We start from the raw sequence: 140,450 nt of genomic DNA, 5'->3' as shown, positions 1-140,450 counted from the left end.
GCTCTGGGTGGTCCCTGAGGCCCCTCGCCACACTGGCCCCTTCCCGGCCTAAGGGCCTGGGTCGCTGCTAAGCCCCTCGGGCTTTGGGCAGCAAAGGAGGGGCAGGTGTGACCCAGCCCGCCCCCTCCTTCTGTGACTGGGAGCTGGTGACTCTGGGCTCAGAAATAACCCCATCGTCAGCTCCCCACCTGCCTCCTCTCGCCTCCCCTCCATTCCCTGAAAGTCTGGGCCCTGAGTCAGAGGGAAGAGCCCAAACGTAAACAAGGACCCAGAGAATCTGCTATGGAAACCGCAGAGACATTCTGTGGAATTCTTTGCTAAATCAGGGACCCGGCCAAGAGTTAAGGCCTGCAAATTCCGATCTGTAGACTGAGCTGGGGGGCATGAGGAGGAATGGATACAGGGGGGCAATTTTTAATGCAGAGGGGGTAGGGGGGAGAGGAACTAGGCCTTATCGCAGAGGAAGAGGGGGGTCAGGCCTCCCCGGGGGGCTTCAGTCTCCAGGCACAATGGACACACACTCATCAGTCCAGAGTGGGGAGGTGGGGGGCTCACAGGATGAGGGGACAGGGCTGTCCAGGTGTCAGATACCCTTCCTTATTCGCTTCCTCAAAATGGTCTGGGACCCCGGTGCCCCACACCAGGACTGAGTCACTGAGCCCGGTCCTCAGGTCAGGCTCAGATGAATGAAGCTGTCTCCTCACTCCTCCCCTCCCCAGCAGAAAGGACATGTAACCGATTCCCCAGGATGGAAGAATGACTTCCACAAGCCCTAAAAATAACCGAACCACTTCATACTCTGAACTTAGCCTCTGCTGCCCGCCCCCACCCTGGCCCACCCCTAGCCAGCAAGATAAAGGCAGCTGCTGGGACTGGCAGGGGACAGAGACCCGGAGCCAGGGCAGCAAGAGGGCATCTCACGGAACCAGCAGAGTAGACCCAACCTGAGCAAGGAGCTCAAGAGGAGCGACAGACCCTTAAGCCACACCTGCCACAGACCCCAAGCATCACACCTGCCGAGTGAGACCCTAGGTAAGTACACCATCCTCTGTCTTTCCACGGCAGGCTGCTAGCCAGGTTGGGGTCCCCTCTAGGCCCTCCAAATGCTTTCAGGGCAGCATGCATTGGGGGGCAGAAAGAGGTTGAGGGGCCATGCCTGTGAGTGGAGGGCTCTCTAGTATAAAAAGACTGCATGAGGAAGTTAAGGGAGGTTTAGAGTGTGAGCCCCATGGGCGCTCTCAGACTGGTGGCCACAGGCCTGAGGCCGGAAGAAGAGGCAAATTCTTGCTGGTCTGAAAAAAATCCAGAAAGGCATTCAGGGGGAGGCGGCCTGGAGGTGCAATATTTAAAATACACGTGTGGAGCTCCCCAGGCTTCAGGGGTTCCTCCCAGGAAGGCCCAGTGTCTGGAGGAGAGAGGGGGAGAGGAGGGCTGGGAGGGCTTGTGGGTGGAGGGTGGGAAGCAGGTCCAACTCTCTGTTGCTAGGACAAGCTCTGTGACTGTGAGTGAAAACCCTGATGTGACTGGCCCAGGAATGTCCCCAAGGCTGGCTTGCGCCATCAGACTGCCCAGTGGGGAAGCCCTGGGGGCAGGCCTGGGGGGCACAAGGTGGGAAGACCTGCCCAGAGAGGGGCTGGACCACAGAGGCTCAGATTGGGAAGAGAGGTGGGGTCACCCTGAGGGGTTGACCAGCTCTAGGAGGCCAAGCTCTGGGACACTTCTTGGGGCTCAGGCTCCCACCCTAAGTCTGGTCCCAGTTCTGAATTATGCCCTCCCCCTAACCCCCCATCCCTGCCTTCCAGAAACTTAAGCTCCGGAGTCTCAGGTCAGGCAGGGGCAGGCATGGGAGAGTCAGAAGTTAGGAGCCCTGTTTCAGGCCCTGCTGCTGCTTTGCGGAGCCTCCTGGAACAGCTCCTTTCTCCTCTCCGTGCCTTGGTTTCCCCATCTGAACAGTGACCTCTGAGGGTCCTTAGGTCTGACATCCCTGGACTCCATGATTCTAACAGTATGTGACCACAGCAGGGATTCTGGAGATTCCTGGGGTTGGCGGAGGGGTGGAGTTAGTGGCCTTGCACATGCCATCTGCTCAGGCCACACTGGTGGTGACACAATGGGCAGGAGGTGGGGACAGGCATGGTTTGCCTTTGGCAGCGGTTCCTCATTAGAACTCAGGGACTAAAGGAACACCTAGAATGTCCGGGGAGACTCAGGTGGCAGGTTTCAGAGTTCACATTCCGCAGGGTTCTGATGGCTTTGGTGGCCAATCTGGGGTGGGGGTAGGGCAAGCAGGAGGAAGCCCTGCCCCCACCTGCTGCCACTGTCCCTGCACCTCCCCTCAGGCCCATGTCCCTTTGGCCAGTGAAGGGTTCCAGGCCCCGGTACTGGTCATCCTGCAAGCCAGGGGCCTGTCACCAGCTCAGGAGGCAGGGGCAGGATCAGAGACCCTGGGGAAGAGAAGATGAGATGGGCCAAGGTGACCGGGGTCCCACTGGCTGAGCCTGAGCCCCACCCCCCACCCCCATGGAGCCCAGGGCTGCCCAGGACCTCAGCTATATTTAGCATCAAGTGTGGAGCTGAGCAGTGGGTCAGGAGCAGTGGGGGAGGGGGGGTGGGGGGGTGGGCACATGCTTCTCATTCTTTCCCTACTGGCCTCTGGGGACTGTTAGTACACCTGTCACAAGACAGATAAGATAAAGAAGATGGAGACCAGAGGAGGACTTGAGAGGTGGGAGGCCATGGAGGGAGGCAGGGGTGAGGTGGGGGGCAGGCGATACCTTGGTGGAAACTGATTGATATGAAGATGGAGAAAGGAGAGGACCACGGAACCAGATTCGGGCTGGTTGCACACAGTTGGGACCAAGTCTCCATGAGCAATGGGCACGACTGTCTCTGCAGAGGGTCCCACTGCCCGCCCTCCCTGTAGGCGTACCCTCCTTCTCCTAGAGGTGCCTGCTGGGGACTGTTAAGAAAGTGTCACACTGCCCACCCTCTATTTCTTGGGAGCCAGGTCCCAAATAGGCTGTAGGAGCCCCAGATCAGCAGTACCTGTTATTCATTCACCAAGATCTGACTCCTTCTGGGCCTCAGTTTCCTCATCTTTAATTATGAATGGTTGGGCTAGAAGACCCTTAAGATCCCCCTAGCTCAGACCTCTGGGTCTTGGGGTATAGTACAGAAACCCCTACCTGGGATTTGGGATCTAGCTCTGCTAACCACGTGATACCTGGTGAGCCTCTACTGCTTCCTTTCTGTAGCATGGGCTGTAGGCCCTAGGTCTGTGGGGCTGGGGGACTGGGCAAGGTTGGAGACTGACTTTTGAGCCCAAGTAGAGAGGTTGGGCAAGATGCCCCATGGAAGTGGCAGGTGCGCCCTCTGGTGTGATGAAAGGGAATTCCTTCTCCATGAAAAATAGTCACCTGTTTAAGGACCGCCCCCCCCGCCCCCCCATCTGAGACCCCATAAAAGTCAGGATTCCCTCAGGCCGCTCACCTGGGACTCCGCCAGGGAAAGCTGCTTTTGGTAAAGGAAGGTGAGGATGGGGCACATCCAGTTGGCCTGCTGGAGGTCTGAGTATCCCTTGTGGGGCTGAAGGACAGAAAGAACTTCGTGGCCAGCAGAGCCCTGCTTGCTCAGGTGATTCTGGGGAAGTTCGGGACTCACCTTGGTGGATGGTTCCATATGCCCTAAGGTTAAGATGTGTCACACACCAAGCATGCAGGTGGCAGGGTGAGACCCACATGACGTCTGTCTGGAGAGGGCATGTCACCGCGGCCCTGCTCTGCCCCTGCGCCCTGCTCCCTCCCATTTCTCCCAGCAACCAGCCCCCTCCCACCTAAGGCCCATCCTCATCTCTGCCATTCTCTTCAGAAGGATGTCCAACGGCCAGACGCAGGTGGCCCCCACACCGACCATCCAGATGTCCACTGCAGAGGACCTGCCCCTCCCTCCACCGCCAGCCCTGGAGGATCTGCCACTGCCCCCCGCCAAGGAGTCCTTCTCCAAGTTCCACCAGCAGCGGCAAGCTAACGAGCTCCGCCGCCTCTACAGGCACATCCACCCTGAGCTCCGCAAGAACCTGGCCGAGGCTGTGGCTGAAGACCTGGCTGAGGTCCTGGGTTCTGAGGAGCCCACCGAGGGTGATGTCCAGTGCATGCGCTGGATCTTTGAGAACTGGCGGCTGGATGCCATTGGGGACCATGAGAAGCCAGCTGCCAAGGAGCCCGTGCCCAGCGGTGACGTCCAGGCCACTTCCCGCAAGTTTGAGGAAGGCTCTTTCGCCAACAGCATAGACCAGGAGCCAGCCAGACCTCAGCCATGCAGAGGGGATGTTCGTGCAGCCCGCCGGCTGTTTGAGACAAAGCCACTGGATGAGCTGACGGGTCAGGCCGAGGCACCGGAGGCCACGGCGAGGGAGCCTGCAGCCAGCGGAGATGTCCAGGGCACCAGGCTGCTCTTCGAAACTCGGCCACTGGACCGCCTGGGCTCCCGCCCCTCCCTCCAGGAGCAGAGTCCCTTGGAGCTGCGCTCAGAGATCCAGGAGCTGAAGGGTGACGTGAAGAAGACAGTGAAGCTGTTCCAAACGGAGCCTTTGTGTGCCATCCAGGATGCAGAAGGCGCCATCCATGAGGTCAAGGCTGCATGCCGGGAGGAGATCCAAAGCAATGCGGTGAGGCTAGCTCGTTGGCTCTTTGAGACTCAACCTCTGGATGCCATCAACCGGGACCCCAGCCAGGTGCGCGTGATCCGGGGGATCTCCCTGGAGGAGGGGACCCAGCCTGATGTCAGTGCAACTCGCTGGATCTTTGAGACGCAGCCCCTGGATGCTATCCGGGAGATCCTAGTGGACGAGAAGGACTTCCAGCCATCCCCAGACCTTGTCACTCCTGGTCCAGATGTTCAGCAGCAGCGGCATCTATTTGAGACCCGAGCACTAGACACTCTAAAAGGGGAAGAGGAGGCTGGGGCAGAGGTCCCACCCAAAGAGGAAGTGGTCCCTGGTGATGTCCGATCTACCCTGTGGCTATTTGAAATGAAGCCCTTGGACACTCCCAGAGACAATATCCAAGTGGGTCACCTGCAGCGGGTGGGTCCCCGGGAGGGTGATGGTTCCTCAGTACTGTCCCTCTCTCCAAGTGTCCCCCAGAAGGATGGGGTGAAGGGGGACGTGAAGACCTTCAAAAACCTTTTTGAGACCCTTCCCCTGGACAGCATTGGGCAGGGTGAGTCTTCTACCCTCAGGAATGTGAGTGAACTAGAGGGAAATGATTCTGCCGGGCAGTCTCAGGACATAGGGTCCCCAGTGTATGCCATGCAGGATGGCAAAGGCCACCTCCATGCCCTGACCTCTGTGAGCAGAGAGCAAGTTGTTGGAGGTGATGTGCAGGGCTACAGGTGGATGTTTGAGACGCAGCCCCTAGACCGACTGGGCCGAAATCCCAGTACCGTTGATGTAGTGCGGGGCATCACCCGGCAGGAAGTGGTGGCTGGAGATGTGGGCACTGCCCGGTGGCTCTTTGAGACCCAGCCCCTGGAAGTAATCCACCAAAGGGAGCGGCAGGAACGACTGGAAGAAGAGGGAAAGAGTCCAGCAGGTCCCCAGCCTGAGGCACTGCCCAAGGGTGACGTGCAGACCATCCGGTGGTTGTTCGAGACATGTCCGATGAGTGAGTTGGCAGAGAAGCAGGGGTCAGAGGGCACGGATCCCACAACTCAGGCTGAGGCACGGTCCTGCACCTGGATGTTCATGCCCCAATCCCTGGACAGGCCAGCAGGCTCCAGGGAGCAACACCTGCAGGTTAGCCAGGTCCAGGCTGGAGACAGACAGACAGACAGACACATCTTTGAGACTGAACCTCTGCAGGCATCAGGCCGTCCCTGTGGAAGAGGGCCTGTGCGATACTGCAGCCGAGTGGAGATTCCTTCAGGGCAGGTGTCTCGTCAGAAGGAGGTTTTCCAGGCCCTGGAGGCAGGCAAGAGGGAAGACCAGGGGTCAAGGTCAACCCCTGAGCCCATCCCTTCTGGCTCTGTGAACAAGTTCACTTGGCTCTTTGAGAATTGCCCCATGGGCTCCCTGGCAGCTGAAAGCATCCGAGGGGGCGACCTCCAGGAAGAGCAGACTGGGGGCCCATCGGGCAGGGTGCTAGAGAGGTCGGAGACTGCGGCTGAGGGGACCCTGCGGATGCTGCACACCACGCCTGGCCTCCTGCACCATGGAGGCATCCTCATGGAGGCCCGAGCGCCAGGGGAGCTCTGCCTTGCCAAGTATGTGCTCCCGAGCCCAGGGCAGGGCGGCCCCCACATACGGAAGGAAGAGCTGGTGTCTGGCGAGCTTCCCAGGATTGTCCGCCAAGTGCTGCAACGGCCGGACGTGGACCAGCAGGGGCTGCTGGTTCAGGAGGACCCAGCGGGCCAGCTCCAGCTCAAGCCGCTGAGGCTTCCAGCTCCGGGTGGCAGTAGGAATGTCGAAGACCTGGACCCGGAGTTCCAGCAGTTGCTAGCCTGTGGCTTGGGCACCTCCGCGGCGAGGACTGGGCTGGTGATGCAGGAGACAGAGCAGGGCCTGGTCTCCCTGACTGCCTACTCCCTGCAGCCCCGGCTGGCCAGCAGGGCCCCCGAGAGGAGCAGTGTGCAGCTGCTGGCCAGCTGCATAGACAAAGGAGACCTGAGTGGCCTGCACAGCCTGCGGTGGGAGCCACCGGATGACCCAAGTCCCGTGCCAGCTGGCGAGGGGGCCCAGAGGCTGTCCCCAACTGAGAGCATCATTCATGTTCCCCCCCTGGACTCCAGCATGGGGATGGGGTATCTGAGAGGCCCAGGAGCCACCCCCTGTCCTGCACAGACCATTGCAAAGGCAGTCCCTCTGGCTGGCAAAGAAAAGCAAGAAGATAGGTGCGCTGGGCAGAAAGGGATGGAAGCTTTGGGAAAGTCAGAAGGAGCCACGACCACACCTCCGGGGCCCGGGGCGCCAGACCTCCAGGCCGCCATGCAGAGTCTGCGGATGGCCACAGCGGAGGCCCAGAGCCTGCACCAGCACGCTCTGAATAAGCACAAGCAGAGCCTCACCTGCGGAGCAATCTCCATACCCTCCCAGGATGGCCTTTGGCAAGTGCCGGCCACAGCCACTGGGACTGCTGAAAGCAATACCAGGCCTATGGCTGGAGGTGACCCCAGGATCCCAGCAGCCTCCAGAAAGGTCAGTGGGGAACAGAAAGTACTACCTGGAGGGCTGCCTGGGGGGTGGGTGGCTATTCAGGATGGCATCTACACCGCTCACCCTGTGAGGACCTTTGACCTACCTGGAGGTGTTCAGCCCTCTGAGAGGGAGCACCCACCAAGGGGCAGGGAGACAGCCCTCTCGGCCCAGGCTTCCAGCCCACTCCACGAATGCCCAGGCCAGAGTCTTGGGCCAGGGCGGGAGGAGCCTGGGGGCTACACACAGAGGGCCCAGGGGCCTCCAGAGAAAACCGTGCCAGGAGTTGGCCCTGGGGGCCTCCACGCTGCAGAGACCACCTTGAAGGCCGCTTCTTCAGCCCATCACACTCTGGCCTCTGGGCCACAGGCTGCAGGTGCCAGCCTGCACTCCCATAATGCATCTGTTCCTCCTCCTCCTCCTCTCCCAGCTGCTGTGACAGGACCTGACTTCCCAGCCCAAGCCCACCATGATGAGGACTCCACCCGGCAGGCCTCTGAGCTGCTGCAAGACCCCCTTCTCCACTCCCACAGCAGCCCTGCTGGCCAAAGAACCTCTGGGGAGTCACAGACAAACACCCTGAAACTGGAGCCCACCATGCCCCCAAGGAAAAAGCCCAAGCTGCCCCCCAAACCTGCATACCTAAGCCAGATCCCCCCTCCTCGGAGGTTGCCCAAGCCCTCAGCTCGATCTCTCAGCTCCTCCCAGGGAGAATACAAACCAGGGGAGACAGATGCAGCCATGCCTCAGCTGGCCAAGGCCTCTACCACTACAGGCCAGGGACACGCATCTCTGACCGGATGTTCCAGTGGGAAGAGCCAGCCCAGCCCCCAACATGGCCCCAATGCCATGGCCACTAGGCCGACCAAGGATCAGACCGTGGGTTGCAATACCCAGAGCCCTGACCCCTCCAAGCTCTCAGCCCTCAGCAGTGACCCTACCTCACCACAGGAGGGCTCCAGCACCCCAGAAGAGACGCTGATGGAAGGTTCCTATAAAGGGGCCCCTGAGAGCCCTGAGATTCTGCAGGGAAGCCAGCAGGAGCTCCAGAGCCTCTTGAGCCAGGTGCACTCCCTGGAGAAGGAGGCCGAAAGCAGCGTGGACGTGCGGGCACTGAGGAGACTCTTTGAGGCTGTGCCCCAACTGGAAGGGGCCCTTCAGGCTCCTGCTGCCCGCTGTAAGCCCGAGGCCTCAATGGAGCAGGCCTTTGGGGAGCTGACGAGGGTCAGCACAGAGGTGGCTCGGCTGAAGGAACAGACCCTGGCCAGGCTGCTGGACATTGAGGAAGCTGTGCACAAGGCCCTCAGCTCCATGTCTGGCCTCCAGTCTGAGGCTAACACCAAGGGCCACTCCGAAGGACCCCTAAATGACCGCAGTGCTTACAAGGTCAGTGTTATGGGCAGCCGCAGAGCCAGGCCCAGCAGCTCAGGCCTGGAGGTCAGGGGTCAAACTGGAGCCAAGAGCCAAACCGACGTTACATGCCATACTGAAGTACAGAGTCGAGCCAAGGTCGGAAATCACACAGAGGCCAGAGGTCAAGCAGTCTCAACAGCCCATTCCACCAGCAGGCTGGAGACCCTGAGAGAAGATTCAGGCCTCCCTCCTGTCTCTCCTTCTAGCAGAGATTTACCCTCGTCTCCAACCTTCATCTCCATTAAGTCAGCCACAAGGAAGCTTGTGGAGGCTCCCAGCCCCAGGGGTGGCCCAGGCATCTCAGCGAAAAGCCCAAACCTGGCCGAGGACGTGAGCCAGGCCCTGCTCTACCAGAAAGACGTTCAGGACAATGTGGAGGAAAAGGAGGTCACCCAGTGCTCTGGACAGCCCCAGCCTGCCCCTGCCCCAGCCAGCCCCGTGCCCAGCGGGCGGCAGAGGAGTGTTCTGGAGCTACACACTGGGCCTCGCGGCTCCCAGCACTGTGGAGCCGTGAGAACTGGGACTGAGCAGTACGAGGAGGTGGGCCAGTGTGGACACTCAGTCCTTATATCCTCCACGACAGTCACTGAGCAGGCAGGGCTCCCCGGCCCCCACTTTGGTCTCCAAGCCTCTCGCTTGTTAAAACAGTTCCTGCGAAGCCCCACAGAACTCAATGGGGGCCTGGCGGAAGCGGAGACAGTGCTGGTGCCCTGTGGCCACTCCCAGCCTGCAGCCCCGTGAGCCCCTCTGCCTTCCACCTGCCCCTGGGGCACCCCCCTCCAGGGAATTGAGGTGGGCGCCTACCTCCTGCACACAAGAGGCCAGACCAAGAAGAAAAGGCATCTTCAGAGACTTACAGGTGTTTTCCCTTTTATCGGCTCCAATAGGCCCCGTTCTTGCAAAGGGAGAAAGAAAGATCGACAAAGGCCCACCGGGAGGCCTGGGGAACAGGAGTCGGGTTGAGGATCTCAGCTGTGTGAGGAGGGTGTATGAAGCTCAGGCACATGTACTGCTCACGCAGGGCTGGACCCCATGCTGACGTGTACGAGTCTGTGTGCCACTGCTCCAGACGGACCCCCCTGAGCGACCCGCCACCCTCAGTCTTTACTGCTTTTATTATGAGTTGAAATCTCAGCCATCTGCTCCTGAATTCCGGGAGAGGACAGGGCCAGCTAGACACTGGATTGGCTTCCCTGTTTGGGATCAAGCTGAGGGATCCAGAAGGGCCCTGCTGCAGCCCCTTTGTCACCATCTCCATGGATCAGAGGGTCATCCTTGGCTGCTCAAAGGTCACACAGACAAGGCTGGCAATCAGTAATGTCCCTATAGGCCAAAGGAACTGCCTCCCTGCCCCCCACTGCCCCCCACTATGCACCCAAAGGGGAAGAAAAAAGTCTGAATAAACCCCAGTTTTATTCTCTCCTCTGTGTGTGTCTGACTGGGCTTCTAGGTCCCCATTGTGGGACAAAACAGCCACAACCTCCAGGTACCCCGTTTTCCTGGCAACAGCAGTGTTGGAGGGCTGGGAAAAGCCACCCCTTTTTCTGCTATCTTGGCTGGAACCCAGGAAAGTCTGCCCATGCCCCTGCTCTTCTTTCTCTTGTCACCCCCCCCTCCCCCATACACACACACTGCCTGCCTCTGGCCTCCCCTCCTGGTGATTCTTGGACACCATCCTGGAGTGTCATCTGATCAGAATCCTGCTCCAGAGTGGGAGAGTAGCCCAGTCAGGCCTGGGAATATCTCTTCTCACCTCTAGGTGGAGTCCCGGTCTTGTTCATCTCAGTATCTCTAGTGCTTAATCAAGAGTGCCTGGAAGGCACTGCATAAATGTCAAATAAATTAACGCACAGATAAATGAAATGATGAAGTGAATTCACAGATTCATCCAACTACCATTTATTGAGCACCTACTGCATGCCAGGTTCCGTTCAGGGTGCTAAGAATAGATATGAACAAGGCAGAATGTACCCCTAACTAACCTCATGGAACTTAGCTTGAAAAAGGGAAGACAATGTATTATAAGCAGTTAAGATCATTTTAGAGGGGAGCGATACTGTGAAGGACATAAAAAACAAGGTCAGCCCATGAGAAAGGGGCTGGCAGTTACTTGGCTTGGGTGGTGGGAGAAGGCACCTCTTCGGAGGTGACCTGAGACAACAGAGGAGGCCGTCCTAATAGGTGGAGGCAGCGGCTAGGGGCAAGACGAGGGAGAGGTTTGTGGATGGGCGGTGAGCTCGTGAGCGGCATTGTGCACCAGGGAGAGCAGGGGCCGCTGGGTGAGGCCTCATCCAGTGCCCGGCACACCTGCTGCCACACCTGCCGCGGACGCCTGGGCCCGGCTCGCCCTCTGCTGGGGGAAGGGGCGGGGCTGGAAGCTAAGCCCGCGGCCGAAGGCGGAGCACACCCCTCCCAGGCCCCGCCCCCGGAACCCGACGTGGGGGGGGCTGTGTTCCCGCCCTTCCGTCGCCAAGGTGACGATGACGTCACCCAGGCCGCCGGGTTCGGAATGTTCAGGCGGCTATGGCCGTTGCCGGGAAACGCCTGGCAGGCGCTCAGCCAGGGGCAGGCTCCGCGCGGCCGTCTCCGGACGCCAGTACGCGCTGTCCTGGCCCGCCCTGGCTCCGAGCCTCCCTCCGCGACTCCAGACGGCTGTCGGGTTCCGGTCCTCACCCACGTCGCGGCTCCGCCCGGGGCCGACCTGCCGGCCAGGCGCCTCCTCCCTTCTTGTTACTCTCTGTCACCGCCTGTGTCCCGAGTGTGTCCACCAGCCCCCGTCTTAACTGCCATCATCCTACCTCAGGCCACCATCCATCCCCCCCTTTCGCCGACCCCTACCATAACCTCCTAAGTGGTCTTTCCTTCCGTCGCCCTGTGTTTACAGTCTGTCATCCACCTGACAGCCAAAGCTCTTATCAAGACCAAAGTCACTTCTGTATAATACGCTCCCCGGGCTTCCCGACTCACTCCGCCTGAAATTTATTCTCAGCCGCCTGGAAGCGCAACTTCATTGCTCCACTCCCCTCCTCCCCCACAGCCTCCTAGTTACACTGACCTTCTTGACCTTAAGAGATCACGCCAAGCTTATTTCTGCCTCAGGGCCTTTGCATGCACTGTACGGTCTTCCTGGAAGTCTCTTTGCTCGGACCTTTAGTGGCTGGGCTCCTTCTCAGATTCCAGCTCAAATGTCTCTCCAGAAAGGCCTTTCCCGACCGGTACTTATCCTGCATCCTCCTCCCCACGTCCCCCCATCTAACCAGGCCTTCTTCCAAATTATCATGCTGTTTTCAATCATCACAATATAAAATTACCTTGCTCATGTATTTGCTTATCGTTCATGTTCTACATACTATTCCTGCATAGCAAACCACCTCAAATGCAGTGGTTTAAACAACAGCCATTTTATAATGCTCATGAATTCTGTAGGTCAGGAATTTGGACAAAACACAGTGGGGATGGCTTGTCTTTATGCTGTGAAGTGTGTGGGGCCACAGCTGGGAAGTCACAATGGCTGGAGGTGATTGGACAGCTCAGTTCTGGAAACATCCGAAGATTCACTCATTCACGTGTCTGTCAATTGATGCTGGCTGGCTGTTGGCTGGGACTTCAGCTGGGCTGTCAGCCAAAACACACATGCATGGCCCCTCCATGTGACCTGGGCCACCTCACAGCACGGCAATCTCAGGGTAGTTGGACTTTCTACATTTCGTCTCAAGGTTCCAAAGGCATGTGTCCCAGCTAGCAAGGCAGAAGCCGTATTGCCTTTTATGACCTAGCCTCAGAAGTCACACAAAATCACTTCTGCATTCTGTTGGTTACAAGTGAGTCACCAGTCTTCCTGGAAAAGGTATTGGACATCACCTTTTGACGAGGAAGAGGCAAAGTTCTAGAAGACATGTGACGGTCTTTGGAAAATGCCACCTCCACAGTCCAGTCTTTCCCCCCCCCCACCCCCCCACTGGAATAGCATCCCCATGCAAACCACTTCTTGTTTACTTGTGTATCTCCCGTGTCTGGAATGGTGCAAGCGTACATAGTAGGTGCTCAATCCATGTTTTAGAGTGAATAAATAAAAGTTTGTCTTTCAAAGAGTCATTTGAGCCCAGCTCTTCTCCCTGTAAGTGTATTTCCTGCTCCAGCCCTTGATTTTGGCCTGGTCTGCTCTGGAGGAAGCCCAGTGTTTGCACTGGAAGGTAGAAGCCAAGTATGGTTTTGCGGAGCGGGCAGGGATGGGGGGCGGAGTTACTGGGGACTGAGAAATGTGTAGCCAAATGAGGTTCTGGAACAGTGTCCTACTACTGTAAGGGGTGTTGAAAACCCAGTCTGTTTTTCTCATCTGAACTCTGGAAATGCCAAGGGGAGGGCTGTAGTTTTGTTCTCCCGGCCATGGGGAGTGGGAAAGTGGCCCAGTGGGAATGGAGCTTTGGAGAGGTACCTCGGGCAACAGGGGAAAGGGGGGTTGTAATGCCTATTAGGAGCCATTGCAGAGATCTGGGGAAGAGGTGGCCCTGAAGCCGCCCACAGGTCTGTTGAGGCACACAGCTTCTCCCTGCTGTGCTATTGGTGAAAGACCTTCCACCCGATCTTCCAAAAGTCCTGAATCTCACCCAGTTTCTTCTCTTCTCTCCTTTTCCATGAGAGACGTGGGCAGAGGGGCAAGCCCCTCACACCAATCCGTTATGGCCTCCCAAATCTCTCCATATCTGCTCTGAGGGTTTGGATGTCATACCATGGCAACAGCCACCCCAATGTCCTCCCTACTTCCAGTGCCACCCCCAAACTGTTAGTCCTCCAGCCCAGCCCAGCCCAGCCCAGCCCTGCAGCAGCCCCCTCACTATTTCTACCATGAAACCCACACTCCTAGGTCAGCAAGGCCCTCTCGTACAGCTGCTTCCTGTAGCTGTAGCCTCCCCCACGAGACCCTACCTTCTAGGTGCTTTAAAGCTCTATCCAGGCTGTGTTGTGCCAGCCTGGTTTTGCCCATGGCTAGTTTACCCACTAGGCACAGCAGGCATGGAATTTGGGGGTAACTTTTAGGTAGAAGAAAATGCTTTATTTAATAAGTAACATTAACATATTCCTCTTTATACGAGTTGGTAAAATATGTTTTAAAATATTTTTTATGGAGGGAGCCCATGCAGGCAAAAGTGTCTAGGGGCCTACGAAAGTCATAATGCAGCCCTTGGTCTGCTTCTGCAATGCTCTCCCCGCCGCCCCCACCCCCACCCCACCCCTTCCTTTGTCCACACTGCCCTTTCTGGAAGACGGTCTTGGAGACTCGGCCCGAGGCAACCTTTGCAAGGAAGCAAAAGCCATCCAGTGTCCTTTGACCTCTGAACCTTATTAAGTTCTGGAGCCAGAAAATCCGGTTGTAACCTTGGTTGTAACCTTTTGGTGTTGTGTGTCTCTCCCCTACGATACTGCTAGTACCTGCAAATCAGCACCCCACCCCCCCACCCCCGCGCTCCCTCCCTTTTCTTCATCTTGGTACCTGCGCTCCCCCTTTGGCAGAGCTGCCAAGTTACAAGCTAGCTAAGTTCAAAGAAAACTCTGCCAGAGGCTCAACCTGGGGGTACTCGGGAATAACCCCCGGCCCCAAACCAGGAACGATGGGGGCGGGGCGCGCGCGTGTGCGCCGCGGGGGGCGGGTACTCGGGCCCCGCAGGCGGCCGCTGGGCCACACACCCCGGCCGGCTCCACCCGTCCCTGATCGCGAGAAGGAAACTGGCTCTGCGGCTTTCGGTCTTCTGGCCCCAAAGCCCCGCCCCTCCCACCCCCCACCGACGCACCCCTTTCCTTCTCCCCTCCGACCTCCCCCGTTAGGTTTCTAACGAAAAAGTGCTGCTGAGAATTCCCAGAAGGTCCCGGATGTGAAGTCACTGGTGTGAGGTCACCGAGCCTGGTTCCAGGAATCAGATGCTTGTGGGGGAGGAAGGAAAGCGCAGAAACCAGGGGAGAGAGCGGAGCTGTGGGTGCCCTCGGACGGCGGGACAGCCTGACTCAACTGGGTCCCAGGCTCGATCTCCAGCCTGGTCCGGGCAGCTCTGACACCAGGAGAGGTTCCCAAGGAAAAGATGCTTCACTCCTCCCATACTAGAGAAATGCTGATCAGACACCTATACACCGATCTGGGTTAACCGAGATCATGGTGTTGGAGCAGGTGGGCACACAGGAGGGAGAAATGGGGTGGGGGAAATTGGCTGGGCCTTCCAGTTTGGACAACATCAGAATCTTAAAGGAACATACGTTTTGACCCAACCAATTCCACGACAGACATGAACACAGGATGGATGCATAAGATGGTTCACAGTAGCATTGTTAAAATACCAGATTGGAAGTCACCTTAATGTCCACCTGCAGGGAACGGATTAAATAAAGTATATGACACTTCTGTCCCCTGGGATACTGTGCCATGTGGAAAAGAACGAGGAGGCAGTTGTGTATGGGCCAAATGTCCAAGATACAGTTGTTGGGTAAACAAAACTGGAGAGTATCCTCCCACCTTCTGCCTGTGCCCCCCCCCCCATTGTGATGTTTTAAAGACATATATTCATTTAACAAGTACATATTGAGCACCTGTCAAGTACCAGACACGTTGTAGACACTAGGGATATAGCAGTGCACAAAGCAAAGCAAGCCGCTGATTCATGCAGGTTATGGGGGTGGGAGTAAATAAATGAAATGCATGAAGCGTGGATAAGTGCGTCCCATGAAGGCAATGAGAGTAAGGAGTTTAGAAAATGCTGGAAGTTGTGCTGTTTTAGATGGGATGGTCAGGGAAGAGCCTCTTGGACAAGTTTACATTTAAGCAGAGAGAGGGCAGAGAACTTCAGGTACCTGTTAGGCAGAGGACAGAGAAAGTGCAAAGGCCCTGAGGCAGGATTTTACTTGGTCTGTGAGGAGCAGTGGGGAGTCCAGTGTGGCTGAAGCAGAAGGGGCAAGGAGCAGAGTGGTACAAGGGAGTGTCCCCACATGGTGAAGGTGCGGGAAGGGGACCGTGGAGGCCCTTGTAGGGGCTTTGGCTTTTATAGTGAGATGGGAAGCTAATGAAGGGGTCTTGAGCAAAAAAGGCCATGATCTGACATAGGCTTTAACAGATCACTTGGGCTGCTGAGTGGCGCTGGATGACAGAGGGTTAAGGGTGGAATCAGAGAGCCCAGGGTGGAGGCTGTTGCAATAACCCAAGGGAGACACAACAGTGTCTGGACAAGGGTGATAGAAGATGTCAAGCAGTGATGTGCTTCTAGATGTATTTTGATAGTCGAACTGATAGAATTTGCTGATAGAACAGATGTGCCTGTGAGAGAAAGAGGAGTCAGAGTGATTGTGTAACTATTGGGTTGGCCAAAAAGTCTGTTTGGTTTTTTTCCGTACGATGGCTCTGGTAGTGCTTAGTTTTCTTTAATTTCATTCAAAACAATTTTGTTAGATTGTATTTGACAGCTGTCATATCAGCATGCTTTTTTTTTTCTAATCAAAATTGGTGAATTTTTGTGTAACCACTTTAATATTGAAGATGGAAGAAAATCAACGTTTTTGGCATATTAGGCTTTATTATTTCAAGAAAGGTAAAAATGAAACTGAAATGCAAAAAAGATTTGTGCCGTGTATGGAGAAGGTGCTGTGACTAATGAAACATGTCAAAAGTGGTTTGAAAAGTTTTATGCTGGGGATTTCGTGCTGGATGATACTGAAGTTGACAGCGATCAGATCAAGACATTAATTGAGAACAGTCAACGTTATGCCACATGGGAGAAAGCTGACGTACTCAAAACATCCAAATCAAGAAAGTTATTGGTGAAAATGAAAATTGTGTCTTTTATTTTATGGAAAAAAACATACAAACTTTTTGGCCAATCCAATACAAAGCATGGAGTTGTCACTTACCAGGACAGAGAAGACTGGGAGGAGCAGTTTTGGGGAGTGGGGTAAGGAGTCTGTAGTCTGAGCTGCTTCCATGGGTCAGGGGTTCAGAGGTGACAGAAATATGAGAGTTGTTTGGAATTTGTAGCAGGGAGGGTCCCAGAGGGGAACAGCTGGAACGCTAGGACTGAGAAATTTGAGAAGGGTTTAATAAATGGACTCTCTACAGAAGTGTAGCAGGGCATAGAGAAACCACGGGGACCATGTAGGACCCCAGGGCTTATAGCAATCCTTAGTTCTGAAGGGGTCAGAGGAGAAAGTTGCTGGAACATGGGGACAGAGAGCTAAGGGGAGAGGACAACACCCAAATTGGTGTGATTTCATCCAAGGAAGGAGATTTATGTTGGATATATATGTTTGAATGTTGCCAACAGACAAGAGCTGAGGCCTTTGGTGGGGAAGTGCAGCCAGGCCATGGCAACCCTACAGGGCGAATATATATCCTCACCTCACGCTCCTCCCTCCCTCTCTCCAAATTTATGTCTCTGTTGGCCAGTGGTCAGACCCCATGGGAAGCCAAAGGGCAAGGGAATCACTGAGTTGGCTCATACAGATCAGTCCCCAGGTATAGAGCAGAGGTGGGCGTTGGTTCTGGAACAGCAATGGAACACGCCCAGCACAGGGGTCAGCAGTGAGGATGGTATGCAAAGCCCAGCTGAAGAAGGGGCTGCTTGGGGGATGAACACAGATAGAACAGGGGCTGAGGTCATTGGCCCAGGGTCATCTGATATTTAGAGATTGAGAGATAAAATAGAAACAGGAAAGGATCCTTCAAGAAAGCAATGGGTGAGACAGGAGAACAAAGGGCCAAGCCCCAGCGAAGTGACACAAGTGTGTCTAGTAGGAGAGAGGGAGGCAGGGACAGGGAGGGCTGGGATAAGGCCCCACAGGTCAAGGAGGATGAGGGTGTGTGTGTGTAAAGTACATAGACTGTTTCTGGAAAGAGACAAAAAACAAAAACAAAAGCGAAACCTATTCATAATGCCCTTTAGTAGAGAGACCTAGGGTGAGCAGAAGGAAGAAGACCTCACTTTTCATTTTATTCCAGTTTGGATATTTTTAACCATGTACATGTTTGACTTTTATCAAAAGGAAGAAAATATAATTAAAAAAAAAAAAAAAAAAAAAAAGGACAGACTCCCATGGCAGGAAAGATACAATTTTACAGGAAGTAGATCCACATTTCTCCCTAATCACCTGGAAGACAGGCTTGGGGAGCACTGATACTTTTGGGAGAGAATGGAGGGAGCCTGGGAGGACAGCCCGGCAGGCACAGAGGTGCTGGAAGGTTCTCCCTGTGTAAGTTTGGCCAATGGCTTTAGGAGCAGTGACACCAAAAATCTGGTGTGAACCATGTCCTGTTGCTCCCTCAGCTACATGCCCCCCCCCCCCACTCCTCCATCCAGCCCTAGAATTAAGGAAAACTTAATTCTTCACAACTTGGTGTCTTTTCGATAATATTACATGGCACGCTTTAAGATTTTCAATCTCTTTAAAAAATATTTGAAAGAGAGAGAGGAAGGGAGAGGGGGAGAGAGGTAAATATTGATTTGTTATTTCACTTATGTATGCCTTCATTGGTTGATTCTTTTATGTGCCCTGACTGGGCATCAAACCCACAACCTTTATGAATCAGAAAAGTGCTCTAACCAACTGAGCTATCTGGCCAGGGCAAGATTTTCAATCTTGTACATCAAAAATAAAGGCTATTCCTTGGATGAAATTGCACATTCTTGGATGTTGTAATCTTGGAGGAGAATGGGTCTTCATAAATCTGATGAAGCTGTTCTTTAGACAGGTTACTTCTCTGCAGAGCATAGACTCCTTTGGATTAGAAGCAGTTTTTTTTTTTTTTTTTTTCCTTCCAGTTAAGAATCAGCTCCAGGTGAAAAACCATTTCAAGATTGTGCACTAATTCTTATCTCTATCGCAGGTGCTGAAGACAGGGACCCACTTAAAGGTCCTAGTAGAACGAGTCTCTCGGGAGCCTCAGGACAACTTCAGGAAGCTTCTCAACAGGTGGAGGGATGGGGATGAAGGGGGCTCCTGGGGGGAGCCCTGGGAAACCTGTGTTCCTCCTTTCCTGGGGCTGCTTCGTTGGGCTGGGACGGGAGATTCCCAGTCAAACAGGCCTGAGACATTTCTAACTCAGGGTTTCCCCAAAGGGAAGGGATAGAAAAGGAAGGGAGCCACCAGCCCATCTCCCCTCTTGAGAACTGACTGTGACATTCTTGGTCTGGGCTCCATGTGACCCTCTATCTCCCACTCCTCGAATAACTCAGATTTTTCAATACGCCCTAGAGTCTCTGTCTCTGTCCTGTTAAAAAGAAAATTCCAGGAGAGCAGACACCTTGTTTGTATTAGTTGCCACTAATGATCCATGACTAGAATAGTACCTGGCGTAGTTCAGTAACTAGGATGAGTAAATGCACAAAATGACTTTTCCACAGCTCAACCTGGATTTCAGAGAGGAAATCTGGAGAACTCTGCTGATCATCCTTTCCTACACATTCTCTGCATCATCTCCTCCGAATGGGCGTCCTGGGCCAGCAGCCTGCACCCTGCAGTGGACTGGAGCTGCCACCAACTGCCTGGAGAGCTGAGTGTGCCCATCTCTTCCCAATTTCACCTCGGTGCCAGTATCTTGAAATCAGCCATGGTGGGAGAATTTACACCATGGGAACTGGCAAACACTGCAAACCATGACCCCCACCCCCCTCCAAGGAACTGGTTGTTAAACATTTACCAGCTCATTACTGCCTCTGGTCCTGTTTCTGCCACTTACACGCTCTACAGTCCAGAGGAGTGATCAGTCACTCTGAGCTTGCGTTCTCTCTAAGACAGAGATCCCATGGAACCTACCAAACAGGACTGTCTGGAGGGTGCAGTGTGATGACAGTGCTGGAATGTATTTAACACGATGTTTGCCTTCTAGTAAATACACAGTCCACTTTAGTATCCTTCTGGTTATCTATTGTTGCATAAGAAACCACCTGCACAATTTAGTGGCTTAACATACAATGTTTGTTTAAGAATCTGTATTATGGGCACGACATAGTGAAGACAGCCCATAACTAAAGAGGCGTGAAGGCTGGGGGCTGGAATCATGCGGGACCATGTTCACTCATACATCTAGCACTTGATGCTGGCTGTCAGCTGGCACCTTTGGCTAGAGAGCAGAACACCCGCACATGGCTTTCCCATGTAAGCCAAGCTCTCTCGCCATAGGGTGGCTGGGTTCAAGGGGGAGGGTCCCAAGAAAAAGCCATATCACCTTCTCTTAAATTTACCTTGGAAATCACACAGTATCATTTCTTCCAGTTTATTGACTAGAAGCAAGTCACTAAGGCTGTCTATATTTAAAGGGAAAGGAATTATAGATACCCCCTTTTGATAAGAAGAATGTGGAAGAGTTTGTGGATATTAAAAAAAAAAACAAAAACTCACCCAAGGTTATTTTTATTGATTTTTAACAAGAGATGAAGAGGGAGAGAGAGAGAGAAACAAAGATGTGAGAGAGAAACATTGATTGGCTGCCTCCTGTAAGTGCCCCAACCAGGGATCGAACCTGCAACCTTTGGTGCACAGGACAACACTCAACCTATGGAGCTGCCCAGTCAGGGTAGCTTGTGGCCATTTCTAAACCATCACGGCTAGTATTATTATAGTGGCCTGGTACACTCCAGCTTCCAGTAGGTGAATTGCCCACTTCTTAGTCTTACCTCCCTGTGGTGGGGCAGGGGTTCATTGGGTCACTAAGGTCTCCGTGCTTTGCTGCTCCCGAAGTGAATCTGGGTGCTGTCCACTGCAGTTCATAAAGATCACAGAAGTGAATCTCCTCTCACAGGAGCTGGCCCTGGCATTTGTTCTCCAGTTCCTTTGGATGACATCCCTATTGGCCCCATAGAAGCTGAGGTGAGGGAGGGACCTGGGCAAGGCACAGCCAGGAGGGCAGGTGGCTTTACCAGCAGGACTATGACCCCAACAGGCTGTACTCATCCAGGTGTTGTGGGTGACCATGGGGGTAAGCTGATGGCTTAAACAAGCTCCGTCACAAGCCTGCACTGAGGATAGGATGCCAAGGTCACTGTCTGGGGGTCAGGTCATGGTCTTAGGTTTCCCACTCTGTCAGCTGGGAATTAGTGAAGGTCCATGGGCTGGGCATTTGGAACAGATCATCATATTATTTGGAAAGCTGGGCTAGAAGCCAACTTCTCCTGGCAATGGTTGACAGGGTCACAAGCTGCTCTCATAGGAAACAGGGGAAGACAAAGCAGAGAGAAATCTCCTGCCTTTTTCCACGGGACATGAATTCATGTCACAGTGCATTTGAAATCCACAGACCTGGGGTCTAATCCCATAATCCCAGAGAGGTGAGAGAGAGAGAGAGAGAGAGAGAGAGAGAGAGAGAGAGAGAGAGAGAGAGAGAGAGAGATTTTGGGGGGGCTACTTCTTTAGGGAAGATCCAGAAAGCCTTCATATCAATGGTGGGGGCAGGGAATAGGAGCAGCATCACACAAGAGCTAAAGAATAAGCTGGGAGGGGCTCGGGGGAATGAGAAGGTGCAGAGCGGTCGGGGGGGGGGGGGGGCTGTCAGCTGACCCCAGGCCCCATCCAGCCTCAGCTGCCCCTCTTCTGCTGCCCCTTTATGGCAGCAGGTTCCTGTCCCCTCTCAGTGGCTCTTCCCCGTGAGTCTAAGAAGGGCTGTGGCCCTGTGAGCCACACATGGGGCAGGGAGCTCCATCAGACCCTCTAATACAGCCCCCAAGGGCATCAGGTCTCTGCCTGTGCTCGCTCCATCACAGGGAACTCCAGGGCCAGCTGGGCTGCCTCTGACTATAGTGACCCAGGCACATTGGGCCCCCCGCTCCAGACCTCAGCCATCTCACCTGTAAAATGACCAATGTCTAGAGCAGTTTCTCCTCAAGTGGGGCTTGCGAATCCCATGGCCAGCAAGGGTATTTCAGAGAAAAAGCCAGCCTAGGGCTCATTTTTCCCAGAAGCAGGCCCCGAGACAGAGATTTGAGTGCAGGTGTTTCACCTGGCAGGTGATTCCAGGAAGCTCTAGTGGAGGAACGAGAAGGCAGACAATGAAGGAAAGGGAACCAACCCCGGGTGTGTGGATAAGTATTTGCAACTACAGCTTAGTCCCCCTGGGACCTCTGGGACACTGTGTGGACCAGCCGCGGAGCACCCCACCCGAGCCCACTAAGGGTGAGGGCTGCAGCCAGGGATCTCAGCTCCCTGGCACTTCCAGCCTGCCGTGTGCCAGTCGAGCACGGTCCCGAGGCCAGAGAAATCCCCCAGGCTGAGGATTGTGCATGTTTACAGGGAGAAGCCATCAGTGCCCGTGAGGACTGGGAGTGCGAGGGGACAGAGTAAGGTGTGGCAGGGTCTGCTACCCAGACAAGCAACCCTGTTCAGGTACATGTCGTAAATGCGAGATGAGCAATAATTTCCATAGAAATCCGTCACCTTTGTAATAATTAGCATGGCCCCGAGATGGCCTGTTCAGCTCACTTTATTTTCAGTAAAGAAAATGCCATTAACTGTAGTTCAACTTGCTAGAATATTTTTATGCCACGTTCATATTATTGCTTATATTTGTTGTTATTTTCACTTTATTGTTACTATTATATGGTAGTATGACCCCAAATCATAAAGATGGATCAGTATTTCCAAAGAGGCTCATTAAAGCCTAAAAGTAGTATGGAAAATAGTAACAAAAACCTGCAGTATAAAATGTGATTATGAATACCAGTGTAGATGAGGCTGTGGAATGAGATCCTTTGATACAAACAGGAAAAAACAAGTGCAAATCAGAAACACAGATATGGGAATGCATATGTGAAAATGGGATTTTGTTAGCTGGTAATACATTTCCTCAAGTCCGGAAGGCACCCCCTATTATGCAGTTTTGTCAAGTAGTGGCACAAAGCCATTGAGACCTTTGCATCACTTTCACAGCGGGCCCTTTAAGTTAATAAGAAAACCAATCAAGTCTCTCCAGAATGTGGAAAGTACTAAAGTCCAGTGTGATAGCAATGCATTTTTGTCATTAAAGACAGAGAAAAGATCAGAACCAAAGAAGCATCATCCAAGTTGTTCAACTTGCAGTGAAAACCAACACAAGTCACACTATGGCTTGTAAATTGAGTCATAGGCTACTGAGAAATATTATGATCTGAGAAAAAGCAGAGCAAGCTCTTGGCAAAACTCCTCGATCCAACAACACTTCTGGATGTCACATAAAATCAATGGCACGTGGTGTCCTGTCCTGAGTGAGTGCTAGCAGACAATCGGCTTGATTGTTGAATTAAACCACTGTGGCAAGCCTTGTTCATTGTGGATGCAGAATTTATTCCATCCCTTCTTTCTTGATAACAGCTCCCTGATTTTGATCCATGCACCAAGATCTCCAGTGGCAGGCAATTGATGACAGGTGGTCTAAATCAACCATGGCCAGCCCATTTCCCACGTTCAAAGTCTCCCTGCTGGTATCGGAGACCCAGGTCTGGTCAATGAAATATGATGGGAAGTCTGCGGAAGGTACTTCTATAAAAATTTTGTTTTTTAAAAAATAAAATAGGCATACATGCTGGGACCTCTCTTTCCCTTCCTTCCTAACATAATTATGGTCATGATGCCTGGTGCTGGGCAGCCATCTTGAAGCAACTAGCACAGGTAAAGCCTGAGCCAATTCTACACACCAGCACTGACATTATTAAATTGAGTGTCTGCCTACTTCCAGCCTTCCTTATGGCGCAGAAGTAAACCTATCTGTTCAAAGCCACTCTATTACTGGAAACTGACAGCATTCCTAATGGGTATACCACTAATGTGTCTGCTCTCCACATATTTGCAGGAAACACATGAGGGAAATGTACCTGATGACTTTTTGTTCTATTTATCACTGAACTCCTGTGCAAGATAAGATGAATAAGCTTATGGATCCCAGTTGGGGTTAGCCATGGGGAGCCCCAGCAGGAAAGGGAGAGGAAAGAGGCAGAGATCAAGGCATTTAGTCTCCTGGGTCCCCATCTGTGAGTCTCCATGTGTCAGAGGTATCCTTCACTGCGGGACCACTGGCCCTCCCAAGGTAGCCAGAGCTCTGCCGGTGCTCCTGGAGGTTACTGCACCACTCCTCGGGGTTCTCCTACACACTCACATCTGTAAATAGTCTTTTTGTAAGTAAGATTTCCTAAAAGCATCCGATTTTGAGTGTGCCATTATCTGTGTGTACATTAACTGACCAACCAGCATCAATTCATAGATTTAAAAGAAAACACACACACACACACACACACACACACACACACACACACACACACAACCTTGCAGCTGAACACCAATCACACACCACTATATTTACAAACACCAGCTGGCAGGCAACAATCTGGCTCCTGATCTTGATATGTGTAAAAACAAATAGCAAGAAGGGTCAGAGCCCTCTATTTATGTCCTCTCCAACTATGTCTTTTCAGACACTGTGCAGAGAGGGAGACAGCAAGTAAGAGGCACTGTTAAGGAACAGATATGCATGTGAGGTTTTAGATATAAGAGATGAGATACAGCATCCCTTTGTGGCTGTCACTCTTTGCCACAGGTGGCCAGCTCAAGCAGCATCTCAGGGTCATGTTCAGAATCTTGGTTACCCGGAGAACCTTTGGCTTCAGGATAAGACTACCGCCATTTTTCATGTAGGAGATAACATATCAAAATTTGAAGACAGAATGGTGGTGCCAAGGTTCAGCTTTTGAGAATATGACTCTTTCCCTACATACGAACGTTTTCTTCTCTTGGCAGAAAAATAACTCAATATAAAGGCAACCACTAGAAAAATTAAAAGCAGACTATAAACCTTCAAATCATCAGACAAAAATACAAACACATGTGTGCACACACATGCATATCAAAGAAAACAAAAAAAACACATAGTAAAACAGAGAACAGAGGAAGCATTAAAATAGAAAACATAGAAGATGACAGAATTAAGACTAATAGAGCAACTATATCAACAAATATAAGTAGGATAAACCCTTCCTTATAATAGAAAAAAGATTCTCACATTGGATCACAAAACAATGTCCTATTGTGTGTTGTATAGAAGAGATGTATCTTGACCAAATCAACATGGAAAAGTTAAAAATAAAATGTAAACCAGATACATAAAAAAATACTGAGCTGAGGCTGCAATGCTGCCATCAGTCAAGGTTACATTCAAAATAAAAATGTTAAATGAGACAAAAGGAAGTTAAACGAAAAAGAGAATAGTGTCCATGTTAAGAATCTAGTTTTTAGACATCTCTATGCACCAAATAGCATAACTTCAAAATCAAGATGAAGATATTATAGTTAAGAAAAACAGTATACAGAAAATGCAAATGGAAATTGGACAAAACACATTTTTAATTGAGCCCACCAGCTCATAACCTATCAAGAAAACAAAAGATAGGGAGGAATGTGGAAATTCTAAATAATATTAACTATGATTGAGATTGAGGTGCAAAAATCTCAAATAAAATACAAGCAAATATAAATCAACAATTTCTCAAAAGAATCATTAATCACATCCAAGTAAGTTCATCCTAGTAACATCCAGGTGGTTCAATAATATTAGGGAATCTCTAAAGAAATTGACCATATTAATAGATCAAAGAAGAATGAGATAATTTCTCAACAGATGCACAAAAAGAGATTTGACAAACACCCACATCCAATCCTGCTCAAAACTAACAAAACCGTAACAGAATAGCAAAATCATGTATGGATGATGTGATCGAAAAGCGCACACCTCCCAGAGATGGTAAGAGAATTCAGGTTGAGGGCAGATTCCAAGGTTAATATACAAAACTCAGTAGCCTTCCTTTATGTTTAAAAATAAAATACAACCTGCCAGAAAACGTAACAGCAAGAAATTGAAGTGGCGACAGCACTCAAAAAAGATAAAATATTCAGAAATACATTTAAAAGATATATAAGGGCCTTTACAAAGATAATATTAAAGGTATACAGGGACCATTCTATTCTGTGCTTTTAAGTAGAAAGACACAGTATTATTAAAATGCCAATGCGCAATTAATCTATTAATTCAATGCGATTCTAACTGAAATATAGTTGACCCTTGAACGAAGCGGGGTTAAGGGTGCCAAACCCTTGAAGTCAAAAATCTGATTATAACTTTTGATTCCCTCCAAACTTAAAAACATTCCTCAGTATCCACTGGGGATTGATTCCAGGATGCTGTGCAGATATCAACACCTGCAGATGTACAAGTCTCTTATATGAAACAGCACAGGACAGTCAGCCCTCCGCATCTGCAGACCCCCAACTGTGGATTGAAAATACTGTTTCTCATCAGTGGATAGGTCAATCTTTGGATGCAAAACTGAGGCTACAGATGGCAGACTGTACATTTATTGAAAAAGTCCCCGTGGAAGTGGACCTGTGAAGTTCAAAACCATGTCGCTTAAGAGTCAATTATACTCATAGGATTTTTCTTGTTTGTCAGGTGGGGAACTTGTCAAAAAAATGATATGAAACTCAACTGTGGGAATAAATAAGAGCCAGGAAATCCCTGAAAAACATGATGGGGCTAGACCTATCAGATGATAAAACATATTATGAAATTATAATTTGTAAAGCAATGTGGTATTTAAAGACAAAATTGATCGATAACCCAGTGGATCAGAACAGGAAACCAGAAGCAAATCTCAATACATATGAGCAGTCAATTTCTGTTTAAGGTAATATTTAAATTAGAAGATAAAGGCGGTAGGAAAATTAATCATGTTCGGGGAAAGAAAAAAGTGGAAGCCCTATTCCATTCCTTAAGTCAAAATAAATTCCAAATGGATACAGGATTTATATATTAAAAATAAGATCATAAAATACCAGAAAAAAAAGAATAGGTGAATTTATTTATAATATTTATGGCAGTGAATGCAGCACACCAAACCCAGGATCCCTCAATTGACTATATAAACATTTAAAACTTCTGTGTGGTAAAATACACTATAAATCAAGATAAAAAAACAAACCAGGCATAAGTGCCCGTGACATGTGTGACCGGCAGAAGGGCTCATTTCCTCAATCCTCAAAGACTTAAAACAATGCAATACAAAATAAAGAATGTAAACTAGCAGTTTAAAGAGAAATACAAAGGGCTTATAAAAGTCTTGACTCCACTCATAATTAGAGAAACGACAATTAAAGCAGTAAGGTATCTTCTTTGTTTCTCCTATCAGATTGGCAGAGGTCAGTAGGTATGATAACAGCGAGTGCCTGGGAGCTGTTGGGAAACACACTCGGATCCTACTGGTTGAGGAAAATTGGGGCAACTTTTGGAAGGCTGATTTGGCAATATCTGTCAAGATCCTTTAACCCAGAATTCGACAGCTCATATTTTTAATTCACAGATCTACACTCCAAAGTCTTTCATTTAGATAAACAAGAATGTTCAAGAAATGTGCTTGAAGACAGTTTCCCTCTCTAGGGCCTCGCTCTCCAAAGCCTTAGCTTAGTGGGTCTCAAATTTTGATGTGCACCAGAATCAATGGGGGCCTTGTTAGAAGGCAGGTTGCTAGGCTGCCGTCTGATTCAGCGGGTCTGGGGAGGACCCAAGAATCTGCATGTCTAACAAGTTCTTCAGGGGTGCTGATGCTGCTGGTCTGAGAGCCACACCTTTACGGAGTAGGGAGGGTAGAAGGTTGGGGGCCTGGAGAGGTAAGTTCCTTTGAGCGGAAGGAGGAAGAGACAAGGTAGAGAGGGACAGGACTCTTCCCAGGACTGGAGTGGGTGGGGTTGTCCAGAGAGGGATATTTGAGAGTCCTAAGGAGATAGGACCTTTAGTCCCTGTTCCCAGCCTCAAAAAAGACTCCTCCCTTCCCTCCCCAGAGCCAAGGGAGCCACCACCTACTGTGGGTGAATCCATAGGCTTGGATAAGGGGTGCATTAGCCATGAGCAGACAACATGGATGGAAAATCAAAGCCAAGCCATCCTGGAAAGAGAAAGGCATCTATCTCCATTTGAGATATAAGCCTGAGAGGCGGAGTGTCCTGCTGACTGAGGTTGGAGTTCTGGGGACTCAGCTGTTTTGATGTGATTCTGAAAAATAGTAACATCTTTTCAATAAATGGTGCTGGGAAAACTGGATATTTACCTGCAAAGGAATGAACTTGGACTCTTAACCTTATACCATATACAAAAATTAACTCTTACATAAAAGACCTAAATGTAAGAGCTACAACTGTAAAACTCTTAGAAGCAAAATAACACGAAGCTCCTTACAACCTAAAAATCATGGTGGAATAAAATTCTTACCTGTTCCACGAATTTAGATGGAGAGACACCTGGACAGTTGAACCTATGAGCGGCAGGTATCCCTCATTGGTCGGCAGGTAAACTTATGGTGAGAGGCTGAAAACAAGAGCACCCCTTTCACAATTACGACACTACGGTAGTCTTTCCCTCCCCCTCCTCTTATCAAGGCAAAACTTACATACAATGAAGAAATCTGAAGTGTAGAACTTGACTTTTTACATATGCACATGCTTGTCCAGCCACTGCCCAGATCAAAATATACAACATCTCCAGCACCCCAGATAGCTCTGTTATGGCCCTTCCCAGTCAACAGTCCCTAAGGTAATGTTAACTACCACTAAACTTTAGTTCTGCCTGTTTTTAAACTTCATATAAATAACTGGAGTCAGAGTTATTACCCTTTTGTGGTTGGCTCCTTTTACTCAATACAATGTTTTAAAGCTTCATCCCTGTCATTTGTATGAGCCAACGGTTTGTTCTTTTTCAGTGCTGTGTCATATTCCGTTGCGCAATAAATCACAATTTGTTTCTACTTAACCTGTTGGACATTGGGTTGTTTGCTGCTGTGGGCCGTTATGAATAAAGCTGCTATGTAACACCCGTGTGTCCTTTGGTGGACCTAAGCGCCTTTTTGTCTCTTGGGTATATGCTGAGGAAAAGAATTACATCATAGTTTGCCTATGTTTGGTACCTTAGTAGGTATTGCCAAATTATTCCCCTAACTATATCAATTCACTCTCCCACCAACAATGGACAACAAGTCTGGTTAATCCTCAATCTTGCTACATTGTCCTTTTAATTTTAGTCTTTCTGATGGGAACACAACATTAATTTTTAATTTTAAAAAATATTAAAACTAAGAACTTTTTACTGACCCAAAACAAGTGGTCCATGGATGCTGAATGTTTGACAGCCTTGTTGGACTGTAAGTATTCAGCAATTCCCTGGTGATGTGTGGGTGTTACTGTCTATGTATGTGGCAGAGTCACAGATGGATGCTGCTCCAGACCCCACCCTCCTTGCCTTGGAACAGATCCTTCATTTCCCCACCAACAGGAAGAGCTTACTTGGGATCCCAGAGGGAGATGTTTTCCATCACCAGCAACATCTGGGCAACATCTGGCAAGCCCATCCCAGGACAGGGAGATGCTCTTCTGAAGAAAACACATAATTTACTTGATTCTTTTTATTCTCCCATACTTTTCCTTATTCTCTTCTTCTCTTCCTGCCTCCCCTCCCCCCAGCCCCATCACCCATTGGGCTTCCTGGTCTAGGCCCCTAATCCAGCCCTTCCCAACTCCCTGCCTTGGACTCTGCTGGGTCTGGTTGTCTGGTTTCTCCCAAACCTAGGCAGCCTGAGACCCTCATGAACTCAGGTCCCTGAGCAGCAGGCAGGGGCTTCTAATTCCAGGAATGTTGAAGTTGGTGGGATTCTCTGGTCCAGTGTTCCCCATTTTACAAGTCTGAAGAGAGAGAGTGAAAGAGAGAACCAGAACTCCACTGTAGGTCACAGAGACTCCCTCTCTCTTAGGTCCCTGGCCAGAGGATTAGAAGTGGGAAGGAGGAGGCAGTGAAAGAAAAAATCCCTTGGGATCAGCAACATCTGCGACCAGCAGCCACAGGGAGAGTGTGGCTGAGTGTCTGATGGGGACAGTCGTGGATATCAAAACTCTAAGGGCTGACACCCAGCTCTGTAGCCTTTAAACTCCCTCCGGAGGTGTCTCAGCCACCAGCCAGGGATTCAATGTACCAGTCTTACGCTGCTGATTCTTCCATCTCCACCTCTAGCCCTGCGCTCACCTGAAGTCCCACCTCCTTGTACACATTTACTAGTTCTTGTCAATGAGCAGAACACACCCCAAGAACATTATCAAGGGTGTGGGCTGGGAGTGTCGAGGTAAGGCTGGAAGAAACTTAATGAGACATAGAACAGAAAACCTCACGTGTAAATTATAACTATGTGCAGCTGTACCAACGTTACGCGCACAATGTAAAAATAAAAAGCAATGGACACAAATGAGAGGCATTAACTCGGAGGAGCAGGGAAGGTGGGGGGGGGGGGGAAGAACGGACAGAGAGCAGTGTGGCTGCAAAGGTGGGCGAGGGCCAGATGATTCCAGCTCGGTGGGCCCCTGGGAATTAGTTGAGCCTTCAACCTGAAGGCGCTGGGAAATCACCGGAAGCCTGGCTCCAGGTGTGCAGATACCTCCCCAGGGCCACACAATCAGCTCCCCCAGGGCCGCACAATCAAGGCATCCAGGGAGGGCAGGGGCTGTAGCCTCGCCGAAGTGCTTTGCTCCTGGGGTTCTTCCCTGGAAAAGCCAAGGGCAGGCAGGCCCCTCCCGACGCCCCGTACTTTTACACCTGTGGCTGAACAGGGGCCTCCACCATCATCTCCAGCGCAGGGCACCCCACCCCCCACCTGGTGGAAGGTAGAAAGGTACACTGAGGGCTGGGCTAGTCCCGGACAACTTTCATCTAGGACAGTCAGAGAAGAACCCAGAATGCAGCGGGAGCAGGCCTGGGCGGGGGAGGGCCAGTTTCCACGAAGGCTCCCTGGAGGAGGCATTGGAAGCTGAGGCCTTCAAGGCGATGGGGTTCTCGTAAGCAGCGAGTGCGGGCAGAAAGGCATTTCAGGAGAGGGGACCGGCTGCAGCCAGGGTGTCTGGGTAGAGACGCCCAAGGGACGAGCGGCGGGGAGGTGGCATCTGCGGTCGGGAAGAGGGGCGGCGGGGGGGCCCCGGCGGCCGCGGTGCGCGCACACTTTCCCCTGCGCAGTCACACTGGGAGAGTTGGCCCGCAGTCAGGGCAGGCCCCGGCGGGAGCCCGGCCACCGGCGGCCGCAGCGCCCGGCCGGGGCAGGGGAGGGGCGGCGCCTCCGGGGCGGGGCGGCGGGAGGCCTGGCCGGCGGCCGGGCGTGCGTCAGCGCGGCCAGCCCCGGAGTTTTCCACTGACGACGAGGGCGGAGCGGCGGGCGGGGCCGCGCAGACAGTCTCCCGCCGCCGCCGCTGCCGGATCCGCAGAGCCAGGGGAGGCTGGGCCGACGGCTGCCGGCCGAGCGAACTCAGGGTCGCGGTGCAGAGGGCGTCCCCGGCCGGGACGCGGGTCGCGTCGGGGTACTTGGAGAGCGCCTGGCTGGCAGGTAAGCGTCGGGGGGGGGCTCTCGGCCGGACTGGACGGGACTTTGGGGAGGGGGCGTCCCGCGCAGGTGGCGCTGCTCCTCCGACCGCTGTCATTTGCCCCCTGACACCTCGACTGGGAGCGGGGGCAAGGACAGCCCAGGCGGGCCCCAGACTGCGTGACACCGCCGGGGTCTGGGGCCGCGAGGGAGGAAGGGAGGGACAGGGGCAGGTTTTCCGTTCCCCTCTCCCGCCCCGCCGCCGGCGCCCCAAGAAGTCACGGCGCCCCGGGCCTTGTACTGGGGGCGGTCGAGCCGAGGCTGCGCGCGGTGGCAGGGCGACAAGGGGCGTGTGTCCGCGGGTGAATTTCCTTTTGACCCAGTTGCCTGAGAACTTTTCAGAAGTTCCTCTCGTGGCCGGAGCAGGTGACATTTGTCGTTTTCTTCCTCGGGCTCCCCCCGGGGGCGGATGCTGGGGCTGCCGGCGCGTGCCCGGCGCCCCTGGGGGGCGGGATCGGGGAGGGAGTGGAGTGATGAGCGAAGAGGAGGCTCCGTGAGTCACGGACCCCGGGAGGGAGGGTGGGAGGAAGGAGGGATCGTGTCGTACGCTCACCTGTTTTGGCAGTGCCGTCACTCGCAGAGGCCACCACTGTGAGTCACGGGCGCAGCTCCCCCGGCCATCCTGGGCCACGCGTGGGCGGGCTCCCACGCGCTTCTCCCTTCCGCAGCACCTCCTTCCTCCCGGGCCTCGGTTTCTCCTCCCCGGGGGCTTTTCCACCCGAACGCACTGTGGGGGTGCCGTCACACCCTTAGTCACTGCTGCTCGCCGGCATAGTCACACACAGACCCACACTGCTGACACAGAGGGTCCTTCCCCCAGCTCCGCTGCCCACCCGACGCCTCCAGGCACATGCCACCCCGAAAGCCTTGTCATCACTGCCTTCCGCGGTCTTCACGTCCTGTGTCCCCCAGGTCCATTCCCCTTTCTCCTAGGTGCCCTTGCCCTGTCAGCTCTCATCTAGCTCAGTTTGTGCGGTTCAGCCGGTAGCCGGTCACACCCCCTCGGGCCCCGGAGGTGAGCCATCTTTTTAAAATGCAAATCTGGCTTTGTCACTCCCTTCTGAAACCCTGCTGTGGCTTCCTGTGCCCCGGGGCTCAAGCCCGCCCTGGGAGGCTGGATCTGCAGCGCACACCCTACCCCTCCAGCCCCTCCCCATACGCCCCTCTGGCTCTCCCTCTCTCAAGTCCCCCACTCCTGCTGCGCCCCCTCCTTTCCACATCCTTTCCTCGGGGAGACCTGTCCTCACCCCCAGCTGTACCCCTACTGCCCCCCCCCCTTCGGCCCTCTTATCACAGGGCTTGTAAACTCGGATTACACTCCCGCCCACTAAACTTAGAGCTTCAAGGGGCAGCGCTAGTGTGCGTCTTGCTCCCTCCGTGCCCAAGTGCCCGAACCGTGCTGAGCACGTCGCAGGAGCTCGGCGAATATTTGCTGAATGAATGAATGAATGAATGAGAGTGAAAAGGCCTCGCTGCGGTGGAGGAAGCGGCCGCTGTCAGGTGCGGTTTACCCTGCTGCAGAGGCAATTGCCTCACGTAGCCAGCTAACAACATTTGGCACCTATCCAGTGCCAGGCCCTGGAGGCCAAGGCTGAGGAACTGTCTCCTCCCTCCATCACTTTCAGACGGGAGGTGGGGGAGGGGTGTGCCAAGGCTTCCGGTCTGCCCTCTCTAGGCTGCCCTGGCTGTTTTTCCAGCCGTTCCCGTCGGGGGCTCCCCGAGGTGCTCTGGGATGCCCTGCCCTTCTCCCAGGAAGTAGTTCTTGAGGGCCTGGGGTCAAGTGACCTCAGATATTAGGGGAAGCTGACCCGCCCTAGCCTGGGGTCTCTGAGGTTAACAGACACATTCTTCAGATTCTTGGAGTTGGATGGAGGCTGCTGAAGGTGCCCCCTCCCCAGGACTAGCCTGGGGTGTGGGCTGGGGCTTTGGGACTGCAGAGGTGCACAGCGGCATTGGTGTGACTTTTCAGAGGCTTTTCTGAGATTGCCTGCCCCCCACCCCCAAGCAGCCTTTGTTTGCTTGGTTCCCAGGGTGAGGTGGCCTTCCCTGGATGCACATAGTATGGCCTGAGTGTGTAGACAGCTGTGGTGAGCAGGGTGGGGACGTGTGCCCCCCTTGCCCTGGGCTGTCAGCTCCTGTGTGTGGTGGCAGGACGCGGCATGACTCTCAGTGCCCAGGCAGAGCCCGGAAGAAGCCTGGTTCTCTTTGATTCAGGGCCTGTCTCTGGGGCTTCTGGGGGTGTGGCGTTTTTGTTTGAGCCAGCTCCTGGGAATTGCTTTTCCTTCCTCCAGGACCCTAGGAGGGGGCTGTGCTCACCCTGGGAACCTTGCCACGGTGGGGATCTTGATTCCTGGGTAGCTGCTGGGGCCCCTCCCCCACCCTCTGACTCACTGTCTGACACTTTTCTTGGACTCTTCCACTATCTTTCATTCCTTTTTCTGACTTGGCCTCTCCTTGTCTCCAGCTGAGTCTTTTTGTCTTATCTCCTGCCTGTGTGCGGCTCTCAGCCTCTGGGTTGCCAGGTGGGCCCATGGCTGCTCCCCCTCCCCCCAACCCCAAAGGACTATCAGGGAGGAGATCACCTCTCATTTCATTCCAGGCCTGCAGATCCTGCTGGGGTTCATCACAAAACCTGCAGCAGGGCCTTAGCTTCCTTGTGCCCTGGTCTCTCCGCCTGCAGCCTTGGTGCTTATAACCCCTCACCTTATAACCCCTCACCTTAAGTTCCCAGGCTGTAGATATCCCTGAGGCAGAACCAAGGTGTCAGGCTTGAACCTGCTGCCTTGACATCTCTATTTGTTTACTTACTCATGGGGAACTGGGAGCCTCCTGAGATACCTGCACTGGCTTCCTTCTCCCTCTGAGCCATCCCCTTCTGGGTACCATTCTTGTTCAAACCCTCTGCTGCAGGCTGGGGGAGGGGAATGTGCCCACCACCCTTAAACTGTGGCAGGAGATCACACTGAGCACCTGCCCCCCACCCAGAGGCCTCATGTGTTTCATCTTGTGCCCACCTGCCTACCTTTGATGGTCTCAGGTGCCTTCTGTGTTCCAGACTCTGTTCTAGGCATGGGCACAATGACAACTAGACTGGGAGGCCCTCAGCCTGGTGTGAAGGAGGTGACCCACTAGGGAAGCCATTGCAGGGAGGGGAGCTAAGGGCTGGAATGTGGGAATCCCAGGGCCCAGAGAGGCAGTGAGGAGGAGTGGGGGTTTCAGGGAGGCCCTCTTGGTCATGACTCTAAAGGGGGGTGAGGCTGGGTGCCAGCTTGTGCAAAGGCCAGGAGGTGAGCAGGTCGTGGCCAGTAGGGATAGCACAAGGTCAGCTGGAGTATAAAGTGAGAAGGGCTTGGGGAGACTCTTAGGGCTTGAGTCTGGAGGCGAGGCAGCAGCTAGGCCTGCTTCGGCCTTTTGTGGAATTCTAGACTTGATCCTAAGGGTGAGCTCTGCAGGGATTCTAAACATGCAGGTGGCAGGCGGAGCTGGGATTTAATAAGATCACTCTGGCTGCAGGGTAGAGAATGGTGATGGGGAGAGGACAGGAGCTAAGGCAGTGGAGACAGAGATGTAAGGGTAATAAACTTTAAAAAGTTGTATGCGACATATATAAAATGCATGAAGTATGTGAATCTTTTGTGTGTGGCTAGGTGGATTTTTATGGTTTTAGACACCCATGGAACAAACCTCAGCCCAGATCATCTTAGACCATTTCCAGACTATTTCCCCCCCTTGGCCCGCAGAAGGTCCCCTCATGGCTGACCCCAGTGCATCCCTTCCCCTCATCCCCCGATAGCCCCTGTTCTGACTTGTATCATCATTGATTGGGTCTGTCTTTCCTTGAGCTTCATTCACATGCATGTATTCTTGTGTCTGGCTTCTTTCACCCAACATGATATCAGTGAGATTCATCTGTATTGTGTGTATCCTGCAGCTCATCCTTCTCTTCACAGTGTAGAATGACATATTCACTAGGCACTGGTCAGTAAGGATTTGACGTGCATTCATTCATGTAAGCTTCCCAATGCCGTGAGGTTTGAAGACAAAGGATTGGAGTGGCGAGGTTAAGGAGCTTGCCCTGGGTCACTCAGCTCTAAGAGCTAAGCCAGCGTTCCAATGTAGGCAGTCTGGCTCTGGAGCCAGGGTTCCTAACCCTAAGCTGGGTGGCCTCCACGCTACCTACTGAATCTGTGCCTGGCCTTGTGTGGATTAAGCGAGCTCATGTGTGACTGCATGTGGACGCAGGGAGAGGGAGAAGGAGTTGGGGACGGCTGCAGGTTTCTGGCGTGAGTAACTGGGTGGGTGGCAGTGCTGTTACTAAGATAGGGAACACAGGAAGAGGAACAGATGGCACGGGTGGGGGGGTGGGGAATAGAGACAAGGGTTCGATTTGGGGCCTGCAGAATGTTATGTTTCTAGGGAACAGCCAGGCAGAAATACCGGGTGGGCATTTGGTTTGGGGGGGAGGGGTCCCAGGCTTGGGCGAGTGATAGGGAGGCATTCAGTCGCCTGCAGACACATCTGGAGCTTGGGAAAGGATGGCTTCTCCCAGCAGGATGGTGGTGGGGACAGTGTGACGGAGGTGGGGACAGCGTGACGGAGGTGGGGACAGCGTGCCTGGGTGTGGTTTGTCCACGTGTGTCTGAGTGTCTCTGGTCTGCATGTATATGTGCATGTGTGCATGCCTGGCTCTGGGTTGTGAAGTTCCCTCATCTTCTGGGAGAGCCTGCAGGTCAGCTGGGAGCTGGGTTGTTTTTGTTTGTGGTTTGACCCTGGGAGGGGGTGCCAAGGCTGAGAAACTACCCGCTCAGAAGCCCCCGGAAACACCTGTGTGTCCTCTTTCCCCGGGACCCAACGTGGAGAGTCTGCAAGGAGGGGAGCTGGCTCTTGCTTCTCTCGTTCCTGCAGGGAGAGGTTGTCCCTGGAAAGAATTTTGTCCAGTAAGCCTATCCAGTAAGTTGATTGACAGCGCACCCTCTAAGTCTAGGATCCAGGGATTTCGTGGGAGGTTTGGCAGAGGGGGAAAGGGGCATTTAGAAAGGATACCTGAGGAGGGGAGATCGCCAGCCTTCTGGTTGGCTTTTCCTGTTCTCTCTTATTTCCTGTGATGGCTGTGGGGGAGGGGCTCCCCAGCACTGGGGCCTCTGCATCGTTTCCCCTTCCTCCTGGTGACCTCCTGGGGCCCCACTCTGAGTGCCACCGGATGTGCAGAGACAAGGTAGCTGGCTGTGGTCAGCCCTTAGGACTGAGTCCTTGGGGGATTCCCAAGCAGCAGAAGGGACTGTTATTTGCCTTGGCATTTAGGGGAAGGAACCCCAAGTCCCCTCCACCCCACTTGGATGGGACTAGCCAGGCTGTGGGAGTCTGGCTGCATTCCCACAGAGGGCTGAGACCTTCAAAGGGGAGACATGAGTGCTGTGTCCTAGGATGCTCCACGTCACAAGCTACAGACTAGAGAGAGTGGGACATTGTCTTGGTTGTAATAGAAGAGTTTTTTTAAGGGGAAAAAATCCCGTTGGATATTAATTCAAACAAGCAGCGCTAGATACTGGAGTAGAAGGTGATGTGAGAGACATGAAGCCTAGGTGGCTCCGGTCCCATTGTCAGGACTGGAGGCCGGGGACTTCTGCAGGGCCGGGAGTTTCTGAAGGAAAGTCTGAGCAGGTCCTTCACAGGAGAGGAGGGACTCGGGAAAGTCCTGGGAATCGGGGCCGGCAGCAAAGCCAGCCTGCTTCCCAGAGAGTCCCGGTTAGGCGGGCCCAGGAGCATGGGCCCCCAGCAGTCGTGTGTCTGGGGCAGCGTGCCTGTGGTGGGGGTGCTTGGCGGGGAGGAGGAGGAGGAGGAAGCAGAGCCACTGTCGCGCAGACAGCCTCACACACACAAAGGCACACAGATGCGAGCTGTGTGAATCACCCAGCCAGTGAGTCAGCCCCCAGGATTCCTGTCGGGGAATGATCAAGACTGGGCAGAGGTCTGTCGGTCCATCTGTCGGTCGTGTGTAGGGGGGTTGGGTGAGGTAGTGGGGAAGGTGCCCGGCAGTGTCCTGGGAGGGCTTTTTGGCACGGTGGTGGGAGTTTCCGAGGGCAGGGTTTGGGCCTCTGTGCTCTGTCTTGTGCCGTGAAGCCTCCTGGGGAGCTCCCAGGGCTGGGGCCCGGGGGGCGTGGGGCACCTTGAAGGGTCAGCGGGAGAGGTGATGGTCATGGCGGAGCCCACCTCTCAGCCTCGGGCCTGCCCCCAAGAGACTGAGAGCTTTCCCTTCCCCACTCTAGGCTGTCTGCGCCCGGACTCCAGAGCACCCCTGTATCCACCATGACTGGGCAGCTGAAAAGGAAGTTTGACCAGTTGGAAGAGGATGACTCCTCCCTCTGCTCATCCTCCTCGTTGTCCTCCTCGGGCCACCACTCCGGCTCCTGCTCCCCAAGCTCTTCAGTCTCCCCAGCCTGGGATTTGGAAGAGGACGGCGCCTGGGATCAGCTGCCCCTGCCTGACCAAAACGTCGGAGGCCCCCCAAGTGTCACCCGTGAGTCCCTACTCCCCGGGGAACCACACCGCACCCCTTCTTTCTTCCTGAGGCTGACACCGGGAGGCCTGTGCAAAGCTATCCTGGCCTCTGGAGGTTGTGTCCCCACGGCTTTAGCTCCCCTACTTGGCTCCCCACCTCACCCACTTCCCGGAATGCAGTGGTCACTTAGGAATGCCCACTGTCCAGAGGCGGTTGGCAGTGGCTGGATTCACCTTTGACCTTGGGACTCCCCTGCTTCAAAGTCATGACTTTCAGAACAGAGCTCCTGAGAGTGGCCCTCAGCCTGCCCACCCCGGCTCCTCCCTTCTGTTCCAGTTTCGTTTTTCCGGCTCTCGCCCTGTCCTCCTTCCAACTGCTCTGCTCGAGCCCCACGCCCGCACTTCTCCGCTGCAAGGCCTGTCAGGCCGGTCCCTCCCCTGTCAAAATGCTGCTTGGCTTTGCCTGAGCAGAGTGAAAGGGTTTCTTCCCAGTTACTTCTCAAGCTGGCATGATTCTGATACCAAACCGGCAATGCTGGCCCGGGAGCAGTGTTTCTCAGCCTAGTTCTGTGTCATCGCTGCCCCCAACCCCGAGGAGCCTTTGTAGGCATTTTCTCCTGATCACCCCCACCTAATATTTTACTACCCCAGATATGACATCTGTTTATGTGCTATATATATAGATCTGCATTACACATAAAACAGTTATGATTTTTAGCACATAGACTCTTAACAGTACATTAACTGACAAAATGAGTGGGTTTATGCTGGAAATACAAGGATGATTTAATATTATAAAATCCAGTCTTATAGTTTACAAACTATGTCGGAAGAAGGAAAAATATAAGAGCTACTCTAGATGCTGAAGGAATATTTGATAAAACGTAATATCCCTTCTAGATAAGACTCTTGGTAAGATAGGGATAAGTGAATTCTACTTAAATGTTAAAAAATGTTTCATCCCCAAAGCTGATTCTGATGAATGAGGAAATACTGGAAGGATTTCCCACTAAGTCAGGAACAAGATGAGCACGCAGTCTGTCACCACCGTTAGTATCGTGCAGGAAGTGCTAGCCAGTTTGCAGAGAGAATAAGAGTTCTACAGGTTGCATTGGGACAGGCAAAATTGCCATTACTTGCAGAAGGTTGACTACCTGGTCAATTCAAGAATATAAACAGAAAACCTGTTAGAAGGGAATGCCATCAGGTAGTTGTGTACAAAATTAATAAATCGAGATATATGGAATTGCCAGTATTCAACTACTTTATGGTAATTTCTTATGGTTCAACCTAATAAAAAGTAATAACATACCAATATACGTATTGAATATATACAATCAGTAACTTATTAAGGGAAGGCCTTTTCTAAACCCATTGCAAAACACAGGAAAATTCTATATATTTTTGATTACATAAATCTTAGAATTTTGTAAAATGTCATGAATAAAAATAAAAGACTAAGATATTTTCACAGATAGGCTAGAGGGATGATTAATGTCTCTAATATCATAGATAAAGAGTTCCTACATATCAATTAAAAAACTATAGAAAATGTACAAGGGACCTATAATTGGCTGATCAAGATAGGAAAGATGTCTAATCTTACAAGCGCTCTCATTTCAGCTGTTAATAATAATAAGCCAATGTTGACCAAGGAGTGGTGTTCAATTTTACCAACTCCAGCCCCAGCCAGGCTGGCTCCTAAATTTGAATCCATTTCTTTGGGGGGAGGGGAGGAACAGAGGAGGTGTGAGGAGAGGTCCTCCAGCATCATTTTGCAGGCGGCTGTGCGGTGCCTCACGGACTCATGCCCTACCCCTCCCTGCCTGCCTTCCAGCCCTGCCCATCCTGAAGCGGGCTCCCCGGAAGCGCCCAGGCCGAGTAGCCTTCGATGGCATCACCGTCTTCTACTTCCCTCGGTGCCAGGGCTTCACCAGCGTGCCCAGCCGTGGAGGCTGCACTCTGGGCATGGCCCCTCGCCACAGTGCCTGCCATCGCTTCTCCTTGGCGGAGTTTACGCAGGAGCAAGCCCGAGCGCGGCAGGAGAAGCTCCGCCTACGCTTGAAGGAGGAGAAACTGGAGGTGCTTCGATGCAAGGTAGGGCGATCCCTCCCAGGGCCACAGCGGGGCAGCTCCTGAAGTCCTAGCCTGGAGGGGAGGGGCACTGGGGGGCCGGCTGGTTTGCTCCTTGTGTTATTTGGGGAAAGAGGCCCATGGGGCCAGCAATGGCTTGATCAACGTCTGTTGCCTGGATTATCTGCAGGCAGTGAGGCACGGAAGGGCTCAGGTTTGACGCAGGGGCTGGGCGTGCTGCCTGAGTGTCTGGCCTCACTCGGGAGGAGGATGTGGAATTGACTGACACCGGGGGTCTGTGTATCTGGCTGGGGGAAGGCGTTTGTCCTTGAACTGGGGAATGACACAGACAGGAAATCTCTTTGCAAATGCGCTGAGGCAGTCTTCTTGGCAGTCCTGGTCTCTGGTATGCACAGTGCCCAACCCGGAGTAAGCGCATGGGCAGAGTCTGTCGAGTGAGGGGTGGCTGAGGGGACTGAGACCACATGTCTGTGCCTCTCACATCCCTCCTCTCTCCTCTGGATGCAGCTTGTGGATGCCGGGGTGCCTGAGGCGGAGGCTGGCCTGCCACTGACCGCGGACGCCATTGATGACGCCTCTGTGGATGAGGAGTTGGCCGTGGCGGTGGCAGGAGGCCGGTTGGAGGAGATGACCTTCCTGCAGCCTTACCCAGCGCGGAAGCGGCGGGCCCTGCTGCGGGCTGCCGGGGTGCGGAAGATCGATCGAGAGGAGAAGCGGGAGCTGCAGGCTCTGCGCCAATCCCGGGAGGATTGTGGCTGTCACTGCGATAGGGTCTGTGACCCTGAGACCTGCAGCTGCAGCCTGGCGGGCATAAAGTGCCAGGTACAGTGATCGGGCTGGGCTAGGAAGGGTGGCCTGAGCTTGGGGGCTTCTCGGGGCTCCTCCGGATCCTCACCTGTGCCTCTACCTTCTCTGCAGATGGACCACACCGCGTTCCCCTGTGGCTGCTGCAAGGAGGGCTGTGAGAACCCCAAGGGCCGCGTGGAATTTAACCAGGCGCGGGTGCAGACCCATTTTATCCACACGCTCACCCGACTGCAGTTGGAGGAGGGGGCTGAGAGCCTTGGGGAGTTGGAGGCCCCTGCCCAGGGTGGCCCACCCAGCCCTGGTGGGCAGGTCCTGGCCCCCACTTTCCCACTTGCCAGCTCCCCTGTGAGCAGCGAGCTGGAAGACCACAGCTGCAGCAGCGACATGACTGATTCCTCCACGGCATCGGGCACTAACGAGCTCCCTGGCGGCCTTGTCCACCCGGCCCTGCCTGGCCCGCGCTTCCAGCCTAGTGTGGATGACGACAGCCTGGAGCGGATCCTGAGTTTCAGTGACTCTGACCTGGGTGGAGAGGAGGAGGAAGAGGAGGAGGAAGCGGGTGTGGGGAACCTGGACAACCTCAGCTGCTTCCACCTGGCTGATATCTTCGGCACTGGTGACCCCGGGGGCCTGGCCAGCTGGTCCCACAGCTATTCCAGCTCTGGTCTCACGTCAGGCGTCCTGGATGAAAATGCCAACCTGGATGCCAGCTGTTTCTTAAATGGTAGCCTTGAAGGGTTGGGAGAAGGCAGCCTCCCTGGCACCTCGGTGCCACCCAACATGGACGCCGGCCAGAGCAGCTCGGTGGACCTCAGCTTGTCTTCCTGTGACTCCTTTGAGCTACTCCAGGCCCTGCCAGACTACAGTCTGGGGCCTCACTACACCTCTCGGAAGGTGTCTGACAGTCTGGACAACCTTGAGGCACCCCACTTTCCCTTACCTGCCTTTTCCCCGCCTGCGGACGCCAGCGTTTGCTTCTTGGAATCCATCATGGGCTTGTCTGAGCCAGCTGCCGACGGCCTGGTTCCCTTCATGGACAGCCAGTTGTTCGAGGACACTGCCCTGGCGTCACTGGTGGAGCCCGTGCCTGTGTGAGGACTAGGGTGCCTTTTGCTGGCCCCAGAAACCCTGTTGCTGCTGTCATTATTTGGGGGCTCCCCGGGGCCTGTATGTAACGTTCTCCCATTGGCTGACTCACCCACGTGGACACTCCTCTAATTTTCATGCTACACTCTGGATTGATTTAATATTTATTTTTGTAACTTTCTGTGCTGAAGAGAAGGCGAGGGGGGGGGCTTCCTCCTTTAGCCGCCTGGCCCCCGGTGCCCACCGTCTCTTCTACTTCCACGGCACATGCCAGGAAGAGGACGGCATGATGTATCTTAGTCTGAAGACAGCGAGACAGAGCTGGAAGCATCCACCTCTTCTGTCTTCTGCCACCCTGAGCCCTAGCCCCCGAGTGGCTGAATCTCTGGACTGTGAAGACTATAATTTATTTCTATAATTTATTTGGAGACTAGGTGGCATAGGCTTCTCACCCCTGGCTGGTAGGCAATGCTGAGGTTGGGGCGGGGCACAGACCCCATGAGTCCCTTTTGCCTTGTAGCCCTGCCCTGCCTGGTCTTATGTATAGACCAGGTGTGGATTCAAGTCCCGTGTCTAATGTGGCAGTGGCCTGGCTCTGCATGGCTGAGCAGGCAGAGGCTAGCCCAGGACAGTGTCTGGGCAGGGGAGGGGCTGGGCTGACCAACCGTGACCAAAACCCTCTTCTGACCTATTCAGCGCCCTCCACTTCCCGCCCTCTGCCCCATCTCTCCCCTCCCGCAAGGGCCACATCCTCTATTCTGGGCCCATCAGTGTAGGAAGGAGAAGCAGTGGGCCTAAGAGGGTGAGGGACTTGCCTCGGGCCCACCTGCCTGTGCCCTAAGGCTGGTTGGCCAGGGTAAGCGGTGATGCCTTATGGTCTTTATACCTGTTTGCTGATGTTGAATTTTGCATCCTAATTTCTATATTGTCTCTGAATATTAGAAGTATAATTTATTCATTTTTCTCTATGTCTGTGCCAAGAAGCCCAGGCTCTGGGCCTGCCCTCCTGCCCAGGAGGCCTTGCCAGCCTGTGTGCTTGTGGGAACACTTTGTACCTGAACTTAACAGGTACCAATAAAGAGGTTCTATTTTTAACGGTGTGGTCTGCATTTGTGGGACGACTCGGAGCACCAGTGCACCTGCCAGGAGGCAGTGGGGGGAGGGGGAGACAGGCCCTGCAGGCCAGTGTGGGCACAGGCTGTGCTGGGGATGGGAGTTGGGGACACAATGCACTGAGCCTCCTTCCATGCAGGCCACCCAACCTGGAGACAGGAAGCCAGCTAAGAGGCTGGCCAGGGACTTGGAGCACTTTTTACTTTGGAAGAACCCACTCTCTCCAGTGGTCTTTGGGGGTGGATGGACTGAGACAAACTATGTGCTTGGATGGACGAGGCCACACTCACTCCCCTCACACAGACTGAGCTGGGGCCTGGCCATATGTGGGAAGTCACTCCCGCCCCTCAAGGTGAAGGCAGACAGTGGGATGGGGCAGGTAGAGGCTTTGTGTGGGGCTGAGCTGCTGAGCTCCCTGGGGATTTGAGCACCAAACACCGGAAGCAGTAGAACTTCATCCCTCTGCACCAGCCGGACCTGTCTGACCTGTCCCCAGCAGCCTGGGCTGCAGGCCAGAGGAACAGGCTGCACTCTGCCCTGGTGAGCCCCAGCTGGGGGCCTGAGGAGTAAGGTGAACCCCCCTGAGGCTTGGTGGATGCCTCCAGTAGCTCCAATACCCTCGCTGGAAGCCCCTGCAGGCTCTAACCCTGTGGACAAGGGCTGGAAAGGGGGTCTGAAACGGAGACCTGACTTGGGTCTCCCTGTTCTAATTCTCTGCCTCTGTTGTTCTGTGCTGGCCTTCCTTATTTCATCTCCGGTTTACTGGTCCAGAGCATGGATCCAGAGTGCCAGGTTCAAATCTTGGCTCTTCTACTACCCAGTGGGATTACTTATGCAAATTACTTCCCTTCTCTGTGCCTGGGTGTCCTCAATACCGCAAATATCACTGCTCACCTCTAAGCTTTTTCAGTTCATATATATATATATATATATATACAGCACACAGAAGAGAGCCTGCCACATGCAAACCTCGTAACTTCCGTTGTTGTCATGTTTTGGCCTCTATTTCTATGGTTTATCCTGTTTTGTTTTTTTTCTTACCAGTTCTGTCACCTTCTAGGTATGTCTCTTGCCTCAGGACATGCATGGACATGGGCACATGGCCATATCGTCAGTGGCCACTAGATGATCATGGCTTGGAGTTTGGCCTTTCCCTGAAAGCAGTGTAAGGCAGGGACAGCCAGGTCTCAGGCTTCCCAGGGTGGACTGCCCCGGTGCACCCAGTTGTCCTGCCTCTCACTGGTCCCTGGGGATCCTTCTGTAGCGGTTGCTTCACGTGCATGCTGCAAAAGCTGGGTCTCTCCAAAAGCTGCGAGGCTCTGACTGAAGAGCCTGGGGCCTCAATGGTCGCCTCCAGCAGCTCCAATACCCAGGCCGGAAGCCCGGGCAGGCTTCTGCCCTGTGGACACAGCCCATGACTAGACAGCCTGCTCACTCCTCACCTAGAGCCATGGAGCCCCTTCTTGGCCTTTTTTATTTTTATTTTTATTTTTTAAGATAAATGAAGACAGCTTAGGTTTTACAGCAATACAAATGTGATTAATGTACAACCTTTTGCAGCAGCATCCCCCATACAGACAGACCTGTCTCTAACATAACCCGCCCCGAGAAACTGGGTTGTGAAGCGCATCATAATAAAGTGGACTGTTTTCCCGTAAGGAGGATGGTAGGAACCTGAAGAAAGCATTCCAGGTCACTGACTCACACCAAGAGGCCACACACAGGACTACAGTATATCATAAAAACAAGGCTCAGCCCTGGCTGGTGTGGCTCAGTGGACTGAGCACCGGCCTGTGAACCAAGAGGTCACCAGTTCGATTCCTGGTCAGGGCACATGCCTGGGTTGCAGGCCAGGTCCCCAGTTGGGGGCGCGTGAGAGGCAACTGATCAATGTATGTCTTACACAGTGATGTTTCTCTCCAACTCTTTTCTCCTTTCCTCTCTCTCAAAATAAATAAATAAATAAATAAATAACATCTTAAAAAAGCAAAACAAAATAAGGCTCGGTAGCCATCAAGGACAACTTGGGCTGATCTAAAAGAGATCCTTACCCATTCACTGTTCCCGTCCCGTAGTCACCGAACTACTTCTATTCATAGCCTTGCCAAATCCACATTCTACTCCTACTCCTACTGTTTTACTCTGTATCAATGATATCAATATGCTTAAAAGTTAGAACCATTCTATGTAGCAACACCCACGAATTCATGAATTTGTTATGCTGTTTTTCTCTGTTATATAAAAATACTTGAACACAGAGTTACTGAATTTTAAAATGTTTGGTAAATATCATTGGCAGGGATTTGTTCCATGATTTGGGAACACACAGATCTAGTCTAATTTCCTGCCACAGATGGGGACACTAAGACTGAGAGAGGGGAAGGAAGGGTCTTAGAAAGGTCACCCAGGGAGATTCAAGACCTCCTGACTCCCAGTTCAGAGTTCCTTCCCCCGAGGTCAGACTGGCCCATTATTGCCATCCTGAAAAACAGGAAGAGCAGCATTGGGAGCACAGCAAAGGTGACCTCTCTCAACCTCTTGCCAGTTACAATTGACACTATTCATCCAAATAGGGACCACTGCTTTTGGCCCCTTAGGTGTTGAAGGGTTTCTGGAGGATGAATTAGTGGGTCAGTGTCTTTTACAAAAGCTGAAGTGGGAACTATTTTTTCTTGGGATGTATTTCCCTGTACTAGGCAAGGTCACCCAAAGCAGTGGGGACCAGCAGAGGCCAGTGGCAGACTTGGGGAGGAGGAGACAGAAGGCACCACGGAACAGAGCCGGCCAACGACCCTTGCAACCTGCAGGAGGAAGGTCCCTGATCAGCACATCGCCTCAGCTATGGGGACCACGTGTCGCTGGTCCTCCTGTCTGGTCTCGCGGCCAGGGAGGACGCAGCGAGCACCATGGCAGGAAAGAGCATTGTTTCTTTAGCTCCAGGATTCTGGGGACTGGACAGGAGAGAAGAGGCATTTACAGGGCTCACATAACAATATTAAAATAGCTGTAGAGTGTTTTTTTATAACCACCTCTTGTTCCCCTCTGCCCCTTCACAGAGTCTGGGATAGACATGGGGTCCATAGGAAGGTGCCCAGTGAGCTCAGCAGAAGCTGAGCTGATTAATGTCCCTGCTCCCCAGAGCAAAATTCTTTCTTGTGCCTTAAAAACCTAAAGTTTTGGGATGACCTTTAGACCAGAGGAGGCATGGTTCAAACAAATCACACAAAATAGAAATGGGGAAGAATATGTCATTTTCTGAATCTCTTCTCCTCTGACCCACATCCCACCCTCTCCATGAAATTTCCGTAGGTTGATGACTCCCACTGATCGCAACTAGGGCCTGAGAGACCGTTGGGCCTTTTCTAAAATGTCTTCTCTGATTTGGGGGTAGTTGGGGTGCTCCCTGAGGACCTTGGACAAAGAGAGAAAAGGTATGAAAACATCAGATGGGGCTCCCCGCCACTGCACCAGGCCACTGTCCCAAGCCCTCCCTGTCATTGCTGGCGGCTTACATTGTGGCAGACTTCGATGGCCTCCAGGAATCTCTTGCCCTTCAAATAGTTGAAAGCTAGTTTGAAGCCTGTCCAGGGGCAGCGAGAATACAGACCAGGTAGGTGGCATGCCCATGACCTGACCTGAGAAGCCCCCGGGTTCCCACAACCAGCCAGGCCAGAATGCAGGCCTGAGGTCTGGGGTCAGGGGGATGGTCCTGCTGCCAACTCCCTCCCACACCCACGTGCACCTCAACCGGGCTGCCTTACCAATGGCAGGGTTTGCATAATGACTGTACTTCCAGGCCAGCTCGTAGTTGGCGGCTGCGTCCTTGTAGGACTGCTCCTTCTCCATGATGAAGCCCATGTATTCGTAGGCCCTACAGCAGGACTGCAGAGAAAGGACAGAGCCTCTGTGGAGAAGCACATCCAGTCCCCCGCCCAGCGCCTGCAGCCTCTCCTGGCCTAACTGACTCTTGAGTGCCCCTCCACCCATGAACCCTTCCCAGTTCTCTCCTGATTCCACGTTCCAGATGGATGCCTCTTCTTGCCTTGCCTGTGCTGTGCTCCCTGTTCCCACGACAGCAGCGCGCCCCTCACCTTGTTGTATTGCACGCAGCGCCGCAGCAGGTCCGAGGCGAGATCGAACTTGCCGCCCTGACAGTAGATGTCAGCCAGCAGGAGCCAGCTCTTCTCCAGGTCCTCGGCCTCGGCCAGCGCCCATGGAGCCTTGGCCAGACGCTTCAACTGCGTGCGCGCCTTGGGGACCTGTTTCAGCAGCAGGTAGGCCTGCGCCATGGCCAGCAGCGCAGGGACACTGTCCTTCTACGCGCGGGGTGGGAAGCAGGAGTCTGTGCTGGGACCCTCAACCTCCCCCACCTGCCCGCCTGCCCGCCCGCCCCGCCAACCGGCGCACCTCCGCCTTTGCCATCTCGATGAAGGTGCCCAGCGCCGTCTCCACGTTCGCCTTCTCCCTGGTGGCCAGCAGGCAGTGGCCCTGCAGCAGCAGCAGCTGGGCCAGGCCCCCGGCGTTGCGCTGGTAGAACTCACGCAGCAGCTTCTCCGCGGTGCGCACGCCGAGCTGCTCTGACTCCTTCCTGCCGGGGGAGCTGCGGGGTGTTGGCTGAGCCCCCGGCCGCGGGCCCGCCCGCACTGCCCTCATCTGGCCTGGACCCGGAGACCGCAGGCTCTCCCCGCCTTTCCTGGGCTCCCGCCCCTCCCCCCAGGGGCCAGCCAGGCCCTTTACTTGTTCTCTGCCGCCAGGTTCTCGAAAGCCTCTCCTCCCACTATCTCGTTGTCTGGATTCAGACAGATTTGCACCATGTAGTAGGTGGCGCTCTGTCCCCAAGTGCTGTCCTTGCGAGCTTTGTTGAGGAACTTCAGTGCTTCATTGGGCTGCCCTAGATGCCTGGAGCGGAGGGGAGACATGCCCATGATCAGATGGGGAAATGGAGGCAGGGACACACAAGGGCCGCTCGGAAGGTCTGCACAGAGCAGGGGCTGGATCGCTGGTCTCCCCGCTCCCTGGTTGGGAAGCTAAATTTCTGCTTCCCCAGCGCTGAGCAAACGCCCAGCGGGCCCGGTAGCAAGAAAGCCTCCCGACCCTAACTGCTGCCCACCCCACCCCCCCGACCCCCTCACCAGCGGTAGATGCCCATGCAGTAGTTGAACCCTGGCTCCGAAAGCACTCGGCTAGACATCTTTTTGGCCAGTTCAAAGAAGGCAGGGGCATCTTCCAGTTTGCCGCTTCTTCGTAGCAGATCAATTAGTTTATTCAGTACAGGAAAATTGTCTAAAATAAGAGAGCAGAGATCTCCAGGCTGGGAGAAGCAGGGCAGACCAGGGCACTACCCATCTGGGCTGAGCAGGGACGTTCCAGCAGTTTTAGCATCTCCACTGGTCCCCAGTATTGACAGAATAATAACAGCGATGCTTAGAAGTGGTAATAATAGTAGCTACCAGTTATATGGAACCTGGCGTGGTTTTATTACCTGTATATTAACCACACAATGAAGTAGTTACTCTTATTGTTCCCATTTTACAGATGAGGAAATGAGAGACAAAGAAGTTAAGAAATCTGCCGGGGTTTACGCAGCTGATAAGTGGAAGACCGGGATTCAGACCTAGACATTCTGGCTCCAGGACCCACACCCCTAACAGCTGTGACCTGTCTGGTTTCTGGGCAAACTACTGTGGGCCTGCAGTGTCTGGCACCTTCCCCAGCAAGAAGGGTGGGGAGTGGGTTATGCTCTAGTGAGAAGCAATGGAGACACATATCAGGCGAGAATTTCTAGCCACTTCCAGGTGGCTGTGACCTCAGAATGGGACTTATGTCGACCCTCAGTGTCCATGATTTGGGGACAGACAGGCTGTCCTGGGTCCAGTGCCAAGCACTGCCCTGCCCAAGACCAGGAACTGGCCCCTCGGACTTGGGAAGGACCAGCACGTTCCACCAGGGCTTTATCAGTTTCCTGCCTCTCTGGGAACAATCAGAGAGGAAGGGGCTTCCTCTGCCTGGTCAGGAAGGAGGGGAGAGGGCCCACCCTTCTGGGGAGAGCGGCGCTTGCTGGGTGGGAACTGATCCAGGCAGCGTCATGGGCAGCAGGCTCCACACAGGCAGCTACCTGGCGCTTTCTCCAGGACTTGGTGGTAGAGATTGATGGCAGCTTCGTATTTCTGTTTCCTAAACATCAGGTCAGCCATCATCTATCAGAAAACACACAGTGCTCCAGAATTCCTGAAAGCAGGTTGCATGGGTGTTTGGGGTGACTGGGGGGAGGGGGAAAGGAAAGAAGGCAGAAGAGGACTTCGGAGGTCGCCTCCCTGGGCACTGGGAGAAGCTGCCACAGGAGCCCAGAAGGTGGCACTGCCTGGCAGAAGGGGGTGGAGACCTGGGATGAGGCCGGAAGTGGGAAGTTAGGGCCAGGGCTGGACACCAGTGGGACCTTTTAATGGCTAGCAAAGGCAGCCCCTTCACCCATGTCTGAGAATTGTCAGCTCTAGGCAGTGGAGGTAGAATAAGGGCTTCACTCCTCTGCTTGGGCGGTCCTGGCGGTGGTCTGAGTCATAGGGACAAGTAGGACTGGGGGGTGGGGGGGTGCTTTTCCCACACATTTCCCCAAGCCCCTGGAACGGGTCCTACCCTTGCCTTCACCAACTGTGGGTGTGGTTTCCCCTTGAGTGAATCAAGCACATGCCCCTGGATTGTCCCAGGAGGGAGATGCTGCCCCCTGCTGCCAGCCCACCCCTTTAGTCTGAAGGATGGCAGGTCCACATGCATCTCCCCTGCCAGACAGGCCTCGGGGCTGGGTCTACCAGGCATCTGAGGTTACGGGGGGGCTAAGAAGCAGCCTGCAAGTGGTCATAGGGACCCTGGGGAGGGCAGGAAGGGGCGCAGGGGGGCTCCTACCATGGAGGCGGTCTCATGGTTCTTCTCGGTCTCTAGGAGGACAGCGCAGTGCTGCCCACACAGGTCCAGGTGGCCTTGGAGCAGAGAGATCCGTGCCAGTCCCAGCACCACCTGGAAGAGACTGGATAGAATAAACTAACCCGGGAGCATGAAAGGAAAACCTGGGAATTGACGCTTTGTTCTCTTATTCCCCAGTCCTACCAGCCATGCCTTCAAAATATGTCCCCAGTTCCCTAGCATAATTGGTCCTCCTCTTCTCCCACCCAATACTCCAGCCATATCATGCATTTCACTAACGACCCTCTCAAAGTTGGGGGCTGCTTAACTTGTACCCATCCTCCAGCTTTGACTCTGACCTCACCTCCTCTGGGAAGCCCTCTGCGCCCCAGACTCTGGGACAGGTATCCTTCTGAGTTCCCTTTGGGCCCCGACCCACATACACGCACAGGTTTCATGGCATTAGCACTGTGTGCGTATTTGTCTATAGTTCCTGGCCTGGGGACAATCTATGGGCAGGGACAATGTCTTGCCCCACTGTGTCCCCAGGGCCTAGTGTAGTGCCTGGCACTGTTAGAAACCTGTTAGATGAGTACACCTTCAATGAATGAATGCGTCCGTCACTAAGCTTCTCATTTACTCTGGTAGCGTGAACTCTAGCCATCATTCCCTAACTGGAGCCACGCCTCCCTCGTGACTCTAAGCCTCCTTGGAAGCTGAGCCTGGGCTTCATGCCCGGAGAGTCCCTGGCAGCCACGCTCTCATTGTCTCCCCACGTTCCAGGGGGACCCGAAGAGGCCAGACTGACACGGCTTGCACAATGTCTCCCCAACTCTACCCTCCACAAATGGCCATCAAAGTGGGGCCTCCCAGTCTTGCTCCAAGGGCTGAGGTGGGGGATGCTGTGGGGTCAGCTAGCACAGGCTCCCCACATCAGGGGTCCCATGCCAGGGAGCTTGGCAGGGCCTCGTGCCTGAGGAGAAGGAGCAGCGTCTGGCTTTGAGGACCCCACCTTATTGTCAGTGGGCGTGTAGGAGAGGGCATCCTTGTAAGCCCGCTCCGCCTTGGCATACTCCTTCTCCGCCAGGTAGTGTTCCCCAAACAGGATGCAGATGCAGGCTGCCAGCTGCTTCTGGGAGGGAATCACCTCTGGCTGCTCCAGTGGAACACGCTTCAGTATCCGAGACTGGAGGTCCAGGGCCTTGGGAGACCAGTAAACGCAGGATCAGAAACCTGGGGCCTGATGTGCCAGACCTGAGGCCAATTCACAGAATGTCCCTAGCTCTTATTTCAGAGCCTGCGGTATTAGAAAGGGCATCACAAGTGCCCTTGAGCAAATCTGGGTCACTGTGGACACGCAAGGCCACTGGCTGAGTACTCAGGAGGCAGGCCGGCACTGCCTCTGGGGCAGGAGCAGAGCCAAGGCACTTAATACAAAACACTCTATTGTGCTGACTTGTTTACCTGTGTCCATCACACCTTGGCTCTCACTGTGTTGTCCTACAGGCTAGAACAAGCACACAGTAGGTGTTCAATGCAGGCTGTGTTTGGATGGCTGCATTTGTTCTAAAATTTGCCCTGCTGGGGATTTGAGGCAGCCCCCACAAATGTGCCTGACATGCAATGACCAATGAGTAATGAGAGAGCATCAGAGCAAGAGGAAATGACGATGCCAGGGTTAAGTTTGGGGAAGAGGGCACAAATCAGCACTGGGGCTCCTGGGGGCCAAACGGAGGAACAGGCCCCCCGTGGGGAACAAGGGCATAGATCAAGCAGTCAGAGAGTGGGCTCTCCCTCTACAACCACAGCTGCACCCCAGGAACAAGTGCCCGGCCACACCCTTGGGTAGAAAGAGTGAGGGAGGCACGGCAGGAATGGCCAGGAGCTGACCCCTCAGGGGCAGCCCAGTGGGGAAAGAGCAGGGGTTCAAATCTCGGTTCTACCACTTACCAGCACTGGGATTTGGAGCACACTTCTTAATCTCTTTGAGCCTTACCTGCTAAACAGCAATGCCGCAGTGCTGTTCTCAAAAGGCTCCTGGGAGAATTAAATACGAAAGCAAAAAGCCCAGCACAGAACTCAGCACAGAGCTGCAGGCACCATTACCGTCACCACGAGCATCCTTGAGGACAAAGGCTTTATCTTGCTCCCTGCCTTCTCCCGCCCGCCCAGCCAGGCTTAGAGCACCTTGGCACACCCCTCAACGAATGAGCAAGGGTGGGGGAGTACATGGAAAGTGGAGCTCAGAGGCGTAACCAGATCCTCCTGAGGACCAAGCCTGGAGCCTTCCAGACCTGCAGTGCTAGCCTTCCTTCTTCGGCTCCCAGCAACAAATGGCAGATAAAGAGCTTGGACCTACTGGTCAATTACCTTGTTCAAGGTTTCCAGCACCCCTTCCTTTTTATGGCTCTTGTAAACCTTTGCCAGCAAAAGTAAGCACTTGACATCATTCATCATGGATGGGATGTCTGTGACTGCCAAGTGGAAACTCAAATTAGTGTTTTCTGCCCCCTGGGACGCGGAAGGGGGGAGGTGCTGGGTTCAGGACCTCAGCGGGTGCCCATTCCCTTCCTCATTCTGTGAGAGAAGAGACAGCGGGGTGGGGGTGGGCCACGACAGGCCTGCTCCCGATGCTAGCGGAGTGGGTTAGAATGCTGCCTCACCTAACGCGTGTTCCAGTGCCTGCTTCAGGACTTTTTCTGCTTTGTTGAACTTCTTTAACTTCAGGAGCAGTTCAGCCAGATCACAGCACAGAAAGTCCTGTCCGCTAATCTTCTGGGCAGCCTCATAATAATTAATTGCCTTAGTGCAGACAGGAAATATTGGCTTCGGGTCTGGTTCTACGCTTGAGCACCTCACACTCTGTCCCCATCCCCCCCCTCCAGGGCCACCACACCTGTGGGGCTCTCCAGAACAGAAGCCGGAGATGAAAAGACCCTCCCAGCTGGCGGGGGCTCGACCTTCAACCTGAGCAGGTGTGGGGAGTGGTGGAGAGTTGCCGAGTTCTCCCCTTGGCATCCCATTCAGCAAGGGGGCAGTGGGACTCAGCTACTCCCCTCCCATCCAGACCCTCCTGTCCACACTCCCTCCTCCATCTTCCCCACCAGCCCAGCCTGACCTTGGTGTACTGGTGAGTCTTCACATAAGCTTGCCCAATCCTGCTGATTAGGAGGGAGTCGTGTGGGTTCTTTCTATAGGCCTCGTCATAGACCTCCAGGGCCTTCTCGGGCTGGTGGGGAAAGTGCCAGGGGTCTCTCTCTTCTCTCCCACTGAAGAAGTGAGATTGGGGGCGCTGCTGGCCAGGACATAAGGCGCTTGCTCACCTCCTGAATGTTCATGAAAGCATCACCCAGCAGCAGGCTGGTTTGGGGGCCAGGCAGATGTTCACAGAGCTCCCTGCAAAAGTAACCAAAAACTTATCTCAGAGCTGTGCATCCTTTATATTCCTGAATCTATCTATTCCTCTTCTTTCCACTAATCCCGGTTAACATTCATTCATTCAATTGATCACTCATTTGTTCCTCCATCCATCCAACCATCCATCCATCTAATACTCACTGAAAGCCCAATGTGCCCGAGGCATTGTGGAGCTACCTTAGTTCAGGCTCTCCTCATCTGTCACCTGGACCATGACCAGAGGGTCCACCATTGCCCTGGCCTCCTCCCAGCCCTCCAGACCCCTCTCCCAGCTGCACTGCTCTTTCTAGAACTCCAATCTGACCGTGCCATCCCACTGTTCATGGTTTCCCACCGCTATTGGAATAGCCTCCTCTACCTCCCCCACCCCTCAGCAGCGCTCCCCGCCCACCTGAATTGCCTAGATGGAGTTTTGCCTGAGGAAAGGGACTGGGAAGGTAGCCTCTGGGTCCCAATGTCAAATCATAGAGACAGTAGCTTATGGCTTCAAGTCTGCTCTCCATCTCTTTCACCTTGTGTTAGTCACATCCGAGTCAATGGGCATTTATTTCCTCAAGGATGGGCAGAGCCAGGGGCCAGGGCAGAAGTGCATTCCCATGGTCCCCCCCCCTCCCAATGTGAGCCATACGAGGGGGAGCAAGCAAGGCTCAGGGCCTACTCAGTTCAGGTCCTCAGAGCTCAGCAGCAAGCCAGCCTGGCTGACCCGCCATGCTCAAATCCTAGCCCACGGTGAATTTCATACTTTCATCACATGTACCCGGAGTCGGCCATCAGTGCACTGGCTGCAGCTCACCGGTAGCATCCAATGTAGAGGCCGATGTCTCTGCGCGTCTGCAGGTAGATGCTGGCCATCTTCTCCTTGGCTTCCATGTAGCAGGGCTGCTTGGGTGTGATGTTCCTCAGCATGCTCAGTGCCATGTCCACGTTCCCCTTGCTCAAGGCCAAGTCCACGTTGGCAATGGTGATGCGGATCTCCTCCGGCGTGCCGCTGAACTCGTTGATGGCATCTTGCATGACCTTGGTGGCCTCGTGCTAAGACATGGCAACCCAACAGACCCTCTGTTTGCTGCCACCCACTACAGGTGGCCTGATGACATTTAAAACCTCTACTAGGAAACTTAAAGCAATTACTCTTCCCAACTTGGCCCAGGAGAGAAGTGAAACATGAAGGGGGCCGGGAGCAGTTCTGCTACATGGAAGGCAAGCATAGGACGACCCTTATCTACCTGGGGAGAGGCTTCAGTGGCAGCAAGAAAAGAGATCACTTTCATGTCCGGGGCCACTGTTCCGGCAGGGGGAAGGCACCCTGCTACCTTGAGGGCACAGAAACCCCCAACTGTAAGAACCTGCTTGTCCCTTACTTACCACCTCAGTCTTCCCATGGGTAACCTACGATGCATCTCCTTGAACTTCCTTTAATGTTACGGCATTGGGCACATAGAGGTCTCTTAAAACTCTATCTTCATGATATTTGTACCCTTGACACTCTCTTTGCCTATTTCGGTGCTTTTGGCCTTGCATTCAGCCCTCCTGGTACTTCTTCCTCAACTGCTGCTTTCTTTTGTTTGCCTGGTATGTTTGTACCAATGTTTAACTTTTATTCTGGGGCTTTGGTTTTTGGAGTAGAGGCAAGTGGGGGTTCCATGGTTTAAACCAGGGTGTCTTTTTCATTTAATAGGTACATTTATTTCACTTATCATTGTATTATCACAGATATGTGTTCTTAGGCTTTTTGTGAATTTATTTTGTTTCCATTTTTATATGCTGCTTGTGGTTTGCTTCATCTCTGCCTTTGACATTTGGCCTTGCTTGCTTTTCTTCCTAACTTTGATTACTGTGGTGAAAAAAGTCTCTTTTTCATTCTACTAATGATCTTTCTATCAAGAAATATTTTGTGTAAGCTAATTACTTTCTACTCTCCTCTACAGAGATGGAAAATAAGCATGTTTTATGTACCCCCACCACCTCCCTTTTCGTCTCTCTCCCTGGATCTTTTAATGGGATATTACTGTCATTTTGATTTTAATAACTTTTATTTCAAGAATTTAGCAGTTGTACTGGCTTAGAGTCAAAACTGTAGCTCTTTTAATGTAATTATATTTAGATTTATTTAAATTTGTTCTATGTTTAAATGGACTTAATTCTGTCCTCTTCTACCTCAATTTTTTCCCACTCATAAAAATTTCACTTTATTTCATGTTTTGGTTGCCTGTGTATCTACAAGTAGATTTTTCAGGAAAGTTTAACACCATAATCCTTGAGTTAGTCTATTTTTAGAGTGGTCTTTATTGTTTTTATACATGAAAGACATTTGGGGGCACATCTTTTTCTCCTCTACACTTTGTAAATATTGTTCTATTGTCTTTCTGAATTTAGTACTATTGAGTAAGTCTGTGGCCAAGTTGATTGTTTTTCCTCTACTGAGATACATGTAGGAACCTTCATTTACATTGTTCAACCTTAATTTCCATAACTTCGTTAGGATATTTCCTGGCCTTAATATTTTACTGCTATTTCTCCAGTCCAGAGGGCCTCTCGGAGTTGTGATCATGTCTTCCCTAAAGGAATTGTTCTTCTGTGATGTCTTGAGTGCTTCCTGCGTTGTGCTGGGGCTCTCTGCCGCAGGAACATTGATTATGCCTTTATTGGCGATCTGTCATCTGTCTTGCTTATTCATCATTCTCTCATACCACTTCAATCACTTTCCTGGTTTTCTCAACCCTTTGCTCCAGTCAGAGAGGTCCGGCATGAAATGATACTTTTGTAATGGTATCATTGTTTACTGCGGTGACTTTCGTTAACTCTGCCAGCTGACTTTTCAGCCTCCCTGTTTTATTAGGATGACTTTCTTGATCTCTTGTGTTCTGCTCTGAGCTCCTTTTACAAGACTCCATGTTCTTTTCTTTTCATTGAGTGCAGAAAAGTATTTTTGAAAAAAGTAGTTCTAGTTTCTATAGCACTTTCTCCTAAAGTATAATCTTGTCTTTTGTCTGTTTTATCTTTCCTTCCTTTCGTTTCTTCCTTCTTTCTTTCCTTCCTTCTTCCTTCCACGACCTAGAAATGCATCCATGTTGGACCCCTTCTGATCACTAACGGGAATGGCTCCCTTTAACTTTGCCCTCTTCTCACGAACTGGACTGGGGAGGGAGAGTGCCCTAGCACAGCTGCCCTGATAGCACCTCCCCGCTTAGCTTTCTCCCTTTGGGGACAGCCTTTGTGAGAAGCTAGGGTTGGGAATGGAATCCGCTGCCTCACAGTGAAGGCCACGGCTCACAGATCTGTTACCCTGGCTGAGCAAGTCAGGAAACTGATACCAGGTTACTTCCCTCCTTCATTTCCTCTGGCCAACTTCCCTGATGAAGACGTCTGGGCCAGAGAAAACCACGGGCATTTCAGAAGGGAGTTCTTGTTCAGCAGCCGTGCCCTTCTATGGGCTGGAAGAGGGTTCCTCCCGGAATGTCCCTGCTTTTCCTGTGGCTTGGCCACATCCCCAGTTTAGAAAGTTTCAAGCAAATGCTGGAACCTCAGGACCCCCACCACTGCACCCTGCTTTCTCTCTGTCACCCATGGTAACTTCTGAAAGGACGGGGGTCCTGTGGCCTGTTCTGGCTTATCCCCAGCCCCATACAGTGCCTGGCATAAAGCAGGTCCTCTGCCAATAGCTGAACGGATGACTGACTGTCAACTATTCTTAGAGACAGCTGTTTCGATGGAGATTCCCTCTCTACTTTTAATTCTTTTGTTTCTTTTGGCAGATTTAAGGGAGGGAAGTACCGTAAACAGTTCTTTCACATTTCCATCTTTGCCCAGAAGGCAAATTTTGACTTGAAGGAGAAAGACCTCGTGGGCTGATTCCTTGGTTATGCCAGGATCACCGCAGGGGGAGGCAGGATGTCCCAGTACATGGAGACGGTCCTGGAGCTGTGCTGACCACCCCCTTCCTGGTGAGCAGGCGAGTGGGTGAGGCCAGTGAGGCCAAGGGAGCATGCCGAGCCCAGGTCCCCTGCCCCCGGCCTTGTGCCTGCCAGACCTTCCAAGGTCCCAGGGCTGCCTCATACAGGTTGTACACACCCTGCAAAACTCCATGGGGACACAGTTGTAAAGACTACGGTGTGACTGGCACCCACTGGAAGGTATGCATCGCCCGATCTGCACCACCACCGGTAATGGACCTGACGGGCCCGTGTGCCCCACCTCCCTGATCCCAGCAGGAATGGTGACGTAGGCAGGGGACAGGTCAGGTGGGTCCCAGTCAGGTTTGGACTTGATCTTGCGGGTGCTGGGAGCCACTGAAGCCTTTTAGGCAGAAGAAAGATAGGCTCTCAAATGAATAAAGGCTTATATAATAGCCAAAGTAAGTAATCAGCCAGAATCAAAAGGCCTGGTATGCAGGCCTGCCCTGGGCCCTTGGGATGTGCCCTAGCCCCAAGGGGAAGGAGCCCGGCCTTTCTTACCAGCTCCCCATTCATCCGAAGCGCGTCTGCCAGTTCCAGTAAGATGGACACCCGCTCACTGGGCTGCACGGAGGGCCTGCGGAGCTTCCTGCCTTCTTCCATCTTCAGAGTTGGTAATTTTACGATCATTTTCAGTGTCTTTATGGCTTCTGGATAGTCCCCAGACTTGTTGAGGGCCCTGGCCTTGATGAAGTGGTAGAGGGGGTGGTCTCGGACCTGGATGAGCACAGCAGAGGGGGGGCTCCAGGTCACCGCTGCTGCTCATAGCCCCCAGAGTGGACAGAGCCACAGGAGCCCACAGAGCCCACCCCACCTCTGGGTCAGCAGAAGCATCTGAGGGATGCCCGTAGCTCCCGGGGCTACGCTCCCAAGGCAAGTGGGACAACAGCGAGCTGGGCTTGGGGACGCTGAGTGGGGGACGGGACACAGAGGACCCCCACCTGGAAATTGTGGCTGACGCCCAGCTCTAAGCAGTGGGAGCACATGGCGAAGTTGCCCTGAGCCAGATGGATCTGGGACATGAGGAGGTGGGCGTCCGCGGAGGTGGGGTCCAACTCCAGGCAGCGTTGCAGGATGCTCTGGGCATTCTCCAGCTCTCCTAGAAATGACACAAGCCTCTGCATGCAGGGAGCCTTGGGGACTCCAGGGACCCAATGTGTAAAGGCAGAACGAATGTCATGTGTCCTGTTACCCAGAAGTACCCAAGTTGGGCATTTTACCCAGTTCTGTTCTGCTTCGCTCAGAGGGCGCCTCCTAAAACGAGAACTACACTGTTTTTGCCTTGACCATGGCAAAGCCAGGGAACTCGAACCTCAGTGTGAACCTCCTTTCCTCTGTAACCCCAGGGAGGCAGCTACGTCACCCCACTGTTCCATCTCAAAGCTCCCAGGACACTTAAGTCTTTTTAAAAAAATTTTTTTATTTTTAGAGAGAGGGGAAGGGAAGGAGAAAGAGAGGGAGAGAACTATTGATCAGCTGCCTCTCTCACGCCCCCAACCGGGGACCTGGCCCCCAGCCCAAGGAATGTGCCCTGACGGGGAATTGAGCCCATGACCTTTCAGTTCACAGGCCAGTGCTCAATCCACTGAGCCACATCGGCCAGGGCAGGACACTTAAGTCTTGATTCCCAAACCTAAGAGCAGAACAAAACCTAATAATAATGGCAAGTCGTCGTCGTCGTCGGCAGCCATCCGTCTCGAGAGACGATGGTGTAGCTTCTTAAGTGTCTATCTGCACCGCCGAGAATGGCTGTGCAGTCCGACTCGGGAGTGACACGGTATCTGTCTCCTCCCGTGTTGAATCGACATCTTGCGATGACGCTGGAGTGTCCTCTCCAGTGAAGCTGAAGCTACAGAGCCTGGGCAGGGTGATATGGAGGGTCTGCTGTTGCCCATGCAGCAGACCCCCCCTCTCTTCGCAGCTGAAGGGTCCAAGGGAAAGACGGAGTCAATACAGCTTGGCTTCAGGTGCGCCGCAGGAGTTGCCGGTGTTGACTACAACGTCAAACCGCCTTAGGGACTCCGGCTCCGGATTTTCTGTCGGGGTTTACTCCCTTAGCCTTTCCCCTGAAGAGGTATGCCGCAAGGCAGCGGAGGTTTTTTGGAGTCAGAGTTTTCCTTCTCTGATGTGCCCTGACTGGAAGATCGAACCAGCGACACTTAGCTCGCAGGCCGACGCTCAATCCACTGAGCCAAACCAGCCAGGGCTTAATAATGGCAAGTATAATTGCCACAACTTATGAAGCACCTGCTCAATGCCCGATACAAAGAAAACACTTTAGAAAGGCTGGTTTAATGTTCGCCCAGCCCTGCAAGGTTGGTACTATTATCCTTGTTTTTTTTATTTTTTTAAAGATTGTATTTATTGGCCCTGGTGTAGCTCAGTGGATTGAGTGCCAGCCTGCGAACCAAAGGGTTGCCAGTTCAATTCCCAGTCAGGGCACATACCTGGATTGCAGGCCAGGCTACCAGTTTGGGGTACGCAAGAGGCAACCACACATTGATGTGTCTCTCCCTCTCTTTCTCTTCTCTCTAAAAATAAATAAAATCTTTAAAGAAAAGAAAGATGATTTCTTTTTAAAAAGATTTTATTTATTTATTTTTAGAGAGAGGGGAAGGGAGGGAGAGAGAAAAGGAGAGAAACATCCATGTGTGAGAGAAACATCAATCTGTTGCCTCTCATACATGTCCCAGCTGGGAGCCAAACTTGAAACCCAGGCATGTGCCCTAACCAGGAATCAAACCAGCGACTTTTTGCTTTGTGAGTCGACACCCAACAAACTGAGCCACACTGGTCAGGGCTATTATCCTCGTTTTTTAGATGTGAGACTGGGACTCCAGTGATATAAGTCATGGAGCTTGGAAGGGACAAAGTCAGCATCTAAATCCAGGGCCTCCAGCTCCTGACGCAGAGCTCAGAATGCCCTGGCACCGTGGAGCGGAGAGGCCTCCCTGCAGCCAGGCTGGCCCCTGGCCGTGGCAGTGGCATCCTAGGGGTGGGGCGCAGGGAGCTGGGAGGACAGCCCTCCTTCCTCAGCAGCCAGGGCCCTGCACTACATAATCTGGTGGGTGGGGAGCATCTGCTCCTAGGTCCCGAACGCCCTGCTCCTTCCCTGTGTGCTGCAGAAACATGAAGATGTCACCATGGTAACGCAAGCAGCTGGAGACCTTGCTTTGGCCTTACACCTGCCGGCAGCTGCCAGCACCCTCAAGGGAGTGCCCTGCTCTCACCTTGAAGCCGTGGGTGAACCTGGTACCCAGATGAGCACTGGGAGGGCTGAGGATAGACAGGGAAGCCCTCAGCGGACCTCAGCCCACGTGACGCAGCGCCAGGGACAGAAACGCCATGGCAACCCAGAGCCTTCGGAAGCCCCTGGACGACAGAGGTCAGCGTGGCTTTCAGGCAGACAGGGGAAAGGCCACAGGGAGAGAGGACAAGAGGGCACCCACAAGGGCTCTCTCCCTCTGTCCCTCTCTCTCTAGGACCTGGGCCTGGAGGTGGCAGAAGGAAGCCACTCTGGCCACCCAGAGGCTCTGAAAGACTCACCTCCCCATGAGGCCTTCCTGACCACCTGCTGAAAACTGCAACCCTGTCACCCCCTGCCCTGCTGTAGCCTTCTCCTGACAAGCAATACGATGTGCTCAGCTGTTTATCTTGACTGGAATGCAAACTTCACGAGGGACTTTCTGCCTTGTGGCTGCTGCTGCGCCCTGGCCTCTGAGCAGTGCCTGGGCATGGAAGTTCAGCGACTGGGAGCTGACCCAGGCCGAGCGATCAGCACAGGCCTGGGTGGGAGAGACCCCTGCTGGTGAGGGATGTCAGGAAGGTTTCTGGGGGTTGGAGGCTGGAAGGAATGGGCAGGCCTGGTGAGTGTGAGTGTGAGCGTATGTGACTGTGAGTGTGTTAGTGTGTGTGTTAGTGTGAGTATATGTGAGTGTGATGGAGAGAGTGTGTATGTGTGTGTGTGTGTGTAAAGTATCCCAAGCAGGGAGTCCGTGGACACTAACTCAGGGGCAGAAGTCCCACCAGGTGTCCGAATACATGAACAGATGTCCCCACCTGGCCACCAGGACCCACGGGCTCACCTGAGAGATACTTGACCTGAGCCATCACATATAGGGGGTCAATCAGAGCTGGTGCTGCTTTCACTACAGGAGTCAAGATCGCAGCGACTTGTTTAAGAAGCGGACACACGATCTGGCCTGGTGACCGGGGCTGCAGGAACATGGGGGTGTGGCTGTGTGCTTTGCCCCATTCCGAGAGAGACTCCTGCAGCTCTCAGAAAGAACTCCCAGGGAGGGAACTTTACTCACACATATTTACCATCCACTCTGTACTCGCTAGTGCAAGAGCGTAAGCTCTAGAGCACGGGGACTTTGTTTCATCCGTGCCGTGTCCCGAGTACCCAGCACAGGGTCTGGCACATGGCTGTGCATTCAGCAAACATTTGCGGAATGACTCATTACAAGGCATGAGGGTATATGAGGCGTGGCAGATAGGATCCTTGCCCACACGGAATCTCGACTGGCTGGGAAAGCAGGACCAACAAGTAAAGACTAGTATACTTCTTAGAAGACTTCTGGAAAAAGGGAGCCCAGTTGTTCTCCAGGATAAGGGCTGGGGCATGGGCCGGAAACCTGCTCCTCCAAGGGAGGTCCCTGGGCCAGCAGCACAGGCATCACCTGGGGGCTTGGTCCGGATGTGGGCCTTCTACCAAGTCAGTACCTCCCGTGGAACAGCCCCCTGGGTGATGTGCCTGCTGCGTGTGCAAGTTTGAAAAGAACGGGGCTCCCCAACTGCCTGGTGACTGGCGAGGGGAGGTCCCTGCCTCTGTCTCAACTTGTATCCTGCCCCCTGCCATGAAGATACACCCTCATCTCACCTGCTTGGGGCAGAAGAACAGGTACTCCTTGGCGATGCAGACCAGGAAGAGGGGGTCCAGCTTCTCCAAGTACGCGGAGCCCAGCGGGAGGCCCTGTAAGCCGGAGAAGTGCAGCTCCGCCGCCTCCCTCAGGAGGGCTGTCACCTCCTGCTCCCCCTTGCGCTTCCTGGCAGCCAGGAGGGCTTGGAGGAAAACCAGCACCTGTGAGGGGGTGTGGGGCAGGCCCAGGTCTCGGAACCAATGCCAGTGGGCACATCGGTAGTCAAGGGTGAAGCAGAGGTCCAGACCATCTTGGCTGCTGTCTACCAGAGACTGGGGGTGGGAGGAGGGCAGGGGACACTGACCTCAGACTTCCCCAGGGACTGCTGCACCTCCTTCAGGAATTCCAGCTGGTGCTCAGCCTCCTCCAGGCGGCCCTCTAAGATCTGGCACCAGATGATGCCTGGGCGAGCAACAGAAAATGATGAGCAGCCAGCCCTGAAGCACTGGCAGTGGGCCAGCAGGCCAAGGAGCTGGTGAGACAGCGGAAGGAAGGGTCTCCGGGGAGGGGGCCTTTTCCCAACGTCTTCATAAAGAGCGACACAGGCTCATGGTAAAGAATTCAAATCCCAAGGCGATGGGGAAAAACATCCCTAGCTCCTGTTCTGGCTTGAACCGTGTCTGTCTCCGGAGGTGACCACCAGTAACAAATGGGCTTATTAATGTACACACAGGTTTTCCCATCAGTTCATACAAATCTACCCTATTCTCTTTAATGGAGACATAATATTCCACTGTGGTTGTAACCACTTACTTCACTGTAGCCCCGCGGAAGGACACCTCGTCTCACATTTAGCTCGGGTTCAGTGATTAAGTGTGGCCATGCCACGGTGAACGCTTTGTGTGTGTTCCAATTCCTGAAGTTGAGTGGATGGGCCAAAGCACATGTATATCTAAACTACTGTGAGATACGGCCAGCCTGTCCTCCAAAGATATCTGAATTAACATCACTGCCAAGAAATTGAAAGAAGCCTTTCCTCACCATCTCGCAGACATCCTTTGCTCTTTGCCAGTCTAAAAAAGTGGATCCTAACTTGTTTTAATTCACATTTTTATTTTACTATTAGGAAGACTGAACCACCTTTTCATCTACTTAATGGCTTTTTCTACTGTGAGTTTCCTGGTCACACCTTTTGCCTGTTTTCCTTTTGGGGTGGTTTTATTTCTCTTCGTATATTATGAACTCTTTGTAGCAAATATTTTCTACTACTTTGCCATTTACCTTTTAACTATTTTGCAGTGCGTTTTGCCACCCCTCAGTTTTAAATTTTTACATTGACAAATCAGTAAAATATTTTCCTTTATAGCTTCTGAGTTTGTGGTTATGCTTAGAACTCCCCAGGGAATCCAAGTTCAATTTAATTTTTATGTTTAAATACTTAACTCATTTGGAATTTATTTTTGAGTATGGGGTGAGATGGAGAGTTTCCTTTAGTTTTTTTCTTAATGGACAGCCAGTATCCAACCATGAGTTCTTGAAACGATTGGTTTGAAATGTCGTCCTTATCATAAGACCTGTTTCTGCCCCATTTTGTCTATCTGTTTGTTCCAGCACTGGCCTCAGGCTGACTCAGCTACTGTTGTTTTGTGATACGTTTTGAATTGGGGAGGACAAATCCCTTCTGTTTCCACTATTCTTCTTTGAAAGATGTTTCTTGGCCAGTTTGGTGTATTGATTCCCAAATGTCTCCCTAATGACCACCTTGGTTTTCTGTTATATCCATCCCACTATTTGGCTCATCTGTGGAATTTTTTGCTTTGCAATCACTTTTTTAATTTTCAAGCAGCACGCTGTTGTTCTTTTTTTCACAGTAGCATGCTCTCTACTTACTGATATAATAGCCTCTGGAGCCAGCCAACTCTGGAGGTGTTTTGTGGGGGAAAGTCTTTTCAGCATCTGGACTTAACTTTGCTCCTCGAGGGCCCTGGCTTCCTCTGCTGTGCTCAGCCCCTCATTCAAACAGCTAGGAGATTTACAAAAGGACTAGACGAATGAGTACTGGCTGCTGGGCAGATTTCCCCAGTTGCTAAGGTTACTGATTTCCTCAGACAGGCCAGGTAACATGCTGATTCCAGGATGCACACGAGTGGGCCTGGCCTGGGTCGGCGTGCATGGGACTGTCCCGTGGAGTTCCCTTCTGGCTGACCAGCTGGGGCTCTCCCTGGAGGGAGGAAACGGGAAAGGACTCAGCCTGGTGGAGGAATGTTTTAGGGGATTTTGCCTGTGTGCCAAGCAGTCTTTTTGTCCTTCACGGCCCTGTGGTGGTGGGAAGTCACCGGGGGGCCCTGCTCTGCCTTCTGCAGGGCCTCCTGGATTCCACCTCCGGTCGCCAATGGTCCTCCCGTCATCTCACCGGCTGCCCCACGGCAGGCATATTTTGCTCCCTGCCTCTGGTGACCCTGAGCTTATGTCTTCAATTTTTGTTTTTCCTGGAGCTCCCTGGGGAAAGCCGGTCTACTCAGTCTCCAGCTGAGCCATCTCTGCCCATGCTGGCTCCTTGGCGTCCAGACTTGCCTGGAGTGTCCATGCATTTGATGCCATTTGTTTTATATGTGCTAGAAATGTGAAGTTCTCCAAGTTCCTGGTCTACCAACAATACGTTTTCCTATTTCTATGGCTGCATTTATCTTTTTTAAAATGCCTTCCATTATTTTCATGGGATCTGGGGATGAAGAGGAGGCTCAGCCTGACATGTTGAACCAGAAGTGAAAACCGACCACTCTGACAATTGTGTGGCACAGATGAGGAGCCTGGAGTAGAGAAGAGACATGCCCCAAACGACACAGCTCCTCAGAGCCAGGGCAAGAAGCGGGCCCACCTCAGCCACCAGGCGGTACGGCTTCTTCAACCCAAACTAAACACTGTTCGTTTGACTTCCCCAGAGACCATAGATCTTTGGAGGTCTTTTAAAAAATGTGTAAAATGAAAACTGGGCTCTGAAAAATTCATTTCATATTTACATAAAGGGGGGAAGCATCTGGATAGACAGGGAAGTAAAACTCTCAGAACTACTCATTCTGGTGGCCTTTCAGCTCAGGGGCCTGTGAAGGGAGGGTCTACAGAGGTGAGGCCAGAGGTTTTGGGGCGGGGTGTGCTGGGACGATGCCTCCAACACTGGCCTTGTGGGGCCTGAGAAGAGGCAGGGCTGAGTGTGGACATCGGAGGTCTGATGTAGTTCAGAGGCACTCTGAACATACTTTTGAGAATTCCTGTGCCTCTCACATCTATGCTTGTAGATTCATGGAAAGGCACCCTGTCATACAATGCACCCCCAAACTCACAACCCTCTGGCGACAATGCTTCCCCACAGCTCTCTTTTGGACCCAGGAAGGCCACCCTGGTTGGTTCCCAACACCTGCCCTCCCACCCCCCACTCTGCCCAGCCTGCAAAGACCTGTCAAGCCGGCCACGCTGTTCTTGTCCAGTTTCATGGCCTCCGAGTACCACACAGTTGCCTCTTTCACTTGGTCCTGCAGGATGAAGAGGTAGCCCAGCTCTATGGCCATGTGGGCGCAGGAGCGTGTGGCCATGAAGGTGCATCGGATGAAGTTACACACTAGCTGTACAATCACCTGGTGCCTCCCACACTGCAAGGAACAGACACGTGGGGGTGGGGAGACTGGTCAGTCCAGCCCATCTGAACAAGTCAACATCAGAACTGGGGGACAATTTGACAGGCCTGGGGTAGAGGGCTCAGGAGAGCCTAAGGGGCATCCTATGTCCAGGCAGCTGGGTCTGTAGAACCTGCCTCCAGTCACAGGGACCCATCCCATCTGGCCACTGTAATTGGTCCAGCGGGTCCCTGCGAGGTTTGTCAGATGTTGAGGCTTGGTGAGAGAATGCTTTGTGTCCCGTTGAATCAGAAGTGGCCCTAAAGGCTGTGAGCAGCCATGTTCCCCGTCATGTGTGGAGAACAAGACAGAGGGAATCAGACACAGACGTGGGGGCACAGATGGTCTCCCAGTGGCATTTGACCCCACAGTTCTGGTCTCTGAGGCCCAGGTGCTACCCGTGTTCTTACGGCAAGTCCTTTTAGTAAATCTTGCTTTGGGGCTGAAGAGTCTGACAGAATCAGGCTGTTTGGCGGCCTGGGCTGTCTGCACCTTGCCTGATGTCAGGGAGGCCTCCGAAGCTGACAAGCCTTCCCCGGTCACTTCCACAGAAAGAATATGGGAGTTGGGTGCCCAGTCCCCTGAGGTCAGAGCTGGGCATGGCTCCACTGTACAACAGCCAAGAAGGTGCCTCCCACTCTAAAAGTGCTGCCAGATCTCATCCCCGTGATCTCAACATATCTGAGGGGCACCTGGGCCAAGGATGCGGAGCCCACACGATACAGGTTGGCTAGAGGCAGGTAGGGCCGAGGGGTGTAGGTCACCAGCTTGAGAGGCCAAGTTTGAGCCAGAGAGAGGAGAGGCGGGGTACACAGGGAGCTTCCAGAGGGGCTATACTTCCCTGTCCCCCCCTCCCCCCCAACAAGGAACACAGCAAGAAGCAGGAGTGCAGAAACCAGGAGAGTCTTCTTACCAGTCTGCCAACCACAAGAATTTTTTTAAGATGGAGGCTTGGATTTTGGGGTTCTCTTGTCTCTAAGGCCTTAATCAGATTTTGAACGTGATCGGCAGCCTGCAGGGACAAAACAGACAATGTCAGAGGCCATATGTCAAATGGGAGCTGGGCAGAGGTTCTCAACCCTGGCTGCACATTACCATCAGCTGGGAAAACATAAGAATACCTATCGCTGGGTGCCACCCCAGAAGTCCAGATTTAACTGGACTTGGTGGGCCCAGGCATTGGCATGGTTTCGGAGACCTGTAGATGGAGCTGTCAGAAGCACTGTTCACCCAAGAGTAAGAGCTGATGCTGCCCCTTGAATCAGTGGAGAGAAGCCATCCTTCAGACCCACCCAGGCAGAGCCAGGACCCAGCTGTTACTGTGCCTACACTGCAGCCCACCAGGCCAGCAGCAGACCCCCTGGGCTGGCCTGGGAGCAAGAGGGGTCCCTGGCCCCGAGCTCCTGCTCCATTGGGACAAGTCACCACACGGGAGTCTCTCTGCCATTCCAGCGAACCCTCCCAACCCTCCAAAATTTGAACTGGACCATCCAAATTTTCCAGTCCAGCAGTTGTAGGGTTCAGAAGGGTTAGGGAATTTCCCTGAGATCATCTAGACAACTAGGTGACTGACCCCAATGCCTGTGTACTTTCCCACTGACCCTCTGCCCACTCCCTCCCCAGGAGTAGGGGGTTCTCAGCTGCAAAGAAGAGCCAAAGAGAAACCCTGACGGGATGGGCCCACTCTGCTCAGTAAGTTCAAGTGAGATTAGAACTGGGCAGCTTGGCCTGGGGCGAGGGGCAGATGTCAGGGTTTGAGGTGGGGGCAAGGAGGGGCATTCCATGCTAACTCTGACCGTGAAGCTAACCCTCAGGCCAGGCCTCACGAGGTCTTGCCCATGGCTCTGGGGTCTCAGGGAGCGGAGGACAGGCCTGTCTTCTTGTTTCTACCCTGGGACAGTGCTTGGTCCCTTTCCAAGGGTTCCTCCCAAGAATAGACTGTCCCCTCCACCTCATGCCACCCCGCAAAATCCACAATCTGAGGGCCGTGCAAGAGGAACCAGAAGCTTCCTCTCCCTGCCATGACCTCTTAGAGACTCTTGCTTCACCACATTCTCCACAAAGGCAACGCATTTACTCAAAAGGCAAGGTTTTGGCTGAAAACGCAAACTCTTTTTGAAAATAAGAACCTGTCTGGGCATTGAGGTTTTCATTAAGAATTCGAGGCATTTCTGACTACATTTGAGGGATATTTGGATTTCTTTGGAAAACTACAGGGCACAGGTGCAAGTGTGGGGCCAGGCTGTGTCTGGTCCGTATCTGTGCGATTCCAACCATTCCCTAAAAAAAAAATTTAAAAAAAAAAAGAGGCATTTCCTGAAATCTGAAATACAACCAGGACTTCTGTGGGTTAACATAGATCAAGGTATTACAGTCTACCAGGCACTGTTTCAAGTTCTCTCACTTGTCACCTCACTTAGTCCTGTCGCAACCTTAACAAAGTGTGTGGCATTATCTCCTTTTTACAAATGAGGAGCGTAGGGCTTATCTAGGTGGAGATACACAGGGAGTATGGGGCAGAACCAAAGTCAACCTCGCTGCCTGCCTTTGGAACTGTATTGCCCAAAGACCAAACCAGAGCTGAACTCCTGTGGGCAGGGGGAAGGGGGATCCAGGGAGCGTGCTCCAAAGCCTTGGGGATGGAGGTGCTATGTTTGTTTCAAGGCTCAGCTTCTGAGTCTTGAAAGAACTTACTGTGGTTATGTTTCCTTCTCTTGCAAGCTCATGCACAGCTAGAATTTGGCAGGCATCAATATTTCTTTCATCTTTTTGTAGGATTCTGAAATAGGAAGAAGAGTCACGTGAATCGAGAATATTCCCAGGCAAGGCTAGGATGACGTGGTGGCAGAAACTTCTAATTGTCTTCCAATATCCATTCTCCCTTTTTAAAAAAGATATGCTTTATTGATTATGCTGTTACAGTTGTCCCAATTTCTTTTCCCTTTGTTCTCCTCCACCCAGTGACCCCCCTCCCTCCGGTTGTCCCCCACCTTAGTCCATGCCCATTGGTTGTGCATATAGTTCTTCTCAGCATCTTCCTGTCTACTCCACGCCCTCCTACTATGCTTAATTCCTGTACCATCTCCCTCCCTTTCCTCTCTTCCCCCTCTCCGCTGACTTCCCCCCAATATGTTCCCCATATCTATAATTTTTTTCCCACTTTTGTTGCCTACTTAGTTTGCCTTTGTTTTGATTCCCTAGCTTCTGTTGTTGGTTGTTGGGATACAGTTTTCATTTCAATGTTCACAGTTTTGATCCTCTTTCTCCTAAACAAGTCCCTTTAACATCTCATATAACAGTGGTTTGGATCTGATGAACTCCTTCAGTTTTACTTTGTCCTGGAAGCACTTTTTCTGCCCTTCTATTCTGAACGACAGCTTCGTTGGATAGAGTAATCGTGGTTGTAGGTTTTTGCTTTTCATTACTTTGAATATTTCTTGCCAGTCCCTTCTTGCCTGCAGGGTCTCCCTTGAGAAGTCAGCTGATAGTCTAATTGGGACCCCTTTGTACATGATTCTTTTCTTCTCTCTTGCTGCTTTTAAGATTCTCTCTTTATCCTTAATTTTTGATGTTCTGATTATAATGTGTCTTGGTGTGGTTCTCCCTGGGTCCAGTTTTTTTGGAACTCTCTGTGCTTCCTGGACCTGTAAGTCTATATCCTTCCCCAAGTTAGGGAAGTTCTGCTTCATTATTTTTTCACATAATTTTTCAATATCTAGATCTTCTTCTTCACCTTCTGGCAACCCTATGATTTGGATGTTGGCCCGCTTATAGCTGTCCGATAAGTTTCTTAGCCTCTCCTCATTTTCCTCACTTTTCATTTCCTTTTTCTGCACTGGTTGGCTGTTTGTTCCTTCCCTATGTTCCAATTTGTTGATTTGATTTCTGGTTTTCTTTCCCTCACTACTAGTTTCATATGTGTTTTTGTTCATTTCAGCAGAACTAGCCTTCATTCCTTCCCTGTCTTGTTTAAGATCTGCTGTTAGGTCTGTAAGCATTTGTATAACCAAAGCTCTGAACTGTGCCTCAGAAAGATTTCCTATCTGCTGCTTCATTAGATTAGATATTTGCTGTCTGGTCAGCTATATCACCGGGATCTCTATCATGATCTGTGCCTTCCTGACAGTTTTGTGTTTACCTTTGCTTCCTGGGCGGGGCTGTCACAACTGGGTGACCCATCTCACCACGCTGTGGCATTTTCTGTGGGGGCAGGGGTCGAAGATGGATTCCTCCCATTTACTCTCCGCTGAGAGCAGGAGCTTCCTCCTCCGTCCCCACGCCCTCTGGCCCTCACAGCCAGAGGCAATGGGGGGTCTGCCTTCCCCGGCGTTGGAATTGCGAGCTGACGGGTCTGGTCTGCAGCCAGGGGTGCTCCCCAGGTGCTTCTCGCCTCCCCTTAAATATGGGTGTCTGTGCTTACCGCCGTTCCGCTGCCATCTCTGCAGTTGCTGCCGCCAGCACAGCTTGACCTCTCCGCCCCGGCTTCGCCCCTCCTACCCGTCTGGACGAGCACCACGTCTTTATAACTTCATATGTTGGACTTCCATGTAGCTTTATTTTCTAGAACTTCTGGTTTTGTGGTAGCTGTATTCCTTCTTAGTTGTGGAGGGAGACAGAGTGTGTCAGTCTAGGCCTCCATCTTGGCCAGAAGTGGTCTCGTCATCTTCACAGGCTCCTGTGTTTGTTTGCCTCTGTGTCTTAGGTAGAGCTGTTACTCCTGTTATGTTTAAGGGGTGGAGCCTTAGGGATTCGTCAGTACAGGGTGACCCATTTCACCACATTGTGGCGCTGTATGTGGGGAAGGAAAACTCTGACTCCAAAAAACCTCCGCTGCCTTGCGGCATACCTCTTCAGGGGAAAGGCTAAGGGAGTAAACCCCGACAGAAAATCCGGAGCCGGAGTCCCTAAGGCGGTTTGACGTTGTAGTCAACACCGGCAACTCCTGCGGCGCACCTGAAGCCAAGCTGTATTGACTCCGTCTTTCCCTTGGACACTTCAGCTGCGAAGAGGGGGGGGGTCTGCTGCATGGGCAACAGCAGACCCTCCATATCACCCTGCCCAGGCTCTGTAGCTTCAGTTTCACTGGAGAGGACACTCCAGCGTCATCGCAAGATGTCGATTCAACACGGGAGGAGACAGATACCGTGTCACTCCCGAGTCGGACTGCACAACCATTCTCGGCGGTGCAGATAGACTCTTAAGAAGCTACACCATCGTCTCTCGAGACGGACGGCTGCCGACGATGTGGGGGAGGCGTCCGAGAGGGAACAATGCCACTTGCCCAGCATTCACCCCTTTTCTAGGCACTTCTCCCACTTCCGTATGGGACTGGTGCCCCTCTAGCTGTTGCGCTGGCACTGGGTCTGCGGACATTCTAGGACCGTGGGGGCCCTTTAAACAAGTGGACTCTGCTGAGAGACCTGCAGTTTCTGCCTCTGCCCCAACTCCCACTGGTCTGCACAGTCAGAAGCAATGAGGCTTGATTTTCCCCGGTGCTGGGACCGTGAGCTGCGTGGTCTGGTGAGGAGCTGGGAATACAACACCAGGTGTCCCTCCTGACTTTCTAAAATGTGTAACTGCTTTCTGCAGGCCTGCCGCTGCTGCCACTGCTGCCACCACCACACTGTCCTCTCCGCCACTCCTACCTGTCTGGGTGAGTATTTCTTCTTTATATCTTTGTTTGTTGGACTTCCATGCAGCTTGGTTTTCTGGAACTTCTGGTTGTCTCTAGTTTTAAGGTGGTTTTATTCCTTCTTAGTTGTGGAGGGAGATGCAGCGTGTCTGTCTAGGCCTCCATCTTGGCTGGAAGTCCCATTCTCCCCTTCTTTTAATAACAGAACCCCCAAACTGGTGGTGTACATGGTTACTCAGAATAAAACTATACTTCCCAGCCTCCCTTTGCAGCTTAGGCATGGCCATGTGATTAAGTTCTGGCCAATAGGATATATGTGAAAGTGCCCAGTGTGATATCCAATGGGTCCTTTGAGCATGCCTTCCATTTCTTCTTTCCTCCTTCCTGCTGGCTGGAGTGTGGACCATGGGAGCAACATCCTGGGGATGGTGGAGCAGCAAGACAGAAGGGGCTTGGAACCCTACAGGGTTAAGCTAACCCCAGCCCTGGACCAGCACCCAAACTCTTCCCTAAGAGGGAAACAACCTTTCATGTTACTTAAGTCATATATTTGGCGATGTCTTTGTGACATAAGCCTATTTCTATTCCAACTAACACAGACATGACCATGAAACCGGGGTCTGGTGGGGGGGGCAGAGAAGTGTGTGTAGCTATAGGCGGAAAGGGCTTCTTGGTTTCCATCATGTGTCATTGTGAACATGCAGTTTCTGATCACGTTAGGGGCTTTTTCAATATTCTGTTCCTTTATAGAAAACTTCCTCTTTTCCAGTCTGGTCAGGGAATGGCCTTCTGTTTAATAGAGGGTTACTCTAAATAACGCAAAAATTCTGACGTGATTAGGCACAGCTCACATTCAAGCGGTTCTAACCACTTACAATGATTGTGAAGGTTCTGTGATCCTCATACATTTAGAAATTTAAAAAAAAAAAAAAAGCTTTTAAATGACTTACGGACTAAAGAACTGGAACGGATATCAGAAAGTTCTTAGAACCAAAGGACAATAAAAATACTACACATAAAAATGTGTATCTACTGCTAAAATGGTACGTCAAGAGCCAGCCATAGAATGAAATGCTTATATTCTAAAAGAATGTGAGAGTGGATGAGCCAGAGATTCAACTCAAGAGTTAGAAAACAACAACAGAATAACTCCAAAGGAAGTCACTGGCAGGAATAATACAGAGCAGAAATTAATAAATTAGAAAACAAAGATATAATGGAATCAACAAAATTCAAAGCTGGTTCCTCCATAAGACTAATAAAAGAGACAAATTACTTTAATACTGACGAAGAAAAGTAAGAGAGAAGGGAGAAAGTAAATAAGATTAGGGATGACAAGACAAACACACCTAGAACCAGCAGAGATTTAAAAGTGGGAGAATTCCGTGAACACCAGTAGCTGGGAACACTTCTGTGAAGAAAGGTGTCAGGTGTTAGGCTCAGCCTGATGGCAGCAAACACTGTGTCCCTATTGGGGGGTAGTGGGGCCCAGGCGAGGTGACTGCATACATCCATGGTTGTGGCATTCAGCCAGGTGCTTCTAGACATCCTTCTGGCCCAGGTCCAAGGATCCAAAGCAAGCTCTTGACCTAGCTCCTGCCAAGGACACTGGCCAGGTGTCGACAGAGAGAGAGACAAGAGGGCCCACAGAGTCACTGTATCCGTGGGGCTTAGCAGAGTGGGATCACTTTCAATTTCCTGCCATCGCCTCTCTCTCTGAGCCTGAAATTCCAGTTATCTCCAGAGGAATGATCATCCCTCCACAGGGAGGGAAGAGGTTTGTTTGTGTTTTGTGTTCTTCAGAACGAGGCTGCATATTATCACTTGGTTATTCAGAAAAAAATTAGTCCGTGAACTCTTTTGAGGGAGAAAATTAATACCATTCATTTTAGAATTACTTGATAAAAAGAGTTAAAGCATTAAAGAGATGAGCTTCAGTTATCTAGAAAATTCCATCCTCGAAAAGACTTCCATCAGACATCCTCCCCCGAAGCGGTTTGCATTTCTCGTCACAATGAAAATGCTTCAGGATCAACCTGCGCCTGGCGCCCGGCTTCCTCAGTCCCAGGAACTCCTGCCATCTCTGCTGTCTTGCTGATGTGCCTAGCCTCGTGTCTTCTCTCAGTCACCAGTGACCTTTTTCCCTTGAAGTTTTTATTAAAGTAAATTATACTCATAGTTTTAAAAAATTAAATAATTCAGTAGTCCCTAGTCCCCTTTCCCCTATTCCTCAGAGGTGACTGCTTTTCACCCTGACTCTTGCTGCTTTGGGTTCTTTAGGTTGTTCCCTCCATCTCTCCTCCAAACAATATGCTTATACTTTGTGAGATGTCTATTTCTTTTTCTTTTTTTTAAAATTGATTTCAGAGAGAAGGGGCGGGGAGAGAGAGTTGTGTTGTTCCACCTATTTATGTATTTATTGGTTGCTTCTTGTATGTGCTCCTACCGACTGTGGATCAAACCCACAACCTTGGCGGATGGGGCAGAGGGGTGCAGTGTTTGTGTGTGTGTGTGTGTGTGTGTGTGTGTGTTGATGCTCCCACCAACTAAGCTACCCAGCCATGGATCAAACCCACAACCTTGGCGCATGGGGCAGAGGGGTGCAGTGTGCGTGTGTGTGCGTGTGTGTGTGTGTGTGTGTGTTGACGCTCCCACCAGCTGACCAACCCGGCCACAGCGACATGCTATTTCTTGATTTGTCCACTGTAGGCCACAGATGCTGGTTCCTGCCACGACAGGTTGGTGTTTAGTTTACATCAGTCCGCCCTCTCCTTCTCCTCCTGATAAGATCCTATCAATACTCACAACTCCTCTAGGGACAAGTTTTACTTTTGTCTTGTTCCACCAAACACACAGTATCTCCCATCTCCCCACCTTGCACGACGGGAACAAGTTAGTGGCACGGTCACCGTTTGCCCCTCACCTGTGTCCTGTTTCAACCGCCTGCTCCCAGTCCTGCCGAGCCAAGAGCAGCTTCATCTTCAGGACCCAGGCGGGCAGGAAGTTCCCTGAGATGACCGTGACCTGGTTTACCACCTCTAGGGCCCCCGAGAAGTTCTGCTGCGTCATGTAGTAGGTGGCCTGCAAGAGCCGAAAGGACGAGCCTCCATCAGCCCCTGAGAAGAGAGGCGGGGCTCTCAGTGTCTCCGCGGGGACAGGAGCTGAGCCCGATATTCGGGCACTCAGTGGCCAGTCCAGGTCCACAGCAGCCTTGGGTTCCAGGGTGGACAAGGCAGGGGCTCCAGGGTGACAGCTGAGCCCTGAGCAGCCCCAGGCTTCAGCGAGGCCATGTGAGGGCTGTCCCCTACGGAGAGAGCTGGGCTCCAGGGTGACAGCTGAGCCCTGAGCAGCCCCAGGCTTCAGCGAGGCCATGTGAGGGCTGTCCCCTACGGAGAGAGCTGGGCTCCAGGGTGACAGCTGAGCCCTGAGCAGCCCCAGGCTTCAGCGAGGCCATGTGAGGGCTGTCCCCTACGGAGAGAGCTGGCGTCACAGGGCACTTGCCAATTACAAAAATGGCCCATTCATTTCCCATTAGCTACCCTGAAGCTCCTCACTGAAAACTGCTCCCTGGGGCCCCAGGCAGCCATTGGGTGACAGGTTAGTGGGCAGCCTCTTCTACAGCAAGGCTGTGGGGCTTCTCTTCTGTCAGGGGCAGCCGCCAGCCTCTCTTGGGTGAGTCATGACATAGGTACCCGAGGAGCAGAGGGCAATGCTCCTGGAAGACTTGACACCTGACCCTGAGAACTCTGAAAGGATGCTTATGTTAGATCTGCAGTAACCGTCCACAAAGAGTCTTACTCAAAAGAGGAGGATTATTCTAAATAAAGACTGAAGAACGAAAGTGTTCACCTCAGCACTCTTTCTAAGTGTACAACTGGAAATGATCACAATAGCCAAACAGGAGTAGATTGGGTTGGCAAATTACACTAGTCCCATTCAACAGGGGATTGGTTTTATGTAGCCACTCAAAATGACACTTGCTGATGACAGCATCTTACACGAAGGGAAAACCCCAAATGATAAGATGCCCTATGATAACGACTATATTAAATAACATTACCTCTCACCTGGGGTCGTGGCTGTGTGTGATCCCCTTCAAGGAACAGGAGGGTTAGCAGCTGGTGGCTCTCAGGGGAGCCTCCTCCTGGAATCACCCATGGCTGAAGGGAGCTGCCTGCTGCCAGATCACATCCCTCCCTCGGGGCAGCCCAGGGAAGGGCCACCCAGATTGGCAATTCCAAGCAGACCTTTGCTGTGACCGATGCCCCGCCCCCTTCTCCCTGTGCCCAGGCCTGCTTCTTTCTCCATCCCCACAGGTGTTGGTCCCAAGGGTGCTCCCTGACAGAGCTCCTGCATGATGCTTTCCTGGAATAGCAACCCAAAGACTGCCCTGAACTCCGGCACAGAATAAAGATGGGGGGTACTGCCCTAAAATGTTCACAGGAGTTGTTTTGGAGTGGAAGGGCCCAGGGTGTCATTTTAGTTAATCGTTTGACTTTTTTTGACTTATGGTGCTTTTTTTTTTTTTTTTTTAATGAGGGCATGTACATTTTATAAGAAAGATATAGACAAACAGGAGAGAATAAGAGGATAGTTTTTCTCTTAGATTGACTCAGTGAGGGTCCCATAAGGGAAAAGGAACTTAATTTAAATTAAGATCAGAAAATGCAACTGCAAAACATACCTCCCTTCTCCTACGGGCAACTCAGTGAATCTCACGGGCGGGAAGAGAAAGGGTGGAGTGACGAGGAGGCAAGGAGGTGCATAGAGAAGGGGCAGGGAGAGAAACCACAGGGCAAACCATGGGAGCCCGAAAAAGCGAAGGAAGGACAGACCCTGGGGAAGAGACCCTGAAGACCCCATGCAGAATGAGACAGACACTCAGACTGAGCAGGAAGGACGAGAACTGGGGTGGGTCCTGGCTGCTCTGTGACTGACCAGCTGAGGGGGTGGAGACTGGGGCGTGGTGGTGGTGGGGCTGAGGTCACCTGGCTGCTCTGTGGCTCCAAAGGCCCAGCCGGGGATACTCCTCCCCCGCCCCTCCCTGCTGCCCACCTTTCCCATCAGCCCCAGCACGTCTTTGGTGTCCTGAATTCCTTGTTCCAGGTACTTGATGGATTTCTTCACAGTGTGTGGCTTGTCTGAGGTGAGGTCGAGCCAGCCTCTCAGCACATAGCCCTGGGATGAGAGCAAGAGGAAAGATGAGGTCCACGGTCCTGCATCACCTCCAGTCACCCTGTGTCTCCTGCCCCGTGTCCCACCAGGTGCCAGCACAGCTGTGTGCAGAACTGAGGCCACCCTGCTCCCCCTCGTTCCTGTGCCTGGAATGCCCTTCCCAGCACATGGCCCCAGAACAGATCCCTTCCCCTGATTAACTACCGCTAGTCTTTCCAACTCAGCCCAGGAGGCCTTCTTTGACCTTCAGGCTGGGGTTGGGCCTGTTTACTTTACACTGGACTCAGGAGGCCAACACAGGCGGGCGCCAGGGCGTGGGCGCTCCTGCTCCCTGCACGTGGAGCCGGGCACGGCCTCTGAGCAGGTGAGCAGGAGCCTCTGAGCTCCCCTGCCCTGGCCTTGCTGGCTCACCTTGCAGCCTGCACCCAGCCTCTCCTGCAGTCGGGGCAGGCAGGTGTGGGAGGGAGGATCGGAGCAGCCCTGGGGGGTGCCTGCCCTGAAGCATCGCCCACGGCCCAGACCAGTGTGTCTCAACTCTTTTCCCTGACTGCCCTGCTAAGCAGCCTTTTTAGACATCTTCCCCTTGATCATGCATTCCCTTCCCCTCTGAGAAATTTCGATATTATAGACATACTGTGTATGTGTTGTACATATATCTGTGTTTTATACATAGCGTAAAATTTTTTCCACCCCTTCCTCCTAGAACCAATTTTCACCCCGTTGGGGTGTGTGTGTGTGTGATATTGCCCCTGCTGAGCACGCAGGGTCCAGATAGGCTTCAGATCTCTGCACGGGAGACCTCAGGTGTACGAACAAGCCACCCCTGCCACCCAGCAGACCACTGCAAGGAGGAAACGCAGGCCAGTATAGTCGGTTCATCTAGTTTTTCAAAAAAAACCCAGGAAATCTAGACTTCTAGGTAAAAATCTTGATTTCTAAATGCCAGCAATGAATTCAAGATTTTTAGACTATCTAGCACAGGCCACAGGACACCTACGTGCAGGTGGGACTCTGGCAGAATGCCACTGTGTCCTGAGCTAAGCCCTGGACAACGTGGGTGGGGACATCTTGAGACCCAGGGTTGTGCCAGTGCTGGGGTGGGGCCTTCGCCCACTCGCAGGGCCCTCTGTGGGAGGACTGGCCACCCCGCTAGGATGGGTGGGGACACTGCTTTCTTCGTGGTGAGTACCTCTCCAGGGCTGTCGGAGAGCTTCAGCATGTGGTCAATGTACTCCTTGGCCTTGTCATGGCGGCCCATGAGCCAGAGGAAGAGGCCGGCATAGTACAGGGCAGTCCTGCTGGCGGTCTTACGGATTTCCTTCAGGTTGCCCTCAAGCTCCTGAACTGCTTCCAGGTCTGTGAGTCAGACGGAGGAGGAGGAGGACAAGTGAGGGTGAGGAGGTGCGCCTGGTGCTGCAGGAAGGGCCAGGGCGCCACGGGAGCTGCCAGGGCCTGGACTTGGGCTTGCTGTCTGAGATTCAGCTTTCCTTCCTGCTGCCCAGCAATATTCTGAGCAGACAGACCAAACCCGAATCCACCCCCACTCCAGGCCCACAATTCATTTTGGGAGGGGAAGTAGTTTGTGGTCTCTTGGAATCTCTCTAAAGAGCAGAGATTAGCAGTAGAATTATTTATATCAGCTTGATTGTTCTTGACAACATCTTGGCAAAGGAAAGCAGGGTATCTTCCCAACTTTTGGGATCTGGAAGGAGGACCCCTCCCACTGTCATGCTCTCTGTCTATGGCTCCCATTCAATTGGGCCTGGGCATGGGGGCTTCTTTGAAGCTTTGCAGGGGAAAGGAATAGCAGCCACTCCTCATGGGCCAGCAGAACCTGCCGTCACCAGGGCACACACCTCCTTCTGGAGCCCTCGAGGGGCTGTGTCCCTGGAGCGGGGCTATCTTGCCCTGGTGGGACCAGGCCCAGCTGAGCAGAGCTGCACTCACCAATGGTTTCACAGCACCTGTGAGCATAAATGAGGGCCATGATGGAGCACAGGGACACATCTGGGTGATTCCGAATATCCTCCAGGTTGCTGATGGCATCCTGGATGCGCTCTGCAAAGAGAGACCATGTGGTTATGCTCCTAGGCTCCAGGCCCAGAGGGCAGGAGGCTCCATGGCAGATACGTGGGGGATCTTACTAGGGCTGACCCAAGGCTTGACAACACCTGGCTTCAGCTAGAATCAGAGGACTAACTGGTCCAAAAGTTCCCCAATGGCTTGAGGTCTCTGAAGGCTCAAGCTCCCTGAACAGGCTGCCGACACCATGTCTAGACTGCCAGGGGCCGGAGGGCTTGGAGCTGAGGGTGTACCTGTGAGGACTCATAGGGATATTTGTGAGGCTGAGATTTTTGGCTTGGATCAGTTTTGAAGAAGCACCTTAGGGTATTACCAGCTCGCTGCTCAGGAGCCAGTGATTACCTTTATCCCTCCACGTCCACTGCAGTTGGCCATAGGCAGGTCAGGGAGTCAGCATGGGCCCACTCCTCGCCCTGCTTCTGTACTGTACCTCTGGGCAGCCACACCCCTCACTTCCTCCTTCTCCTGCACTCCCAGCTCTCAGCTTCCAAGCCTGGGATCAGTTCAATAATCATGCAGTCATCTCTGCCCAGGAGGGGACACTGAGGTGCAGAGCAGCAGCAGTGAGCCCTGTGAGGTCTCAAAGTCAACTAGAAATGAGTTGCACAGGCTTCTGTGGATTAACCTGGGGATCTAGGCACTGAATGTAAGACTGTTTCCTTGACTGGGGTAGGAGTGGGCATCTGAGTAGAGTCAGTGTTAGTGCCGGGCTAGTGCCTAGGTCAAGAGGCCAAACACTGATGAGTCCTTACCTTCCCTGAAGACTCCATAAGCTTTAAAAAACTGCAGCACAGGGTCATTGCTGAATTTTTTCAGCCCCATGGCCGCGGCCTGCTGCACATGGTGGAAATACTTTTCCTGGCTGTAGTAAATGATCTCAGCCTGTGGAAGGGAAGACAGGGTTGCAGGCTCTGTCTCTGTTCTGACCCACTCCCCCCCCCCCAGTGCCTGCTCTCGTCCTCAGTTCTGTAAAAGAAAGAGAAAGAGAACATTCATGCCTCATCCTGTTCACCAGCCCCAGGAGCAATTCCATGCCGTTTCCCGGGAAGGAGTTTGGTTTGGAATTATCCACAGATTCTGGTTCAAATGTGGAAAATTTGACTCAAGCTGTCTTAGGAAGGAACTAAGGGGAAAGAGAGGGAATTAAAAACAAGAATAATTACATCAGTAGTTAGTTACAACTTATTGTGGGCTAACCACCTGCTGGAAACTATACCCGGGGCTTTACATCCATTATCTTCTGCATTGTTCTCTCCTTATCCTTCCCAGTTAAGGGAGCTGAAGGCCATGGAGACTGTGGCTGACAACAATCATAGAGTAACAGAGGCTGAGATTTCAAACTGAGTCTCACTTCCCTTAAGGTCTGTGGGTGCCGGGGTTGGAGACAGATGTGGTTGGATTTTAACAGCCTTGTGGGCCATGTGAAAGGGCCCAGACATCATCCTGAGGGTAATAAGAAGCAGCTGGGATGGTTTTAAGCAGGGGAGGGGTGTAGTCAGATGTGTCCTGCAAAAGCCACTCTGGTGGCTCTGTGTGTGAGGGGTGAGGGGGGGGCGGTTGGGTAGGGGCTGCTGCTGGTGAAGAGCGCCGAAGCAGACAAACCAGTTGGGAGGTGCCCAGGGGAGAGATGGTGGTGATCCCCAGCTAGGAGATAAAAGAAGTACATGATCTCAGGAGACACCCGGGGGCTGACAGTTCTTGCTGATAGGATTGGGGCATAGGTATGAGGAAAAGTTAAAGCTAGGGGATGAAATGGTGGTGCCATCATCTGAGGTGGGGGACACAGATGAGGCACAGGCAGGGGCGGGGGAGATGATGGCAAGATGATGGAGATGGGCTTGGGTGCACTGGTTTGGGAGTTTGGGGACAGGACGGAGTGGGGATGCTGATTTGGGGCTCAGGCACAGAGAGGACCAGAGAAGATGCACTTGCCAGGGGGAGTGAGGCAAGAAGGAGCCAGGACCCTCTGTAGCGGCAGAGGACAGCGAAAGGTGGGTGAAGGGGACAGCAGGAGCAGTCAGAGAGGTGGCAGGAGAGCAGTAGGGCGCGGGGGTCGCCAGGACGGGAGAGGCCGGGCAGCGCCCGGGCCACGCACCATAAGGGAAGAGTCATTGCTGCTCATCTCTGGACGCTCGAGGCTCGGAGTCCGGGAGTGGTTCGGTGGAGCGGGCCGGATTCCTGAAACAGGGTCCAGGGCACGCCTCTCGCGGCCGGAAGTTGGAGGCCAGCGCGTCCTTGGAGACAGAGCGGCTGGCCGGTTACTAAGAACGTCAGACTCCAGGGTGGGTGTAGCAAAGCGCGCACGTGACAAGGCGCTGGTAATTGAGCGCCGAGAGGGCGAGTCAGCGCTGGTGGCGCCGGTTCCACGCTGTGGGTTTGGACACCGGCGCCGGAGCCGGGGCGCTGTCATGGGTCTGGGCTCCAGCACCGAGCAGCCCACGGAGACCTCCGAGGGTTTCCACCTGCACGGGGTGAGTAGCCTCAGCGGCGCCGGCGATCCTAGCCGAGCGCGCCCGCACAGACGCGCTGAGACTCCTGATCGTGGGCCTGACGGCGGCGGAGGCGGGGACCCGGCCCTAGCTGGGCCTCGGGGAGAAGAGAAAGGGGGATACCCTTTTCCTGGTGGGAGTCGCCCGCGAGAGGCGACCCCGCGGCACTCCGGGCCCCCGGCGCGTCTGCGGCCTCATTCGGCCCGGCCCCCGTCCCAGTGCCAGCTGTGCAGGAAGCGGGAGCGTTTCCTGGTCAGGTCGGGCAGACAGGAATAGCACTTCTCCTGGGTGAAGATGGCACCAGGTCCAGCCGGGATGCATTTGTGCACTTAGGTCACGTTTATTATCGCCTGCTGTGTGCCGGGCTCCGTGCTCGGTCGGGGGAGACAGCCAGCAACTCCGAGGCCCCTGCGGTTCCCGCGATGGGGTCCACAGCGTCGGGGAAACCAAGTGGACGCCAGCTGCTGGTGGCCCGCGGGCGCACACCCCGCCAGTCCCGGGGTCGGAAAGGCTTCCGGGGCTCGTGGACCAGTGCAAACCAGCCAGGGAAAGTGGGAGCGGGAGAGCTCTGCGGAAGACAAGGGGAGAGCGTTCGCAGCAGGGGGGAGGGTCCCAGGAGGAAAGAACCCACGCGGGGGGACGCGCAAAAAGGCCGCGCTGAGAATGCCCTTTCCGTGTCTCTACAACGAGGTGTGGGTGAGAAGGCCGGGGGAACGTGGGGATGGAGTGGGGTTCCTCGAGTCTGAAGGTGAGGCGAGGAGCCCGCAGCCGATGGAGATTGGGGGTCGAGATCTGTCATGTGGAGAGGGAGGGGCTGTAACGGAGGTGAGAGGACCCAGAACGGGGAAGGACCCCTTTTCCCTCGCGCAGCGTGGATGGCTGTGGAGACGCGTCCAAGCTTGTCAGTTGGGTCCTGACTGTTGCATGGTCTCTGTATTGTGATGGCAGGTTCTTTTGGGCAGGTGGGGGAGGGAAGCTATAGAAAGGGTTTTCTAAAATGAAAGCTATGTTGGCTCAGGACCCCGAGGTGAGAGGATTTGTGCTTGGTGATGGGCTTTCTACAGGGGACACCATGGTGTGGCACCTCTTGGGAAAGGTGAGCAGTGGAATGCCTCTAGGAATTGAGGATATTGCCAAAAGGGAGGGATGGAGACTGGAGGGTCGCAATGGAGAGGGACAGCGTGGAGAGAGCCAGGGATTGGAGGTCATCAGTCACAAAAAGAGGTAGTTCTGAGCTCTGTACTTTGTGGCAGTGACCAGGTGTGGCAGTGAACAGGTGAAGCAGCGAACAAGCAGACATTGTCCCGTTCTCATGCACTTTACCTTTGGATGCCGGCAGGGAGAGAAGGGAGACAGACAGGAAACACAGTGAAACCTCTGTTCTGGAACCTCTTCCAGTCTCGAACAATTGAGTTCTTGACCCAGTTGCTCACGAGAAAAGTCTTGGTTATCGAACTTTGGTTCTCGACCAGAGGACATTTTCATGCTGATACCTGTATGATCTTCCCTGTATGATTCGGTGTTCAGACAAATCGATTCGTCTGGAGTGAATTAAGTTTGAGAACCAAGGTTCCACTGAAACATATAGTAGGTGGCGATCATTGCTAGGAGAAAAATTGAGCGGTTAAAGGGATACAGGTGATGCGTGGGTGTGTTTTGGGTAGAGGGGTCCACAGAGGCCTCCGATCAAGTCCTGTTTGAACAGACACCTTGGAAGAAAATAAGGAGCGGACCATGGACAATGTAGGTGTCTGGAGGAAGAGTGTTCTGGGGGGTGGGGGGTAAGGAGGCCCTGAGGTGGGGGTGTGCTAGTTGCTCGTGGTGTTTGAGGCGACGTTGGGAGGTGAGGCTGGCATGCAGGGATGGTGTGGCTTGTGGGAGGAGGAGGGGGTGAAGGAGGAGGCCAGGCTATGTGGGGCCTTGCCTGCTGTCCTGAAGATTTCAGATTGTTTTCTGAGACTGGACCCATGGGGAGGGTTTATTTATTTATTTACTTTATTTGTAAAGTTTTCTTTTTAATGATTCTTTTTTTTACATTTATTTATTGTTTTTCTATTACAGTTGTCTCTCTTTTTCCCCCATTGCTCCCACCCACCCCTTTTTCCCACAGTCAATCCCCACCTTGTTGTCTGTGTCCACGGGTTATTTTTAAAGATTTTATTTATTTTTAGAGAGAGAGGAAAGGAGGGAGAAAGAGAGGGAGAGAAGCATCGATGTGTGGTTGCTTCTCGCGCGCCCCCAGCCACAGCCCAGGCATGTGCCCTGACTGGGAATTGAACCGGCGACCCTTTGGTTCTCAGGCTGGCGCTCGGTCCCCTGAGCCACAGCAGCCAGGGCCCACTGGGAGGTTTCAAGTGGAGGTGTGACATTACTTATTCACATTTTTAAAAACTGAAGAACAAACATGCAGTCTTCTAGAACTGTTGCCATTTCTACTGTGTGCCAAGCACGCTGGAGAGGTCCCGGCAGCTGGGGAGGGCCTCCCTGAAAACAGCTGGCACGGGACAGTGGTTAGGAGCAGGCTCTGGGGCGGGGTTCCTGGGGTCAGATTCCTGAGTAACTGAGCGCTAAGTTGGGGTTAGTAAAGGGGTAAAATGAGGGGTAAAGCAGGTGGTGCTGTCCCCTGGCACCCAGTCACCCCTCAGTGAGGGTGAGCTGCTGTTGTTGTTAATTACAAGAGGTTCTCTGATGGGGAACGCAGGTGGGGGTTATGGGTTGTGGGGTATGGGCTTGGGTGTGATGGGAGCCCCCAAGGGAGAGCCAGGCAGAGGGCTGTGCTTGTTGCAGGAGTGGGGGTACATCAGGGGTGCAGTGGGCAGCAGCAGAGTATTTCCACTGTAGAGCCATAGCGGGTGATGACAGGGCCCAGGGCAAGGGCAGTGAGTACAGCCAGACAGAGGACAAGGCCACAGGAGAGGGTAGGCAGGGATGAGCTGGGAGGGTGCTAGGCCAGGAGACTGGGGAAAGGGGGTAGGGGGATGGGATCAGGGATGGGGGGACCTGAGCCTCTGGGCCTGATTAATGTTTGGAGGCAGTGGTAGTTGGCAGGTGCTCATGGCTTGGCTTTGGGAGCAGGGTCTTACCAGAGGGAGGTGGAGTGACTTGGGAGTGGCCCCCAGCTATTTCTGATTATTGTACTCTGGTTTTCAAAAGCCACCTGTCCCAGCTTTCCCCTGAAGGGATGGGGAGCAGGCCTCTGAGCAGTGGCCCTGAGCACCAGGCTCATAGGGCTCCAGTGGCCGCTCTCATGGGAAGCCATGGCAGCTTCTGGAGGTCGCAGGCAGGGGCTCAATTGGTGATGCTGCCGCAAAGGAGAGCCCTAATTCCAGGGGCAAATTGGCTTTGATCTGAAGGCTCAATGGCCAAGCTCTCCTTCAGCTTGGGGGATCCAGGACTGGAGGGCCTGGTGGGTGACAAAAACTGCAGGCTGTCCAGAAGGAGAGGTCCCGGGAGCCCTGCGCCCTCTGGGCTGGGGCCTGGTGGATGGCGGGCCAGCAGGGCATCAAGTGCTCACAGCCACAGGCCTGCGGGTGTGCGCCCCCACCTCGGGGATAAAGGCCGCATTGTTTGAGTGGGGCTCTGTAACTGGGGCCTTTGAGAGGGATTTCTGCCAGAGTTGCAAGCCCTGGTTGTTGGGCTTTTGGAGACAGCAGTGAGTTTGGGAGTTCAGGGCAGGGAGGGAGGGAGCACCCTTGGGCTTCTGAACGAGAAGTCCTGAGTGGAGCGGGGACCAGATTGTGAGGCGAGGATCCAGCACTGCTCACAGGGTCCCTGGCTTAGGCTCCTTCCTGTCCCTGGGGTCTGCTCTCCTCGGCAGCTCCCTTCACCTGCTGGGCTGACCTTGGATTTGTCACCGCAGGGGCTGGGGCCCTCTGGGATCTGCCCACAGGCTGCCTTCCACACTGCCTCTTCTGGACACAGCCCTGGTTCTAGCTCTCCTGGGGCCTCCCCACTTCTACTGGGCATCAGGCCCTCCCTTTCTGTCCACATCTAAACCTCCTGCTTCTGGGAAACCCTCCTGCTTCCTGCGTAGGCCTGTGCTACCCTGTTCCATGTGGCCCACTGGTAGCCCCCGGGGCTGCCCTACGAGGCATCTCTGGAAGCATGACCTGTGGCTTGTGTTCCTGGAAGAGCCACTTTCCTAAAGAGGGAAGACCTGTGCCCAGGAAAGGAGTGAGAGAGGATGGAGTTCCCCTTGACAATGGCCACGTGTAGCCTTTCCAGAACAGTTCATGCTGGAGCATGTTTCCTCATCAGGACACTGGGAGTGGTGATGGTCTCTGAAACTGAGGGCGGGGGCTTCTTGGAAGTCATGGGGCTGGTGCGGTGACTGGCCTCTGCCATGTGACAGGTGCAGGAGAACTCCCCAGCCCAGCAGGCGGGCCTGGAGCCCTACTTTGACTTCATCATTACCATCGGGCACTCGCGGCTGGTGAGCTCCCACATCCTGTCTGTTTTGCTGTGTGTGTGTCTGTGTGTGTCCATGTGTGTTGGTGTGCCCCAAAGGAGGCCCCAGCCCGGCTCCTGCCTCCCTTTTCTTCTGGAGGGAGGCCCTGCCCAGCCCTCAGCTCCTGAGCTCTCCAGCACGGACTGGAAGCTAATGGACTCTTGGAGGTGGCCACAGGGCCTAAGGAGCCTGCCTCTTGGGGCAAGAGAGATGTGAGGGCTCTCACCAAGGGGCAGCTCAGAGTGGGACAGCACCGTAGGGCCCTGGACCCAGGAGGCTCTTTGCTGACTTTGTTGTGTTTTCTGGGGTGGGGGTGGGGGCCGAGGGAGGCAGGTTTAGCACTGCTTGGGCGTGGTGGGGGTCACACTGGCTGCAGGCCCAGGCATGGCCTGTGGGCCTCTGTCCAGACACTGCCCCAGCCCATCCCACACCAGGGCCTGCTGGGGCAGCTGACCACCAAGGCCCTTGCCCCATCTCTGACCCAGACTTGTCCGAGTGGCCTGGCTGGGGTGTGTGTGGGGTCCTTGGAGTCAGCCCTCTGCCCCCATAGAACAAGGAGACGGACACGCTGAGGGATCTGCTGAAGGCCAATGTGGAGAAGCCCGTGAAGCTGGAGGTGTTCAACATGAAGACCATGAAGGTGCGCGAGGTGGAGGTGGTGCCCAGCAACATGTGGGGCGGCCCGGGCCTGCTGGGCGCCAGCGTGCGCTTCTGCAGCTTCCACAGGGCCAGCGAGCATGTGTGGCACGTGCTGGTGAGTGGGGGCGGGGCTGGGCACGGAAGTGGGTGGGGCATGCAGGGGAAGGGCGATGGGGCCATAACATGTGGGTGTGTTGGGGAGGGGCTGGGGGGAGGGGACGAGCTGTTGGGGCAGCTGGGATAGGGCCAACAGCCAGGGGGTCTATTAGAGGACTCCCTGAGGACAGGGTCTGGCCTCACTCATTCCAGTGTCCCAGAGGGCAGCTCTTTACTTGCACAGGGTGCCTTGTTTCTTGGTAGCCATGCGATCTCGGGCATTTTTTTACCCTCTGTACCAACAATTTTCAATTGGTGTGCCACAAGGATTTTTTAAAACATGTGATACCTGACTAGTCAGGAGCACTGACCTCTTTTCCCTTAGATTGTCAAATTAAAAAAATGACAGCCAACCCAACAATAGCTATCTGGTGTGAGTGAATCGAAGTTAAACCTATTTATTTTTTCAGATCGGCAAAAAGAAAATTTTTTTCGGCTCGCCGCAGAATTTTAATAACTTGTTTGTGTGTGCTGTGAGCTGAGAAAGGTTGACAGTCGCCGCTCTGGACCATGGTTTCTTATTTGGAAAGGTGGGGCTGCCACCTGCCGGAAAGCTGGGTGCACTGCAGAATGCGGATGCGGCGGCTGCCTAGTCTTTCCATGGAATGTCTTTTCCCGCTGGTCCCCGGGGTCTGACCTTAGTGAATCTCAGTGACTGAATTGTCACAGATGTTGTTGTTAGTGTCTGTCACAGATGCACGTGCACACGTGAGACGGTGTCCAAGTTCGCACGCACGCTTGGTCCTCCAGCTTGGTGACAGGAAAGGTGCCATGAGCTGAAAACTGCCCGATTTTTCTAGCCTCCCCTGTTGCTCGCTGACATCTTGGAGAGGCGGCTCAGCCTTTTCACCCTGCCTCGGCTCGTCCGTCGGGGCCGCGGGGGCGATGCTGCCAGTCCCTTTGCGTTCCTCTGGGAGACTGGGAGCGGTCAGTTGGGCATGTACTGTAGACCGCAGTGTGGTTTCCGTTCTCTACGTATATTATTTTTAAAACCTTCTCAGCAACCCTGTGAGTAAGCACTGCATAGCCCGCTTTTGATTGTTGGGAAACGGAGGCCGAGGGGTTAAGTATGTGTCCATCGTCAGGGAGCTGGTGGAGACGGAGTGGGAGTGGAACTGAGGTCAGACTCGAGCTCCGTTGTGAGCTGCGCCCCAGTGCTGCCCTCTGCCGGGCGGGCTGTGCACCTGGGGGAGGTAGGGGACTTAGGGGGTGAGGTAGGAGAGTCTGGGCTTGGGGACAGAGAACAAGTGTCCTACTGACTGCGCCGAGAGGCAGCTCCCCGGCCCCTCCCCTCCCCTGGTAGCAAGGCCGACAGTTCTCAATTCTTTCCCCAGGACGTGGAACCCTCTTCGCCTGCCTCCCTGGCTGGCCTGCGCCCCTACACAGACTATGTGATTGGCTCAGACCAGCTGCTCCAGGAGGTGAGGAGCCCAAGGCCTGGCCTGCCTCCTGCTGCTGAACGGGGTGTGCCCAGCGAAGTGCCTCATTTCCACGGGGCTGCCTCTTCCGGTGCGGGAGCGGGGTTCAGGCGATGTGTGTCTGTTGCAGTCTGAGGACTTCTTCACCCTCATCGAGTCCCACGAGGGGAGGCCCTTGAAGCTGATGGTTTATAACTCTGAGTCCGACTCCTGCCGGGAGGTGTCTGTAACTCCCAACGCTGCTTGGGGTGGAGAGGGCAGGTACTGCCTGGGGTCGGAGGGCCGTAGGGTGGGGCCCTGGGTGGACCTGGGCAGTGGGCATCACCCCAGAGTCCCGTGGTGGCGGTGGAGCGCTGGGCCCTGGCCCCAGGGATCGTGAAGCTGACCATTGGTTCAGGAGGCACCCTTCCAGCCCCCCGCCCCCCATTGGTGAGTGGGGGTGGCAGAGAATGGAAGGGCTGTGGGACAACCCTCAGGTGGAATGTTTCTGGGTTTTGGCAGTCTGGGGTGTGGTGTCGGCTATGGATATCTGCATCGGATTCCAATCCAGCCCCCCAGCTACCACAAGAAGCCACCTGGTGTCCTACTACCTGGTACCCCACCACTTGGTGCCCCACAACCTGGTACCCCACCACCTGGTACCCCGCCATCTGGTACCCTGCCACCTGGTGTCCTGCAACCTGGTACCCCGCCACCTGGTGTCCCGCAACCTGGTACCCCGCCACCTGGTGTCCCGCAACCTGGTACCCCACCACCTGGTGCCCTGCCACCTGGACCCACCCCCCAGGATTCTCCTGCCCCTCCTGGCCCAGAGACAGATGCCAGGCAGGGTGACTACATGGAGGTACGTGGGATGCACCTGCCAACCAGGGGAAGTGGGGAGCTTCAATGGATAAAGGGACCTGTCAGCTGGGGACAGAGAACTCTGGAGGTGTCTCTTACTAGGGGCCCGTCTGTGGTGCTCTTAGGAGGCCCATCTGCTCCTGGGACCCAGTGGCAGCAGATGGACACATTTTGGGACAGTGAAACCCACTTTGATTCTCCTGCCACTTAGGTTGGGAGGTGAGGGTAGTGGCAAGGCACTGGTTGTCATTGGCATTTTGTGAGTGGGAACCTGAGGCTCAGAGGGAGGCGGAGCCTTGTTCTATGCCTCAGTGAGTTGGTGGTCAAGCTGGGCCAGGGGCTGGGGCTCCAGAGCCCCTGCTGGGCTGACTGGCTGAGTGCGCAGGGGCGTCTGGTCTTGCCTTCATGGCTGTTGATGGAGCAGGTCGCCCGAGTGCCTTTAGGCTCCAGCCTGGTGCCTGCGATCTGTACTGGGGCACATGAGGCCCGCTTTCCAGGCATGCTGGAATTCAAGCAAGGCCCTCTCTTCCTGTGGGTCACCGATGGGGCCCAGCCAGATGGCACCTGGGCTCCTCAGCAGAGTGGAAGGAGCACTCCCCGCCGACGTCAGCACGGCATGGGAGGCCAGCCAAGCCCCTGTCTGACTTCACGTGCCCTGTAGAGAAGGGGCCAGTCACCAAGGCTGTTTGCTCCTCCAGGCAGAGCTGTGCTTCCGGGGCAGCGGGTGCTGGGGTTTAGTTTGGAACACACTGTCCCAACTGCTCTCTTCTGTTCCCTCTTCTTCCCTGGCTCCCCTAGGTCCTGCTGCAGGCTCCTGGCTCCTCCGTGGAGGGACTGCTTCCTGAGCCTGCGGGTCTCGGCCATGGAGTGCCAGACCTTGGGGGACTTCTTCGTCCCATGGAGACTCCTCTTCAGCCTCCGCCTCCAGTGCAGCGAGTCATGGACCCAGGTAGTGAGCAGGCTGTGGACACACTGAGGAACGTGTAGCCCCTGGTGCCAAAATGGGTGCCAGGCTCAGGGCCGGACTTGGGCGACATTACCAAAACCTTCCTCAGACCTACTGACCCCTACTATATGCCAAAATGGTTGCAGGCGACCCGATTTAGGGTATGGATGGGGAGACTGCAGTCCAGAGAAGGGAAGTGACCTGTTCAAGGTCACAGCAAACTGGGACAGAGCAGGGTCTGGGCCCTCTGCCACTGTGCTACTCCCATGATGCCTAAGGCCAGGCTCCTCTCTTTCCTTAGAAACAGGCAGACGGAACCCTCTTTGTGGTTGGATGGGGGGCATCACCACGGGCTGAGATTAGTCTCAGGCTGAGCCCAATGCCCCAGAAATGGGGCAGAGTGAGCCCGGGGTACCGGTCTCCAGCGCTGACCAAGGACTGCGTCCCTCCCCCAGGCTTCCTGGACGTGTCGGGCGTCTCCCTCTCGGATGGCAGGGCCGGTGTCTGGCCCAGCCTGCCCGCTTTTGCAGAGCTGACCTCCTCCACTGTGTCGGCCTCGGGGCTGGAGGACATCCGCTCCAGCAGCAGCTCTCACGAGCGTGGCGGTGAGTGGCCCACACCCCCTGAGGCTCTGGGGAGGGCTGTGGGGAAGGCTGCCCTGAGTTCCTCACGTGCTAGAGGCTGGCCTTCAGGAGGAACACAGCCATGTCAAGGCCTCTCTGTACACGAGCTCTCTCCTCCCTCATCAACACCTGGGGTGGGAGTTGGGGGTCAATGGGGTTATTGCTGCAGGCAGACCACACTGGCCCCGGGTTCTGCAGGCCCCCTCAGCCCTGTCCTGTGTGTTTCAGGTGAGGCCACGTGGTCCGGGTCAGAGTTTGAGGTCTCCTTCCCGGACAGCCCAGGCGCCCAGGCCCAGCAGGACCACCTGCCTCAGCTGACCCTTCCCGACAGCCTCACCTCTGCAGCCTCGCCAGAAGATGGGCTGTCTGCTGAGCTGCTGGAAGCTCAGGCTGAGGAGGAGCCGGCCAGCACAGCGAGTCCAGATTTCGGGGCTGAGGCTGAGGGGGCGGCCAGCCAGGTCCGGCTCTCTACCCCGGAACAACCTCCTGGGCTGTGACAAGGTCCCTGATGGCACTTCATGAGGCCGAGATGTGGGGAGGTGGCTCAGGCCACACTTTGGGGCCCAACCCCTTGCCTGATCCCAGCCCAGTACGTCCAGCTTCCTAGCCTGTGGCTCGAGTGATGTGCAGGGACTTCTGCTGGTGGGGGGCTCTTGTGTCCACTCAGACCCTACTGGTCTCCAAGAAATGACCTCCCAGCACTAATTCTGCGTGATAGTCCTGGTTTTGGGGAATCGGGCACTTGTTTGAGAATCTCAGACGTGTCCTTTTGGGTGGTAGGAAGCTGGGAGCAGCACCCCAGGTTAAATCATTTTGTGGGAGCTGGGGTAGGAGAGGAAAGGCTTCTCTGCTGCTTGTGTGGGGCTTGAAGCCTCAGTGGGTTGTAAGAGGCGGCATGGGCCTTGGGGAAGGGCACCTTTTGGCCATGAACCCTGAGGTCCAGTGCTCACTCCTGCTCAGTCACTGTGGCTTCCCAGGGGCAGCAGGACCCAGACATGACCAGGTGTGACGATGGGGTTAGGAGGGGTCAGGGAGGAAGGGGTCGCTGCGGAGTGTTTGCCTGATCGCTCTGTAGAGCTTGCCGTGATTCTTCCTACACAGCTCAGCCAGCACTATCTGTACTAGAAGGCACCCCTAAACCCTGGGGACCCCTGAGGCCCCAGTTAATGCCTGTCCTATGTCCTCATCCCTGTGTCCCACGGCACGGCTGGCTCAGGCTGGCCGACGTCTGCAGCCACCGTTGAAGGAGAGAGGCAGTGACTGGCCCGCCTCTCCTGGGAGAGGAGGTTGGACATTCTAGGCCCTTCAGCAGAGACTCACCTGTGCTTGGACCCCACTGTTTCTTCTCCCCCAGGGCCTACACCCCACAGACCCAGTGTCCCAGTAGTGAATCCTGTCAGCTCCCAAACTGACACAACAATCTCTTCTAAATACATAAGGCATCCAGCCAGCCCCTGTGGTGAATAAGTTACTAAGAAAGCGGCCTCTGGCCTTGCCTTCTAGTCTCTGTCCTCATAAAGTACGCCCTTTGCTGCTTAACTTGTAATGTCTCCATGTAAAAGGAAATTCTGAGCTCTGTTAGGCCCACAGCACAAAGACGGGGGGCCCCAAGCTGGCGAGCACTTGAAGCTTCTCGCACCGCACTCAGGGCAAGCCCCGTCGAGGCCACGTGCGCAGCTAAGCCTGCAAAACAGGGAGGCCTTGTGTCCAAAGCCAGTGCTGCAGCCTGGTCCCTGGGCTGTCTGGGAGCCCCGTGTCCCCCGAGGAATCCAGGACACAGGGCGGCACCAGCACAGGGTGGCTCGGAGGGCGGCTTCCCCAGCTGTGGCCTGGCAGTGCCACCCAGTCACCTTGCGCGGGGTTCTGGGCTCCCTCGCTCTACACACCGCTCCCTGAGCTGGAGGGTAAAACGGACGTCAGTGCTAATCGTTTCCAGGGTAAACGCGAAACCAGAGGTCTCTCAACTTCTCTATAATCTGCTATGAAGGAAAATGACAAGTGGAAATAAAACATGTACTACACTTGGAATATTTTAACTAAAGCCTTTATTCTATACAACTGAAATACAGATTTTTACCCTTTTGGCAGACTGTCATATTTTCTGGGAACTTACTGGTTTGACTGGAAGAAAAGAGAGAAGTACAATCATGCTGGGGTCAGGTCTATGGCAGGAAGGGGTGGCTGCCGCGAGGCTGCGCACACGGGGCAGGACAGCCCAGCACAACCCACTCCTTTAGCCCAAGGGCCCCTCATTAAACGCAGCCGAGCGCTAGCGGATGAGAGTTTTTCTTGGACATTAATTCACAACTATTGCTAAAAAATGGGCACCAAAGGTGCACTGTTGTATCCCAACAGATAGAAATAACTTCAATAAAAAAGCCGCCGCTCTGCGTCAGGGAGAAGGACAAGGTGGAAGTGTGGCGTCTTTGCTCGCTTCTTCAGAGCCAGAGGCAAGGACCTGTCCACTTCCCTAAGGAGGCTGCCCAGCAGGGGGGACCCTGTCTCTACAGTTGTGCGAATCAGAAATCTCCAACAGGAAGGTCTGGACCCAGGCCCCTCAGCTGTCTTCAGCTGAGCCTGTGCCGGTGTAGGAAAGAAACCTGCCCCGCCCCTGCCCCGGTCCCCGCTGTGGTGGGCGCAGGCCGCCCAGGGGCTGGGGAGGCTGCTGGACTGGAATCAACTGCCCTCGGAAGGCACTTGTGCTTCTGGCTTCATGCAGGAGGCTTGCGTCATGTAGTTTGATGGGGTGGGCCACTGTTCTAGCCTGAATACAAATGAGCTTGAGGAGAGTCCAAAGTGTGTGTTTCTGCCAAAGGCGGAAGTGTTTATCCCCAATAAGTTATATTCTGTACAAGACCCAAATGATTCTATGAAAGCTTTAGATTGTTAGAAAGAACAGTGAGAAGAAGTCTGGATATAGTTACAACAACAAAGAAACACCTGCGTATAAAACTCTGGAAAAACAAATATATGTATTTCCAGGCTACGAATTACCAAATTAACTCACCACGATATCCTTTTATTGACACCATACATTTAGGCAGCATTTAAATGGAGTTTAAATTTCACCATGGTCTTAAGTTTCGATGGTGCCACGCTGCTCACCCAGAGCAAGGACCTGTGGTGTCGCCTCGCTTTGCCCGTGAAGAAAATGACACAGTGGAGGAGGAGTGAAACAGCCGCACCTCCCTGTGGCCGCCGTCCAGCCCGGGGCCCTGGGGTCGGTGCGGCGTCGCTGGGCACAAGGGTCCAAGTGCTATGATCCAGCCCCCCGAAGGCCAACAGACCCTCCTCCCAGAACACATCTCGGGTGCAACAGTCAAAACGAGCCCAACAATCATCATTTATTATGAAACGGGCTGGCTCTCAAATTGTGCAACAGCAAGTTCCTATTAAAAATAACTGTCTTAAACGGTGAAAACCATTTGTTTCTAATGACCGGCTTGGAAGCCCTTCCCAGGTACTGCAGGAATGGAATGCACTCTTAGAAAAGCGACACAGTGTGTCTGAAGTTGAAACACAGTGACAGATGTGGCCTTACTGATGTGTCTCTAACAAGTGCTAACAGACAAAGATAAGGTCCTTTGAAATAAAAGGAGGAAGCCAAGTCTGTGCTGGCCTGTCGTCAGTTCTCTGTACATCTCACAAGACAGTTTGCTGGGGGTCCTGCCGCTCTCATACTCTGCCTCCCTGGGGACAGCTTAATCTATGCAAGGAGACTGGTTTCTATATTACACTTCGATTAGTCACTTCAATTGAAAGAGAATCTTGGTCCATACCCAAACGGCCGTTAGAAGTCTTGCTCCCGCTGGGGCTCAGTGGGCTTCCTAGACTAACTCTTGGGGCCAGAGGAAGGTCAGTACATGAATACCCAGGAGTGTTCACCCGCCCTTCACGTGGACTTCTGTCGGTAATGGAGGGTGAGGTCGCCACCGCTCTTCCATATGAAGTGTTTCACTGTCCGAAGGTCCATATTTGGATCCAGAACCTGAATAGCAAAAAAGTAAAAATCTCAAAGCCTTGAACAGCTAAGACCTTTACTGTTAACTCGGGGACTCATCAGGTGACCCAGCTGGTCCTCTCTCTGGGCCCTGCGGTGGCCTGCTCTTGCTGGCAGGGCTGCTATGCACACAGGCACGGCCTGGGTGCGGGGAGGCACGGCGTGGGGGCTACGCCAGTAGCAGTCTTCGGCCGTGCCTCTGAAGCAAGGCCTTGAGTGCATCTTGATTTAAAACAGCTCCCCCACCTCCACTTCAAGTCCTAACCTAACGACAGAATCTGCCGTGAAAATCAAGAAGATCCTGTTCCTGTGCCTTTCTTGTTAGGAGCCTCACAAATAGGTGGAGACATCCAGAGTCCCCAGAGTCCTTTAAAAGCAGAATCCCCCCTCTCAAAGGCAAGAGACTTGGAACCAAAATCACACCGTTATGTACCTGTCGGAGCACCAGCCCTGGAAAAAGGAGGCCGTGGCCCGGAAGTCCACGTACCTGGTCCTGGCACAAAAGTTCAATTTTCTCCTCTGCCAACACAGCAATATCCTCCTCTTTTTCCTGTTCTCCTGGTTTTTCATTGTTAGAAGAGCTGGTGGTTTGAGACTCATTATCCAAGTTGATGATTTTCTCATAAACGTGTTCCATTACTTTCCGGACTTGGAGCATGTCACTCGCAGAGAGTCTATCTCTGCAAAAAGCAAGGGCAGCTTGTGGCATCAGGAAATCACTGGATATTATCGCTTCCATATTATCTGGTGTCAACATTTGATAAAGATGAAAACATACCACAGGAACACAGACCAATAAAATTTTTAGTCATTGCCTTAATTCATTTCTAGAACTGTCAACAGATTTTTTATAGTGTCCTTTTAAGACAGGATTACATGCCACCGAGGGTACAGACATGTTCTCACAACTGACGTACACACAAAGAACAGCATGCTAGGTTTTATTCCCTCACACTTTCCCAGAGGAATGGCAAACAAAATGCTCCTGCAGGTACAGGCCGCCCCAGGCTGTCCAGGCCCCGTGTGCTCAAGCCTGCACTTCTCCTGGGGCCTGCCTTCCTGCAGCTCAGACTTCCAGCCTCAGCCTCTGGCCTGAACTTCAGACCCACAAACCCAACAGCTGACTGGGCATCTCTGGTTGGCTGTTCCTAGGAACCTGAAATGCTCCATGTCCAAGTCTAGATTCATCCATTTCCTCACCCCCACACTTCTGTATTTCTGACACCAGTTAATGGTCAAGGCTAGCAGGCCCAGGCTTAAACTCTGAAAGCTGCCTGGAGCCTAGGGTCATTAAATCTAGCTGAACTGATATCTAGGACTGGGGAGGGAGGGGGATGGAGGGGGAGGGCGAGAGAGAGGGAGGGGGGGAGGGAGAAAGAGAGAGAGAGAGAGAGAGAGAGAGAGAGAGAGAGAGAGAGAGAAAGATTTCCCCAACAAAAGGTTTTAAAGCCTTGTTGATTTATTTTTTTTTGGTGAGGATATACATCAATGGAACCCCTTAATTGCTTCTCTGACTTCCCTCCTGGTTAACCCCCACACACACACCCTTGACCGCCACTGTGTAGGTCCTCGCTCATTCTCAGTGTCTTGTACACGCTTCCACTTCCACATCCCTGATCACACCGTTTCCTGGGCTTGGAACATCTCTCTTCTGAAGTTCTACCCATCCTATGTGCCCAACACAAATTCTATATCTTCCGAGAGGCCTCTCTGGAAAGCACTTGTCAAAAATTCATTTCTTTCCCCTGCACTCATGATTTCTTCAGTACCTAGAAAAGCAGTTACTATACAGAGACCGTGTGCTACACTATGAATTATGGCGACAGACAAATCCATGTCTTACTTTTGAACATCTGTAGCCTATCACGGCAGGTACTTAGTAGATGGTTAAATTGTATAAACTGTTCATATAAAGCTAGCCTTAGATCTAGTACTGGTCTCCTTTGCTATAAAAGCAAGAAAAAAACCTTTCTGATAATTAATTAGACAAAGCATGACATGACACTATGTTTACTTACTTTTTTAAGGTTTTTGCTCCTGAAGATGCATGAGGTTGGAGGTAGAAAGGAATTTTGTTGAATTTGGGCATATTTTTCTGAAACATTAAAAGTAAAAATGGCATAGTTTCTATTAGCTGATAAAGTTAAATGATGTCAACAGGAAAACATGACTTACAAGTTATAGTTGTTTTACAATTAAAAGTCACTTTCTACGAAATTTATAGTAAGCTATCAAATGATCTAAGTCAGCCTTAGACAAAGTGTATCAGAAAAGTATAGTGTTCGATTTTGTAAAAGAAGATACTATGCAATGTCAGTGGCATTATGAATTTGCCAGCATGGCTCTTTTCAAATAACAATTTAAGGTATTAAAGGGAATCAATTTTTATTTTAATTCTTTAAGCCATGCAAACCCAAAACCTCAGTTCTACGTTAAAATATTAGGGCTGATCCCTAAAGGCCCAAACAAAAAAATTAAGTGTCCTGAGAGAAACCCACATCATTCAACTCTGAGCAAAACCAAACATTCTACGCTGGGGAGGCCCGTCATCTGACCGAAAGGCCCATCGGGTCCTCCCCGTCTCCTGCCCTTGGACATCAGAGTGAGGTCTGAGGCTTCACACCAGAGTGGAAACTTCAGCCAATCGCCTAGCCGTCCACCGTGAAGTAAACCACATCCTCAGATGAAGGGTCAAGTTAACTGGTCATCTTGTCTCTGGGTATTAATCCCCTACGAGCCTCCATGCCCTGTCCCATCTGGATGTCTCCTCTCAGGAATAAGCCACAGCACTGCGTCCAGATGAGTTTCACACTCAAAGGAAGTAGTGGTTTACGGGCAGCCTGGACTGAGAGAAGGCCACAGAGCATCCCTCACGTGTCACATGGGCTTTAAGTTCTTGGAGGTAGTATATCTGGGACAGAAAACAAACTTTCTGAAAGTTCTAGAGACTAAATCTCTTCATATGGCTTTAGGAATATACAAAAATAGGTCAACAGCACAGAAGAGATTCTAGTAACAGACCCATGTGTATACAGAAATTGGGCATACGACAAAGACAACATTTCAATTTAGTAGAAAAAGGATTATTAAAAAATTGAGCTGGCACACTAGCTATCCATTTGTAGAAAGTTAGCCTCCTACTTCACACCAAACTAAATAAATCTAACAGATTAAAGACCTAGACACAAGGGATTATCATAAACATACTATAGAATATGGAACATTTTTGCTATGTTGGAGCGGGAATACCTAAGCAAGATGTGAAACTCAGAACCATAAAGATTCAATCTGATTATATAAAATTAAAACTGTGCACCTGACAAAAATACCATGAATAAAGTAAAAATTCAATAGAGAGGCATAAATAATAGCTAAAGGGTTAATGTTCTGTATGAAGAGCTCCTATAAATTAGTAAGAAAGACAAAGAACCCAATAGAGAAATGAGTAAAGAATACGGTTAGTTAGGCAATTCACAGAAGAAATAGAAATGGCCAATATGAAAAGATGCTCAACCTCACTACAAACTTAAAAAAATAAAAACCAAAACCAAAACCGTATTAAAACAGTAAGATAGTACTTGCCTATCTTTTAGCAAAGACTAGGAGCCCCAGTGTGGGTGAGGGTGCGGGGCAATGGGCACTCACACACTTGGTGAGTGTCAACCGGGACAGCCTTTGGGGGGGCAATTTGGCAATATCTATCAAAATTTAAAACGTGCATACCCTTTGATCCAGCAATTCCACTTCTAGGAATTTACCCTAAAAAGTACACAAAGATATATGTACAAGGATGTTCACGGAAGCATTGTTTGTAATAGAAAACATTGGAAACAACCTAAATGCTTATTAATAGGGTACTGGTTAAATAAATTATAGTACAGTTACACAATGGAACATTACACAGTCATTTAAGAGAAGTGATCCATATGTAGAGACATGGAAAAATGTTCAAGAAATATTTTTAGGTAAAAAAAAAAAGAAACAAGTTGCAGAACAGTACATATAATTAGATTTTGTGCAAAAAAAAAACCCCTGTAAGCATATATATAGATAATATATGCCCATATAAGCACACAAAAAAGTACTAAAGGCTACGCACTGAACTATTAATAATTATTACCTCTGGGGAAAGAATAGGGAGTGAATGGAAGAAGAGTGATTGAGAAAGGGATGGGAGTTTCACTGTATTTTTATAATTAAAACCCACCAAAGATACAAACAGATAAAGAAAGAAATATCAGTACTACTTCTGCAACTTTGGAACTACAGGCAAGCAGGAGAGGTGTCCGCCTGGCAGTCTGATTCCTTTTTCCCTAATAAATTTGTTCACAAAAAGCGAGACTGTAGAGGGTCAGGGGGTGCATGGGCAGGGGCCTGGGGAGCTCTGTACATGGGGCTGGGAGACCAGGGAACCTCCAGGTGGAAGGGTGCTTTTTAATAAAAAAATAATGGGAGCTCCAACCACTCCCTCCTCTCCTCCTGATTTGAAAGACACACAAATAGACATCTCCGAGGTAAGTGGGGAGCTTGGGACTTCAGAGTGTTGAAAGGGTGTCACAGGGACCAGGACAGCTCCTGCATCAGCTGGTAGAACAGCATGGAGCCCTCACCAGCTGCCACCTGGCCTTCCCTGGCAGGGAAAACAGGAGAGTCATTGTAGACATGCCCACCAGTCTGGCACGGGCACAGCGCTGTGCAGTGGCCACAGTGGACGCTGCCCAAGTGGTGGCAAAGGGCATAGAGCTGACAGACGGGGCCCTGCCTTCGTCACTGGCACCGTGCCCTAGGCTCAGTGGCGGCAGCGGGAAGGCTACACCTACTCACTTTTTCTCAAGGGGGCCTCGGGAGGCGGAAAATTGATTAAGATGGAGCATGAGGATTTGGGGGAATCTTTGTACTGTTAACTTTTTGGTACTCTGCAATTCCTTGGGCAGTCTAGTTTTTATTCAGGTTTAAAGTTATACAGTCTAAAACAGGTCTGAATTTGCTTCGTGATTCAGAAAAGATACAAGGGCAAGGTGGGAGTGGGGGACACTTACGTCCACAGTGATGTCAATTACCCATTGTGGCACCGTCTCATTTAGGAGCATCGACTCGGTCTCACCTCCGGAATCCCGGCAGAGGAGCCTAAACACACACCCATCAGGCAGTCAGCGATACAATAAGCACAGGTGACGAAATCATGAGACGGAGGGACAGGGCCCCTACAGAGTTCATTCAGGACAACCCTCCTTAGCCGAGGAAATACAGTGCGGCCAGGCAGAATGACTCACTCAGCTATGAGGGAGAGCAGGCCCTAAAGCACAGGCCCCAGCTGCCTGAGTCCTTGCATGATGATGGGAGCCTGCGTGTGGCAAAGCACTCAAGAAAGGTCCCTGCTCTGGCTGGTGTGGCTCAATGGATTGAGTGCCGGACTGTGAACCGAAAGGTCACCTGTTTGATTCCCAGTCAGGGCACGTGCCTGGGCTGCGGGCCAGGATTCCAGGTGTGGACGTGCGAGAGGAAACCAACTGATGTTCCTCCCACACATCATGTCTCTCTCCCTCTTTCTCTCTCCCTTCTACCCTGTCTGAAAATAAATAAATAACATCTTTAAAAAAGAAAAAAGAACGGTCCCTGTCAGTGCTCCAGAGCACAGCCCAGGCGTCCACACACAACAGGGCCAGGGGGCCTCTGGTGACCACACTCTCAGGAAACCACCATAAAGGAAGAGAAGCCTGTGCCCGAGGGCAAGACAAGCACTCTTCTTCCTCAGGGCTCACGCTGTGAGCTCTCCCCATGACTCCTCCAGGGCCCTGCTGGCCCCGTGGGGGTAACGTCAGCCCAGCTCTCTCCTGCAGGGCCTCACGAAGCCCAGCCTTGCCCCTCCGATCAGGCCACTGTGGGGCCCAGCCGTGCCCGGGAGCAGCCCAGTCCATCCTGCCAGACCCAGCTTGAGGGAAGTCACCACCTCTCATGCTGCCCTGTGACAGGGACTTCCGGTGATGCCATGTGTTCCCTGACCCCAGCAGTCATGCTGGCTAGCAAGTGAGGGTCTCCTGCAGGAACCACTAGAGAAGCTGCCTCAAGGCAAGGCATCCGCCTCATTTGAACAGTGGAGGCTCAGCTCCCAATTAGAATGTGGTCTACACTTAACTGTCTCATGGAGACGGAAAAGCTTCCAAATCCCTGACACCTCTAGAAACTGAACAATTTATAACACCTGCTTGAATCAATACTTCTCAGCAAATGGGAAGCTTTCTTCACAGGGCCTCTTCCAGCCCCCCTCTCCCCGTACCTGAACAGTGTGCGACCTCCAGCTTCACCAAAGATCACGGGGGTGTGGGGGGGCACTTGAAAATATCCATTTCCCTTCTGTACTCGGTTCTCCTGCTCCCCGTTCACTAGGAAAAGGCACAGACAGTGTCAGATGCAGTCAGTGCTATAAACACCGATTCTAAACACGTCGTTCACCCAGGCTTCAAACACTGTCAGGCCTTTAAGGTCAAAAGCCCTTTAAGTCAGTCGGTGTCAGAAATAAAGGCACCCCCCCCCCCAAAAAAAAACCCCAAGTTAAATTCCTAAAAATAAGAAATATGGCAACTTGGGATGTGCCTCATGAGAACTAGCTGCATTTTAGAGGATTTTAATAGAAGAGATTAATGTTTGAGATTTGAAACAGAAACATAACCATCTACCTGAGGCACTAGGACAGCCTGTTTACAAATGGCAATCTGATTTTTTTTTTTTAAGTAGGACACCAAGCTCAGAAGAATTTCTTGGGCCAGAAAAAAAAATTATGTTTAATGACAGCCATAACTAATGGCAGAGGTATCAGTGGAAAATAAAATCCTCGAAGAGGTCACAATCCTGTTTTTATTGTTCTCTGCAGACTTCATTTCACTGTTTCCTTTGCACTCGTTTGATCCAAGAGCGGCCGACCCCCACTCAAGTGCCAGCTTGTTCATAAACACCGCCCTAGTGAACGTGGAAGCAATCCCACCCTCCGACATCCTGCAGCCCCTTCCGAACCGCTCTCAGAGCGCCCAGCACTGCTCTCTGATCTCAGGACACTTCATGTCCGTAGCTCGCTGCCCTCCCAGGATGTCAGTCCCTGCAGCATGGGGCCCACGCCCACTGACCTTCACTACCCTACCTACAGCTCACTGCAGGGGCCGGAATACGCGAGCTGCTCAACAAGTATAATCGAAGCAACTCCCAAGTGGCTGCTGAGCACGCAGCAGGTGCAGCCGATCACCAGACAGGCAGAACTCGGGGCATCCTGAGCTCCGGCTGGGGAGGTGGGGCTGGGAGGAGGCCCGTCCTGCCTTTACTGTGGCAGTTTGACTTTAAGAATGATTTGGGGTTTCCTGTGACTTCCTCCTTACCCCCCACGCTCAGCCCCAACCAAAGCCTGGATCCAAGAGGCGCTGACTGCACTGCTGTCTCTTAATCACTTAACCTTTACTGTAGACTTGGGCCTCTGAGGGCGTCCTGTCTCACTGTCACGTTACAGACAGAGAAGGACAAGCCAAGAACGGGAAGTGACAAGCCCACAGCCACACAGCTGATAAATGACAGGACCCATACCAGAACCCAGCTTTCTCAACCCTCTGTGGAGAGGTCTTTCTGCTGAGCTTCTCTGGGTCACAGTCCACTGTGACATAAAAGAACAGCCAGTTCTTTTGGGTGGGATCAGTGCCCTTTCTACGACAGGGACACCAGAAGACTAGCTTTCAGGGAAGCATGCCATCCTTGCAAGAGATTTAAACGCCAAAAATCTTTATGGATGAGTCAGACAGAACGAAGTCTCCGATAGGAGGTCCTCGCCATTGCTGACCATCGGAATCTTCAGAAAATCTTCAGCAGCATGAGCTCTCAGTAGGAGGGACACAAGGAATTTTCAACCAGCTGTAGGTCACACACGGGCTGTCACATTTTAAGATCTCCCCGCTTCTTAATCAAACTGAGCCAGGCTCACACCCTGCAAACGTGGTCCCCTGCACTGCCCAGGGAGAGGTGCCGCCACGGCCTGCGGCCCGCACCGCTCAATGACATGACTTTATACACGCCTGTTCACTCTTCCTTACACTTCTGAGTTGGAATTTAAGTTTTTGAAGCATTCAGAGCCAAGAGCAGGTAGCTGATCAGACTAGGTAATGGGGACACTTCAGGCCAACGCGAAGAATGACAATACAAGGACAGATCCTGCAGGTCCACGGATACTCTGAGAAATCTCTTTGGAATAAGCCTGCTAGGCTGCCTACTTTTAAGGTCATGTGAATGTGTTTATTTCTTCTATCCTGAGCAGCGCCACTAACAGAAAGCTCCTCAGAATTTCAGTTATGGCTGGATGGATGTTCTTACTTTGGGATGCGGGAGGGAAGGCAGTGAACTGGGCAGACCACAAATACCATGTCATACGTTGGCAAATGCTTCAAATGTTCCTTAAAACAACAACCAGTCCAAGTCTCTTTAACTTCTGAGTAATGTTAAATTATTTATCCTGATATAAAAGCACGAACCATGGTTTACTTCATTTTCTTCTTCATCCATGGGATTCACGTGTGTTCTAGGCCAATATTCTAGGAGCGCCTGGAGTAAAAGCCCTCCCAAGTTCACTGCAAAAGGGTTAATGAAAAAGAAAAGAAGAGGGAAAGACAATTACTAGTTTTCACCTAAAAACAGAGGGAAAGCAATAAAAATAAGTCTCCCCATAGTCCGATGTTAAATTCTTAACCCAATGCCACTGATGTTTAAAAGCAAGATTTCAGAGATTTTGCCAAGTCTATTAAAATTTTATCTAAGAATATTTACAGCGGCGGTAACACGGAGCAAACGCAGCCTATTCGGTCGTTCAGATACAGCCATCCTTTAAAAACGAACAAACGCAACAGGAGCTGCGTTCTTTAAAAGGCTCCTTCCACATAAAGCCACTGAAGCTGTATTTGTATACAGCAGGTGCACGTTACGTTCTTAGGAGAATACTGACCAAAGACATCATCAACAAAATACAACAGACTCTTATAAAGATGAGCACAGTGACAAACAGCACAGACCCCTTCTCCTGAGCGAGGAGGAGGGTAGGAGGGACACACTCACATTTCGGATCTGACCCGTCGGGGCTGCTGAAGCCGGCATCTTTTGCAGAAACCCAAGCGGCAAAACAGTCACTCTCATCCAAAGTAATAGTCAACATCTATGAAAAATAAGACATCGTTAGTCGCATTCTATTTGAATATATTATCCGAATTAAGTATCTAAACCTTTATTTGTACTATTTATCTAAAGTGTTAATAAGCCAAAATGTGTTTCATGTAATTCATGCAACTACAATTTAATTTACTAGGTATTTAAATTACATTTTGCAAGATATAACATAATTTTTTTCTTTTACATTTAAAAACTAATGATACTCAGTATTGAGCTCTATTATGATTTTCCAGTCATCCCAAACTGCACAAATATCACCTGCTAACTTACCCCAGTTTTTAAGTCTACTGAGAACCAATTTGGCACATAAACCATCTTAAATCTTTTTTTAATTTCATCTTCAAAATCCACTTTGCCAAGATCTTCCACTTTACATGCCTATACATCAAAAATAAATTATAAGAATTATCAATATTAAGTGGCAAATTAATTTGATTCTGATTTAGCTATTCAAAATTTTACATATTTTCACATCTGCCTAAATGAAATGGACTCTAAAACAGATTTTAAAAAGAAGTGGTCAAACATTTTTATTTTAAAGCATCTATCATTAAATAACTATTATAATTTAGAATTTAAAAAACCCGCACAAATATTCTCTCTTTGGACATTGTAATTCAGTTTCGTTGATATATTGATACAATATACTACCACTCTTAGCTGGAAGCAATGTCAAATGAAGGAAAAAAGTCTTCAAGAAACAAACAACACTTATTAAATGCTTTAAGAGAACTCTGAAGCTACCTTCAGATTCAAGTATCACTCCCTCAGATTCAAGTATCACTCGTATCTACAGGCGTAAATACCTTTTTAATCATTCTATTTTTTATCCCCCTTGTTCCTGCCCGGTCCAGACGAGTATCTGATATTTCACCTGTATTAGTGCAACATCTTCCTGACCATTATCTGCCAGCCACTATGGTAAACACTTCTTGAATGTTCCCTTAACATCACCAGGAAACAGGTCCCACCACACTTTAGAGATAAAGACAAAGGCTTACAGGGGTGCGTTTCTGGTCACCTGCTAAGCATTATCTCTACTGTAGAGAAAAACCACTGGACTCCGGGAGCCTGCTGCAATTAAAGTTTCCACTCAGGTAAGGCCTCTGTCCTGAAGGCACGCTCACCAAGCAATCGTTCTGTAATGTGACTTGTCACACGCTGCCCCACAGGGAGGGGAAGTGTTAGGCCAGTTTCTCTTCAGAGACAGTCCTTCTTCCCCAGAAAGAAACTTATCTTATTCTTTAGCTCCAGAAGTGAACTCAAGTGAATGTCTGTTCCTTACAAGAGTCAAACCAAAGCACCAGGTCTTTTTAATTCTTCCTTTATAATTTACCCAACACTCGTCTTTTCCTTTAATTGACCCAGATCATTATGCATCAGACAACTATCTTCCGGCTTCTTTCCCATTACACACACACAGTACCACTGCTCGGAGCATGGGATTTCCCTGCTCCAAAACCAGCTAAGATTGGCCCTGGCTGGTGTTGCTCAGTGGGTTGAGCGCCGGCCTGCAAACTGAAAGGTCTCCAGTTCTATTCCTGGGGGGTACATGCCTGGGTTGTGGGCCAGGTTTCAGGTTGGGGGCGTGCAAGAGCAGTCAATCGATATTTCTCTTTCTCTCTCTCTTCCCCTCTCTCTAAAAAATTAATAAAATCTTAAAAAAAAAACCCATCTAAGATTAAGATTATTTTAGGGAGTACCAAAGAAAGGCCAACCCCAGGGCCTGTAATGCAAGACTCGCTGGGTAATGACCCGAATCTCGTCTTTCATCCTTACACCCTTACTGACTCCCTTACACTCACCGAGTCTCCAATTACACAGAACGGCTCACCTTGCTCTGAATAAGCAGGTACCTTCCCTTTTCTGTGTCTCTGTCATTCACACCCTCCTCCTAAAATGCCCTTCCATTATTCATCTCCTGGAATCCCTTAAGTCCCTATTCAAGTGATGTCTCCACCAGGAAGCTCTGATTCCTCTCTGGTTGTAAGTGATCGTCCTTGTCCATAAACCATCATATCCTGTGATCTGTTTATTTATTTTATCTATAAGGCTTTCACATTCCCCAGATCTTGTCCCTCCTCCCAGAAGGGATCATGGTACAGACTTTTCTGTTCCCTATGACTCTTAACACAGTTCTCTGCACACAATATTCATTCAATCCAGGAAATAACTGTTCAACGAAAATCCAACAACACTAAGAAGGGACATTTGTCAGAGCTCTAAAAGCAACGTTTTCAAACCGCCTATAAATTCTTCAGTGCTGTTCAGAATGTGACTGAGGAAGCTGTCGTAACATGACCCACCGCTGTACCCGGTGCTCACAGTGATGGCTACAGATCCCAAAACGGCCGGACTTATTTCATGCCCTCCAGTCGTTCTCCACCTGGGGTGACTCTGCATCTTTCTTCCTCCCCCTAAACATTTGGCAATGTCTGGAGACCTTCTGGGTTGTTACAACTGACGCGGGCGAGGAGAAGGTGGTCACTGGCATGCATTTAGTAGGCAGAGGCTGGGGTGCTGCTCAACACCCCACAACCCACAGGACAGGTCCCACTGCCCCTCACCAGCAGCCATGGCTTACTTGGCCCCAAATGACAATAGTGTCAAAGACGAGAAACTCATGTACTGTATTTACTTTAAGGTAAGGCAGTCTGTAACACAATTTATAATATGCTAAACAGAGAAAATGGCTCCATTCAAATTTCAGGTGCTTAAAAAGATGAACCCTAGCCTTATCTCATGGTCACCTAAGAAATACCCACTCACAAAAGTGTTGCTGAAACTAAATCTTAATTTATATATGTATTATCTTGAGATATATACCACTTGTATAATTTTTATAAATATTTAATAAAAAATGGGATATATGATTCAGTAACCTATATTTAGTACAAAAAGATACTCACCTTCAATACATCCCAATATGCCACATTATTATTGGTATCTTTGGTTAATATATGTCTCTTATCATTAAGAATGTGGCACTGAATAATACTAGCACCGCCTAAAGGAAAAAACCCATACAATTAGCAAAAGCAATTCTTCTATTGTACTACATTTAAATTAACAGTACGGCAATAATTGTTAACCGGCAGGTGACAGAACATAAATCACATTAGCCACCAGGAAGAAGGAGGTACAATGCCTTCCCATCTCCATACTCACCTTTGATAACCTGGTCAGGTTGTGTACAAAGGGGTGTTATAGGACTTGTACAGTCATTGTCATAATCTCCAGAGGCTCTAAAATTGTGAATTCCCTTCAATGTCTGAAGGAACAAAATTCATTATTTAATCATTTACGCTTTATAAGCTTTATCAATCTGTTTAAAGTGGCAAGAAAAACAAAGAACAAATGAGAAAAACCCAACAATAACCACATCAACCAAAAAATACACAGTGTCGAAGTACAATTATGTCCTATGGTTAAAAAACCAAAACAAATATTAAGAAGGGAATGTTGTCTTTTTGGAGAGAATAGGCATTCTTCCAGATAAACTATGTCGATCTCAGACTGGAACAACGAAATTTAGACAAGAGCTCTAAGACTTGCTGTAAGCGCGGAGGAAGACCACCTGAGCTGCCTGCGAACAGCCGTTGCTGTAAACACTTTCTCTTTTGTGGTCCACAAATAGGCTGGTAAGAAAACGTAAGATCTTCTTTAAGATTTAAGAATTAATAGTGCTTTTGATAGCTTCTCTCTGATTATCCTCTATTTCCACCCCTGTTCTTCATACTCTGAAGAAAAAGGAAACGGATTTGGGAGCACAATTTTCAGTTTTCTCCACGTTTAGAAAACCAGAAGCCTAACGAGTTTCCCTGCTGTGCTCATCCTGGGCTGCCTACTTTCAAATGCAGCTTCGGAAGGTCAGAAGCTGGACTAGTATCTACCGGCTGTATCAGGCTACAGTGCCTGTTCTAAGCACATCGAGTATATTTTTTGTCTCCTTACAAAGATATCAGAAGCTTTATTTTGACTATTACCTTAATTTCTGTATGACCATTAGGCTCACACCTGTATTCACTGGGGCTTTCAGATTTTTGTTGAGAGGTTCATACTGAGCATTTTGACTGCTATCTGACAGGGCTGTAATCACAAAGTACGTGTTTCTAATCCTTTGCCAAGTGTACAATGGCTTACTTACCCATTTATTTACTGTAGATTTAGTTGTTGCTACCCAGATTGCAGGAGGGGGATCAGCTGATCTATCAAGCTCCATCTGCAGAGAAGGCACAGAAAGATTGCTTTGTGGAATGCTGACTCTTCTGAGCTTCCAGGACCAGCTATACATTATCCAATAACTCTCCCATTCGGCACGTGTGTGTTTACTATACCGTGGCATGTATGAAAATCTAGGTATTCAACAGATGGATGAGGGAGTCTCTGCTAATGAAATTCACAGCCCTATAAGTATAGTAGGGGCGACTTCTCCCCAAAAACAGTGGGTTAAGTTTTAAGTACGGTTAATTGAAGGGATCTAAATGGGCATGAGCCAAAGGACGACTTACCATAATTTCTTTTGTTTTTGCTGCCCTTTTGTTTTATGTTAAAAAAAAAAAGTTTGTAGTAAAAAAACAACACAGCAAAAGTGAAAAGTAACCCCGCTGTCCCCGCAGCCGCTTCCTGCACACCCGCTGTGTCTGAGACCCCAGCCCCGCCACTCTCGCTTCTCCGCAGGGTTACAGGTTTGCCCACCAGGGCGTGCCACCTGCTCTGCAGAGCTATCCTCGGCCAGTTCTGCCTGCGCTCCTCGGCCACAGGCACCCTCTCAGCGCTCTCAGCTGACCGCTGTCTATTCCCTCTTCCAGCCCTTCCTCTGACACTGTGCTCTGGGTTTCAGATGTCACTCAGTTTTGTAGATGATGGGTATTTGTATCTTTGCCCTGTTGTCTCCAGATGATTTCTGAGAAGAGGGGGTAAATTTGTCTTTATGCCTCCGTTTTCAATCTGGAAATTTCCTCACAGCTGTTTTAATGTGCAGCTCTGTGAGTGTCAGTGAGGCCGGACATCCTGTCGTGATGACTGGCCTTGTTTAGCCTGGACTTCACTTTTAGCAGGTGTCAGTATCGATGGCTGCCCAAGCACCCTTCACGTCCATCCCAGACCCTTAGCGGGACTGTGGGGAGGCAGGGAGGGCGTGGAACGTGAGCCAGCTCATGCCCTCTTCCTCGACCTCCCTCTTGAGGCAGGCAACACATTTCCGCATTGCCGACTGCTCACAGACACCTGAATTCCTCATATTCCTCTCTAATGACAGCTCAGGAAAGCCAGGCGACCTCAGGAGCAACGCGGGGCAATCCTACTAGGATGTGCCAGCGGGAGAGCCAGGCGTCCCTGATGTACCCAAGAAGTCACCATTTCTTCTACAGGTGACCAACACAAATGTAAAACTCTTTTTCACAATTCCACAAGTAATTCATGTTTTAATACAGATTTTGCTGTCCTTGGCCAGCACACGGAACGATCCTGATCATATAAAACTTAAAGATACGACATACCTTGAGAACTGGTGCTTTTTCTTCACAAATCAGCACTCGAATGTCAGGGTTCCTCAGGTCTGTACAGTAAATCTTCCGGTCCCTTCCTCCAGAATACACGTGAGTGAAGGCGTCATTGACCTGCAGAGCCCAGACGCCCTCATCGTGGACCCGGTACGTTGCTATACATCTCTGCTGACCAAGGGACCAGAGGCGAATGGTCCCATCAGAACTGCCAGAAAGGCACTGAGAACAGAGAAAGTTAAGTTCAAATCCTGTCCCCAAATTCCTGCTTTCTTGTGTGTTGCACTGGGCTCCTCTCCTGACTCCATATTGTCAAACATACACGTCTAACAACTTGTGTTTCTGCCTCTGAAAAACGGCGTGGCCCAGTAATGTTGGTACCAATCAAAACAACCGCAATAGTCACAGACCTCAAATTCCAAGAGTTGCTAAATAAGAATCTTCCTCTACAACAAAGGAAGTGGGGCAACAGGTTGACATCCACGGGATTCACCGGCCTATTCTGCATATTTAAGTCCCTGAATTACGATGCCACCAGAGACCCACATTAGGAGCTGGCACGGCAATTCTGCAGCATGCAGTGTGAACTCTGGCCCACTAAACTACTTCTGTATTACAAGAGTTTGAGAATCAGTAAGGAAATGTTTCTGCCCGCGCATCTTTCCCCCAAATGAGTATAGTTGTTTTGTTGATCAAGCCCCTAATGTACTGATAAAACTGCTGTGTTGTTTTGTTGGTGGTTAAACTTACATTTAGTCTATGGGGGTCAATAAGGAAAAGGGATGGAGGAGGGACTAGAGGAATAATTACTTAATTATGTGCTCTAACGCTGACAAGCGACTTTTAAAATAGTATCGTATCATTGTCTCTGCTCATAGTAAATTAGCTGACTTCAGGTGAAGCGCATTCACTTGCTATTTAAATCATCTTGGGTAACAGCACATTCACAAACGTACATATATGCAGGAAACAAGGCACGGGGTGTCGCAGTCAGGAGGAGCTTTAGAAGTCTGCCAGGCTCAGAGCCCCCTTCTGGGAACCATCCTGCCTGCAGCCCGTACTTAGGGGCAGGCCCACGGAGGCCACGTGATCCAGTCTAATCCGGACAGACCTAACAGAACAAGGCAGGAGTACACATTTCCTGTGCAGCCTGGCAGCTACACAGCAAAACAGTGAGGGGCTGACTGCTCCAGGCCTCTTAGACTCACACGGAAACGAGGCTGCGAAGGTCTCAGGAGCTCTAAAACATGAGTGGGTCACAATCAAGAATACACTCCTTACTTCTAATCTTCTCACAACTACACAAACTAAGCATTACGAGTCCCACTTGGCAGACGAGCAAATCAAGGACGGGCAAAGTGAAGTCCCCCCCCGGGCCATTAACACTGAGCGCCTTCCACATCTCCAAAGACCTCCATGGGCATCTTCCAGTCTTTCTCTGCCTGGTTCTGAAAACTGATTTCCTTCCTTTGGCTAGTTTTTCAAACTTTCCTTTCACCTTTGGAGACAAAAAGGTTTCTCCATTTCATGTGTGAGGCAATTTGCACGACAATTTCCACGGGAGTAACAGAATGATGGTGCTTCCATCTCATCATCTTCTACTCTCTGGCGCTTTTCTAAGTCCATCACAATCAAATCAACTCCATTAGCTGTGAACTTATTCCTGCCCCATGAAAATAATGGCTGGGGGAGGCAAGAGTACATGGTGGTGATATAACTTAAGATGGTGCTCAGTTTTTGTTCTTTATTATCCACATTGATGAAAGATCATTTTCCACTGCTACAGAAAAACAGACCTGTGATCTGTAATCCACCAGTTACGTGGCCAACGGAATACATGTTCAAACATGACCAGAATGTTTTTCTTGGAAGTGCTGATTCTAAGTCCTGTGCTAAATAACTAGACTTATAGGCTGTCTCCACACAGTCAACTGAGAAGATGTGCCCCAAAGCCAGACCCACTGTGAGGAAATTTTCCACTTAATACACTGGCAGAAAGCATTCAATACCACAGCTCTTTTCTACTTTACACAAGGTAACATTTCAAATTATTTGAGCCTATATATATCATAATTACTTTCACTCATTTGCATTAGAATTATTCTGAGGAAATTCCCTGTTTGGCCTCCATTTGCATCACTTTAGCATAAAGTGATGCACACAGAATAATTTCAACACTGGGGTTATTATATGTACAATTTAGTATTTTAAGGATTTAAAACTAGTCCACAGTTTAGAATCTGAGTGGCTTTGGTTCAAATCGGCACATGCCACGGTATACTAAGTGGGGGGATTTCTGTTGTATGGAATTTTTGGCCACGTCATTAGGGAAACGTCCATGCGAAGCTACATACCTGGGTGCCGTCTCTGTTCAACAGCAATGCTTTTACGTTATCTGTGTGCCCTTTAAGCTTCATTAGTTTTGCACATGTTCTTGGGTCCCATACTCTTAAAACCTGTAAATTTTAACAAAATGTCACACAAACTGAGTATATACACAATCAAATTTAAATAATGGATGCCTTTTATAAATCAGATGACAACCATTAAATTCTGAGAAACGAAATACTACTTCTGCCGCAGAACGCTGTCTAGGGCTCCCTTTTCATGTAAGAGGAAGCCTCTTCAGTGCCAAAAAACGCACAGGCCTTCCCCACCCCATCCAACGCCCCTGCTACCACACGGGACAGTCCTTAAGTCCTTGCAGTTACACTCTTATTTGTTCAAGTAAAGGGGAAGGGCCTAGTCAAGGCACAGGTATCAGTGACCCATGGACATGGACAACGGGGTGGGGACTGACTGTGGAAGCGGGGGTGGGGGGCAGGGTGGGGGAGGGGAGAGCAGCAGGGGAAAATTGGGACAATAATAGAGCAACAATTAAAAAATAAAGGCCCCCAAAAAAGGCAAGAACAAAAACAAAAACAAAACCACCCACCCCAAACCTTTCCTTTAGCATTCCACCACGCAAAACCACCGTCCATATACTTAGTAATTACACCGATCAAGTTATTTTGGTTTCTCTATTTTCTAGAGTTAAAGCACGCCTTAAGCTCCCTCTTACCTTCTCAGTGGACCCTGATACAATGATTGTTCCCAGCTGATTCATTGCCAGGCTATAAATGGAGTCTTTGTTCCCACTTAGAGAAGAAGCTATTAAGGATAAATGGAGGCAGATGTTAACAAAATAATCAGGTGTTTAGTAGCTAGTCAGCAAAAGTTGCAAGTTAATTATTCAATTTGGAAAATCTTATGAGTGCTCTAAAGAAAAGGAATATATAATAAGAGATAATTCTAAACAATAATATCATTATCAAATTTTACATTTTTTTCTGAATTTGAGTATACAAGTGCCCAATAAATATCTGCTAAATTAAATTGCATTGCCATTTAAAAACCAACCACATAATGTATTTTTGAAGATATACATGTGCCAATATATACGAAAAGTATGTCCTAACTTGCTATTTTCAAAGAAACACAAATAAAAACACCATTTTCACCTACCAAATCAGATTTTTTAAAAAAGAACGTAATATTTAATTATCAAAAAACACAGTAAAATAGCACTCTCATATATCACTTGTGGGAGGATAATTTGGTACAACTCTTCTGGAAGGAAATTAGTATGTTCACGCCCTTTGATTCACAGCAAATATCGCTGAAGTGAAAAAAAACTGCATATAAACCTATACAGTATGATCCTGATTTTACAATAAAGAATAAATATAAATAAACATACTGAGACGTGATGAGTAAAGGAGTTAATATATGTATCTAGAAAAGTAACTGCTTGTAGGACGTGCTCAAGAAACATTAGCTATTAGTATTATCTCCATAGTCATAAAAAAAGTTATGTGAGATCCTCTCTAAATAATTCTAAGCAAGACATATCTGTTGCGGAATCTGGAACCACTGAGCCTGCTCTCTGACCTTGGGACCAATCATGCTTTTTCCCTTTGTTCCCTCCTGTTAGTGTCTCTTTGAGGCAGTTCCTTCTCTGTAGAGAGCTAAAGGGGGGGCCCATGACAGCACAGCAGCGGCCAGCGGCTGAGTCGCTGAGAGAGTGTACAGGTGAGAAATCAACAAGAATGAGGGGAGAAGAGTGTTTAGACCTTCACATATTTCCTGGGGAGAAAGGCCTCCCAACCTGCCCCTATTGGCACATACTAGGTTTTATCAGAACTGCCTTAGCTACGTCAATGGGAGTATTCCTCAGTTATGACAAATTGAATCTATAATACAGGAATCTAGACAGTTCAGGCCCATGTCCTGAACACAAGACCTTCCAGGCTAGGATTAGCCAAAAATGTGCTCCAAAGAGACCCTTCTGACACCTGGCCTAGAGGACTCTAGTAGGTTGGGCCAAGCATGAGGCTGAGTTTCAAGTCTAGACTTGTATGGGTCTGACCTGGTGATCTGAGACCTGTTAGCAGATGAAGCTCTCATGCTATAACCTGCTGTGAACGACTCTGACTTGCCTCTGGAAGCACCTAGCCTCCCTGGGCTCTTCTGAAATTGGCTGGATTCTTTCGGGCTGCTCTGAAAAGGTCCTGCAAAATTAGCCCTGAAAACCTTTTCTTTCTTTGCTTTGGGAACTTTCCATCTTGGCCATTAACTCAAAGGCTCTTAATATATAGTTAACACTTTTAAAAGCCAGAAACTGCCTACTTTGTCAGGTCATTACCCCCTCCATCAGCAATGTCTGCTGAGTGTGTGGCTCTGGGCCAGGCAACGCTGGGGGAGAGACAGCGCAGTAGTAAGACAGATCCTTCTGCCCTGCAGGGACTTACCACTTTAGCCAGGGAGCTACGACATGCACAGGTGCAAAAATACCGGGTGACATCTGGAGAAGTTACCATTTTTAAACTGCAGTGAGGAACTAGCTTCTCCGTTTTCAAACTCTTGGGGGCTGGAACACCGTAGGGAGAAGCACTCTCTAAATATGAACCACTGTACCGATGCAAACTTATCGAAGATGTTTTGTAACCCATTCTTTATTTATGTCAACTTGGAGCACTTTTTAGGACATCTTTTCAAACACCTTACTTGTGACAGTGTTATTTGAGGCAGTCAATGCTGTTAGAGTATTCACATCCCACAGGAATATCTGTCTGTCCAAACCAGCCGAGGCCACCAGTTCTTTGTCCTTGGCGTATGCCAAGGCCTTTACATAATCCTGTAACAGAACACAGGCACCATGATCTACCTTGTAGAGCAATAAGAAAACGAGCCACATAAAGGACTGATATCCCGATATTACACTAAATGCACTGAAAATTATGTTAGTTGTTTTACCTTATGTGTCCTTAATGTTGACATGCAAAATCCCTTATGTGCATTCCATACTTTCACTGTCGTGTCAGAAGAAGCAGATATTACTAGAAGAGGCAAAAAATTAATAATACCTTAGTAGGATAACCTGTCAGTCAAAGGCCAATCATAAATCAATGTAACATTGCTTTAAACTAATGTTTATATTGTACATACACATGTATTGTATATATTTTAATATTTACAATATTCCCAACATTAATTTAAAAATCTGTTCATGTTCATACACACACATATGGTACATATATACCTAAAAGCTTTTTCTAGAACTTATTGTATTCTGTCTCAAATTTTTAAAACATAGGCAGGGCAAACTTTTTAAAAAGTTCCAGTTGAACTAATTTGATTGTGAAAATCCTTCTAATACAGACTGAAAAATCAAGAAATGGATCTTACCATAATAAGAGAAAGAGATATTAATAAGGTTAAAAGAAGAATACATATGAGTCTATTTATATATAGTTCAAATGTAGGCAAGACTAATTTATAGTGTTTAGAAGACAGAAGAGCAGGTACCTTGGGGCAAGAGGCAGTGACCGAAAGGGTGGCACGGGGCAGAGTGGGGGTGGGGAAGGTAGCACTTCTGGCAATCTGTTTCTTGATATGGGTGTTCACTTGCAAAATTTTATTGAGCTGTACTGTCAAGGTGTGTATGTTTTTCTACATATGTTATATTTCAAGAAAAAGCTTGCATGAAAAATGAATCAAATTGAATTAAAAGCTTCCCGAAGCCTAATAATCAAAGAAATACCTACATGTTTTCCCATTACAGCAGAGTACAATGTCGTTGACCCAATCTGTATGGTGTTCCATAGATGCTATATATGGATCTTGCTGAAATGAAAAGAAAATCATAAAGATGTCATTAGTTTATCTTAGAGGAGGAAATATATTACAAATTACAGATATGTTTAGATTCTTCCATTACTATGACATCCTGCCCTAAGGCCTTAAAATCTAGCTCCCCACAGCTGACACTTCCAGATAGCAGAGTAAACAGGCGTTTTGTTTCAGGGCAGTTTTATTACTGATAAAGGCCTAGGTTTCCAGGGCAAATGCTGAATTTTTATGCCCTGAGTTAGTGAAGGCAGCAGTGCTACAGGAAGCATTTGCTGGAAAGGCCAGGACGTGACCGACCTGCAGGCTGGGGGGCTTGAAGCAGGAGTGGTGACGGCTCACAGCAGACAGTGGGGCAGGGAGGGGGTGCAGGAGAGCGGTGAGCAGCCCAGCTGACTGCAGAGGGAGATGAACACTTGTTCTGAGCTTCCTTCTGAATTAAATGTTCTCCTTACAATATCTCTGGTCCTTCAGAGAAGAAATGGAAGCCAAGGCCTAAAGGAGTACGGACTGCTCTGGTCTCCCTTTCAACTCAGTAATTTGAGATTCTTCTTCGCCTCTCACTTGGCTTAATTACCAGGAGAGGTCTTTCAACAAACAGTATTTAGTTACATCCTATAGCCAAGACAGGCAAGTTTAAGGTACTGCATGGGCAAAGAGAACAGCTCTCTACATAGAAGTCTGTTTGAGAAACTATGCGATTCAATTTCGTCATAAAATGAAGGCCAGGTATTTGAGGCAGGATAGGGAGCTTTCTAGATGCTTCCAGATTAGTTTTGTGAATGTTTTTCACAATTTGTCTGAAATACTGTTAAATCCCAGAAAGGTGTCATTCCAATTCAAATAGAAGTTCCAAAAAGCCCTTACAAGCCACGATTTCCTTACTTTCCGCTGGGCTGCCACTACTGCCACGGTTAACGACGCCGAAGCCCACCAGACCAAAGTCCATTTAAAGAAACCTCAGCTAGCACGTGTGCAAAATAGCGGGTCTTTTTGGACTGATCGTCAGACTTGTAGAGCTTGCCAAGAAGACAGACTTTTAAAACTACAAGGGTTGGCATCCGAGTTTTGAAGTTAGATTGGCTCCAATTCTCTGTCACTTACTAGCCACTAAACCATGGGTTTCTCTGAGCCCGTTTTCCCCATCTATGTCCACGAACATAACAGCTGCCGTGAAGGAGTATCATGACAATTAAGATCATACTGGACATTAAAGTGCTAAGAGTGTACGGTACATAGCTAGGAGCTCAATAAATGCCAGTTTCCTTCCTGAATCTTCCTTTCTATGTCATTCACAACACAGGCATGCAAACAAAATATAAAGAGGGTTCCTTTGACCAGGGACTTATCTTCACATATATGTAAATCCTGGTCCCTGTGTGAGAAGGCAGGCCTTCAGTCTCCTGAAGAAGGGGAGCACACTGCCTTCATACTTACACACCAAGCCTGTATGATTGAATAAGGTCCTGTGGGCTTTGTGGGCATCCTAATCACTTTTTAATGAAGAAATCAAATATTTGTTCAAGATTAGTTATAAATGTGAAAGCATATTAGATCTTTTTTTAGTAGCAGTGAAAAGGGTTGCCAAGCAGCTTTTTTGGAACATATTTAAAGCAGGAAAAGAAATTGGTACAAGGAATCCCACTACCAGACAAATCTCTGTTTCTTTGTAGCAGAGAGCTCTTATCACAGACATAGTTTATGGAGTCCCTGCCTTAGCTAAAATACTTCTGAAAGCCCCCTGGGTTTTTCTCCAAGGCTCAGAGGATTCTGGTTGCAATGTCTCTAAAGAGTGCACCGGATAACTCGGCGCTCGGAGCTTACGTCGGGAGCAGTGAAAGGTATGCCGTGTCAGACAGACCGAAACTGAGGGAGCGCAGACTTCGAACGTCAGTGCGACCCCTGCCTTACCTTGTGCTGGTTCACGCTCCATATCCTGATGATGGAGTCTCGCCCGGCCGTGAAGAGTCTGTTGAGCGCTGGGTCCAGCTGCAAGGCGTTGACTCCATTTCGATTGTACTTCTCCACTTCATCTCGAATGACATAGGAAACCTGACAGACAGGTCAACATTTGCTTTCTGTGAAATTAGGCAAAGAAAACCGCAGCCTACGAGGGGCCAATCTCAAATTCAAAATCCCGTATTTTCCAATATAAAATATTTCATTTTACTGTACAGAGACCGAAGGGCTGGAGTGAGGAGAATGCCATGAATCCCAGCCTCGTCCAAGATGAGCAAGTCTGAGGCCAAACGCCTTAGTCGCTGCCTACCTGGCCTCCTCTCCCACTCTGGTCCGTGCTGAATCCATGTCCCACAAAGCAGCTGGAAACTGGAACACGTTTCACCCCTGCTCCAAAAACCTCTCCAGGGCTGATCTACCAGAGTCATGATTTGGTCTGAACTCCTGGGCACGGCCTCGAGTGCCTTGCTTACCTCTCCTGCCACTCTTCTTAGGGTCACTCCGCCCCCGTTCCTTGCACACCTGAGCCTCCAGACCGGCATATGTGCTAAACCCCTGTTTGGGAGGTCTTCCTCACCCCTCTCTGGCCAATTCCACTGCAGTCTTTCAGTTTCTGTTTAAATAATGCTTCCTTAAAAATGGCTTCTCTGACCTGGCAAGCAAATGAGGTTTTGTGTTCCTCTAACACACTAAAACAGCGGTTCTCAACCTGTGGGTCACGCCCCCTTTGGGGGTTGAACGACCCTTTCACAGGGGTCTCCTAAGACCATCGGAAAACACATATATAATTACATATTGTTTTTGTGATTAATCACCATGCTTTAGTTATGGTTGGGGGTCACCACAACATGAGGAACTGTATTAAAGGGTCGCAGCATTAGGAAGGTTGAGAACCACTGCTCTAAACTTTCCTTTCAGGGCGCTTTCCACTACTTTGTTACTGTCGGTAAGTTCTGTCTGCTTCATGTGAAACTCAAGAGAAGCAACCAAAAACAATTACAATTATGAAAAAGTCAACAAGCTGGCTGGCAGCCAAAAGGAAAAGTTTTCTAATTTAATGAAATAAAAGTTAAGAATATAATGGGCGGTGTGGAGGAGGGGCAAGTGGGGAGACCTATTTACAACAGCAACGAGAATAAACACCTGAAATAACTGATAGAACAAAGTACATAGAAGAAAACTTGAGTAAAGGAGGCACCATATTGTAGCACAGGAAGGTTCAAAATTAACAACTGTTTTCTAAACTTGTGAATTTAACCAAACTTTGGCCAGAATCCCATTGGGTATCTTTCTAGAAGTTGACAACATACATAGTATAATGTTTGTTTTTTGTTTTTAGGGAATACCCAGTTATTTTTTAAAAGGAAAGCATATTCTTTAAAGATTTTAAAAGGTATCATAAAGCTAAAGCTACCAGAATTACAATGAAGTACCACAATAGGAATATATAAAAGAATTAATGGACTAAAACAAAATTTGGAAACATTTTCCTAGTATAAAATTTTTATTTTGATGTAAACATAGTGTTTCAAATCAGTGAGGGCATGATAAATTATTTAATAAATTATCTAGGAGCATCTAGCAGTTCTTTTGGGAAAAATTATATATGCTTTTCCCAAATCTTAAACCAAAATGAATTTTCATGTGGACTACAGATTGAAATTGAATAATTTAATCATAAAATACTTTTAAAAAGACAGGCAAATATTTACATAGACTATATTGAGAAGGCTCTGCTAACATAACAAGAAAGACAGCAATCTTTACAAAGGAAAAGAGCAACACTGTTCTGCTCAAATACAAGTCAAAACCTTTTGTATGTACACAAATATTCACTGCAGTATCAGTCACTAGAGCCAAAAAGCAGAAACAACTCAAACGTCCATCAACTGACAAAGGATAAAGAAAATGTGGAGCATGCATGCAATAAAATATTATTCAGCCATATGAAGTACTGAAACATGCTACAACAGGAATGAATTTTAAAAACATGCTAAGTGAAAAAGGCCAGTTATAAAATGCCACATATTTTATGATTCTGTGTATTCTAAATGTCCAGGATATGTAAATCCACAGAGACTGAAGTAGATTACTGGTTGCCAGAGGCTTGGAGAAGAGGAGAACGGGGAGTGACTATTAATGGGTATGGGGTTTTGGGGGGGTGGTGATGAAAATGTTCTGTGATTGGGTGATCAACGCACAACTCTGTGAATATATTAAAATCACTGAGTTGTATAGTTTAACAGGGTGACTTTATATTATGTCAATTTTATCTCAATAAAGCTGTTATTTTATTTATTTTTAGAGAGCGGGGAAGGCAGGGAGAAAGAGAGGGAGAGAAACATTGCTGTACAAGAGGTACATCAATCAGCTTTCTCTTGCACGCCTCCAACTGGGGACCTGGCCGCAACCCAGGCATGTGCCCTGACTGGGAATCAAACCGGTGACCTTTCGGTTCGGAGACCAGCACTCAGTACACTGAGCCACACCAGCCAGGGTGTTGTTATTTTTTAAAAATACCTTCTGAATATCAAAGAATAGTATAAACAAGGTTAAAAGGCAAACATCTAACTGGGAAAATAAGGGAAAAAAATAGACAAAAGTTTACTTTTGACAACATACAAAGATTCCTTACAACACAGTAAAAACAAGTCGAACTCTCTAACAGAGAGAGGAGTAAAGATCAGGAAGAGGAAATTTCTTAAAAAGAAAAGAATATGGTCAGTGAATATAAACAATCAATGACATGAAAAGGTTGTATGCACCAAGACAACAAGTAGCTATAACTGAAATCCATTCAAACCAGCTTAAATTTTAAAAAAAGAATTTAACATAAGGATACAAGATACCCAAAGGCAGGAAATACAGTTATGACTCATAACGACATTTTTAAAATAAAATCATGGCACTTCTCTGCGGAAGCCTTCCAAGAGCTTTCACTACATTTAAAGTTCACATTCCTCACAAGGTTCGGTGCTACCCTGCACCCTCACACTCTCCTCCAGCTGCCTTCTCCCGGCTTCTTTCATGGCAGTCACACCAAACTCCTTTCTGTTCCTCTAACGCATCAAGTTCTTTCTTCTTCCACCCCTTCATCTGTACTGTTCCCTGTGCGGAGAAGATTCCCATGGGAGCTCTTCCAGTCCCCATAGGAGCTCTTCCCCCAGCTTGTATCTTGTCCGGACACCTCAGCCCTTCAGGCCTAAGTGGAGAGGTCACCTCCTCTCAAAGGCCTTCCCTGATCTCCACCCCCATCACTTACCTACTTATTTCTTCTGCGGTAGTACTGTACTTTCTATTTATCTTTTTTGTTACAGCTTCATTAGAATAAAAGTTGCAAGACAGCAAGACACTTGCCTGCCTTGTTCCTTCCACCTCCCATGATAGTGTCTGGCACAAAAGTCATTTAATAAGATTTGTTGCATGAATCAGATATTAGCCGTCAGAACCAAGTTGGCTTCAATGTCAATTTCAGCGTGCTCAGCCTCTTTCTCTGGGGCTTCATGGCCCCTTATCTGCTTCTCGCCACACATTCCCTTTAACAGACTATTTAGCACATATGAATCTTTAATTTTCAGTTTCTCGGAGATTACCTGATTGGTCCAGTGGGAAAGTTAGTCAGAGAATAACAACGTGATTGGCAGGTCCTCATTCCAGGTAGAAAGTAATTCCATACCTGGGTTGTGAGCAGTCCCATCCAGGGTACATATGAGAGGCAACCAATCGATGTTTCTCTCTCACATCGATGTTTCTCTCTCACATCGATGTTTCTCTCCCTCTCTTTCTCCCTCCCTTCCCCTCTCTCTAAACATAAAATAGATTAAATATTTTTTTTAAATGATAAAGAATTAACAATATCTTAATTGGATAAATTCTGGCACATCCATAAAACAATACCATTTAAACAGTAAAAATGTTGATGCAGATCTAGATTGACTTGACATGGGAAGAAAGCTATGCTATATTTAAGTGAAATATGTGGGACCCAAAACAGTCATCTATAATTATCATTACTGTAAAATTCTTTCAGAATAGTAAATATATACTTCAAAATAAATATCCAAGTCTGGAAGGACATACACATATAAAACCACCAGCAATTATTCCCAAGTGAAGGAATTATGTTGACGCATGCCTTTTTTTATACGGTATGAATGTTTTACAATGGGCATATATTACCTAGTATTTTGAATTTACAATTTAATTTTTCTCCAAGTAATTCTTGCCTTTCCTGAGAAAATCCAATAGTACTGAAAGACTGTAATGAAAAACCATAGACCTCTTATCTGTGTAATACTCCCCTTGCCAGTCTTAATCCCCAGAGGTGGCTAGTTTCAGCTCTTGGTTTCTTCTGGATAGTTACTGAATTTCTTGATATATTGTCTTTATTCTACAGCTTTCTGGTTTATCCATTTTAGATTTACCTATTTACTCCGGCTACGGTAGATTAGGATGTAATTCTGAAACTCACCCCAATAACTCCTCCCTTTCCTCTTCTGACATAGATATATTGCTATTTTTGGTTGAATAAATAATCAGTGCTACACTGTTGGACTTTGTAATTGCTATGTACTGACTAGCTAAGTACTATATTATGAATACACTTCCTTCCTCAGAGAGCTTTTAGTTCTCCCTAGAGTTCTATCTTTCTTTTCTTCTTCAATGGTTTCCTCTAAGTTCAATTTTCTTTAATTGCTGCACCATATTAGATATTCCAGCAAGAATCCACCCCACCCCCTCTCCTCAGAAGGCTTCCCACTCAGTACCCTCCACCCTCCACTCCCGCCTGGGCTGGCTGCCCTCTAGGTCCGCTGGTACAGCCATCACCTGTGCTTGCCTTTACTGCTCCTCTGGGCCACAGCCACTGTTTCCTGGATTCCAGGGTCTCCTTTCTGTGTTCACTCTCGGTTCTGCTGAAGTACACCCCCAGGACCTTAAGAAACTAACACAGGAAAAGGTACATGGGATGTGACTTGGCCCTTGCATGCCTGAAAAGGTCTTCGCCTTCGCACTAGATTCAGTAGGACAGAGAAGTCCGTGTAGAAAAGAGTCCGTCAGCTTTTGAAGGCACTGCTCTCACTTCCTCTAGCATCTCGTGTTGCCACTGAAGGCAATGTCGTTCTGCCTCCTTCGCTTTAAAGTGATCCCATTTTCATTTACTCCTGTATCACACACACACCCCCCCGCCTCCACTTTTAGGATCTCTCTCTCTCTCTCTCTCTTTTTTTAATCATTATCATTCTTGGCCTTTTTTCATTAATCTTGCTATGCATTTAGGAAGCCCTTTCAAATCCAGAAACTTGTCCATTTCAGCTCTGAGAAATTTTCCTATAATAATTCATTAATTTTTCCTTTTTCTTTTGTGCTCCTTAAAACTCCCATCAGTCAGACGTTGGAACTTTAAAACTGATCTTTCATCTTTAATGCAGTCTATATTATCTATCTTTGTCCTTTTGTTTACTTTTGTAAGCTTTTCACACTATTTTATAACTTTTTTAAGTAAATTTCAGTATGATGGACAAGATAGAAATAGTACCTTCGACAAGGAAATGGCTAGATAAATGATGGTACATCGATTCTACATGTTCATTAAAGAACAAAGATACACTAGATACAGTGATAAGTCCCAAGATATATTACATTAAAAACTTATTACAGGAAAAAAATTGGCTGTAGAGAAAAGGAAAACAGGGTTCATTTCTTTCAATAAATATTGATTATCCATCAGTTGCCCGGCTGTATTCTGAATGCTGAGGATACAGTAGTGAGCATAAAAGTCCTCCCGGAGCTTTTCATTCCAGTGAGAAAAAGAACATGACGAGAAGTGACAGCAAGTTAAGTAAAGTTTTATTGCCCAAGATACAGGCAACCTTTGCAGGCCGAAGGGATGGAAGTAAAATAAAGAGAAAAGTAGAAGGTGCTGGAGATAGAAGCAATCCATGAGTGAACAAAGTCCTGGAAAATTTTCTTTAAGGCAGAGAAGGCAGAGAAGATGACTCATATCTGATTGTCCTAATTTGCTTTTTTAAAAAAGGTGGGGGTGGGGAAGGCAAAAGTACTATTAGAACTCTACAAGGGATGGATGAAACCTTTCAGTAAGTAGGAAATATGCATTTTGGAAGAGGTAATTAAAGGGACTTTGAAAGGAGAAAATAATAGGGTAGTTCCTGGACAGCAAGTATCCAGTTATGTTACACTTTAAGTATTTGTAGCTGGCTCAGTAAGCATCATTCAGTTTCTCCAGCAACTCTGTGGGACCCAAAACAAAGAAATCAGACAGTGGGGATGACCCATAGAACTTCATGTGGTTTGTCTCTGCATTTCGAGCTTATATATCCTTAGAGTTATTGGTAATGTGCCAGAAGGTACAAGCATTCAGGGGAGAAAAACGTTCTTTGATTATTTCAAGATAATCAGATTAGTTTTCTATTGCTGATATAATAAATTACCCAACTTAGTGGCTTAAAACATTCCCCTTCATTGTATTTCATAATTCTTTAGGTCAGAGCTTAGGCTGGGCTTTGGTGGGTCCTCTGCTTAGTCTCTCTTAAGACCAAAATCCACAGAAGTCTTGGAAAGCCTCTGCTCCTTCTGGAGGCTATGGAAGAATTGGCTTCCAGGCTCATTCAGGTTGTTGGCTGAATTCAGGTCCTGTGTTTGTAGGTGTGAGGGCCCAGTATTCTTACACCTAGAGGCTGCCTGCCCTTCCATTCATGCTTTCTAGGTGCCCTCTCCTACAGCAGAGGGTCCCTCTCATGCCTCAAATCTCTTGACTTCTGCCTCCAGCTGGACAAGGTTGTCTGTTTTTAAGGGCTCAGATGATTAGATTGGACCCACTTGGATTATCCAGGATAATCCCCCTATTTTAAAGTCTGTAACCTTAATTACACTGCAAAGTCCTTTTTATGATGTAACGTAACATATCCACAAATTCTAAGGATTAGGACATACAATTTTGGAGAGGCATTCTTCCTACTATCGTCGTCGTCGGCAGCCGTCTGTCTCGAGAGACGATGGCGTAGCTTCTTGAGAGTCTATCTGCACCGCCGAGAATGGCTGTGCAGTCCGACTCGGGAGTGACAATCCCTGCCGCACTTGTTACAGGTGAAGGCAGATGGCTGTCGTTGCTGCTGTTGACGCTGCTTCCGCCTCGATCTTTTCTGGACCGCCTCCTAGTTGCGCGCAGCCTCCGCGCGTGACGTACCTTGCCTGACCGCGAGCCTCCAGGCTAGGCGGTCGTCTGCTTGAACTTCCCATACTTCCTACTATAGTAACTAAACAATTCCTAATATGAGAACAAATGTGACTATATTATGGAATCAGTACAAAATTCACAATATTTTTAAGAAAAGAAGGGAGTTTTTAAAAGCATTTCGGGCTCACAAAGGGGCTACTCTGGGCTCTTCCCCCAGGCTCCCCGAGGTGTGCATTAACTCACCTCCACTTGGGTGTCTAACAGACATCTTAATCACAGCACATCCTAAACCGCGCTCCTGACAGTCCTCTCCGAAGCAGCTTTTCCTGCAGTCTTCCTCACTGAGGAGTTACTGGTAACTCCATTCTTCCAGATGCTCAGGACCCAAACCCTGCTGCCATCCTTACTTTAATTTCTCTCATCTCACATCCTGTCAGCACGTCGTCAACCCAAATCCAACCACTTCTCACCACCCTGGGTGGGCCACTATCACACGGCACCTGGAGTTCTTAAATAGCTCCTGGTGTCCCCTTCTCTGTCCTTGTTAACCTGCAGTCGGGTCTGAATACAGAAGCCAGGCTGAGCTCTTTAAAGCACACGTGTAGCATGTGTTCCTCTGCTCAAAACCCACCAATGGCTCCCCATCGCACTCTAGAGGAAAAGCCCGGGACCCTACTGTGAAAGTAGGGTTCTGCACGACCCGGTCTGCTGTTACCTCTCTGACTCCATCTCCTCCGCCTCCGCCCCTCACTCACTCCATGCCGCCCACAAGGCAGCTTCATACCGCAAACAGGCCAGGCACATCCCTACCTCAGGACCTTTGCATTTGATATTCTCACCGGGACGCTCTTCCCCCAGATGACAACCTCATGTTCTTCAGATCCTTCCTCAAAAGTCAAGCCTCCTGGCAAGGCCTTCTCTGGCCACTGCAACTAAAATTTCACTTCCCCATCTTCAGCTGCTTATCGTGATCTATTATTTAATCTTTAAAGCTTAATTTCTCCCAACCTTTTATTATGAAAAATTTGAAACACATACAAAAGCTCAATTACACAGCAAACATTCACATACCTACCACATACGTGTACTCCACAATTAACGTTTTCTATATTTGCTTTACCTCATAATCATCTATCCATATGATCCTGTTATTTTTTGATGCCTTTCAAAGTAAGTTGCCCATCATCAGTAACAATTCCCCCCAAAATACTTCAGCATGCACATCATTAACTAGAGTTAATTATTTATTCAAGGCTTTTTTTAAGGTAAAATTTACTTAGAGTGAAATGTACAAATCTAAGTGTACATAAATACTTCTGACAAATGAATACACCTGGGTAATCCAAATACCTACTAAGATACATAGAACATTATCACCACCCTAGAAAAGTTGCCTCATCCTCTTCCTCAACCTCTACATCCCACACCCAATCTAGTCCTGACGTCCTTTACCACAGGTTAGTTTTGCCTGTTCTGTAACATCCTATAACAGAATCACATAGCTCTTTGGTGTAAGACTACTTTTAGCTATCAAACTAATTCGGGCTAAACCTGGCCAAGAAAAATTGGCCAAATAACAATAATTCTCACATCTGTTTTCCTGCTCAATGACTTTCTGCTGGGACCTATATTTCTAGTGTTAATTTTAAAAGTATTCTGAAAAGCAGTCTTGACTGACTTCTACTCAGTGGTTAGTTAAAAACTCCTTTTCCCGGTGGTCAGTAAAAAACTGTCACGGGCCAAATCCTGTTTCGTAAACAAAGTTTTATTGGAACACAGCCACACCTAGATGGTTAGGTCTGCGGATGGTTTCACCTTATAATGGCAGAGTTCAGTGGTTATGACACAGAGTGGCCTGCAAAGCCTAAAATTCTTACTATCTGGCCCTTTAGAGAAGGTTTGCCGACCCCTGTTCTAACAATGCATGCCACATGGGGACCACAGTTTTGATTACCCCTTCTACATAAAAAGTAAGTCAGATATATGGCTAATCTGTAAGGGTCTTTTCTTGAGAAGCCAGAATGTGGCATCGTTCTACATTCTTAAAAAAGTATCAAAGATTAAGCAACTAACCTGGAATTGGGACTCAATGAGGAGTAAAGAACACTCTGAGCTCTGAATAGGTCTAGAAAAACTATAAACATTGAGCAGGGAAAAGAGTTAAGAACTGGCAGAATAGACATTTGTTGGATGTCTCTCCATTCCTCATTTCTGCTCCCTATGTTTTATCCTCAAGGCAAGCAAAGTCTAGGAGAACCTGTGCAGGGGCTACTTAAGAGCCTCGCTGCTCCTGGATAGTGTGGTGGAGGGACACCAGGTCTGGGTTAGATGCAACCACCAAGAGGGAAGGCCTAGAGCCGGGAGTTTGGGGACAGGAGATGACAGCTCGTAGGCAGCCCAACTGTAAAGCTGACTTTACATCACTTCTTAGGGTACGGAGTCACAGTTCAAGGTTTGCATGGGACTAGCACTACCTCTTGAGTTTTCACTTATTTACATGAGCCACTGTTTTATCATGTGAGCCTGGTTAAGTCAGATTTTGAGTCATTTCCAACCAAAAGAATTGTTAGGAAAGGCCAATTATTTATATCCTTGAACCATCACTGAGTATTAGGCCGTGGTTGTTGTTCCTAAACCAGGAACTGACTTTTGTCCAACCTCCCCCCAAAGAATTCTGAAGCAAAAGAGAGAAGAAGCCATAGTTGAAGGAAAGATGGAGACAGAATCAACCAAAGACTCAGGCTATTGGAAAGTCATAACCAAGGAGTGAAAAGACTTGCTTTGGTATCTTGATTACTAGGAAAATAACTGCATCATGTATCTAAATTCACATATTTGACTGTCTGATCATGTTTCCCACAATCACAAATCTTCCCCTCCCCCTCTTACTCATCTCCAATCTCCTTAGAAGCTGAAGAGGGCAGACATGTATTCCTTCATTATGTCTAGTGAATAAGCAGTATGTTTGGATCCCTATCCATTGGTTATTTATCAGTTTCAAGGGTTCTTTTTGGTCTATAATTTGGTAATGGAGCCCAGGGCTACTGCCTCTTGGTATAAGACACAGAGAACCAAGGAGGTGAAACATATTTATGCAGCCATATATACTTTTCCAAAATGGAAAGATATTTTTTATTTATAAGAGCAAAGAATATTGTCAAAAGCTTAAAAGTATGTTCATTAAAGTAATAAGTACCACATATTCTGACTTACCTATAAACACACAGTCTAATACACCAGAGATAATGACTGTTAATATCCTTACAGACTTTTAAAATGTATTATTTCCTTTGTGGAAATGGGACAATGCTTTTTTGACTTCTGGACACCTTTCCTTTTTAATAATACAGATCTACTTTATCTTTTTAATAATTGCAAATCAATCCACTACATGAATGCACCTACCTTCCAACTGACTACTGATGGACAGATTTTTTTTTCCAGTTCCTATAATAAACACCTTTGCATAACCAGAGAAAGCTATATACATATCTACTTCTGAAAAACAATTTTTTAAGGGGGAGTTGATAGGTCAAAGGTAATAGATATTTAACATTTTGACAAGCAACAGGACACAAAACAGTAAAATATCATGTAAGTCAGGTACACATGCATGAAGAGTTACAGATCACTGGTTTTTAACCAGTGGCAATTTGATCTTCCAGAGGACATTTGAAAATGTTTAGAGTCATTTTTGGTTGTCACAATCGGGAAGGTGCTAATGTCTAGTGGGCAGAAGCCAGGATAATGTAAACCTTGCATTGCACAGGCCAACACTCCTCTCGCCCAATAAATAATTATCCAGCCCAAGATGTCAATAACACTCAGCATGAAAATCGCTGGTCTAGGATTATATATCACACTGTCCACAGTTTTCTTTGGAGTGGAGGCCGTATTCCCAAAGACCTCCTCTACGGCGAGTTAGCAGAAGGTCAGAGGATGACAGGGCACCCCAAACTGCGGTTTAAAGACATCTGCAAAAATGACATGACACAATGCTCCATCAATCTCAACACATGGGAAGTTCAAGCAGACGACCGCCTAGCCTGGAGGCTCGCGGTCAGGCAAGGTACGTCACGCGCGGAGGCTGCGCGCAACGAGGAGGCGGTCCAGAAAAGATCGAGGCGGAAGCAGCGTCAACGGCAGCAACAACGGCCATCTGCCTTCACCTGTAACAAGTGCGGCAGGGATTGTCACTCCCGAATCGGACTGCACAGCCATTCTCGGCGGTGCAGATAGACTCTCGGGAAGCTACGCCATCGTCTCTCGAGACGGACGGCTGCCGCCGCCGCCGCCGACAACGGAGGACAATTATCATGTATACTTTTGCATTGTTTGTGGGCTTTTTTTTTTTTTTTGTAGGGATCACACACTAGTTTGAAAAACATTTTCATAAACAAAAGTTCCCCCTTGTGTTGAGATAAAATCAATTTCTGTGGCTTTTCACATTGGTTCTAGGCCCTGGGGAAAAATTCTGAAAGCAGCTAGCAAGGCTCACTGAACCTTCTCTTCAGCAGACTAGACTTAGTTCTTCTGAATGCCCTTCATGGGAAATAGTTTAAAGTCACTTTATCATTCTGACTGCTCTACCAATTAAGAACAAGGTGATAAGTGCTGAACCTCAAACTACAGTTTAGCACTCTGATCAGAGAACAGTGGCATTATCACCGCTCTCACGCAGCATGCAACGGGCTCATGTTCAGCTTATTAAAACAGCTTTTCCACACACACTGCAGATTTAATTGCCCCATCCTATATTTTTATATTGCCTTTTAAGTGTAAATGTAAGAAATTGAGGCCTGATTAACTCACCTTACTACCCTAAAGCGTGTAGCATTCCAGTGTCTAGAACACAATCAAGTTACAATTTTGAGTTATATTTCAGTCAAGAGCACACAACCTTCTCACGTGGACTGCATGCTGAGGTTACTTAAATTCTGCCACTGAGGCACTTAAAAATCACCTAACCGGTAAGCGATTTTAGATTTTTATAAATTCCTCTCAATACAATACCTACTGAGTGCTTAGGATACTGGACTCACCTATGAGATCAACAAAACAAAGATGGGAACTGCCCAGAAGGCTTTATGGCTTACAGCAGTTTTCTGGGGTTATCTTACTGGTTTCAACGACATATAATGCTGTTTTATAAAGAAAGACTGGGTGCTACCTATATCTGTACTCTCTCAATTCTTTGCACATTTGTGGGCCCAAACTAAGTGCTCAATAAGGTTTAATGCAGAAGTGCACCGCACCACACACACACTATACCTGCCGCAAATACCTGTAGTGAGGCTTTTACTCCTTGCATCGCTGAAAACAGGTAACAGTAACTCTCAAATGTACCCATAAAACAAGAGTGGATTCGCGAAGGAATAAAGCACACACGGAAGGGTTAGATAACTCTTTACCCTTATATAATAAATTATAGAAACAGAATAGAAGATTTAAGGATAAACATTGAAGATGAAGAAATGATGAAGACGAAATTAAATTCCAAAACAGTCAAAATTGTATTTTCCCCACTAAAACCTGCACAGACCCCGTCGTTGTCACCTCCCCAGGGAGAAAGCTCCCGCATAAAAGGCAGGTGGCTCTCAGCAGCGAGAAGCCTCGGCAGAAACCCGGCGGAACGGCCTGCGCTCTGCCGCCCCGCCACGCCCCCGCACCGGCCCATTCACTCGGCGCCCACCAGTCAACCGGGGAGCCCCCGGGGGCCTCCGCTCCGACGCGGCTAGGGCAGACAGCTTTAGAGAAAAGGCTAGGGAAGGAGGAGGCAGGTGGGCGGTGAAGGAGCCTATCCCGATCTCGCAAGCCCGAGCCCACAAGGAAGCGGGCAACCGGCAACCCCGGGATCCGAACCCGAGTACCAACGGTTCCGGGACTGGGCCCCGATCGGCCGCCCCCCGCCCCTTCCTCAAGCCGTTAGTGCCGCGGCCCCACCCCTTGCCACCGGCCGCACCCCGTCCCGCTCGCACCAAGCCGCTACCCAGGCCGCTCAAGGCCGGAGGCATCTGCTCGCTGGAAGTGGGCTAGGGTTGGCAGCTACATCCAAGAGGCAGAGGAGCGAGGCTCCCATACCTGTACTTTCCTCCGCCCGGCCGTGTTCTGCCGGTGATGGGCCGCCATCTTGCATGTTGACACTCCTACGTCACTTCCGGAAGTGTCTCGGTCCAGGCGGAAGTCACGCCTCTAACCGTTCGTCCAAGGGCAGGTGGTGTGGCGTAGGTTAGGCTGGTGGTAGCTCTTCCCGCGCTGTTTGGCGCGTGGCTGGTGGCCCTGAGGTGAGGTAGAAATACCGAAACGTTGTCGCGTGCGTGTAACGCTGGTGGAAAGAGCTAGCCCGAGCCGAGGGAGCAACCCGTATCCAGCTCTGTGCGCCTTTAAACTATGGCTTCTCCCGCTCTTCAGAGAGCCAACGCCAGAGGCCCAAGCGGCCGTAGGAAAGCGCTGAAAAGAATAAATAGGGGTCGGCATGGGCAGATACCCTTCCCCGAAGTTTTCCTGGACAGCCAAGGGAACCGACAGATCTGCTGTGCCACACCCCAAAATGCGGAGAAGTATAAACTGGCCTCAAAGGAGAAGATTGCAAAGGAGGCGGCCCCTGTCTTAAGAAGGAGCAAAGTATCAGTTTAAATAAGAGATAAAAGGATGTTAGGAAGGTGGAGAATACACACTAGTTAAAATTGTTCTCTGAGATAATTTTTAAAAATTGAAGTTACATGTGGGTTTCATTTACTTCAAAAGATACGTATATGTCTTTACATCATTGCAACACAGATTATGCATATTTCTTTTTTCAATTGTTGACACAGCTTTTTAAGGTGTAAATGCTGAAGGAATTGGGGCTCACTTTAGAATGTGCTTTGACTTGAGTTTTCCTGGCACTAATTATAGGTGCCGAGGACAGTCAGACTAGGCACGGGTGGCTAGTGAGCACCTGGAATATACTATGTCAAACTGAGATATGGTGACACTGTAAAATGCCCTCCACTTTTCCAAAACTTAGTATGAAAAAAAGAATTACAATATCTCAACCATTTTCATGCTGATTACATGTTGAAATGATGTTTTGGATATATTGGCTTAAATAAAATGTTAAGATTTTTTTCCACCTTTTACATCGTGGCTATTAGTATATTTAAAGTTTCATATGTAGTCACATTTATTTTGCATAGTGCTACTATAGAAATAATGCGTAGGAAAGGTCTTGTCTAGACAAATGCTTTTTTAAATTAATAAAGAAATGGGAATTAGAGGAGTGGAAACTAATGGCAGAAAGCTTCTTAAGCAAAACTGGCAGTGATAACTTGTAGGTAAAGTACGTGCACTGCGTTTTATTACAGACACATTTATTCATTTATTCAACAAATATTTTTAGCACCTATTAAGTACCAAGCACTGTTTTAGGTGGCGGGGATCAGTATCAAGTGCACGTAGTCAGAGAGTCCTAGGGTAAGACAGGAATTAATTAAACATATAAATGAATATGGAGATAAGTACATTGAAGAAAGGTGGTTAAAAGACAGGAAGTGATCCTTGAGTCAAGAGCTGAGGATGGACTTAACTAGGCAAGGAGAAAGATCTTATTGCGGGAGGGAGTTTGGAACAGTCCAGGAATTAGGGACCAAGGCTTAGAGTACAGAAAACAAGAGGAAGGAGTATACAGAGACCATACCCAGCCGTGTCTTTTAGATCAATGGAAAGCTATTGAAAGTAAGCAGGGGAGGAACATGATCTGCATTAAAAAAAAATTATTCAGAAACACTATGGAGCATCCATGATGTGCTAGGCACCATGCAGTCATGTTACTCTGTACAATATGCTCAGACCTGCCAGAAATGGGTTGTTCAGTGTTGTGGTTCCACTTTGGACCTGAAGAACATTGAAGTTGTGAAGCTCTTTTAATGGGCAGAATGCCCAGCAGTATGTCCTGAAGTTCATTTTGCCCAAAAGGAGAGATGGCCTTGGGTAGTAATTCCTGATCAAAGGCTAATTGTTTTCCCAGTTGGTCAAGGACATGAAAAGAGCAAGATTGGAGAACTGGTGATGAGGAAGACTCGGGAAAGGATGTTCTGGACCTTGCAGAATAAATCTTAAGAATGATATGGGCGACATGAATGTCTCTGGATGAAATTCAGCCTCCTTTCCCAGGCTTAGTGCTTGCTCAGTGGAATTGTGGATAAAATGGCCACGATAGCAGGATTGAAGTTATGCTTGGGATCACCAAGCCATTGCTGAGTGCTCGGGTTGCCAGCAGCAGTGACCAGTCCTGAGTTGGTGATACACTCCATGCTCCAGGAGGATCAGCCTACCACTCAGAGGCAAGTCGATTCCATTGGCCCTTCCCGATCGTTGAGGGAGCAGTTATTTGTCCTCTCTGAAACACACTTATGTGGATTTAGATTTGCTTTCTCTGCTTCTGTCAGCACCATGATCTGGGGACTTATAGAATGCTTTCTACCCTGTCATTGTGTCTGACACCATATCGCTTCTGAACAAGTAACTCACTCTGCAATGAAAGAAATAATACAGTGGGCTAATGCCCATGGTATACATTGGTCTAACCATATATTGTATCACCAGGAAGCACCTGGTCTTATTGAAGCCTTCCATGTGGTGGCTTCTGGGAGATAACCCTTTTCGATGCTGTCTTATGGGATGCAGTATATGCTTTGAACTAGTGTTCAATATTTGGCACTCTTTCTTCCTGTTCCTATATTGCTGTTCGACCACCCCAAAACCTAGTGATTTAAAACAACTACAACATATACTCTGCTTACAAATCTGTAACGTAATTTGTGCGGGGCTCAATGAGGACAGCTTATCTGTGTTCCACTTTTCACTTGATTCAGTTGAGGCAGCTAAAAATTGGGGGGCTGGAATAATCGAAGGGCCCACTCACTCCTTCACCTGACTGGTGACTGATGCTGAATCTGTACCAGGACACCTACTCATGGCCTTTCCACAGCGCTCTTTGATTCCTTATAACATAGTAGCAAGCATCCCAGAAAGGAGAAATTCAGGTAGAAACTATATTTAACTCATTTTCTAAACTAACAGTGGAAGTCCTGCAGGGCCACTTCAAACTACATTTAGTTCATTAGGACTTACGAAGGCCGGTTATGTCTAAGGAGACTCCTTGTTTATGGAAGAGGTGTCAAAGAATTTGTGGATATGTTTTTAAAACCACCATAGTTCCATTAGCAAAAGTTGATGGATTTAGGAACAAAGAAATATTATACCTAATGTGACCCCTGCTTAAAAATCTTTTAATGGCCATTCTTTGAGATTCTGGGCTTTGCTGGTTTAGAGGTTTGTCATCAAAGAAAGGAATTCCTCAAACAACGGCTTAACAGTGGTTCCATTGCTTTCACGCTGAGACTGCTCTCTAATCATTTTTGCATGTCTTGCATCACTGGACAGTCAAGAGAAGGAGAAGAACAAGGTTATGGTATTGATGGGTGTAATTAATCCTCGTAAGCAGAGATAGGTTTGCTGGTACACATAAACAGGTAGATCCACCAAATACTCAGATCTCTTAGAAACGAAGATATTGGTTGAAGGTAGAGGGAACACAGAATGGCTGGTAAGGAAGTCATAATGGAGATGAAGTCTTTGTGCTCTGGGGAGGAAATGAGAATGTCATCTTTATTTGTATGTATTTCCTTTATTGATGTATCACGTATACTTCTGTGTTTTAACTTTTATTTTCATTCTTTACTCTTTATTTCACTATTGTTTGTAGGGTGTGCTATTGTTGGTAAATCTCGTGATTTAGTCTATAAGTTGCAGAGGAATGGATATCAGCTTGAGGTTCTAGACTTAGAAATGGGTGAATGGATGTGGTAACTGATGAAACATTGGATTGACTCCCTTGGAGGGTGACAGAGTGAGTACGTCTTTGTAGGAAGGATAGTTGCAATATTTAAGGTGACAACTTTATGTTTTTTGACATATAAGCATTGAAAGCAGTAGTTATATTGATGTTGGGCAGCCAAAGGGGTGACTTTACATTTGACATTTTTGTGGTTTTATTTTCTGCTGTCCCTCATTTGAGTTCTTTTTCTGTGTTTGAGGAATTTCCCACCACGTGTCTTGTGGTGGTGAGCACTGCTTACAGAAAGTGAGAAAGACAGCTACCCATGTTTTTTAACCGTCTCAAAGTGAGAATGTGCGCACCTGACCTCAGTTTGATTCATTAAATGACATCTTGACTGTTTATGACAATCTCTGAGCCAGGACCATTCAGCTAAACTGCTCCCAAATTCCTGATCTGCAGGAACTGCATGAGATAATAAATGTACTGTTTGAAGGGACCTGGTGGTGGGGTAATTTGTTTTGCTGCAATACATAACTAATACATCCTCCCTTCTCCTTGACGGGGAGAAATGTCAGAGCCCCTTTACAACTCTGCAAAGATATTCTCACCATCAGCCTCGTCAATCTCCATTTAAATCTTGGTCTTCTCCTGCGTAACTGCCAGGAAGCTTATTCTGGCAGAATTCCTTCATCAATCGCTTGACATTTCCTACAGAGGAAGATTGGCATCTCTATTCAAAATGTAAGAAGGCCTGACACCTATTGTATTCTCAGATACTGAGACCTCTGCTTAAGGTCCTATACAACATGAAAACTTGGACATCCTGAAAAGAAATCCACACACACATTAAATAAAAGTGCAGTAAAACTTAAAAGTAAATAGAGTTCTAGAAAGCTTTTGCTTCCAAATAAACCAGATTTGTCCGTGTTACATTTTGCTCTGGAGATTGGTCCTTCCCTCTGCCAGTTCCTTGAGCAAGTAATTAACTTCAGTTTCTTTATCTGTGAAGTGGAATAACAACACTATCTAGCTCATGTGGTTCTTCTCAAGGTAAATAAAATAATCTTAGTGCAGTTTCTGGTATATAGGGAATCTTCAGTATATTTTAGATATTATTTTTAATCATCATCTTGCTCAGGAAACATTGCCAAAGTGCTGTAATTTTCTGGAATAGGCTGTCTAATTAGTTTTATGTGATATAGGTTCTATCGCTTTTTAAAGTTTTTAAATGAGCTTGAAATTTCATCTTTGGTTCTTGCCTTCTCCCTTTTTCTTGACAGCCTGGAAAAAGATTTATGATTAGGCCTTTTAACAGATTGTCTTCATGCTCAAATACATATTTTCTGGTTCCATGATCAATTCATTTACTGAACAAGGTGAAAGTAACCAAGTATGTCCTTGCAGACTTGCCATCACAGGGTGAAGGAGGGCATGAATGTTTTAGTGTTTTTTGTTTTAATTGTTTAGAGGAATTAATGTGTTTTTAAAATCTGTTTAAAAACACAAAATTATGTAGAGGTTTGATTTGCAACTACTACTATCTGCTAGTGATTGATACATCATTTTGGATACTTTATTTATTTATTAAAGATTTTATTTATTTTTTAGAGAGAGGTGAAGGAAGGGAGAAAGAGGAGAGAAACATCGATTGGTTGGCTCTTGCATGTCCCCAGTGGGGGACCTGGCCTGCAACCCAGGCATGTGCCCTGATTGGTAATCGATTTGGCGACCTTTTAGTGCTCAGGCTAGCACTCATTCCACTGAGCCATACCAGCCATGACGGGATACTTTAAAGATCAATTTTAAAAAGAGTAGAATTTTAAGCCTCATGTTGGTAATGTAGAAGTGCTAAGTAAACTTCTGTGCAAGCTGGTCATGACATCTATCAGATTCATGGAGAAATTGAGAAGCTGCGTAATTTCCTTACAACTGTTTAAGGATTCTCTACTAAGAAGGGTGCTGTGACATGTAATAGACTACAGGATTATAATTAAATAAGTATAAATAAGTCAAACAATATTATATAAGTAAGTATAGACACAGAATGCTTAAGGTAATTGTCAAATTTGTGTGTTGTTTTGTCTTATCAGCAAATCCTCAGGTTTAAATACAGTCTTAGAAGGCATGGTACTAAATGACTCATCATTCAACAGTGCATTTATTTTTAACATACTGGGAAAGATATCCTTTCATTCCTTCTATCTCTTTCTGACTATATTTTTTATACGCCAGTATTAGAAATATAAACCAGTCTCTGCAATTTCAAAAACGTTTCGACCTTTGTCTGTCTTATCCACTGGAGGGCAGTAGAGAACCATTCAGTCCATCCCTGATTTTGGACCTTTCTGGCTCTGATGTGACAAGTCAGACCTTAAGATGCTTATTTCCTGCTGATAAAATGTCATAATCAAAGTACCTTTTCAGGAAACCTATTTGGTACCATAAACAAATCTATATTAGATTGTGAAAACAAAAGAAAAGAAAGCAAAATCTATACCTTTATGAACATTTAATAACTGGGAAAAAAGATTAAAACTGCATCACAAATGTAATTTTTTTTGGTGGAACTTTTATAGAGGAGCTCAACTGGATGAGGCTTTCTAAAATACTAGGCCAAAAAAGTGTAATGGGTGTGAATCTTATTTCACAAACTCTGATATATAAAGGTGCCATATTAGATTGTTAAAATTGAATTAATTATTTGAGCTCCCAGCCAGCCAAAATGATGGAAAAGTCAACCTCAGTCATTGTTAAGGCTCCCCCAGCTGCCCTAATCCACGATACGGTTACTCAGAGGTCCCAGGGGTCACATACCAGAGGCACCAACCATCCTCAGGCCGCACTGGTTGGGGCTGAGATGCCCAGTGTCCTTTGAAAGGGAACAGATCTCTGGTCTTTTTTTCCATTGAGACTGGCCTTTTTTTCCATTGAGACTGGCCTTTTTTTTTTGTTGTTACAGCAGGAACTCCCAGTATCCAGGGTCCCACCTCCCTAAGATCACCTGCCATCATTGACCAGGTTCTGTCACCGACCTGGGTGCTTTTAACAGTAGTCACGGCCCTTCATGTCTTGCAGAACTTCTGCTTTCCCTGACTTCTCTGCCCTCCAGAGAGGGTTTGTTCCCTGCACACCCTTTCCCACCCAGATTTGTAGCTCCTAAAGGCAAGACCAGGGGTAGTCTTTAAAGGGCTACTGCTTAAGGCCCAGTAACACAAACCACGCCTGAGATCAGCAAGCACTACAGATGACCATCATCAAGCAGCACAAGGTGGACAGGGAAGGAAAAGTGCAGCAAAAACAAAATATACTGTAATGTTTTGACCAATTATCCTCCACAGAAGCTGGAGCCGAAGACAATCCTTTTCCTAATAATCTCCCCACATAAAACCACGGGCATTCTTTATGCCTCTAAACACCTTCACATTGCATTCAGAATTAGGGTTGTGAGCCTGGAAAGCATCCTTTGCTAATTTGTTGTACATGAATGCCTGCAGAAGCTGTTGAATGGTAAACGCTGTGGGAGGGGCAGTTTCCATGGTGACTCTTCAATGCACCCTTTTCCTTGCGCTCACTCCAGTTAGATCCTCATTGCTGAGCTGCTGTAAACGAGGCGGTAACAACCCAAGCACACCTGGAGGGCAGGAGCAGCCCTGAGAGGTGCGGCCTTTCTCAGCGCAGCGGCATTCTGAACCCACTGAGTTGTACTACGTTTGCCATGCGCCCCTTCTCCATGGTGGCCCTGGCCCTACCGTGGAAGAGTGTATTTGCAACACATGTGACAAAGGGCCAATTTCCTCATTATAGGAGGAGAGCTTATAAGTGAATGTGAAAAAATACCAAAAAACAATGGGAAAAAAATGGGCAAAGGATATAACTAGGCAGCTTACAGAAAAAGAAAATCAATATGCTTGATCTTGTTCATAAGATTTCACATTTTCACCTACCAAATTGAAAAAGGTCTAAAAGGTTGATCCTGTACAGTGTTGAGAGAACTCATGATTTTATACACTCTTATTGGGAGAGTAGGTCGGTGTAATCTTTTCGGAGAGTGAAAACACAGGTAAAAGAATAGTTATTGAAGCATTGTCGAAGCAAATGATTGGGACAGGTTAGAGTTATTGGTACTTCCAGACAGTTATTTACACAGGGCAATGAGAGACAAAAATAAAGTTAGGTTTTCCTCACATCCAAAGAATGGCATGCTCAAACTGTTTGCTAATTACTGTTAAAGGATAATTCTGGAAAAGGGGGCAGGGTGTAAAATCACCACTCTCATGCAGGTATGAAATGAACACAAGTTAAAGATTTGATTTTGCTATAATGAAGGAAGTAGTCAGATGTCATAAATTGGTTCAAAGGAGGAGTCAAAGAAACACAAATCCACGTGGAGCAAAGGAATGCTGATGTGAACATGCAAACTGGGGAAAACGGGCTTTCCCCTGCATGCGTAAAGGTATCCCTCCACCTGACAGAACTGATTTGCATGTAAATTGATAGGAATTATTCTGCATGGTTATCAGTTATGGATAATTTATAGAATTAGAAAATAGCTCTCCTAGGAAAAAGATCAGTTATGATGCAGCGTCTGCTACAGTACAGAGATTTTGCATCAATCGAAACAATTTTCTGTACATGATTTGTGTGATAAGTGCAAGGAGTCTAATAGAGTGTAAATTCCTGGGGTCCCAATAATACATAAAAAAGGACATTCAAGTATATGTACATGTGTACATACATATGTTCACATACATGTCGACTGTTCCTCAATGTAGACAGAAGAAATTAGTAATTGCAGCTGACACTGGAGGGAGGAATCTGAGATGAAGGGAAATGTATTTTTCACTGTATACCTTTATATACTGCTTGATTTTTTCCTTTACTTTTGTCATGAGCATGTATCAGTTTTTCAATAAAAATAAAAGGAAATTTTCATATACCTTAGTGTGATAAATAAAGTAATGAAATCTATAAGTCAAGCATTGCAGAAAATACAAGGAGAAATAGATGGAAATGTAGTAGTCATGGCAGGGAGAGCCCTTACCAAACCTCTTTCTGGTTTTGACAATTGAAGAGACAAAAAGTAAGGCTACGACCTGGCTGCTGTGGCTCAGTGAATTAAGCATCGGCCTGTGAGCCAAGTGTCGCTGGTTCGATTCCCAGTCAGGGCACATGACTAGGTTGCACGTCAGGTCCCCAATTGGGGGCGCGAGTGAGAGGCAACCACACAGTGACGTTTATTTCCCTCTCTTTGTCCTTTCCCCTCTCTTTAAAAATAAATAAACAAACAAACAAATAAATAAATAATTTTTTTTTTTAAGTAAGGCTACGAAAAGCAGTTTCAACATGATCTGCATATTGAAAGCAATTTGGGAGCTTCTTTAGAAAAGTGTTTTTATTTCAAACATATGCAAAATGGACTAGTCTGAAGAACTCACATGATTCACTGTCTAACTTCAACAGTTAACAATTCACAACCAACTCATTCCCACCGCTTTCCCCCTTTTCGTGTTGAAGCAAATCCCAGAAATCATGTCATCTAATCTGTAAATATTCCAGTGAGTATCTCTAAAATACAAGAACAGTCTTTAAAAACCATGACCACAATGCCATTATCATTTTTGAATTAAAAACTCATTAGCACAATATCATTATCACACCTAAAAAAATAACAGTAATTTCTTAGCCTCATCAAAGATTCAGTGTTAAAATTTTTGTTTCCTAAATATCATTTAAAAAAACAGTTCTACTTGAATTAGGATCTGAATATGGACTGCATCTTTTGATTATTTGATATGGTCTCTCAAGACTCTTATAATCTATACATTAGCAGGGGAGCTTCTAGAAAATACTGTTGTCCAGGCTCCATCTTGACAGTGCTGAATTTTACCTGAGTCTGAGTCCTGTGGTCCTGTGCTCCTGGAAAGCGTTCACAGTTAAAACACACACACACACACACACACACACACACACACACACACACACACACACACACACACACACACACACCCTACCTCCACCACCACCCCCTCATTTCTGTCCTGGAAAAGACTTAACTGCAAAGAACCATCCTTTCTCTTATGTCTTAGATAAGATGCACATATGCCCCCTATGACAAGGCCACAGACCCTTTAGGTTCTCATTCTTGGCCTCATAAATAATTAGCTGAACTTCTTGTTTCTACTGAGCAATCAAGACAAAATGTGTGTTAACCAAACTGGGTAAGATTCTCTCCTTCTGCCAGGTTTCTGAGCTTGAGCCCACTCTTAACCTGAGTCAGCACACAACTAACTCCTTCTTAACCTCTCCTGAGAAAAGGCTGGCCTCAGGGTTAAACATTCTCTGGTCTCCTGTCCCATCAGGTCACCCTTGTTCTTCACAGTCTTGTTTACTCCTCTATAAACAAAACAGCCTAACCTTGGAGACTGGATGGTCAGAGCCTCTCCCTGCTGCAGCGACCCTCCTCCGCTGGGTGGAATGGTGGCTTTCAGTGCCCGCCTCCTACCCCCTTGCAATAATCCTTTCAAATAAAGTCTCTCCTTACTAAATCTGGGTTTTTAAAAATTTGACAATTCCAAGAAATTTTTACATTATTTTTCTCTAGTTTGTTATGATAGGAAATGAGAACCACTGCTTAGAGGATGTGAATGATACAGTTGCTAGGATAATGTGGATAATCTAATGCATACACATCTGTGTTAGTCTGTGTTCCTCCAGAAAGCAGATTCCGAGGCGAGC

The 140,450-nt window shown here is 49.8% G+C and overlaps 5 protein-coding genes and 1 long non-coding RNA gene across 10 annotated transcripts; 3 read left to right on the top strand and 3 right to left on the bottom strand.

The window, feature by feature from the left end:
• The first annotated feature begins 866 nt into the window (after positions 1-866).
• On the top strand, positions 867-19,480 carry XIRP1 (xin actin binding repeat containing 1). 3 transcript variants are annotated; one of them, XR_016512432.1, is made up of 3 exons: positions 867-1,032; positions 18,459-18,544; positions 18,976-19,480. XR_016512432.1 is itself a non-coding variant. In XM_090284533.1 (2 exons), exon 2 carries the CDS (start codon positions 3,872-3,874, stop codon positions 9,341-9,343), a length of 5,472 nt encoding a protein of 1,823 aa, XP_090140659.1. In that variant the 5' UTR covers positions 867-1,032; position 3,871; the 3' UTR covers positions 9,344-10,022. The 3 variants fall into 3 exon arrangements, 2 of the variants coding, with proteins under 2 accessions (XP_090140659.1, XP_090140658.1); XM_090284533.1 differs by lacking the exons at positions 18,459-18,544; positions 18,976-19,480 and adding an exon at positions 3,871-10,022; XM_090284532.1 differs by lacking the exons at positions 18,459-18,544; positions 18,976-19,480 and adding an exon at positions 3,868-10,022.
• A 6,961-nt stretch (positions 19,481-26,441) lies between these two features.
• LOC150005278 (uncharacterized) lies at positions 26,442-29,037 on the bottom strand. Its single transcript, XR_016512323.1, has 3 exons — positions 28,916-29,037; positions 27,849-27,944; positions 26,442-27,632 (listed from the first exon to the last, which is right to left on the bottom strand). It is a non-coding gene; the product is annotated as an uncharacterized LOC150005278 (long non-coding RNA).
• Positions 29,038-30,826: 1,789 nt separating this feature from the next.
• On the top strand, positions 30,827-41,662 carry CSRNP1 (cysteine and serine rich nuclear protein 1). The gene is made up of 5 exons (XM_090284531.1): positions 30,827-30,990; positions 37,293-37,543; positions 39,362-39,621; positions 40,126-40,440; positions 40,537-41,662. The coding sequence occupies exons 2-5, from the start codon at positions 37,333-37,335 to the stop codon at positions 41,518-41,520; spliced, it is 1,770 nt and encodes a 589-aa protein (XP_090140657.1). The 5' UTR covers positions 30,827-30,990; positions 37,293-37,332; the 3' UTR covers positions 41,521-41,662.
• Positions 41,663-45,858: 4,196 nt separating this feature from the next.
• Positions 45,859-80,552, bottom strand: TTC21A (tetratricopeptide repeat domain 21A). Of its 2 annotated transcripts, none has more exons than XM_090284526.1 (29): positions 80,409-80,552; positions 79,066-79,195; positions 78,179-78,289; positions 77,421-77,587; positions 76,112-76,234; positions 73,980-74,137; positions 68,119-68,203; positions 66,338-66,436; positions 65,208-65,400; positions 62,118-62,215; positions 61,774-61,974; positions 60,977-61,106; positions 57,833-57,990; positions 57,393-57,608; positions 53,732-53,970; positions 52,845-52,917; positions 52,603-52,750; positions 52,185-52,400; positions 51,892-51,995; positions 50,534-50,722; positions 49,525-49,635; positions 48,740-48,821; positions 47,757-47,907; positions 47,362-47,523; positions 47,032-47,224; positions 46,716-46,940; positions 46,386-46,506; positions 46,137-46,204; positions 45,859-46,035 (listed from the first exon to the last, which is right to left on the bottom strand). In XM_090284526.1, exons 1-29 carry the CDS (start codon positions 80,433-80,435, stop codon positions 45,958-45,960), a joined length of 4,056 nt encoding a protein of 1,351 aa, XP_090140652.1. In that variant the 5' UTR covers positions 80,436-80,552; the 3' UTR covers positions 45,859-45,957. The 2 variants fall into 2 exon arrangements, with proteins under 2 accessions (XP_090140652.1, XP_090140653.1); XM_090284527.1 differs by having other exon boundaries at positions 45,891-46,035; positions 52,185-52,323; positions 52,640-52,750; ... (1 more) ...; positions 68,097-68,203; positions 80,409-80,545.
• An 81-nt stretch (positions 80,553-80,633) lies between these two features.
• On the top strand, positions 80,634-91,958 carry GORASP1 (golgi reassembly stacking protein 1). Its single transcript, XM_090284530.1, is given in 9 exon segments — positions 80,634-80,784; positions 85,154-85,234; positions 85,800-86,003; positions 87,379-87,465; positions 87,593-87,723; positions 87,964-88,306; positions 89,104-89,254; positions 89,707-89,856; positions 90,103-91,958. Coding segments are annotated over 9 exon segments (1,491 nt in total). The 5' UTR covers positions 80,634-80,721; the 3' UTR covers positions 90,384-91,958.
• On the bottom strand, positions 91,903-130,055 carry WDR48 (WD repeat domain 48). Of its 2 annotated transcripts, XM_090284529.1 has the most exons (20): positions 129,974-130,055; positions 116,650-116,790; positions 114,657-114,735; positions 113,866-113,948; positions 113,617-113,746; positions 111,632-111,720; positions 110,925-111,026; positions 108,568-108,792; positions 107,214-107,288; positions 106,235-106,337; positions 105,976-106,073; positions 103,337-103,444; positions 102,956-103,052; positions 102,379-102,474; positions 100,152-100,257; positions 98,914-99,001; positions 97,598-97,633; positions 95,893-95,969; positions 94,362-94,554; positions 91,903-93,862 (listed from the first exon to the last, which is right to left on the bottom strand). In XM_090284529.1, exons 1-20 carry the CDS (start codon positions 130,019-130,021, stop codon positions 93,767-93,769), a joined length of 2,070 nt encoding a protein of 689 aa, XP_090140655.1. In that variant the 5' UTR covers positions 130,022-130,055; the 3' UTR covers positions 91,903-93,766. The 2 variants fall into 2 exon arrangements, with proteins under 2 accessions (XP_090140655.1, XP_090140654.1); XM_090284528.1 differs by lacking the exon at positions 97,598-97,633 and having other exon boundaries at positions 129,974-130,037.
• Between the last annotated feature and the right edge of the window lie 10,395 nt (positions 130,056-140,450).

This window comes from Furipterus horrens, unplaced genomic scaffold (assembly GCF_987537825.1).
Source record: "Furipterus horrens unplaced genomic scaffold, mFurHor1.1.pri manual_scaffold_7, whole genome shotgun sequence".
In the NCBI taxonomy this organism is placed as follows: domain Eukaryota; kingdom Metazoa; phylum Chordata; class Mammalia; order Chiroptera; family Furipteridae; genus Furipterus; species Furipterus horrens.
This window is presented reverse-complemented; position numbering and strand designations above follow the sequence as displayed.

Coding starts and splice junctions, on each gene's coding strand:
- XIRP1 (XM_090284533.1), top strand. CDS start 3,872: ATGTCCAACGGCCAGACGCAGGTGGCCCCCACACCGACCATCCAGATG.
- CSRNP1 (XM_090284531.1), top strand. CDS start 37,333: ATGACTGGGCAGCTGAAAAGGAAGTTTGACCAGTTGGAAGAGGATGAC. Junction 39,622..40,125: donor TGGAGGTGCTTCGATGCAAG/GTAGGGCGATCC, acceptor CTCTGGATGCAG/CTTGTGGATGCCGGGGTGCC. Junction 40,441..40,536: donor TGGCGGGCATAAAGTGCCAG/GTACAGTGATCG, acceptor CCTTCTCTGCAG/ATGGACCACACCGCGTTCCC.
- TTC21A (XM_090284526.1), bottom strand. CDS start 80,435: ATGAGCAGCAATGACTCTTCCCTTATG. Junction 74,138..76,111: donor TGCTGGGGCTGATGGGAAAG/GTGGGCAGCAGG, acceptor CGGCTCTTGCAG/GCCACCTACTACATGACGCA. Junction 61,975..62,117: donor AGTCCCTGGGGAAGTCTGAG/GTCAGTGTCCCC, acceptor ACCCCCTCACAG/GTGCTGGTTTTCCTCCAAGC.
- WDR48 (XM_090284529.1), bottom strand. CDS start 130,021: ATGGCGGCCCATCACCGGCAGAACACGGCCGGGCGGAGGAAAGTACAG. Junction 103,053..103,336: donor CAGTAGACTTAAAAACTGGG/GTAAGTTAGCAG, acceptor TATTTTTCATAG/ATGTTGACTATTACTTTGGA. Junction 99,002..100,151: donor GGAGGTCGCACACTGTTCAG/GTACGGGGAGAG, acceptor GTGTGTGTTTAG/GCTCCTCTGCCGGGATTCCG.